The sequence below is a fragment of the Diceros bicornis genome, chromosome 18 (assembly GCF_020826845.1).
Source record: "Diceros bicornis minor isolate mBicDic1 chromosome 18, mDicBic1.mat.cur, whole genome shotgun sequence".
Lineage (NCBI taxonomy): Eukaryota > Metazoa > Chordata > Mammalia > Perissodactyla > Rhinocerotidae > Diceros > Diceros bicornis.
Window position 1 is genome coordinate 46,794,564 of NC_080757.1, and position 109,610 is coordinate 46,904,173.

At 44.7% G+C, this 109,610-nt stretch overlaps 1 protein-coding gene across 3 annotated transcripts; it reads right to left on the reverse strand.

Moving 5' to 3' along the window:
* Positions 1-16,699: 16,699 nt before the first annotated feature.
* Positions 16,700-99,332, reverse strand: ERN1 (endoplasmic reticulum to nucleus signaling 1). Of its 3 annotated transcripts, none has more exons than XM_058561372.1 (22): positions 99,177-99,332; positions 74,532-74,652; positions 56,417-56,450; positions 55,316-55,388; positions 51,606-51,678; positions 49,359-49,481; positions 45,332-45,433; positions 44,218-44,479; positions 42,895-42,973; positions 41,659-41,824; positions 38,142-38,260; positions 35,294-35,485; positions 33,114-33,381; positions 32,012-32,102; positions 31,512-31,701; positions 30,558-30,657; positions 30,101-30,300; positions 26,655-26,802; positions 25,445-25,572; positions 22,782-22,905; positions 22,264-22,331; positions 16,700-21,487 (listed from the first exon to the last, which is right to left on the reverse strand). In XM_058561372.1, the coding sequence occupies exons 1-22, from the start codon at positions 99,225-99,227 to the stop codon at positions 21,275-21,277; spliced, it is 2,925 nt and encodes a 974-aa protein (XP_058417355.1). In that variant the 5' UTR covers positions 99,228-99,332; the 3' UTR covers positions 16,700-21,274. The 3 variants fall into 3 exon arrangements, with proteins under 3 accessions (XP_058417355.1, XP_058417356.1, XP_058417357.1); XM_058561373.1 differs by lacking the exon at positions 99,177-99,332 and adding an exon at positions 75,570-75,854; XM_058561374.1 differs by lacking the exons at positions 49,359-49,481; positions 51,606-51,678; positions 55,316-55,388; ... (1 more) ...; positions 74,532-74,652; positions 99,177-99,332 and adding an exon at positions 48,639-49,348.
* Positions 99,333-109,610: the final 10,278 nt, after the last annotated feature.

Below are 109,610 nucleotides of genomic sequence, written 5' to 3' on the forward strand. Positions count from 1 at the left end.
CTCTTTGAGATGTGGGAGATCAAGATTTAGCCACCCTGAAATATATCTCTTTACCTTGATTGTTTTCTCTGAGGGATATTTGACCTCCCCCACTAACTGCCTAAAGAATTTGACATGGTGGCTCCTTCCTGGAACAGATCTTCTATCATGATGGCTGTAAAGATAATGTAAGATAGAGGTTACAATAGGAAAGGCACCAAGGCTCTTTTATCAAAAACTCTGTCTCTCCCTGACCACATTATCTATAGATGACCCTGAAAAGAATCGTCTTCCTGCCCTCTAAAGTCCCAGGCCACTACCAGCCCCCAACACGCTCCTCGTCTTTAGCTGCAATACTTAAGCAAGCAGCTTAGACAGAGGGACGAGTTGTTCATTTCTGAGTTTCTCCCATGTATACATGTTATTAAACTTGGTATTATTTTCTCCTGCTAACCTGTCTTGTTAATTATTTGGCCAGCCATAAGAACCTTAAGGAAAAGGGCAGAGGAAGATTCTCCCTCTTCCCCCGACAGTTTTGGCGTAGTCGGCAGGATCCACACTGGCTGGCACGTTGCCTTCTCTGGCTGGAAGACCTGCCTTCTCCCTGGACTACTGCAGATGATGAGATACGGGAATGCCTGACAAAAGCTGGCAAAAGGTAAGACTTCTTAAAACATCAGCCTCCCGGAATCTCTATCTGCGGGGTCTGGCGGAAGGAAGTGGTGAGAATTTTTTCTCTTTCTAAATTTAGATTGGCAGGAGAAAATATTTGGGAAACTAGTTTCTTGTGCTTTTAGTGACTCTTGGTTTAAATTTGGTAGAGTACTCTTGGTTTTGATCTTGATCCCTTTTCCTCCCAGAGTAGTCTCTGTCTTGTTCTGTGTCCTGAGAACTTGGCTTTGTGACCAGTGAGAATATTCTCCTTGGTCTCCACCATACAGAAGGTGCATTTACCAGAGTGCACCTTGGTGGCCAGTCGAGTAGACTGGGGTTCCGAACTGTCTTTTTGTCTGGCTGTGCCAAGCTCTCAGGGGAGTTTGTCATAAAGGGCCCAGTCCATAAGGGCTTTTGTCGTCTTAACCTTCATTGCTTGTTAGTGCTGCAAAAATCCCATTCCCGTATCGCCTGCCCGGTGTCACAGATTAGCGGGTCTGTGACTGGAGGCGTCCCACACTATTGTGGGAGACTGGAGACACCGTTTTCACTACACCATCCTTACCGCCTGTGCCACGAAGGTCTTTACTTTCTCTGAATATCTTTGGGAGTGAATTCTGTGGATCATGGGGGCTACATCATCTGCGCCCTCATCAGGGACGCCTCTTGCGTCCACGGTAAAGATTTATTCTAAGCGTGGAAAGTTACCTCCAGGTCTTTCCTTAAAAAGGCTTGTTTAATTGGTACCTAAGAAAAGGCTAGAAAAAGGAAAGGAAAAATTTGACTAGCCTTAAGACTTGACTCAGGTTACAATTGAATTGAGAACATGTAAAAGTTTAAGTGTTGATAAGATTATAAATGTTGGAATGTTTGAGGTAATTTTATATAAAGAGATTATACCAGCTTTGCCTGAGTATGTTTTAAAATGTCTGACTGAGAACACTTCCCTTGTCCAAAATTAGAAGACCAAGACCTATTGATAGAAATCTTAATGATAATTATGTTTAGAGGTATAAGAGGTGATAAAATTTACATGAAATTTTGTAGAAAAATAACTGATGTTATTTTTATTACAGAACTGGTTAACAAAAGTAGTAATTTAAATGATGGCTAATTTTATCTGAAGTCTTATGAAGTCTTGTAGGCAATCTAAATAATTATTGGGAATAAGTAACTAAATAGTTGTGAAAAAGATGAATGTTGCGTGAACTTTACACAATAATTATGTGTTATGGTGGTTACAGCTTCCAAACTCTTTTTGATGACTTAAAACTTTAGAGTTTTGCTAAATTTTATGATAAAAATTCTCTGAGTAGATCATTTCCAAATAAGATAAGATATTAGACATTAATTGCTAAACTTACATTTGTCTACTTTTGGCTTTTCATTACAGGAAAACTAAAAGGTGTTTTGGGTCTATTGGTAAACGTGTTTTATTAAAAGATTGTACTATAAAGTAACATATTTCTAGAAATTATGAAGTGTTTATAAATTTTCCAAGCCACAAGATACTAAGGTAAAGGAAAGTTTATAATTGTTTACTTAGTTTTTACTTACAAATTAAGATTTCTAAGGGTTAAAATTTCTAATTAGTATATGTGATTGAAGCTACTAAAAATTAAAAAAAATATGTCTGTGTACAAGAAAAGTAAGATATATAAAGAAGGAACAAAGAATGGAAATATTTTGTTTGGTTGATTAAGAAAGATAAATTTGTCCTCAAGTACTAGGAGGGAAAAGAAAGACATGGGACAAATTCTGAATGTAAAAAGAAAGTTATAGGATTGTGGAAGAGGAATTCTGGAAAGGGAGTTTTTGCATGATCAAGTTGGCTAAGATTAAAATAAATTTAATTAAGTAAATGAGTTTTAATATCAAAAGTAAACTGGTACAAAATTATAATTTGGTTTTATTTCTCTTAAAAGGATAATTTTATTGAACTTGATAAAGAGGTTATAAAAGATTTTTCTTTACCTTTGAGTAAGTCTACCTAAAAGACAAAAAATCCATGTTTTGTTAAAATAATTTCCTGTGTTCAAAAGACTGAGGTCTCTCTATTAAGGCTTTTTGGACTGTTAGTGCTCTGTTTGCATTGACTTGACTGTTTATATTTTTGACAAGCTCCCCCAAAATTCATATCTTAAATAAAGTCTTTTTTTTACTTTTTTTTCTTCGAGAATTTTCAAAGGGCCCTAGAACTTCTCAAAGAAATTTTGCTCTCTTCCTATAAGGAGAAAGATACTAAACTTATTAGGCTTATTCAGTATGTTAAGTTACATGGGAAGCGTTGTCAGACAAGTGATGATAAGCCTGCTTAGGTAGTATTATGTGGGTAAATGTTATTGATATAGGTGTTTTAAAATTGTATAACATTACTGAAATTCTGATCTGCCCTGGTTATCAGTTATAATTCTGGTTATTATTTTAACGTGTTGTATGTCACAAAATTAACCAAAATTCTTTGTCAATTGCCATTTTGAGGTCTTGTTGTTTACAGACTTATTTCTTTGCTCTAATGCTTTTGCAAAATGTTTCAACTTCAGAAAAATTCATGGAAAGGACTCTGACATTTACACTGGAGCACAGATTTCTGACAAACTTTCTGATCATAAAACTGAACTGGGTAAGAAATTACAGAAATCTGATAGAGAGACTGATAACTTCATAAAGCTGCTAACAAAAAGATTGGGATCAAGAATAGATTACACAGGACTGAATAAACTGATAAAGATGATTATAATTTTTATGATTTTTCGTTTAAAGTATTGCTGAATTTTTAATGTTTTGTTTTTTCAGATTTAAGGAAAACTTTTTCTCTTTTCTCCTGACTAGCTATGACTTATAGCAATTTGGTAAATGATACTTTTGTAAGTAAAATTGAAATATTTATCTTTTTCTCTCTATCTGATCCCTCGAATTTAGAAATTCTTAGTGAGTGAGTATTGTTGTTTTCATGACAATATAGTTATTTGCATAAGTTCAATAAGAATCTGTTCTCCTTATAACAGGACACAATTAGAAACACTGGTTATATTACCAAGGTTGTGACGGAAACATCATATTTGCGATATAACCATACAGCTTTTGAGAAATAAAGATTGGACTTTATGGAATAAAGCCACGTGGAAATATTGGCCTGGTACCTTATGTTCCAAGCAGCACTTACCAGGATAAGTAAAGAATGTCACTTATCTGGCAGGTACAAGGAACCTCAAAATATTTTGGGGGAACCTCGGAAGAGAGAAATTCACCCAAATCTGTAGGTATTGCAGGCAAAGTCTGATGACAAAATCCTTGGCTTGGCTTTCCTGGCCTCGAGAGGCCTTTGAAGTTCAATGTAAGATTCCTTATAAAAAGTTCCAGCAAAGCAGATTTAAAAGAGCCTATGTGATCAATTGCTATTCTTGCTGTACTTATGTAAATAATTGGGCCAACTCTATTGGAACTAGACTTATTTTACAAACTAGTTAGTTTTAATTTGGCTATCTTAATAAAAATGAGGGTGATTTTAGAGAGAAAAATTATATTTCAGTAAAAACTATAGTATACATTTGCAGATATTAGATCCTAGTTTTGTTAATTGTCTTTTGAGGTTTTTGTTTTATATCTGTCGACTAGACTGGATCCTGATTTCTTCTAGTCTCCTGAAATATCTAGCTACAGATATCCAAACTAACATTTTTTATTTTTTCCATCATTTTCATTTAGAATCACTGAAAACTAAACCTGCCCTTTTTCCTGAAGCCTTACAAACTAAAGCCGATGGCCTTGATATAAACCGGAGAGATTACCTGATGACATCATCAGGGACATTTAAACTGTAAAAGATACTTTGACGCTGACATCTAAAAATCTTCTTAACTGGCTGTCCTCTAAACTCAGAAACTGCTTTACAACTTGCTCCACCATTAACCTTGTTTTTCTTTTGTTTACATAGAAATGCTTCTATTAAATACTTGATTGCTTGCTTCCACAATATAGGCGTAACCTTGAGAGCCCACCTGCATCACCACCTTCCAAAAGGAACTTAATTAAACTGATCTATTATCAGGACTAAGAAATGTGTTCAGTGAGATGAAACAATCTACGAACTCAGCTTATAGACTAGGAAACTTCTTTAAGTTTCAAAAGGACTCTGAAACTTTTAGTTTCAAAGGCAGGACTGTGGGAGATCAAGATTTAGCCACCCTGAAATATATCTCTTTACCTTGATTGTTTTCTCTGAGGGACATTTGACCTCCCCCACTAACTGCCTAAAGAATTTGACATGGTGGCTCCTTCCTGGAACAGATCTTCTATCATGATGGCTGTAAAGATAATGTAAGATAGAGGTTACAATAGGAAAGGCACCAAGGCTCTTTTATCAAAAACTCTGTCTCTCCCTGACCACATTATCTATAGATGACCCTGAAAAGAATCGTCTTCCTGCCCTCTAAAGTCCCAGGCCACTACCCGCCCCCAACACGCTCCTCGCCTTTAGCTGCAATACTTAAGCAAGCAGCTTAGACAGAGGGACGAGTTGTTCATTTCTGAGTTTCTCCCATGTATACATGTTATTAAACTTGGTATTATTTTCTCCTGCTAACCTGTCTTGTTAATTATTTGGCCAGCCATAAGAACCTTAAGGAAAAGGGCAGAGGAAGATTCTCCCTCTTCCCCTGACAGAGGTATATACCCAGAAGTGGAATTGCTGGATCATATGCTAGTTTTACGTTTAATTTTTTGAGGAATCATCATACCATTCTCCTTCAGTGTGCAGTTTAGTTTCTGCACTACTGGGGGTCTTTGATGAATGAGACAGTTCCAAGATGGGCCACCTGTTGTCCCCCTGCAGTAGGCTAGTCAACATCACAGAGCTGTGTATTTGACATGCCCTGCCACAAAAAAATTGTTTGTGAATAAGAACCATCGCTTTCTCGGAACTTTTCACACCTGCTACCTCCCCTAGCAATTTAAAAAAACTACCCTAGTGGCTTTCTGCCAATAGGCAGAAAGTCTCAAAGCTGGGTGCAGAGGTGGGTGCTGGGCAGCCAGCTAGGCTCACCCACAAGCAGGGGATCTTGCTCCCACAGGCCAGCCCCACAGCACATCCCATTTAAACTCCTTGCTTAGCAAAGTCACAAATTAGATCATGTCAGGGACCAATAGGACCAAATGCTGAAGGTCTGCTGGGCTCTGGAGCAATCTCTCTTTGTACTTCTGTGCCTCAGTTTCTTCACAGAAGTACTTCTTTTGGGGATCTTCCGGTCATACTGCTGGCAAAACAAAGCCAGTGTAGAATGTTGGGGTGGGGTGACATTAGGGCCCAAGGCTTTGAGGCGCCCATGTGACTTTAAAGTTTTGATAGCGTCTGTCATAGACACAGATTAGGGTGCTTGTCTCATTCACAATTTCCCCAGGAGTTATATCTGGACCTTTTTTTTTTTTTGGTGAGGAAGATCAGCCCTGAGCTAACATCCATGCTAATCCTCCTCTTTTTGCTGAGGAAGACCAGCTCTGAGCTAACGTCTATTGCCAATCCTCCTCCTTTTTATTCCCCAAAGCCCCAGTAGATAGTTGTATGTCATAGTTGCACATTCTTCTAGTTGCTGTATGTGGGACGTGGCCTCAGCATGGCCGGAGAAGCGGTGCATCGGTGCGTGCCTGGGATCCGAACCCAGGCCGCCAGTACGGGAGCGCTTGCGTTCAACCGCTAAGCCACGGGGCCGGCACCCAAGGACTTGTCTTTTTTTTGAGGGGAACCCCTCCTTTCTCTGCTGTAGACAGGTTTTCTGGGGAGCTTCTGTCCTCCTACTTGACCTCACCTTCCTGGCTAAAAGATTGCTCCAAGGTTGGCATCATGATACCCCACCTTCAGATCTTTCCTTCAGTTGTGTTTTTTCTTAATGATTTGGGAAAGAGAGCCTTTTCTTGCCTGGTTGCAGAGGTTGGAGGACAGACACTGCCTGAGGCCATGCCCCCCGTTCACAACGGAAGTGGGTGTGTAGGAGCTGAGAAGGTCAAAATGCACAGAGAAGAGGTGAGTGTGTTCTGATGGTGTTCCAGCCCCTGGTTCCAGACATTCCTGAGGCCCATTCCTGCAGGTCGGTTTCCATGAGCCAATCCTTTTGCCCTTTTTACTTAAGTCAGTTTCAGCTGGTTTCTGCCCGGTGCAACCAGAGTCCAGGGTAAGAGACCATGAATCATGCCAGAGAACCTCATCAGTCAACAATGGAATGTTCCAGAATAAAATTGCACATTGCTTGGACTGGCCCTGGCACCAGTGGCTTAATTTGGTGCTAGGTCTTCAGGACAAGAGAGTGGGTGACAAGGCATCAGTGTTTGAGAAAATCTCCGCACATATTTTGGTCCAAGCTCTAGGAAGTAATACAGCATTTTGATAACTGCTTTTCTAATTCTTAGTTGGTGGAAGCCAGATTGCCTAGCCCTGAGGAAAATACAAATATGTGTGCAAGCAGTTCCCCCTAGATCGCTGTGCCTGGCCACTGTTCCCTGCTAATTCAGACTTGCTCTGTTTTGTCAGAGACAGCATCTCGCTGCATTTGGGCACTCCGGGCCAGAAGAGTAAAGAGAGGAAGTCATGGAAAGAGATTGTGGATGCGTGAGGCCGAGAGGCAGGAGCCCCTGCAGGGTGCCCCCTCGGCTCACTTGACATCAGGTCTCATAATCACTAATCAGAGCCGGGACTGCAATAACCTGGGGCTGTGGGGAGAGAGCAAGGCCAGCGAGACCTCCCTGCTGGCTGGGTGTTTCCTCGGGGGCTGGCCCCAGCCGGCTTCTGGAGGGGGGCATGGTGAGAGAAGGGGCTCGGGAAGTGGGCTCAAGCCCTGGAATTACAGTGGATCTCACTGACCGGTCCCCTGTATGGGGGGAGTCTAGACTCTGTCATCAGCACTACTTCTGACTCTCCTAAAATAAAGGGCACCCAGTTAAATTTGAATTTCAGATAAACTGTTTTTAGTATGTCTCAAGTATTGCATATTGCAATAGTTGCATATTGCGTGTGCATATATGTATGTATGTGTAAGTATGTATATATGTAGATGTGTTTTTTCATCACTCCAGGTGATTCCAATGTGCACAATGCTGAGAACCAGCACGCGGGGAGGGAAAACCGAAAGGTGGGTGAGAACTCGGGCAGTAACCCAGGGGCAGAGGCAGGGAGGAGGCCTCTGGTTTGGTGCATTTGGGATGGCAGGGGTCAGCTGTGGGCAGAGAGCACAGAGGGTGCATGTGAGGGACGGAAAGGCTAAGGGGGTCCCTCTTCAGACGGGAGGGTATGGGCTTTCATATTGCAAACCTGGATGTCTAAGCCTGATTGCAGCCCAGCTGCAAAGCCCCAAAAGCCGTCTATAATAGGGTGGGGTTCCCATTCTTGACAGCAGAACTGCCTATGCAGCTTTTAGCAACAGAGGGTGGGCCCACCCCAGAACTGTCCAGTTATAACCCCGCGTGCTCGCTTTAAAAGTGACACAGACAGTTCTGATGCAACCTTTGCGCCAGTCCCCCCTCCCCAACCCCTCTGTCCTCCTCCCCCCATTTTGTGGCTTCTGGGCGGATCGCTTTCCACATCTGCTTATTTCTTTCCTTTCTCTGCTAAGTTTCTGGTGCCTTTCTCTTTGAACCACCAAGAGCATGCTCAATAAAAGTTTATTGGACTGCAGCTAGTGGCTTGGTTTTATGAGACACGTGTTTTACAGCAAATGTTCTCAAACTTGAGCGTGTATCAGCATCACTGGAGGGTCCCACCCCCAGATTTTCTGATTCAGCGGGTCTGGGGTGAGGCCTGAGAATTTGCATTCCTAACAAGTTCCCAGGTGATGCCGATGCTTCTGGTGCTGGGACCACACTGTTTAGCAAGAATGAGACAGTGTTCTCAATTTAAATAAAGCCAAGGTAATCACAACTACAAGTGGAAACCAGAGATTCAGAGAAGAAATGCTGACTATTGGAAGGCTGGTGCTTCCCAGGCGAGCTATAGGCTCACTGGCCTATAGACTGAATGATGGAGACTGTGGGGTCAGTCTGGCAGATTGGAGGGAGTTACATGGACCTGTGCTTGAATCTCTGTTCAGCCTCTTGCCAGCTGTGTGACCATGGGCAAGTTGCTTAACTTCTCTGAGCTTCAGTTTGCTCATCTGTAAAACGAGGGTAATAGCCAACATTTCTGTTGTGCTGACTATGCACGCACGTTGTGTTGAGGAGTTGGTGAGTAGCAGTTGAGCAGGCACACAGCAGCAAGAGGCCGGGCCGAGATTCAAATCCAGGCAGTTAGGATCCCACATATAAGCTCCCAGGCCCTCTCGCTCACCTCAGAGTCCCCCTCGAAGGGCTTCTAGGAGGAATAAATGAGATGATTTGTAAAACCTTGACTCAGAGCCTGGTACACGGTAAGCACTCAACCAAGTTTAACTGGTGCCTGGACATGCACCTGTGTCCTTGTAGGCTGTGCTTAAGGACACCCTAGTATGTGTCTTGACTATTGCATGGATCCACAGAATGTCAGACCCCAAGATCATCCCCATACAGGGAGGAGCTTGTGCATATTATAAGTTAATCCTCGAGTGAGAAAAGTTTGTGAACATGCATTACTTAGAAAACTACTGGCTCATGAAGGACTTGAGTTGCTTATACAGCCAGGCTCCTTGGCCTTCTTCTTGGACCCCAGCCTCATCTCGTGCAGAGCTACCCTGCAGAGTAGGGAGGAGGAGTCATAGCTAGGTGGGTGACCTGGGTGAACATAGGACAGTGGGGGCCCAGGAGGAGCAGAGGCTGCACATGGGCGCCATCTAGTGGCCAAAGTGAGTGAGCGTCCTGCCACCAGTCTAAAAGGGATGACTATTAGGTTCCGCCGGCAGTGTGGCAGCGGTAAATCAATTGCTCTATGATCACAAGTAGGTTTGGAATGAGCCGGGATCCTGAGAGTTTGTTTTTAAGGAGGGTGATCTATGTAGATGCAGCAAATCTATCCATAAACACCCAACAGCCAAAGAGCCGAGGGAGGGAGAGGCTGAGAGGGACACTCACAGGTGGGAGAGCGCCTTCTCTCTGGAAAACACGATGTCCAGGTAGCCAGCTGCCCTTTACTTCCTTTATTGCAAGGGGGAGAATAAGCTGAGATGCTTTACTAGGAACTCAGACGGGAAATAGAACTGTTTCCTTAGGAAGATGCCAAAGGCAGCTCCCTGGCTTATTAGAGAGAGCAAAGGCAGAATCCAAGAGGTATATTTTGAGGTTATTTTTTGACTTTTTACTGTGAGGCTGTTCTCTTTTGGGGCTTGAATGTTAGATTAAGAAATATTTGCGTATAGTTAAAGATTAGTTTTTAAAAAGCAATTAGATACGATCTGGCGTTTATGTTTTTTAAATGGCTCTAATCGTATACTCTTTCTGCAGCCATAACCATTAGAGTATGTGTCCAGGGTTAGAGGCGACAGCTGCAGGGTCCGGGCCCAGCGGCAGCAATGGGGCCTCATCGGGCTAGTTCTGGGGCTTGAATCTGGCCTCCCTGTGCCCCCACCTGTGCGCAGGCTCTCCAGCCCGAACGAGGCTGCCCAGCCAGAGGCAGGTTCTGTTGCAACAGCAGAACTGCCTCATTTTCTGTTGGTGTATAAACGGCCTTGGCAGCCGACCAAGTCAAGGCCTCAGCAACCTTTTGGAGCCCCACGTTGCTTCTGGCTTCTGAGCAACTTCCCGTAACGTCCCAATCAGAATCTGACGGCGAGTTAATCCCCACGTGCAGAGTTCTGGCCTCCTCAGTCTGAAGTCCAAGCTACTCGGGTCCCACCAGCCCCTGAGCTTCCACCCATATTCGGCTTAGTGCTTCCCATGGCTCCAAGTCTCCCATTTGCCCGCTGAAACCTGTTTTCCTGGAGAGAAATCTGCCCACATCCCCCACCTCTTCACACACTCGCCCTCTATTTCCCTGCCCTGACTGGGGCCTGGCCCTCTTCTGAGCATGCCTCTTTCCCCACATTCCTCTTGAGTGGGAACATCCCATATCTCCGGGCTGGGCGGGCATTTAGTACTGCTGGTTCCTCATGGCTTCAGCATTCTGGAAGCGAGCCCACCCTCATGTGCTGCTCGTCCCTGAGGTCCATGCCATCTCCCCGTCTCAAGGCCATTCCCACTACCTGGGATTCATGGAGGACTTTGCCTCTGTCTTCCTGTCCCCCCCTACTCTGCCACCCTCGACTCTCGCTGTCATCCTGGGCAACCCCAGCATCTACCAGAAGGCCCAGCTACACCTGAGCCTCAACATCCACTCACTTCCTCAACTACAAAAGTCTCTACCTCCACTCCATCACCCACCCCTGCAGCCAGATCTTACCTTGTCACCAGGCAATACTCCTCCACCTCCATATTCTTCACCTCCAGCATCTCCTCTGACCACATCCCTGTCTCCCTCCACCAGTCTGGACCCCAAAGCCAACTGCTTTCCCATCAACTCCTTCAGTGTTCCCTCTTTGCACCTGCTGTGCCCACTGGATAGCCCACCCCCATAGGCTAGGTTTCCTCTGCAGGCTGCAGCCCTAGCCCAGGGCAGTTGCCTCCACCTACAATCACGTATGAATGAGATGGAGCTGAGGAGGGCAGATCTGCCCAGCAGAACCAGAGCAAGACTTCAACTTGGAGCCTCAGGGAAGGATGGTGGAGGTTGAGAGTGACATGTGGGAACTGAAATTAACCAGAAGTTGGTTCATAGAATATGTGACCTTTATCTACCCCTGATGCAGAAGGACAGACAGTAGTAGTCAATCCCCAGGCCGACAATCGGAAGATTCTTCTCCACAGACATTTAAGAACCCAGAGCAAAGACCTCTGCATTCTGGTGTTTAAGTGTTCCCATATGATCACCTAAAAACAGGGCTCACCGGATGACAAGCTCTACCCACCAACATGGGGCCTTTTTATGGCCTCGTTTTTAAGTATGTATATCCCATCAACGACCACCAGACATTTAAGGAAATCTGCAACTTGGAAAAGAGAGATCAAAATAGACAAAAATGACCCCAAAGGATACAGAGATAATACAAGGAACTGAAGAAAAGGTAAACAAAAAAAGTCTAAGTAGTATCCTCAAATATTCATTTCCCCATCAGAAAGGGACCAAGAGCCCTTGGAAATTAAAAATGATTCACGAAACTAAGAAAAGTGTTATAGAAAGTTTGGAAAATAAAGCCAGGAAATTTTCCAGAAAGAACAAAAATCAATGAAAGAAATGTAAAAAATAAAAGACAGGGCCAGCCCTGGTGGCCTGGTGGTTAAGTTTGGCGTGCTTTGCTGCGGCGGCCCAGGTTTGGTTCCCGGGCGTGGACCTACGCCACTGGTCTGTCAGTGGCCATGCTGTGGCAGCAGCTGACATACAAAAAAAAAAAAAAAAAGAGGAAGATTGGCAGCAGATGTTAGCTCAGGACGAATCTTCCTCAGCAAATAAATAAATAAATAAAATATAAGTGACACAGAGGATCAAACCCAGAGTTCCAGCATTCTACTGTTAGAAGTTCCAAAAAATAAAAACAGAGAAAATGAAGGAAAGAATTATCTTAGAATTACACAAGCGAATTTTTCATGGCAGAAGGATACAAGCCTTTGGGTTCAATTGTGATGAATGAAAAAGATGCACACCTAGACATGTCATCATGGACAAGTGTGAGGGACCATCCCTGTGTTTCCATGGAACACACTCTACTGACTGGCGGGGGTGGGAGTGGGTGCCGGGTCCCTGACTGGGGCTTGGCCACATTCCTTCAGGGAGCCAGTAGCTAAGGAAACAAGATGAGCTCTTGCTTCACCGCTGCTGCAGTAAGAGAACCCCTTGCCATGGAACTGGATGCCCAGCGATTTCTTAGTCCCAGGGACTGGCTTGTGGAAACCAGGATTTTAAAAAGTATATACAATATCATTCAAATTTGGATTTAAAAACTGACATTTATTTTTAATAGGTAAAAGGCACACCAAGCATTAATGATGATTACCTTGTGAACTTTCTTTCTATAATAAGCAGTATGGCCTAGCTCAATGGTTCTCACACTTTGGGGTGTGTCAGAATCACCTGGAAGTTGATCCCGTGGATCTTCATCTGGAAGAATGCAGAGGCCCAGGCTTATTGCAGCAGGATGGGGCCTGGGCCTGTGTATGTGTACCAAGTTCCCCAGACCATGATTCTGATGATTCAAGTTTGAAAACCACTGACCTAAAAATGTTAAGAAATAGAAACAGCAGCACTGGGCTTTGTCATCCTGGTTACAGCACATCCTATCTAAGAGGGCTTCCTTTTCAACCGACATGTTCTCCACTATCTGCCCGCCCTTTCACTCCCTGTGACAGCCACCCAGCCACTTAGAGTGACAAAACATGGCTCCCATGTTTTAAGGGGAAGTGCAGATTTGCTGAGCAATAGCTGTGGTTTTATTATTTTTTTCCTTTTCATCCTGGTCCTTTATCCCTCAGTTTCTTCCCTCTGCAGCACAAGAGAAAGAAGGTGGGCTTCTGAGGTCAGACCCTCAACTCCACACTTCACGGGGCCTGGTATAAATTATCCATCTTCTGACCTTCTGACCCTTAGTCCCCCCTCAATCCCCCTAAAGTTTTTCTGAGGAAAGAATCTCCTTTCCATCTTTGCACTCCACCCCCCTGCCCCTGCCAAGCTGGACATCCCAAGCCCTGGGAGAAGACCACCACAAACCCAGCAGACCCTCTGGTGCCAAAGGCAGGCAGTGGGGGGATGTGCTATTGCCCTGCCCCTCCCACCTTCCTTGTTGGAGTCTGCCCACATCATGTCAGGTGTCACCCCGAGCACGGCTCATTTATGGTCCGGGAAACCGTCAGGGCCAAACAAGGTATTCACGGATGGGGAGAGCAGCGTGTGTGTGGGTGACAGAGCAGCAGGTGGAGAATCCCTCTTCTTTGCCCCATTGGACCGTCTGAAAGATGAACTTTTGAGCTGACTGAGGGTGCGGACGGTTCAGCACTGACCCTCCCTTTCAGGCACAGTGTAATGGCCTTTTCCCTTGACATTGTTTACCTAAAGCCTTAGTCAGGATGGGCTCAGCTGGTCTGCGGTAATGAACCCAGACATTTCAGTGGCCTGACACTAGGGATCGTTTTTTTCCTGATGAGAAGTGTGTTCTGAGTCAGGTGACTGCAGGGCAGCTACCTTCCTGAAGGTGACTCCACGGAGTGGAGTGCCATCTCACTATGTGGCCTCCACCATCACCATGTCAGAGGAAGATGGAGCGGAGGGTTGTGCCCCAGCCCTTAAACCCTTTAGCTCAGAAGTCACACATGTGACTTCGACACCCAGCCTACTGGCCAGAATTAGCACATGCCCCAAGCTAACTGCTAGGGAGGCTGGGAATGTTGTCTTCCTGGGTATCTGGAAAGAGAAAAATGAAATAAGATTTGATGAAAACATAGCATTATCTCTGCCACTCCAAACATCTTTCCTTTTTTTTTTTTTTTAATTAAAGGCATTAATTGGATAAGTGTTTGTCCCCTCTTGGAGATATTCTGTTAGCATATGAAAGGCTTCTGAATGGCAGTAAATATGAAAACTTTATTTAATCCAGCATTTCCCAAATTTATTTGGCCACTTAGCCCTTTTTTCTAAGTTTAATATCCCTTGGAACTAGTATTCTGAAGTGCAAACTTTGGGAAATTGTCCTAAATGAGTCAACTGTGGCCCTTGGTTCTCTCACCTCACATAGCCAACTCTTAGAGCACGTGTGTCCTGAACATGAGACACCGCTGGCAGATCCTGGAGAACCGACACCCCACCCCCACCCAGTCTTGAATAGCTCTTCAGGGTGTCTCCCTCCCTGCTTCCTGTGATTCACACCCCCCAAGACAGCACTTTTCCAGGAACTTATCACGGGGTGGGGTACCTCGGTCATAAATGCTTATTTGGAAGGGACCTGAGTCCAACCTCTGACCCAAGGAAGAATTTCTTTCTAGTCTGTTCGGGATGAGGCCCTTCCCCATTGCTGGATTCCTGCAGAGACCACTGACGCACTCCCTCCAAAAGCCCCCCTTGGTGCTGCTGGGCAGCTCGAGCTGTCAGGCGGCCCTCCCCTCCGGACCTGGGATCTGCTGTCCTGGGCCCTGCTCCCCCTATTCCAGTTTAAACCCTTTGGAGCAAGACAGGAAAGCCAATTTCTCATCATCTGACAGATATCTGAGAACCCAACAGCTCTCCTGTCTCTCCAAGCCAAACTCTTCCGGAATGTCTGTGAGTTTCGAAGCCCCTCACAGCCCTGCCCTCCACCTCCAGCCCCATCATTAATGTCAAGGCAGGACTTCCCATCACCCTTTGGGTTTAGGCTCAGCATTTCAGTTTCTCAGTACCTTCTGGAATCTTGATTGGGTCATGAATTCTGTTGGTGATTAGTCACTCTTTCCAGCTTTGTGTTGCTTGCAGGCTTTATTCAAATCACTGAGCTGGGCTGGGAAGAGGAAGCTGCATTTGGAGAGGCACAGGGAGGAGGGGGCAAGAACACTTGCTGGGCTCACCTACCAATCCCGCCAGAGGCCAAGTTTACTCAGTTAGTGTCCTGCCGGCCCTGCCTCTTCTGTTTCTGGAAACTGGCCCCTCCCACCCCTGCCATCTTTCAATATGGTTTCCCAGGGCTGCCCTGTTGGTACCAGCCCTGCTCCTCTGTTCACAGCCGACTGGCCCAGACACGCGCTCGTGATCTGAGTTTTGACCTTGGCAAAGGGTCTGGTCAGTCACTCACTAAAGTGAAGGATACTAAATGTTTTTGATCTTGAAGGAAATACTGGTCTGCAGGGAGAGAGGAATGAGGCCAATGTGTGATCAGGGCACAGGAGGCCCCAGCACAGAGTCTGGCCCCATAGGAAGGGCAGACAGGCAGGGCTGTTATCTTCACTGTTATCTCTAGAAGCTAAGGCACACATCTAGCACAAAAGACACAAATCGGACAGAAATAGTGCAAATAGGTACATTCACTGATGGAATACAGTTGTGTATATAATGCATTTATTTAATGAAATGTATCAAACACTCAGAAAAAAGCACCCACTTTGCAGCCGAAAACTGACTCAGTGTGCAAAGCGGCAAACCCTACCTGAGTGCCCCGAACCATGGCCCCGGCCGTGCCAGCGTCTAGACCACCTGCTGGCCTCCTGCCTGATCTCAGAGGCAGCTAAGGGTGCTACCAGCTGCCTCCCTCCCTGGTCTGGGCCAGTTCAAGACGTGGCCCCAGCCCTGGTCTAGTAGCTGTATGGGGAATCCAAGAGTTGTCTCTGCTCCCGCATCAAGAGACAGGAGGCAGGGAGCAGGTGCCACAGACTGCTGCAGCCTCTCATGCTCCCTTGGATTTGGCTGCACCCAAGACCCAGTGCTTCAGAGGGAGAGCATGTCCATGGTTTTCAGGGATGCTCCTGGTGCCCAATGAGGTGGGCGGGATGGGAGGGTGGTGGGCGGAGCGGAAGGAGCCAGTCTCAATGCTTCGTGAGCCGCCCCTGGCTGGTGGTGCAAGAGGAAGTGGAGCCTCCTCCCATTTCACCAGAGGGGATGGGGCAGGGGAAGGAGAAAGCACAGTGGCAGCATCCTAAAATGCAATCAGACTGGCGCTGGGCTCGCTCCTTGGCACGTGGGTGGACATAGTACATGCTTCTGACACACAGGTCGTGGCTTTCCCACCACCGTGTTGGCTGAGTTACCTCATGGTTTTTCTCCCCTTGTGGGTTCCTTGGTCCAGTATCCTCTTCACCGTACACATGCCCCAAACTCTGCTGAAGCCTAATTCTCACCATGAAGCATATCTGTCCCAACCTGGCCCCCTTCCTGGAAACCAGCCCAAATCAATACTTTGGGGGACTTCTTGCAGTGTTTCAAAGAACCTTTCCCATAGCCACCAAGGAGGACATTCCAGGCCCCTGGACCCTGCCATGGACACCAGCAGGCAACTGCACCCCACCACCTATCCTCTCACCTGCTGAGCCAGCTGCTCACCCTCACCATCCAGACCCCTACCCCGGAAGAGCCGAGAACGACCCCCTGGTCTGAGAGTGGTGGTCAAGTCTTTAAGAAGATGAAGCTGGCTTCCAAATCTAAAACTACCTTTATTTGTGGTTGGCTCAACATTAGACGCCTTCATCAATCAGCAGAATTATAAAACTGTACAGGAGGTACAAAAATAGGCCATTTAACTTAGATAATTACCCTCACATCATCAAGCTTTAAAAATACACATAAAAATTATACAATCTGGCAGTTTATAAAATATAAAGCTAAAAAGAGGATTTTAGGTTCCACAAAGAGGATTGTATCACACAATTAACACATACCCATTAAACAATTAACCGTCCACAGAGAAGACACAATGGCACAGAATTTTTTATAAAATCACTTAAAAATTAACATGTTTACCCTGACCAAATTAATCACCCTTTAATGACAAAACTACTGTAAGGCATCCATCCCATGGAAGGATACAGTATAACTTTTCCTTTTCCAGTTTTAAAATGGTCAGGGGTGTTGTCCAAAACAAATCTGATGTGCTTTAAGCAAGTGCAATTGTAACTGGAAACACTTCAGAGTAAAAATTAAATAAATATAAATAGGTTAAATAAATAGGTCATTGCAAAAAGAACACTAGATAAGGTTTGCATCTGAGAATGCCACATAGTTGACTGGTAATGCTTTCTAGGTAAGTGGGGACTCCCCCGTCACAGCTTCTGGGAGACTGAAAAGGAATACTGTACCCACCAAACACACAAAGAGCACAGGGGGAGGCGATGGGTGGGGACTTTGGCCGGACATGTTGGTTAAGGCTGCTCCAGTGGGAGGCTCACTGCAGATTCCTCGTGGTTTTCCAATGAATACAGAAAGGATTTAAGTGCCATATACAAACTGGAACTAGAGTTTCTCATTGGAAATCACTGTTTCATACAGAAAACAAAGTACAGGAAGATGAGACACTTTGGTTTAAAAGACAATGGTCCAACCCTGGAAGGTGGAATTTTGGTTCATCTATATAGGACACCTGATGACTTTCTTCAGGAAACGCTTACGCCAGGCCATATTCAACTACTCCAGGATGGTGAAGGAATGACCAAGGAAAAGAAACGCTGGGAAATACGAAGAAAAGGGATTTCAGAAACTAAATGGGCAGAGAGAAAGCTAAAGAGAACTAAAAGAGGCTCTTTACAGGTGTGCTCTGCTGTGCTGTCTTTTCCAGCTCTTCGGGCACAGAAGGCTGTAGGAGCAGAAGCCGCCCACCTTCTGCGAGGACCTCAAGGCTGAGAACAGAGATAGAGAAGAGGAACAGTCTCGGGAAATCCAAACCTGCCTGGAGCACAACTTCTGAAAGGGCAGCAGCCGAGAGGAGAAATCCCTACAAGCCACAGGCCCCCACATCTGCGAGAGAGGTCAGATCAGCAACCAATTCATCTCTCTTCCTGCAGCAAGAAAGGACTGCAATGGTAAAGGAATCGCATTCACACGAAACCTTACCGAAGGGATCAGGCTTAACTCTGCTAAGAACCTTCCATCTCGAGTTGGTGGGAAGAAAATATTTTGCTGAACCCACTAACCTGTGGATCTTCCAATATAACAAATGTAACAGGTCAGGGCCACGTCTCACTGGAAAGAACCTATGACGACTATTGCACTGAGATTGGGGAGATCATACCTTTGCACCCAGGATTTTATAGGTCAGCCACTAGATGGTTCAGTGACTTATCAAGTAACACCAATGATTCCCCAAAGTGCAAATGCTGATGCCCAGTGACATGTGGAGCTCCTCATAAACTGAAGTTAAAAAGACTCAAGAAGCAACAAGAGAAATTCTGGAAAGGTATGCCAAAGACAGATTCAATACAAGATTGAATAAATTTAAATAAATCACAGTGTCCTTGAGATTCCTCACAGATGTAACTAAATTCTTTCTTAAAAATGAAGACAGCGTACTTCTAAAAAGTTAAACAGCCTTCCAGGAATTGTAAAGATCACACTGCTCAGCTTCAACAGGATGCACCAAGTCTGCAGAACCCTGTTCTGGACAAAGAAAGACACCCTCCCACTGTGCTGAGCACAACAGGAAACCAGAATTCTAGAGACTAGAACAGGATAAACAGACCAGATGACGCCCAAACTATTTTCATGACAAGTGCCCACATGAGACCTTGTCAAACCACTGAAGGACTGACTAAAGGTGGGTTCCTAAAGGTGACGGAGAGAAGATGGACAGAAGGCGACCTGACCACATCTGAGGGGTTCTGGGACGTGGGCAGCTTTAAGACAGAAGAGGTGCAAACCCCAAATGCATGCCCTTCCCTACCCCCGGGTTTTCTTTGTGGCACTGAGAATTTATTTATTGTTTATTGTTGTCGCTCTCACTATAAGCTCTTACGAAAGCAGAGGTTTTGCTAACTTGTTCACTTCTGTGTCCCTAGCATCCAGTATCCTGCTTGGCTCATATGGCAAGTGCTCGGATAAAATACATTGAATAAATGAGTTTGAGAAAGTTGGGTTGTTAGAAACTAATATGATAAGCAGAAAAGGCATTTTTAAAAAGTTGTCCCAGAAGCAAGTTGGGCCAAAACAGAGATGTCACAAATACTGGGCAGCTAGAAATGACCTGGCTACTCCCCAAAAGAGAAATTCAGCGATAAGAACGAGGTGAGGAGCAGTCCCCCGGCAGCACAGAAAGCTGACAGCCCCATTAAGTCACTCGTGGCACCTTCTCCACCTCTGACTCTCTGGGGCTACCCCAGGCAGGCTGCGTGGCAAAGTGGCCCGCAGAGCGGGAGAAGAAGGGCAGTGAGGGGGGCGCAGGCACGGGGCATCAGAGCGGGGACAGGAAAACTCTGTGGACAAGTTCCTGAAAACAGACAGCATGGGAGAAGATGCGCAATGCCAACCAAGGACACCAGGGTTCCAAGGTCTAAATGAGGTAATTGAGGTTTAAAGATGTAGGATAATATTTATTCAAGAAATAAAAGTGACTTTAGGCATTATGAAAGGAAAGGAACTGGATTCTACAAAGGCAGAAGGGAAGCTTTTGACGAGCGGCCCTCATACACATACCCCACCAGAAACCATCTCACAAGAAGAAGAAACTGATTTCTGATCAGTTAGTAAAACCCGACAATGACATTCAACTGCTGAGTGGAGTCTCTGAGTCCCCAGGACTGAACCGCCATGATCGTTCACCCAGCTGGAGAAAGTACAGGAAAAAGACTTCCTTACACGGTACCCTGACTGCATAACCTCTAAGGCTCTCGGTGGAGAAAAGACAGAGGAGTTTTTTACTGGAACTAAAGTTAAAAATTATATTAATTTTAGGAAAAAAAATACCATGTGATTGACCTAATTTAGAGAATATTACTTTGACATTGCTTAATACATGTGTATAGTGTTGCTATCATGTTTTACTCTTCAGCATCAGAGAATGTTCTAAATATAAACATTCTCTCTGGAGGGGATGGGGACTTTTGGTACCACAAAAAATAGAAGATTTATCATCTTGCATTTCTTCTTCACGAGTAAGCTTCAAATTTAGCTTACTTATGCTAATGTAGCATTCTACAGTATGATCAAAATATAAAGTTATTAAAATCTGCCAAGAAAAACATAAAAGCCTGCCTATGAAGCACATGCTGACCCTGGCCTTGGCTCCCAACCCCCTGGTCCGTCCTGCTGGCCCCAGGGACAGAGGAGCCTCATTACCTACCCACTGGCCCAGGGCTCTCCCAGGGTGGCTATGTGTCCCATTCAGCCTGCTCCCCTCCGGTCCTGAAGACCTGTGCCTGCCTGGGCCTCAGCTGCTCTCCTTGATGGCCAGGGAACTTATCACCTCTTGTCCCCAAACGCTCCATAATATCCCCAAGTGGCCCAGGGCACAAATCCACCAAGGGCCACCATTCAGGCCACCGGGGCACTGGGCTGCAGCTGCCTCAGAACAGTGTGCTCTTCGTTTTTGAGACCTGCAGACCTGGCCTCACCTTCCAGCATGCGGTGCTGACCTGTCCCAACACTGCGCTCCCATGCTCAAGGCTCTTGCTGTCCCCAAGGAAACAGTGGTTACAGCGACCTGGGAAACTCTGGGCGCATTTGTGATCAGTGAGGCATCGCCAATCCCCAGGGACAATGCCCTCTGAACGTCTTCCTCCTCCTCGGCACCCTCACCTCTCAAGCCCACTTCTGGCAGAAGCTGCCCTTAGCACATCTCAGCCTAGCTGGTCGAGGAGAGAGATGCTCCTGGTCCCAGCAAGTAGGCAAAACTTAGGATTCCCTCTTCTCTCTTCCTTAAAGGCCCACAGGCTGACATCAAACGGGAAGTTTAAAAAGAAATGTAAGTCTAAAGCCATCTTATCCAAGAGAAGGAGGAGGGTGCTCCTTTCGCTGCCTCTGGAACGGGCCCTCCTTTGCAGACGTCCCCCAGTTGTAAAGCTTTCATGGCTAACATCTTCCCAGCTCCCTGCAGGTCAGGAAGGGTCACCTCTCCCACTTCCTCGAGCCAGCATCCTCCTCTGTTGGCTGCAGAGCGGGCAGCTCAAGGCACTTGGTTTGGGAGCCTGGTTTCCCTGCTAAGCCGGGAGGCTTCAGGCTCTGGCTTGTAGAGACCAGGCCCTCAGTCAAAGCTGGGGCCACCAGAATGGAGGCTGCCCTGGCTCAGAGGGCGTCTTGAGTCACTGGGGGCTGGGGCTCGGGGGGCTCGTGGGAGTAGTAGGGCTGGAAGAGCCTCTCATGGCTGCACAGCTCCATGGCCCGGTAGGTGTGCAAGAGGAGGTGGGGGAAGCGCGAGGTGAAGTAGCGCACGAAGTCGTCAGGGAGGGAGCCCAGCGTCTCCTGCACCTCCACGGGCAGCTCCCGGTAGTGGTGCTTCTACAAACAGGGTGGACACACAGACACAGGGGGTTAGCAGTTAGAAAATCTATGAAGCGCTGGTAAAAGACCCTTCTATTGTTCAAGGAAGACAGAATATTAGTCTGTTCTCTGTAAAGGAAAGGAAGACAGGTTTATGTGGCCAACAATCTATCCCACGCACCTGGCCTGCTTCCCTCATTCAGGAGGAGGCCTGGGAGCTGAGCAAGGCCCCATTCGGGGTGAGCAGGGAGGAGCTTCACTGCCAGAGTGGCCTCCAGTGCCAGGGACCTAGTGAGATTCCTGGCAGCCTCAAGTGGAATAAAGTTGCCTGGGACTGAAGTGTCTTTCCCAATGGGCTTGGAGGCCTCGTCTGTGCCGGGGCCCTGTTTGAGGACGGCTTGGTGACAGCACAGGCCAAGAGCACCCCCAGGCCCCTGCTCTGAGGCCCTAGTGACCAGGCCCCTGTGGGAAGGTGCCAGAGGGTCCCCATTAGACGGAGTCTATACGGTGCTAAATCAGGCAGGTAGAGGGCACCATACAAGTCAGCAGAGACCACAAAGGACACTGGCATCAGAGAGCCTGCTTCCCAGAGCAAAACTCCTCACCTCAATGTCCCTGAAGAGAAAACCCATTTAAAGGAAGAAACAGCCTCTAATTCGTCAAGTCCTTCTAAGGACTCCCAGCCTCTTAGAGGTCAGAATTCCAGTATGGATGAAAGGACCCACAGAGAATGGACATGAGGAGGGTGGCTGTGCTGCTGCCGCCTGGCCCCACGCAGTGTTCACAACCCTTACCTTATTTCTCATGGCTCGGAGGAGATCTCTGACGGAGCCGCCTTTATAGGTTCTAAATTTACGCAGATCTAGGGAAAAAAACAAGGAATGCAATGTAACAACACATTCCAAAAGAAAACAATCCCTGAGGCTCCTGGGGATTAAGTGATCAGACTGAAATGCAACATAACTCTCTACTCATAGTTTGGGGGAGCATGTTCCCCAAATTGAAACCAAGAGCAGTGTTAGTCTGAATGCCACCTCCTGATTGCACCCATGATCAGAAATAACCACTGAGAGCACAACACCTCTCACTAACCTGTCACTCTAAGAGACAAGAGTGAAACATACATCACGCTAATGGTCTGATTTGCATCTGGACCACAGAGGACACACCCACAGAAAGCCTCAACCCCACAAGTGGTATCTGGAGCCCGAACAGCCTCAAGTTGCCATTTCCATGTTTGCTTCTTAGAACCAGCTGCCGCTTCTGAAACATTCCTGCCAACATTTACTCCCAGGGGCTCCAGCGTGGTCACCTGTCTGGAGGGGGACGGTGATGTTCTCCCTCCAGTCCAGCTTCACCACAGCTCTCCCGCCTCTCTCCAGCTGCTTCACTATCGGGCCGTCCAGGGCTTCCTTTTCTATTCGGTCACTGACGTCCTGTGAGGGAAACAAGGGCAGCAGAGGGTGGTCAGAGCGCAGAGCAGCTGAGAGCTGGAGGATCGACACACTAGGTAACAGAGTGGTCAGTGCCACATGAGTCGTAGAGAGACCGATGGCCCTCTTAGGCCCGGGCTGAAGCCTGCCTCACTGCCCATCCCCAATCCATTAACCTTTCCCCTGTGAGCAGCATGTCTGTTGCTCACTGGGGAGAGGCCCACAGACCATCTCCCTGACAGAGAGAAGTGTCACAGATACACACCTGTACACAGACCCTGAATGCCTCACCTGTTTTTCACATACACATACACACACTACATTCCACACAGAGCCATATGTGCAATCTATATTCGTCAATCAACCAAAAAAGCTCAATTTTGATTTGCATCCTGTGCTTTTTGTCTACCCATTAAAACATCCATAACTGGTGAAGGGTTGTTAGTCCTCATCGAACATTAGAAAAGACAGATGAAGGGAAGCCTTCTTATTTATTTATTTATTTATTTATTTATTTATTTTCCCCCCAAAGCCCCAGTAGATAGTTGTATGCCATAGCTGCACGTCCTTCTAGTTGCTGTATGTGGGACGCGGCCTCAGCATGGCTAGAAAAGCGGCCCGTCGATGCACGCCCGGGATCTGAACCCGGGCCGCCAGCATCAGAGCGCAAGCACTTAACCGCTAGGCCACCGGGCCGGCCCTTCTTTTTTTTTTTTTTTTTTTAATTTTATTTATTTATTTTTTTCCCCCGAAGCCTCAGTAGATAGTTGTATGTCATAGATGCACATCCTTCTAGTTGCTGTACGTGGGACACAGCCTCAGCATGGCCGGAGAAGCGGTGCGTCGGTGCGCGCCCGGGATCCAAACCTGGGCCGCCAGCAGCGGAGTGCACGCACTTAACCACTAAGCCACAGGCCCGGCCCTGGGAAGCCTTCTTTTAGAGGAGGAAACCTGCTGACAAGAGTGTGGGCTCCAGAGGCCCCTGCCCTGGATTCAAACCCTGCTCCGTGTTTGATAGATGAATGAATGCCCCTTGAGCGCTGGTCCCCACTAGTAATACTAGACGGGTCCATTGACAGCTGAGGGAACAGAGTGATGAGCCCAAACACATTAACACTGAGTAGCCTTATAAGACCCACAGTCTTTTCTTTCTTTGATGAAGATGAAGCCAGACTGGCTGACCCTCTAACTTGCAATTGCTAGAGGAAAGCCTTGGAGGGATTAGATTGTCAGCTCGGGTACACTGGGGATACATGGTTCTGAGCTGCAAGGCCGATACAGCTAGTTGATACAGATGGAAGCCAGCTGTGTTTGCAAGACATCCCACTTGGAAATACTACGAGTTGAAATCCTAACCCATGGTGGGGTGAAGGTCTCTTTTGAGCTTTACTCCTATTCTATATTTTGTCTTCATCAGAGTGACCTGGCTAGTTTTCAGAAGTCCCCTGAAGACATCTGACCTCAGAATTTTAATGTTATGTCCTGTGGAACACAGTGATCAACCTGATGTTGTACTTACCCACTGCTGCTGTGGAAAATGGCATTAAACCGTCCCCCTCCTAACCCATCCAAATAATTACTAAGCATCTGCCGTGTGCCAGGCAGTGTCCCAGGTGGCTGGGCACACAGCAGTGACCCCAGCAATCAATCACTCCTGCCCTCAAGGAGCTTGTGTTTTGGGGGCTTCACCACAGCCACGGCTCTAGTCAGAGTTCAGGACAGTGTGACGGTCACTTCTGGATCACGGTGCTCACCAACTCCACTCGGGCCCAGACCCAGGAGGAAAAGCACGGCCCCATGTGCCTGCTTTCAGAGTGGGCATGCTAGCAGCAGGCATCTGGAGGAACGATGCTGAGCTCACTCCAGGGAAGACTTTGAGAAACACATCACCTTTCCACAAAGCCACCTGGCAATGTCACAAAGACTTCACACAGTCAAACTACTAAAGGAGTTCATATCCCTTGATCGTATAACATAACTTCTCAGAATCTATCTTAAGCAAGAAAAGATCTGGGCAAAGACTGAGTAAAAGATGATAGAAAAAAATCCAATATAAGGAAATGTTTAAATTTATGAAACTGGAATGAAATTATATGATGCCTCAGATTTGCTTTAAAATAATCTGGGGTGGGGAGGGGTGGAGAGAGGGCAGAGGTTGAGTTAATAATTGTCAGAGCTGGCTGATGGGTAAATGGGAATTCATTATAGTATTCCCTCTACTTTTGTGTGTATTTGAAAGTTCCTATATTATAAAGTTTTAAAACTATGGTACATCCATACGATAGAATACTATAGTCATTAAAATTCTCAAACTTTAACATGGAAAAATACTTAAAATATTATGTATAGTAAAAAAAAAGCAGGATACAAAACTAAATACATTTTGATCCTAATGACACTTTTATGTATATGAAGAAAATATATTAAAACGTCAACCATGGTTATTATGGGTCATTTGTTTTATTATTTGTCCTTTGCTATATTTTCAAAATCTAGAAAAAGCTAAATGAAGATTTTTGATAAAGAAAACAAAGGTCTCTACCTGAAAGAACTGGAGCTGCTTTTCGAGGCTCCAGAAGAACGGGTGTTTCAGCACGTGCTTCGCGGAGGGGCGCTTCTGAGGATCCATTGCGATCATCTTCTCTATTAATTCTCGGGCAATGACATCTTCTACAACGGAGGAAAATAAACAAGCAACCCATTACTACCAGCCTCAAGCCACAATGAAATACCAGACACCTCAACAACCTGCATGCCCTTGACTCAAGAGTCTACTGACAGGAATTCATTCCAATAACATAATTAAGAACTTGCACAAAACGTTGGCTAATAAGGAGAGTCCTCAATGCCCAGTTTGTGAAAAGGAGCAATTGGAAATACCCAATATCAGAGGCCCAGGTAACATTGCCGTGCCTCCACATACTGAACTGTGAGCCATTAAAATGACACCATGGCTGAATACAGATAGACATGGAGAGAGATTCAAGAGGAAGTTAAAAAATGAGCATGTTGCAAAATAGTATGTATTATTTAATCCCATTTTTTATAAAAATATGCATACATGTCTAAACAGATGATTGGAATAATGTATATAAAAACACAAAAGTATTAACAGCAGTCACTCAGCACTGTATAATGGAATTATGGGCCTTTATGCTAATCTGTTTTTTCTACGGAGAATAAGGAAAATCACCCATAAGCAAAACAATAAGTTAGTTTTAATTTTTTAAAAAGGTGGCACTGGGGTGTCATGGGCCAATTATAACACAGGAGACCCTGAAGTCAGGGAGAAAGACTTGTTGCACCCGCGCCTGGAGAGCAAGGACCAAGCTCGTCTGTCCCCAGCCCAGGCCACACCCACTGACCGCTGGCCTGCAGACAAGAGAGTCCAGTTTCTTGAGCATGGACTATCTATCTTCCCAAACGTCCGTGCAGGAAGGGACCTCAGATTATTTAACCCTCACAAGTTACAAGCTGGGAAACAGAAGTCCCCAAAAGGGCCCTTGCCCAGGTCATACCAATAACTGGATAACCTGCAGGAAGCTCAGAGCTTCTTGGCTTTAGAAGGAGGTGCTCCAAGAATAACCCTACTCAGCCCTCCACCAGCTCTGGAATGAGTCACCAATTCACTGAGGCCCACAGATGAGCAGCTAGAAAGAAGGGGCTCTGGGAGCACAGAGCCAGCACCATCCCAGCCTGGAGGGGCCACTCGGGCAGCTGAGGAGTTGGCCTGACCCCTCCCGCCCACTCACCGTGCTTCTCGGGGTGCAAGCAGTCAAGGCTGTAGGCGCCCAGGAGAATGTTGGCCTGCCGCTGCAGGGATTTGCCAAAAGGGTGGCTGCCCTCAGATATCACGTAGTAGAAGACGCAACCCGCAGAGAAGATGTCCACTGTGTAGGTCTGAAAAGAAACATGAGGCGTGAGAGGGCTTCTGGGGCAGGATTCTCATTCTCAGCAGCCAGGGAGGAGAGGAGCGTTGCGGCTACTTCTTCCACCTTGAAGGTGTCTTGGGAGAATCGGCTAACATACGGGAATTGCTCAGAGCAGTGCTGCCCACCCTGGAGGTGCTGTACAAGTGTCTGTGGTCACAGCGAAGAATGTGGGCTCTGGAGCCGACTGCCCGGGACGCTAGCTTTACCACTTGCCAGCTGGAAGCTCCTTATCCACTCTGTGCCTTGGTGTCCGCGAATGTAAAATGAGGATAACAATAGTATGATCCTCACAGGGTGTTGTGAAGATTAAATGCATTAATATGTGAAAATGGTTCCTTAAACCAGTGCTTGGCCCATAGGAAGCTCTCTCCTGGCCATTAGTTATTCTTTACCCAACCAGCATGTAGGTCCTTGTAGGCAGGGATTTCTGTGTGTTTGCTTCCCTGTTGTACTCACAGGGCCTATACTGGTGCCCACACACGGCAGGTCTCAAAACTTTGTTAATAAATGAATAAAAGTTTTGGATTCAAAAATAGCCCCACAAAGAAATTATTTGACAAGTTTCCAGTGATGTCTTTCATCTTATCTGATAATGACTCTCACTTATCCCATGACACCATTTCATGTCTATGGTTGAGCTTCTCTCTAGGGAATGTGCACATGTGATTTCTAGTTTGTGCTACTTGGGTTGTAACACTGGGGTGGTCCCAAGCATGGCTTGGGTCCCTATTACTAGGCTCTATCTCTAGATTCTCCACTAGATGACATGAGGATCTAGTGAGAGAAAGCCAGGAGCTCATCACTTTCAACACTGGAGAAACACAACTTTAACAATACTATACTGTCACTCAGCCTCACAACAGCTGTGTGAGGTGAGCTAATGTCATCATTCCCAGATGAAGACACAGATAGAAAGATTCAGTGACAAGCCCGGGGTCACTGCTGGACAGTGACACCAGGACAAGGCTCAGGTCTTCTAATTCCCACACCCAATCAGCTTTATTCTACCTCACCAGAATTCTCCTTAGGTGGGTGACAGATCCGGGACAGGAGGAACAACCCCCCACAGCTGAAGCTCCTACCTGACTGCCACTTCTCACCTACTCACTGCATCATTAATGCGCTCCGTTCTGTAGCTGCACTGCCTGGCCTCTCCAGCACACTCACCGCTGAAGCTGGGCGCTCTTGTCCTGCCTGCCCGGCTCCCTCTGCTCCCACTCGCTCCTCTCCACGCTCAGTTATCTTCTTTCCCAAACTTATTACTGCACTTGTTCTTGCAATTTAAATATTCCATAAGCTGATAAAATATACATGCCACCAAGTCTGAGGCAGGCTGAATCTTTGGAAAGCCTCAATAAAAGGGAGTGGCTACAAAAACTGCTGTGATATTAGATGTGGGAGACTCAACTGTAAGGGACTGGGACATAAATAGTTAAAAGCTAGGCTTCTGCTCTCAAATTGCTTAGACGAGTTTGAAATGTCCAAGTCTCAATCTAGAAGTCACAGAAGTGCCCTGTGAGTGTGCTTCAGGCAAGAGAGAAAATGAACAACTCCATTCAGTTGGACCCAAATTCAAAGAAAAGACACTGACCTACATCAAAATATTCCTATTACTTAAAGAATTACATTACTTGCTTTAAGTTAAAACAAACTGTTTAAGATGTTTAATAAGGTGCCCAGAATTGGGTAAGAGGGCTCTGCTGGATCTAATCTATTTTAGGATGGCTGAGCCCAGCCAGGTCTGGATCAGGGAAGTATGAGGTAATCCTCCGATGTCTTGTTCTAGAAAGCGAGGTGCTCAAACACAAGTGGGCTCTTAGTAAAAGGGTGCAGAAGCCAGCCTGAAGGGCTCCCATTGGTCAAATCTGGAACAATCTGAGTATCAAAAGGAGTAGGGACAAAAAAATGAAAGAAAAAAATAAGGGCTACAATGGATTCTAACACTATATTTAAAATCCATGAGTCTGTAGTGATAAAAAAAAGAGAGAGAGAAAGAAACAGAGAGAAAGGGGATAAAAATAAAGCTCTTCTTTACAGAAAAATGTCAGCTAATAAATGTGGAAGAATTTCCACTGAGTTAAGTGATTCAGGTAAGGACTGCCAATGGACGCCGAACCATTGGGTGAATGACTGTTGGTTAACAGGATATTCACACTGTGCCAAAGCATCATCCCACATAGTGCTAACAACAAAGGGGGGAATGTACCTTTGTGGTGGAGAGATCAGTGGTCACCACCTGCGCCAGGGGAGCCAAGTTGGCATCACTCATGGGGGTACAATAATAATGGTACAAGCTGCCATCTAGTGCCTCCTGATGCTGTGTCCTGTGACTGTTCTTGCCAAAAACATTTAACTTGAATTTAATTGAGCCTTTAGAACTAGTTCTAGTTCTACAGGAAATACAAGGAACAGAAGGGAAAGTTAAACGCCACCATGAGGAAACAAGAGAGCAAGTCCCAAGTGGGGCGTGCTACAGAGTAGCGCCTGCACTCTTCAAAGAGTCATGATCACGGAACAAAAAAGGTAGGAGGACCATAGCAGATGAAAGGAGGAAAATCAAAAGCAAGGAAAGACACTCGACTGGGTCCTGGCTTACAAAAACCAGCTCTGTAAGAGACATCTGGGGAACAATTGGGGAAATTTGAATATGGATTGAATATTAGATATCATGAAAACAGCATGGACCGTTAAGGTGTGACAATAGTATAGTAGTTAGGAAGTAGAATGTATCTGTTCTTGGGAGACACGTGCTGAAGTATTAAAGGGTGAAGGGCTGGGATGCCTGCCATTTACATTCAAATGCTTCAGCAACTGATAAATAGAGAGAAAATAAAAAATATTAACAAATGTTGAATCTAGGTGGAGGCATGGAGGTATTTACTAAAACAGTCTTTCAATCTTCTGTATGTCTAAAAATTCTCAAAATAAAAAGTCGGGAAAACAAAAACAGGGAAAAAAAAAAAAAGAACAAAAACTGGAAGTTTGTTGTCCACCTTGTGCAAGTCCTGATTTCCCAGTTTCCCAAATAGCAGGGGAAAGTGATTAGAAGAGTAGGGGGAAAAAAAGACAATTGCCCACATTTGCGCCCTTCATTCATCTGAATATGAGACAATATGGAGAATGTCAGCAGCGTGCTCTTTGTGAAAGAAATGTCATTCTCCAGCTACATGTGCTCCAGCCCCTAAGTCTTGAACTTGGAGGCTCTTATTCCTGAAGATCCAAGAGGCTGGTTCTGCAGTTTTCAAAGGACTGTGCTCATTACTCACAGGGTTCTCCTTGCAGTCTTCACTCAGCATCTCCGGAGCGATCCAGCCTTCTGTGCCGGGCACCCCTGAACGGCGGCTAAAGCTGTGCCTGCCCACTGCCAGCTTCTTGCAGAGGCCGAAGTCAGAGATCATGGCCTTGATCTTGCCATGTGCATTGGGCATGGAAAGCAGAATGTTGTGAGGCTTCAGGTCTCTGTGAACTAATATAAAACTTCAGATTAGTCCCATATTTACCACAAGCAACATCATGCTTCCTTCTGCAATGGGGAGTGCACCCTCCTCAGGCCGCCAATAGACCTGCCGCTGCCTCTAACGGTTCTGGTTTTCAACCGTGTAAGAGACCTCCTCAAATTCTTACACAACTTGCACACCAGCAACGCAGCAAAGAGCTTCGACAGAGGGGAGCAAGTCGGTCACACCACCCAGGACCGTGGCCTTGACGAGGGAGGCCTCTCACCAATGTTGAGGGAGTGCAGGTGGGCCAGGCCCGAGGTGGTCTGCTGCAGCAAGGTGATGGGCTCCAGGCCAAGGTGGGCAAAGTCCTTCTGCTCCACGTACTGCAAGAGAGATGATGGTGAGGTCACGGCACACAGCCCTCAGCACTTGCCCCCTCAGCGTGGCTTCTTTTTTTTTTTTAAAGGATTCAATTTTATTTAGCAAAGTCCTGCCTGCTGCTTTTTGCTTTAATTAATATTCGGTATTGGGTCAGCTCATTTTCTTTGATCCTATTTTAAGAAAGATTTGGGAAGTTTTACAGATAACATTCTCTGTCCAAATCCATATTTTCCAACAGACTTTCCGCTCCAGTCATAGGCTACCTTAAACAAACAAAGCTCCAACTCACTAGTTTACAGTGAGAAAGAAAAGAAGAGAGCAAGAAAGTCAAGTTCACTGCCTCATACAGGTAAACCCACAAGTGAAGCCAAATGATACTGAAATAGGTTCATGCTGAGCCTGGAAACTGAGCAAAAGGAGTTCGCTGGATGATCTTAATGACTCAAGTCATCAACTGATGAGCATCCTCTAAGCCCACACCAGCCCTGACCAGCCATGGGAAGAGGGACCAGCCAGCTTTCTTGGAGGCTAAGAAGGAGAGAGATGCTAATTGTAACGAAAGACTGCCCCCATGCAGGTTGAGAGGACCGCCCAACTAAAGTTAGGGATGATAAAAAAGCTCTACATTTGGACTGTTTGTGGTTAAATGGGTATGTACTCTTGCCAAAATGCATCAAACTCTACACTTAAAAGTATTTTAGTGAGTATATTATATTGTAACTTCAATAAAGTTAATAAAAATAAATTAAAAAAAGATAAATCGGCAGTCCCTAAAACCACACCCTAGTTGCCAGTTGCCAGGAGAAGGGAAGCTGCAGTGCGGCCACAAAGCTGTTGGTGACCACCGGGCACCCACCTCCTGCAGAGTGGCTGCGCAAAGCTCGATGGCGATGTACTGGAACTGCCGGTCCCTCTCCGTGCAGAAGTAGCGGATTACGTTCGGGTGCTCGTCTGATTCTCGCAACAGCTGGACCTCACGGTCTGCGAAACTAAAACACTCAGGGAGGATCCTCTTGACTGCCACGTCACGGTTGTCAAACATGCCCCTGCAAGATAAGGAGCAGGGGTTGGGTTTGGAGGTGCAAGTTGGGCTGTGGAAATGAGAGGAGACGTGTGGACCCGCGGTGCTCCTTCTCTCATGACGCAGCGGCCACCTCGTCAGCCTCACGGCCCAGGGGGCCCTGACCAACCACCAGGTGGCCCTGTGGTCACCACTTCTCTCCCTGGAGGTGGAACTGTTCTGTCTCGGACACTGTGATGACCCTGCTGTGCCCCTGGAGCCTGGCACACCACCTGCAAGCTGACAGGTGCTCACACATGAGGTGGTGAAGGCACAGGGCTCTCCAATCCACTCACCGGTACACAATTGTGCCCTCCGCTCCGTGGCCCAGGACATCCTTGGGACAGAACGAAATTTTCCCAACGATCACCATGCTGGTTTCCTCATCTGGGACAAAACAGGAAAAAGAAGAGGTTGTTTTAGACAAACAACCTAAACAACCTTGAGGCTGGAATGGCTACTACCTTCCTGAGGTCAGATGAAGAGACGGGATCTCAGAGGCTCTACACCCCCAATTCCCTGGTAAACAAGAGCCGGCTGGGGCCACTCCTAGTCACGCCCAGGGCTGCCCCCTGCCTCCTGGTCCCATCTTTTCATTACTGTGAGAATGTATGTCTTCCCAAAGACAGGGGTTCTCTACAAATCCACCTAAAGACTTGCACCTGAAACAATCAGGAAGTGACAGTGGATGTGTGAGATGAAGAGACCACAAGCAGAGTTTCCAGCTTGGGATCAAGGACTCTCAATCTCTTGCACTAGCTCTGTTAATCCCCTCAGAATATCGGCCCTGACAATTGGCCTGAGCCAACTTCCCAGAAGAAAGTGGATCAATAGCTGCACTTCTTTTTTTTTTAATTTTTTTTAATTTTATTTATTTGTTTTTTTCCCCCAAAGCCCCAGTAGATAGTTTTATGTCATAGCTGCACATCCTTCTAGTTGCTGCATGTGGGATGCGGCCTCAGCACTGCCGGAGAAGCGGTGCGTCTGTGCGCGCCCGGGATCCGAACTCGGGCCGCCAGCAGTGGAGCGCTGCTGCTTAACCGCTAAGCCACAGGGCCGGCCCCTATAGCTGCACTTCTATACTTGGCCCGTGGCTGCCTCGGGAATGTTCTCAAGCCAGATGGCCAGTGCATTTCTGGTCAGCAGTGATTCCCAGCCCTTGCAGAGGAAGATGGAGGGAGGGCCAAGGGGGCTCCCAAAAGGTCCTCTGAGGGGAAGAAGCCATTGGATGGAGCACAAGCCCAGCCCCCAGAGTGGGAGTCAGGTGAGAACTTGGTGAACCCTTGGGAACACACTTCATAATCCCATTGAGATTCCCAGGAAGGAGATGGTGCTTTATGGTTCTCAGGTGGTGATCAAATGAAAAAGAAAATAGCACCAAACAGCAACTCGCTTTACCCTCATCGTCCTGCTCCAGGGAAGGGCTGGTGCCACCCTTGGAGAGAGAGCCGCTGGAGTGGAGCGAGTGGTTGGAGGCTCTGGGGGATGTGCTGGGGCTGCTGGTGGCCGAGCTCTCCGAGTACAGGCCGGCTGAGTCCAGGAGCTCAGTGTCCTGAGCCACGTCTCCAGGTGGGGGGAAGGGCAGCTGCTGCTGTTGCAGGAGCTGGATTTTCTCCAGTTCCTTCTGGAACTGTTGGTGCTGGAGCTGCTGCTGCTGATGCATGCTCTGGGAAGAGAAACACACATCCAGACAGGGTAGCCCATTCCCCCAGCGAAACAAGCAGGCTGAAAAGGAGAGACTCCCTGTGGCCGAGGAAGCAGATGCTCTTTATATGACCCCATGGGGTGGGGTGAGACCAGAGAAATGGCACAGGAGGCAGAATTGGTGCAATGACTGGAGGTCTTGGTGCCAGTTACACTTAGAAGACCCCGGCTTGCTGTCTACTATGGCTACGCACTTGAGAGAGGTTAGTGCACACATTGCCAGCAATCCAGAGAGGCAGAGGAGGCAGCCAGGCCCAGAACCTCACAGCCATCCATCCACACAGCCAGGATGCGACAGAGTGACAGAGTGGGGCTGAAACACGTGGAGCCTGGCCAAGGTCTCACTCCCCGCACTTCATCACGCTGCCTTCCCCACACCCCCACACTCCTCTCATTAATTCTGAAAGTTCATTCCATCATAATTTGAAGTGGCAGTGATCTGTGACTATTACTACCGAGGCTTGGGAAGGTGACTAAAGGGACGGGTGTGTAGCCAACAACCCACTGGGAGTTTTCTCTCTCTTAACCTTGGAAACGCCATCTACTAGCTGAGTAACCTTGAGAAAGTTATTTAACTTCCCAGAGTCTAGTTTCTTCATTTGTGGGTAGGGGATAAATAATAATAACCTTATAAAGACTGTCAGGTAAAAAAATAAAACAATGCAGGTAAACACATTTGGACAAATGGAAAGTGCCATAAAGGACCTGTCACTCCCATTCCTGAGCACTTGTGTCCTAAGGTGATAACATGTCAGTGCTCTGAGCAACTTAAGGAATATTCCTCTAGCATATTTTACCCAACCCATGACCTACTCAACTACGTAATTTAAGCTCACTTACTTCCAACTAGAAAGTCGAAGGAATTACTTTGCCGCCTTTTCACTCTATCTGATATCTTTTTTTTTGTCAGGAAGATCAGGCCTGAGCTAACATCCATGTCAATCTTTCTCTTTTTGCTGAGGAAGACTGGCTCTGAGCTAACATCTATTGCCAATCCTCCTCCTCTCTTCTTTTTCCCCCTTTTCTCCCCAAAGCCCCAGTAGATAGTTGTATGTCACAGCTGCACATCCTTCTAGTTGCCGTATGTGGGATGCCGCCTCAGCATGGCCGGACAAGCAGTGCGTCGGTACGTGCCTGGGATCCAAACCCGGGCCGCCAGTAGCGGAGCGCATGCACTTAACCGCTAAGCCACGGGGCCAGCCCCCTCTATCTGATATCTTTAACAGGCAGTTTTTAAGAAAAGTAAAAGAAAACAGTTAACTATTCAAAATGATCTGCAAGCAAGGCTTACAGATCAGTTTTTACCATCAGTTAAACTATAAGATGTAGGTACAAAATTGTCCTTTCCTGAGAAGTTAGTGTCTCTTTAATTTCAATGTTTTTGAAGATAAGCAAATACTGACTTTTTTTTTTCTTTTTGTGAGAAAGATCAGCCCTGAGCTAATATCCATGCCAATCCTCCTTTTTTTGCTGAGGAAGACTGGCCCTGGGCTAACATCTGTGCCCATCTTCCTCCACTTTTATATGGGACACAGCCACAGCATGGCCTGACAAGCGGTTGGTGCGCGCCTGGGATCCGAACCCGGGCCGCCAGCAGTCTTCCTCCACTTTTATACGGGACACCGCCACAGCATGGCCTGACAAGCGGTTGGTGTGCGCCTGGGATCCGAACCCGGGCCGCCAGCAGCAGCGTGCGAGCACCTAACCGCTACGCCACGGGGCCAGACCCAACTTTTAAAAGTGAAACAAAATGTATCTGCTTATTTGCAGTATCTGCTTGTTTGCTGTTTTTGTCTGGACCCCACTGACATCAGGTGATGGGCACAGAAGTTCAGAAACATGCAGGAGGGCAAAGGGAAGGGTCCAAGCCTCACCAACGGGTAGGTGATGATGAAGGCCACCCAGCCAATGAGCAGGAAGGTGCACAGGATAATGGTGGCTATGTCCTTGAGCATGGAGTCCACGGGGGCCTCGGGCTTGGCAGGGGCATGAGTGAACTTCTCTTCCACATCCTGAGAAATGGTGGTAGGCGCATTTTCTGAAGTCTGGTCAACCAGGTTGATAACCTTGTATGGGAGAGAGTGGCTACATCACTGCAAAATTTCTAGCCAGATATAAATGAGCCGAACAATCAAGAGAAGCAATGACTACAAGGAATGACTATACTGTAATGCGGATTTTTTTAAAGCCCACCCAAAGATCACAAAGCCAGATAATTGTTGCCTTTATCAAAGCGATTGCCTTGAGAAGCCATGCATCATTGTAGTGATATTATCATACTCAAAAATAGGTTTTAGGGGCCAGCCCGGTGGCGTAGCAGTTGGGTTCGCACGCTCCACTTCAGCGGCCCAGGGTTCGAGGGTTCCGATACTGGGCGCAGACCTACACTGCTCATTAAGCCACGCTGTGGTGGTGTCCCACATACAAAACAGAGGAAGGTGGGCACAGATGTTAGCTCAGGGCCAGTCTTCCTCAGCAAAAAGAGGAGGATTGGCAACATATGTTAGCTCATGCCCAATCTCCCTCTCCAAAAAAAAAAAAAAAGAAAAAACAAAGTTTTTAGAGCAATACTGTTGAAAGTGCCTTCTTCAGATCCTATATTCTTTTGAAAATCCTCATTGAAGGCAAATACTTCCATCTTTCACAGCAGATTTGATATTCAGGAAAACTCTGAAATGGTCTGTAACAAAGTCTGGTGAAAAGGTTGGTAGTCAATTTAGTAATACCATTTCACATTAAAAAGGAATACCACATACACACACATGCACGTGCGGCTATAAAGCAATAAAGCAGCTTTCCTATGTTGCTTGTAAACTTTCAGTGAGACTCCAAAAACAAAATCATTTATTGAAGTATTCCACTATTTTTCAAAGTTTTTGAAAAGCATCAGAACCCTTTATTAAAGAAAATTTCAGTTAGAAGCTCCAAATTAAATCGGATAAAAGTGGAGCTTCTGCCTAAGCTCTTCAGAATCTCTAGGACTTCAAGAACAGTTTAGAAAAATGCAGATTTGTTCTCGAACATCCAGTGTTCCAGATATGCTGTTACTGTTTGCCCAATGAAATGAACACAGCCTCCTCAGCGAGCGCAGGGCTCGGCATCCCCCCATGCTCACCCCTTTCAGCCCCCCAGACTTCTGCTCACAGTGCCCTTCTCTCCCCCTCCAGCTGCCCCCTCCCATGTGCAGGGGGGTGTGGCATGGCTGGTGTGCAGCAGGCAGCTGAGGAACGTTTGCTGAGCATGTGACCAGGGACAACACTCATTTGGTTATATTCACTCAAGTGTGTTTGTTTAAAAAAGTTACGTCTTACCATATAAATGTACGTCAGAGTATTTTAATGGACTTTTAAAAGACTGTTCAAGACTGGATGATTACGAAAATCTCAAGTGTGGCTATCTCTGGGTGTTAGATTAAGGGTATTGTCTTATTTTCTTCTTTATACTTTTATTTTCTAAGCGTTCAATAACAAATATGCTTGACTTTAATAAGATCAAAATCAGATCAAGATTTTAGGGCACCAACGCTTTCCAAGATCACTGTTTTAGGACTCAATACATTTCTCCGACCTGGCTACCTCCAGAGATGTGTAAATCTCTGAAGTGAATTTGTCATGATCGTGGTCCCCACATTAGCCAGCCTCTCTCATTTTCCTCTGACCCTGCCCATAGCCCAGGCCCCTTCTTAGTCACTGGGTCCCCCATGGTGGGGCTGTAGGAGCTGCCAAGCCCAAATGGCCTTTGGATGCCCACCTGGCATGCTCCACTGGCCTGCTCCAACCGCCCCCTGCAGAGCCACTCTCCAGCCGTCTCCACCTGCTCTGTGCCCCAGAAGGCTGCCCCCTATGGGCAGAGCAATGGTCTCCCCTGCCCTCTGGTTTCTAATTGGGACACCAGCACATGAGACAGAGGGAGGAGAATGAGGTTAAGTTCTGTGGGGCTGCTGACTACCTCAACTAAAGCTCTAGGCTCCTGGTCTGGGGTCCCCACTCCCTCTGCACCCACTTCAAGCCAAAGCACGCTAAGAGAACCCTTGGAAGTGTCTACTGTGTCAACAGTCCCTCTATTAAACTCCCCTCAAATTACCCTAATTTGGGTGGCCATCTGTCGCCAGCTGAGACCCTGACCAGCACACTCTCTCCCCCCAGGGCTGCAGGAGGGTCACCCAAGTCAGAACCTCACAGCAGCTACCTCCTGGGTAAGCCTCCCCACTGCCCAATGCTCCGCTCTGAGGTAGCCTGGGGTGTCCCTCCCAGACCAAGCAGCCAACCCAGGCCACTTTTAACAGGCCACTCTTGGCTTCATGAAACTTCAGGTCTCCTCACTTCCTCTTCATCAACTCTTCACTCCACTGCCAGGCTTGCTCAAGTCTTGGCAGCATGCTTCCTCTGCATCCATGTGATCGCATTTCCCACTGCTCCCTACCTGGTAGCCTTGGATCTGGTCCAGCACCAGAGCTGGACTTGCCAGGGTTATTCCCACTTCCAGGCCTTTACCTCCAGTGCCCTCTGCCTCTCTTCCTCCAGGCCAAATACCGCCCTTCCCACAGCTTCACTATTGCTTCCCCTCCCTCCCCATCAGTCTTTAACAGTTTGTTGTTTGTTGTGGATTCCTCTGCATTCTCCTCCCTCCTGAGGAGACCACAGGCTCTAAAGACAAAGGCAAATGCTTATCCCCCCAAATCTGACACGAAGAGCCAGTGACTAACTTCACTTCCCCACTCACCTCCTCAAAGCTCTTTTTCTCTGAATCAGCAGGAATTACATTTTCCCGATGTTTGGGCAGGTTGTTGGGGAATCTCTCCAGCATCTTAGTCGACGCAGACAGTGGGGTTTCATGGTGTCCTAGGAAAGGAAACGAAACCTTTAATGAGAACAGTGCCCACGCACTGGCAGCACTCAACGCTAAGCTTAGGCAGCAGTCGCTACCCGTGAGAGGTCCACAATGCAAATGCTCACATTTGTAAAGTGAGAGAAAAGGAGAGCCAGTTACCAGAAAAATCTCATCAAGACAGAAATTTTACTACTCAATGGCATGTATACAGTATTCGGAATCTCATAATGAGCAGCAAAGAAGTATCCTTGTCATGAGAGGGATCAGGATGTTTGGGAGATGTTCAGAGCAAGACTTGTGTGGATAATTCCTAGTTTAGGCTGTACGCTGCTGAAGCTTTATGAAGCTTTATTAAAAGTTCAAGGAGTTCTCCCCTCAACCCTTACCCTTGTAACATTGCTCCACTAAGGGTATCAACTCCCATCTTGGTATTTAAATTGCTCAGGTGGAATTCTATTCCCATTATCTAAATGTGAGCTTCCATCTTGGGAAACGGTGAATTACTCATAAGAGAGCACTAAGACGTATCTGCTAGATGGATAGGGGGTCACAGTTCTCTCAGCGTTCATTCACTGTTCTCTACTATTTCAAGACCACCTAGTATTCATTACACGTTTATTGAGTATCTATTGCATAAAATTACCAGAAGAGAGACAAAGTTGAATAAAATAAGGAACTGGGATTTGATAATGCTTCATAATCTGTTTAGCTCTAAAATTAAATGACTCCACATACACCCAAAAGAGCCAGCTGACACTCTCACAATGGGCTCTCAGCACCTTGACAAACTTTCCTTTTTGTTCTCTCACTGCGATTAGATCTCACCCTATGATCTTTCCATTGTTCTCCCAAACCTATCAAAGATTTTATATGTACTGCCAAAATAAAAACAAACAAGAGCTAGTGCAAGCTATGTACATTTCTTGATCTGGAAAAATCCTCTTTAATTCCCTATCTTTATGTCAGTTCTCTATCTACAGCATAACATTGTTCTTTAAGGGAAACTTAATTTTGTTTTGAACCGCCACTGGTTTCCCATTGTTGGCCAAAGAACTCTGAGACATGCTTTGCCATGGAGCAGGATTTCCTCATGTGTGGTCTGCTGGTTTCAGACCCCCAACTCAGACTTGCTGGTGGGGCCCAGGGATCTGAATGTGACTATCTCTGGGTACCTCCGAGGCTAACAAGAGACCTTTGCTCTAAGAGAAATCAGGTTGCCCTTCTACATGCCACCTTGCCCCACAGTGCCCTGCCTGCCCCATCCCCAAGGCCCACTCTTAGCGCTCCAAGTCCTACTCCTCTGGTAGGGTGTCTACCAACAGTCTGCTATGAAAGTGATCGGCCTGAATCCCCTCTTCCTCTTGTATTTCTTCTTATAAACAAGCTTCTCCCATAGCTGGGCCTTTAGCAAAATCACACTGCACACTCAACCAACTGTTCTTCAAACGTAATCATGAGATCCTGAAACATTTTTGTACAAACTGTACCTGGTCTTAGCGATTTATCTATCTATCATCATTAATTATGTCCAGGCTCCAGAGCAAAAAGCATGGGCCCTGCTCTGGATCCACTGAATCAGGACCCAGGGGTCAGGTGTGCCTAACTGACAAAGCTCCCAGGTGAAGCTGAGAGCACCTCAGGTTAGGGCCACTGCTCTCAGGAAACCCACAGAACACACCACGCAAGCTAAGTGGATTCATTTTATTTTCAAGATTAATGTGAATGTGGGGATATCCTTAATGTCTTCCACAAAAACCAAACTAAAGGACATAGATGGACATAAAAGAGCATATGCTTTTTTACCTGTGGCCCCCAGTCTACACAAAGATTGTCAAGTAGTCCCATAGCCTTATTCAAAAATGACTAGCTTTGGAGTTCCTCAAAAGGGACTTCAGAACTGTGGGATGCTTCCTAATTACTTCTTTACACTTTGTTGGGTTTCTCAGTTTCCTTACTTGGACAACCTTTCCATTTTAAAAGGATGCCATTTTTCACTAAGCCATGAAGACTTTTTCCCCATGTTTTTTAGTCTCACATACACATTTCCTTAGTTTCCAGCAATCTTTTCACTTCTTAACCACTGGTATGCAGTTTATGTACCCCTTAACTGGCACCTAAAACTAAGCAGCCTTGTAACTGTAATAACCTCTGCTCATCAGCTATTTTTCCTCACCACGGGCCCATTCACACATACTTTCCAAACTACTTCTGTTAAAAAAAAAAAAGTAGAATTATTTTATCATCTTCTTTGCCCATTATTTGATAAAAATAACAACCAAAAGAAAAATGGCTACGAGGAATCAAGATGCACAAAGAAGAACAAGACCTAGACAACTACAAGGGGAACCATCAATGCTCCAGTACACCCAGTCTCCCCCTGAAACCCCCAGTTACACCACCATCCAGACCCCAGATTCTTCTGCCTCCCGGGCCCCACACTCTCCCAAGCCGCTGCACATCCCCTTCCCTGCGCCCCCAGCCCTGCCCTCTCTCTGCCCGGTACCAGCGAGGCACCAAGAGGGAGAATGGGGAAGAGAAACCTCATCACCCCGTGTGCTCCGGCACCGCACTTACCTCCTGCCTCCCCTGGGGCTGCATCCCCACCTGTTACCACCTCTGGGGCTGGGAGGCAGAATTGGGGGAGGTGACAGAAAGGGCAAACCACATTCAAGAAAACTCTGTCCTGCTCTAATTACGTGGGAGACTTGCCAAAAACACAGCTCCTCTCACCTCTGCCTTCATTTGTCACACTCACTGCCTTTGGTGTCATCTCAACTTCTTCTCTCTCTGGCTGACAGGACCTCCAGTTCAACCCCAGGGCATCAGTGATGGCAGCAACAATGGAAGAAAAGGGAAAAGGGACCTCCCACACACACCTGGGACTTCCGCTGTGGCTCCTTGACCCAAGTCCAGCCTCTAACTCTTCAGCATCCTCAAAGAGTCTTCAACTCTCTCTTCTCCCAACCCCTCACCCCCACTTCCATGCCTACACCAACTCCAAGTGAATTCTTCCACAGAAGTTGTCTCAGCTTCCTTAACCTTAAGTGGAAATAACAAGGGTGTCTACCTCACACAAGGTCGTTGTGAGGAATAAGGAAATGTATTCTGAAGTGCTGGTGCCAATACCTGGCACATAACTGACATTCAGTGTGTCAGATGACTGCACAAAGTTTATATCATTTAGTACTTGAGTTCTGGAACATTAGTTAAACACTTTTTGAGAACTGACTTGGTAACACAGCTACCTTGTTTATTTTCCTTGCAGGTAAAAATGTTCCCAGGTCTGAAAGACTAACTTGGACATGAACTGAGCACAACGCAGAGCTGAGGACAGTAACTGGCAAGGTTGGCTTTCGCCCACCAGGAGGCAGCATGTCATCACTTGAGGCGAGGAGAAACCAACTCTTACCTATTAGAAGCCAGTAGTTCCTCAAGTAGTTGAGCTTGTTCTTCCCTTTGAGCCCAGGGTCAAACTTTAGGTCCGTGCTGGGTGTGATCACACACTCCCCTTTGTCCCCAATGGTGACACCGTCGGTCTGGGGGCCTTCCAGCAAAGGAAGAGTGCTGCCTCGGGGCTGCGAAGACAGAAGTGGAGTGAGGCCTGGGGGCAGCCCTTGCAGGTGAGTAGTAGACCTTCCCTGTGATGGTCCTAAGAGCTGAAAGGACTGCCATACCTCCAGATGGGGCTGGTCCAAGACAGTCAGAGCAAGACACAAAGCCCCTAAGACTGGGCAGGAGAAGCTCCTCCCTCAGGACGTGACAGTGCTGCACTGATGTGTTTAACATGGGCATCTTTTTAAATTCTTATTTCTGGGAACTGGGGAATATGAAAGACGTGTGTGGAATTCCAAGAGGCTACTGTGAGCAGCAGAATAAGTGAAGGAGAACGTGTGGGTATCTACCAGCCCACAACTGATGCGACTCACCAGTGGGGAGTAAGCTCCAGCCGCAAGCCCAGTGCTAGCTGGGGCACTGCTGGGGCTGCAACCAAGGCAGGTACTGCCCTGCTCACAGGAGCAGCCGGCCAACTCACTGTAAAGACAAGAGATGCCAACCAAACAGCTCAAGCACTGTAAGGACCCAAACGAGCAGCCAGGATCATGATGCCTCGGACACTCAGGGACGGAGCGCTGGAGGCAAACTGGCAAGACCTGAGGAGGCTTGGATAGGTCATGAAACGATGGAAAGGATTTGAGTAGGGAAAAGGAAGAAGGGAGAGCATTTGAAGTGTGAGGCGCAGCCCAAACAAAGGCTAAGAAAGATGAACAGGGAACTTTTGGAAATCAGGGAGAAGATGCACTCGGCGGGACTGTGCGACTCCCCGAGACACTAGCGGGGTGGAGGAGGGGCACCGGGGGACTGGATCGAGGAGGCCCATGAACACCAACATGGGCAGCTTAGACGTGAACTCGGAAGCCACGGGGAATAACCAGGGCTTCCTGGGCTTAGGAAGGTGCCTGTGTCATACATCTCTCCTCGTGAAGTAGAACATGGTATGTGTACAAGTTGTTTTTGAGGATTTAAGATCTGTGTCTTGCATTCTTAACCAACAAAATGTTTACATATGATTCAAAGTCAGTCTTTGCTAAAATGGAATAGGAGCAGTTAGAAGCTTGCGTCTCTGAGCCCCCTGTAGAGGACTTACCACAACGGCGACCCCGTCGTGGACCATTGAAGGGGAGGCATAGAGGCTGGTAGAGTATTTCCCAACATATAAGGTGGGCCTACGAGAAAAACGAATACATGCATTCCAGTCATTTCATTTCTGGATCCCACAAAAGGGGTCTTTTTGGAGAGAAGTATCACAGCCCCAAATACCACCCACAGGAATAACAGATTAAGCCCCTAGCACTCCGAGCAGCGGGGGTGTGAAGGCCCTAGGAACCAGGAGAACTGGACTGCAGGCCCCAGCTGTCATTCACTGCCTTCAAATGGTGCACAAGTCACCTAATTGCAAGCTTTGTTTCCTCATCTGCAAATGGCAGGGCTGCACAGACGGCCTGCAAAAAGGACTGTAAGCAACGATCACCTGGGAGAGAAGGAATGAGTGCAGCCACCGCAAAGCCTCTAAGACAGCGCTGGCCAGCACGTTTTGACAACTGAGCTGACACCAGAACCATCACCATTCTATCTTGTGATTCTTAAGGATTCTAGAGCTTCTATAGAAGCCCTGAGAAATAGTCACCTGCTCTAATCTGGATACCTAAAGCAAAGGGATGCACAAAAAATTCCAAACTGGGTGAGACTTCTGGTCCCCCAGCTGGGTCCTCTGGCCCTCTGGGGCATCGAGGAGGGGGTGGCGGTTTTGCTTTGTCGGTGTAAAAAAGTGGGGCTGCACCTCCAGACCCTTCTGGTTACTATCACTAGCCAATTTGGGCTTGGTCATCTATTAAACCTCTCTCAGCAAACACCTTACATTTGAATGGTGTTGTACAATTTGGAGAACACTTTCCTGCACATTATCTTATTTGATTTTTCTCCACAACTCTGTAAAGTGGGAAACTGAGACGCAGCAAGGCTAAGTGACCTATTAATAGGTGGGGATGGAGAACACAAGCCTGCTGAGTCTTAGACACACACACAGTAACACTTTTTTCCTGATTTTTAAAATATAACTTAGAGTAAAAATTTAGAAAATAAGGGAAGTTAAAAGAGAAATACATCTCTTATATTCCCGCCACCTGATATATATCCACATTGTACTGTAGTTATACCAGTAGTCTCTTTCCTATCCCCACCCATAATTTTAATTTATTTAATATTTAAGAATTCTGAAGCCTCAAGGGCTGCCCCCCAGTTATTATATTCTGAAGTTCCTGAATGAGACAGTCTTGGCTCTTTATTCCTTGTGGCTTTGGAGACGTCTGCCCCGAGCCCACTGGTCTCCAGTGTATGGTATGCCACACCGCAGCAGGACCAGAACGTCAGGGTCACAGCTGCCTCTTCTGCCCTGAGCTCCCCGACTCACGTCAGCTTGCTCTTGGCCTCCGTCTCCTTGGGGAAAGGGTACTTCCACTTGGTGATGCGCCCCACCTCCCCAGACATGAAAGTCAGATAGCGCAGGGTCTCCACAGCGACGTTGATGTGCATCACCTTCCTCAGACCCTCCCGCTGCCAGACATAAAAGGCCACCACAGGGGAAGCATAGTTTTGGATCCACAGGACGTCGCCAGACTCACTGTCCACGGTCACCACCAGTCCATCACCATTGGACACAAAGTGGGACATCTCTGTAGAGAGGAAATAAACAAAGCATGTCAAGCCTCACCCCATCTTGTAACCACATCCTCTCCTCTCCTGGCAAGTTGTAGTCACTCAGCTAGAGGAAACAAGACTTTTGGAGTATTCTCAGATCTCCTCTGAATAACTGCACTTGTTTCCAATGAATTCATGCAGGCTCTACAATATCAAGACACTGGGAGCAGCCTGGTTTATAAACATAAGAGAAGATCACTCTCGAATACAATTTACTTGGTGACGTTCTTTAGCACTCTATTCAATTAGTTACAGTAAATACTGAGGAGAAAGCAGCCAATGGAGATGCCTACGAATCTGGCATTTTCTAGCAATCATTTCAAATCTATGGGTCAAGCTGAAAGTCAGAGCTGACCACGACACTGCCCACATCTGACACAGATGAGATTTCTGTCAGACTTCAGATACCAGGGTTAAGATGGTAAAAGTGGTTTTTAGTCTTCATTTGAGTTAGGAATGTTTACTAGAGAAATAACTAGGGGATGAGCCTCATTTAGGGAGTGGGTTGTTAGTGTCACAAGCTGATGTTTAACTCTGCTTCCCATGGGCTTGTAGTAAATTTCTTCTGTGACGCAGAGAGACTCAACAAAGTGTATCTTCCCTCCTCTCAGGCTAAACTCACCACCATTTTATTTGGGTTCCCCTCCACACTTCTCACCCAGGCCCCTGCCTTCAACGGTGACTGCTGAAGTATTTACTAGAAGTCCCTGGCAAGTCCACATCCTGGTGACCAAGAGTGTCTTAAAAGAAAATCCAGCTTTCTGGAGCAATCCTTTCCTCATAGATCACAAGTACCCACCTGACCTTGCAAACCCAGGAGCACTTACTGTAGTCCATGTCATCCTCGGGCAGTGAGGCTGCATAGTCGAAGTAGGTGGCGTTCCACCGGAGCTCGCGGGTTTTGGTGTCGTACATGGTGATGGTGTACTCTGGAGAATACACACCAGCCTGTTACCTGGAGCGGCCACAGCACCCCCCGAGGTGCTGACCTTATTTCAATGACAACAGACAAATCCTCCCTAAATTGCATGTAAAAAGTCCAGGCCATCCATGTGGAAAGAGAAAGGCCATGTGAGGGAGAACTGAAGTCTCAGACAGATGAGTGAACCCAGGTGACAGTATGTGGAGCAGGGACATGCCACACCATGTCCTTGAACTCATGACTCACAGAATCAGGAGCAATATCCCAGTGGTTTTAGGCCACTAAAGTTTTGGGGTCATTTATTATACAGCAATAGATAGCAAATATTAGAAACTGATACCTAGAAGTAGGATGGTGCCATAACAAAAACCTAAAACATGTGGCATTGACTTTGAACCAGGTAGCAGATGGAGGCTGAAAGTCAACGTGGAGACTGAAAGAGCAGTAAGGAAATTGCTACTGGAAGCTGAAAAGGGGTGACACAGGTTATTTAGTGGTGACACTAAATTAGTAGGACTACTGCTTGCAGTCACTTGGAAAATAGAAAGAAAGGACCTAATGAACTTGTGGGACTGGCTAAGGAGATTTCCATGCAGAATGAAGAAAGTGCCAAATGGTTTCTCTTAACTGCGTATGATATAATGCAAGATGGATAAGCTATAGAAGAAACCATGTAGTTTTCAAACTGATTTAAAGAGGAAATATAGAGGGTCTAGGACTGATGCTCCAGCTAGAAAAGATTCTCAATGTAAAAAGTGGCCTCAGGGTCAAGAACAAAGCAAGGGTGAGGCTATAAGACCCTTCTTTAAGTCCTCAGAAGGATTTAAGGTGGTACTTTGTAGACCTCTGCCAAGTAAGAGGGTTCTAAGAACCCTAAGAGTGTTGTTCCATAGTACAAAGTACAGAGATTTAACCTAATGGAGTAGACTATAATTTGGCACATGGGAAGCCCACAAAGTTTTTAAAGGAGTGATACCAGCATGGAGTAAAAAGACTAGAGGTAGTTAAAATGAAAAAAAAAAAAAAAAAAGGCCTCTAGAACCCCAACTTTCAAAGGACAAGAAACAGACTGAGAAAGTTACAAAACACTAACTATTTCTTATGGAAAAGAAAGAACTTTTCAGAGGACAGGAGCAAGAGCTCCTGAGAACAATACATTAAGGAATCAATCCCAGAGGACAAGACTGGGCCCTTCCCTGCCTTCAGAGTAAGGGAACCTGAAACCATGGGCCTGGCTGGATTTCAGAATCACTAAGGACCAGTGACTGCCATGTGCCTCTCTCTCCTTCCCTTTTTGAATGGGAATGTTTACTGTAGCTATCCTGTTTGTCTCACCATTGTATGTCGGGGGGGGGGGGGGGAGGGGGAGAGGGGTAACTGTCTTTTTAATTCACAGGTCTCCAGATCAAAAGGAGCCTCACCCACCTCCAAACCTGATGTAGATCACAAGATGCTGGATTTTGAGACTGATGCGTTGAGTACATTCTGCAGGTGGGAGGGTTGTAAACTATTGTAGCCAGAGGGAGGGCTGTGGTAGAATGTCTGAAAAGATCACCACCACCAACTCTCCCCCTCCCATAATGTGTGTGTCAGTCTTCCCATTAAGAGGTTGACTCTATTTCCCCACCCCTTGATTCAGGGGTGACCTGGGTCACAGGGCTGACCCTGTGACTTGCTTTGACCAACAGACTGTGGTGCAAGTGAGATTCCGGGACTTCTGAGCCCAGGCTTTAGAGGCATTGTAACGTCCACATTTACTCAAGACAAGAACCCAGCCGCCATGTAAAGAAGTCCAGGCTACCTGTGTAGAGTTGAACCAAGGTCCCAAACATCTGAGTGAGCCCAGTCAACAGCATGTGGAGTAGAGACATCCATCCCCTTCCTGAATTCCTGACCCACGGAATCGTGAGCAATAAAATGTTGGTGTTTGAAGCCACTAAGTTAGGGTGGTTTGTTACACAGCAATAGATAACGGAAACAATGGGGCTTTCTATACCCATGCACACACATCCCACCTAATGCCAGAGCATATCCCAACTCCCTCAAACATCTCAAACTCTATCCGAAAACCAAACAATATTTATTCTTGGCTGAAGGTGGAACCACTATAAGGCTTTACTTGATGGAAACAGTAAACAAACTCTAAGCAGTCACTAAAGTTGGAATACTTGATTTTTACCAGGAGGTGGCGGCGAGTAGAGAGTCCTGAAATCTAACAGAGACCTTTCCCCTATGTACAGAAGAGCCCAGCCAGATTCTACAGGGCCCAAGAGTAGTCTCACTCATTTCTAGAAAAGCACTGTTTTCCACAGCACCTGAAGGAAGGTTCTATCTCTTTTTCTATTTTATTTATTTATTTGGTGAAGAAGATTGACTCTGAGCTAACACCTATGCCAATCTTCCTCTATTTTGTATGTGGGATGCTGCCACAGCACGGCTTGATGAGCAGTGCACAGGTCCATGTCCAGGATCCGAACCTGCGAACCCCGGGCCGCCAAAGCAGAGCGTGTGAACTTAATCACTAAGCCACTAGGCTGGGTCCCACTCTGTCTCTTTTTTTAAAGCCTTGGCTACCTCAATGTTTAGACCTATATTTAGTGCTCAATTGTAATGATTTCATCCTAGGTTTTTGGCATAATTTTTTCCTTCTAAATGTTTTCTTGTTTCCCCTTTTAGCTCTATTTTAACTGTCCATCCCACAATTTTTATGGAGGACGGTATATGTCAGGTGCTGCACACATAAAATGAATAAGGCGCCCATCCCCGCACCCATCCGCCACTCGCTCCAACGTCTGAACACCCACTACGTGTCAGCACTGTGCCCGGTGTGGAGATACGGCAGGTGAACAGATCCAAGTCTTGCCCTCAGGAAGGTGACAGTCCGTCTAGTGCAGGAGGCAGAAAATAGGCAGATATGATTTAGAAACACGGAGTGACAAGTGTTAAGAAGAATAAGGCTGAGAAGAGAGGAGATAGAAAATGGCGTGGTGAGAGGGTGCTGCTGATGCCTGTGAAGGGCCAATGACAGCCAGTGAGATGGCTATTACAAGAGACCCCTAAAACTGCTGTGTGTGCCCAGAAATGGGAGAGCTGCCGTCCCTGGTGGGGAGAGGGGCGGCAAGGTGGGGAATAGGCTTCACAGAGAGGCTGACTTTTGAGCAGCGTTGTGAAGGAAGAGAGGACATTGGCCACACAGGCCAAAACGTGTGTACCTGGCGGAGACGGACCCCTCTATTCCAAGTTTGTAAAAGTAGCACTGCTTATTCTGAGAACTGCCGGTGGTTCATCCTGTTTGGAAATGTTTAAGTGAGAGAAATGCAGCGAGGGAGGAGGTGACAGAGGCAGCAGCTGCATCCCGGGGCTTAGTGAGCAGTGGTGCAGTTTGGACTGTAATCCCCCAGACAATGGGGAGCCACTGACAGGTCTTATAAAGGGGAACAATGTGGTAAAATCAGTGTCTGGAGGAGACAGCTCTGGCCACCTTCTAGAGAATGAAGCCCAGAGGCAGAGGCCCGTGGGGGGTTACTTCAGGTCCTTTTTTGGAAACAAGCAGGTTATACATGACAAAAGGTTCTGTCACCGACTAATTGCCCCGAGGAACTCAAGGCTGGGTTCGGAAGCATTTTACTGTTTAAGAGAGGAGCTTAGGCCTTATCCCCAGAACCTGCAGCATATGTGGAAGCATGTTTTCCAACTGAGCCTACACAAGCGAATGCCCACCTCTCCCTTTTGAATATTCATTCCCCATCCAAAATAAAAGGCCCCTGTTGTCCCGTGCTGGGGACAGCCATGACTTTGGAAATGATTACACGTGGTCTCCTATCTGCTGCAAAAAAGTTCTACTTTGTGTGACAACTACTTCTGGATGAGAATCTGATTTTAACTCACCAGGAGGTGAACCCACTTTTGGTTCGGTAACAGTTCCTTCTTACCTGTTCGCCCAAGATACAGAAGAGAGGTCGATGGGCAGAGACTATCTGCAAAGGTTGATGACAAAGTCTGCTGCTTCTCCCCGGTTAGAAGGTCAATAACATACCAAATGTCCTGCTTTTTACCTGCAAGGTCACAAGGACACACTGTGGTTTACACTTGTTCTGCATGGAAAAAAACATCACTGCTGAAGACAGCAGCCTAAGATGTTCTCTGTGCTGAGAGACAGGCTTGAAATTCCTGCTGTTGTTGAAGACATTTCCATGATGCTCCCAGGGTGACAAGGTAAATGGTAATAGGAAAATAATAAAACTTCTTGGGCCACTGGGTCTTCTAGTAACTTAATAACCTAATCATGGTATAAAAATTTCTCCAAACCTAGTAACTCGTAGATTTTATTGCTTTGATTAGTGGCCTTAAATATGAAGTTTGGCCTGTAAAATGCAATCCTTTTGCCATAGACTAGGACCTATATAAATACAGAAATGTACCCAGGGGCTCATCTCTCTGGTAACCATCATTCATGTATCTCAACATCTCTACTGATGAGACCTCATGTGAAAAGCTCTATAATTACTGTTTATGACTCTAATTAGCTGGGACCCGTGACTGGGCAGCAGAGTTGGTTGCAACCTGGTGCTAATGAGGCCAAAGTTATCTCAGGCCCTGACACCAGCCAGTAAATTATTCCCCAGCCACATACTACACCCCTCACCTCAGTCAGCTGATTAAAAGGTCTAAACAGGTGGACAACATGGCCAAACAACACTATTAGGAAAACTCAAAGCATATGTATCTATAGTACACACACCAGGGCATCCTGGTAACGGTGAGTGAGTAGAAGGGGCCTCTCATCTGAAGGTCAACACATTCACCATGATGTGTGCATCTCTGTTATGTAAGGCATGGCCCCTGGTTACTTGTATCTTCCTAACTTACTGGCCAAGTTTCCTATTTCAAGGGACTCTTAGAAGCAGAGTACTGAGATGCCAGGAAGATCACAGGGCATTAGAATTTGCTAAAGCTACACTTAGTTCTAACAGATGTAGCATACAGGCCAAGTACACACGTGTGCAACTCATCCTTCTCAAAATGTTCTGTTCTCAAAGATAAACTCTTAATATGAAAAAGATCTGAAGGTAGAGTGAAAACATCACCAAACAGCTGTGACCATGATCCCTTTCCATCTGGCACAGCACCCTTTTGCTTACTTCAAGGACCGTTACAGTCTGCATAACCTCAGCTAGCACTTTAACGGATGGATTGGGTAACTGCCACAATTTTAAACATGCTTAATGAACTGACTTAAGAGGGCACCACACAAAGATGATGGGAACACAATATCCTAAATGCACCATAAGTGATGAATCGCTGGCAAAAGCTGAAGACCAGACAGAAAACACAGCTGGTCAGAAGATGGTCTGATGGGCCTGGGGCATGGCCCGGAGGAAAGAGCCTGTGCTGATCACTTCCTCTGAATCCCTGGGCTGGGGGCCTCCTCCTTCTGAAGGTGTGGAAGGAAGCAGGAGCCCCCGAGTCTTTAGCAAAAACTTAAAATTCAGCCTGCACTTGACACCCAGAAATACACAGAAACCTCCCGAGGCATGAATAGGCAATAAGCACTTTCAGTTCCTCAGAAAGAAAGCTGCTGTATAAATACAGGATATTATTACGATGATTGCAAGATAAAAACAGCTCCCCTTTGTGTTACAAATGCATTTTTATTGACATTTTGGCAGCAATGTGGTAAAAGAAAAGCAAGTGATTTGATGCTTTGAAAGATGTGACCCCCCATAGGTATGAAGGCAGCTTATCTAGGCAAGCTGTTAAGTGCTGTTTTTATCCAATATTCTGATAGCAGGAAATACTAAGAAAGCTCTATAATTAATAGGCAGAGTCTAGCTTCCCTTCCTTGGCTCAGACTATTGTATTCACTTTAAATTTCATCCAATTGCTTCTGGGTATGTTGCAATCTTTAAATGGCAGGGGTAGGTCAACACAGCAGCTAAAAGCTTGTTAAATGAGTAACCATATTAATGGTGTCAAGTCTGCTCCCAAGGGGGGGAACCCTTTCTTAATTGGTCAGCTGATCCTGGCGTGAACAAGCACAACCAAGGCAAGAAAGACCTTTCCCAGAAGGGTTGGTGGGGGAGGGACTGCACACACCTCTCAGACATGCCACTTTCCCAGATTCTGGGGCTCATTTCCAAAGAGATCAAAGTATCAGTGTTGAAAACAGGAACTCTTACCCATGTAGAGAATTCCATCTGAACTTCGGCATGGGGATGCCTGTACCAACTCTGGGATGGTAAAGGGAAGTTTCTTCAAAAAACAAAAAATGTCAAAGAAAAATAATAAGTTAACCAAGTCTTATGCAATTTTTACAATTTTACTGCACAGTCTGTTTCTGTTACTAAATTCTCCTAAAAAGAAAGAAGCACTGTTGATGGTAGATAGGAGTTTTCCTAACTGGAAACCAAGGGGAAGAGGTGTCCCAGGATTCCATACCCACTTTGGACAAGCCCTTAGCTCCCAGGTCCCTGTAAACACTACTAACTCCTTTACTCGAGAAGCCTCTCAAAATTTCTAGTCCAGAAAGCTTCTGGGGACGATACAAACCTTTTCTGAAAAGACTTACAAATATGGACAGTTATACAATCTTTGAAATTCTAAGAGAAGCAGAAAGAATTCTCCTGTCTTGGAAACTTGACCTAGAGCCGGCTAGACTGAGGAGAACAACAATGCTTTTCAGAGTGGGAGCAAGCCATGAGACTAACTCTGAAGAAAAGCAACCTCAGTACCCAGCTGAAGCTCCAAGGGAAACGAGAAGTCATCACTATGTGGGCAACACAGGAGTTTGAGGTGGAAAGAAAACTTTTGATGTTTTCTTTAGTAAATAATTCTCTACTGAAAAACAGAAGAAAATCGAGCCTTTTGGTATTAGGAGGAAGTTATGGTAGGTGCCAGGAAAAGAAACTCAAAGGAATACACATGTTTCAACTGCATTTCATCATAAAACGGATTCTTCTGAGTCTACAGCTGACATCTGACCAGTTCTTTTGGTTACTGTTTGTTTCAGTATACTTTATTTTTGGAACATTCTGTGTTCTTGAAACTGTTCTATAGATACCTCCTTCTACTATATTGTTAGCTTTTTCTCCAAGAAAGAAAAGATTTCTCTCTAGCTTTAGTAAACAGAACTTTAAATAATCAACAATTTGGATTTTCCCATTATCTCAACATTTAAACTAAGCCTTAGAAAAGGAAAAATGCCAAAGAGAGGCTGTAAGGACTAGGTTTCTGCCAGATGTTTCTGAGAATCAGAAAGTCGTTGCAAGGCTTCCAGTCTGGAGTCTGTGGTGTCCTGTGGTATAAAGAATATATAATATTCTTTATATATTCTGCTGAGCACTGCTACAGGCCTCCCGATTCAGGGCCCAAGCTGGAACACGTTCCTGGACTATTAAACCCCAACAGAGGAAGACACGCACGGGAGGTTGGTCAGAGCATCCCTTGGAAGTTAGAGCTCTTCAAGTCCCAAGTCCAACACTTGAGGCTTTGGTCTTGGGCACTTTCCTTCACCTCTCCAGGTGCAGTTTCCACATGTCTAACATGGGGACAACACCTATATCCCAGGGGGTTGCTGAGAGGTTCAAATGAGACAACTTATACAAATCGCTCAACATAGTTTTTGGCAAACAAAGTGCTTATGAAACAGAGGCTCAGGGCCGGCCCAGTAGTGCAGTGGTTAAGTTCGTGCACTCTGCTTCGGTGGCCCGGGGGGTCGCAGGTTCAAATCCCAGCGCAGACCTACGCACCGCTCATCAAGCCATGCTGCGGCGGTGTCCCATATACAAAACAGAGGAAGATGGGCACAGATGTTAGCTCAGGGCGAATCTTCCTCACACACACACACAAAAAAAAGAAAGAAACAGAGGCTCTATTGTGAAGAGATGTTGAAGGTGAAACACACACACGTCTACACAAGGTTTGCCCTTCTCCTCCCATCTGTTTCAGTCACAGGTATTCATAAAATAATTTAAAAATACCCGAATTACAGCTCACAAGCCAGCATGGTCTAGACTAGTGATTCTCAACCTTGGCTGCACGTCAGAATCGCTTGTAGGCTTTTAAAACTTTCTACTGGAGCAGAACATACACGGAAAGCACACATAAGCGTACAGCCCAGTTAAATTTTGCAAAGTGAATACAACCATGTAACCAGCATCCAGATGAAGAAACAACGTTTCCAGCACTCTGAAAGCCCCCTTCTTGCCCTCTCTTCCCATCATAACTCCCTCAGGTAATCATTATCCTAACTTCAAAACAGCATAGACTCGTTTTTCCTGTCTTTGAGCTTAATATAAATGAATCATCCAGAGCACAGCCTTTTTTGTTTGTCATCTTTTGTCTAATCTTATGTTGGTAAGATTTCATCCATGTTGTTGTTGTGCATAATCATAGACTGTTTGTTCTTATTGGTGTAGACTATTAAATTTTATGACTATTCTGTAACTGATTTATCCTGTCTACTATTGATGCTATTTGGGTAGTTTTCACTTTTGGTTACTTACAATAGTGCCGCAGTATATTTGGGTTGGTGAACATATACATGCATTTCTGTTGGGTATGTAACCTGGGAGAGGATTACTGGGTCATAAGGCTCTAACAGATACTGCCAACAATTTCCTAAACTGGATGTACCAATGTGCACTTTCACCAGCAGTGTCCAAGAGTTCTGGTTGCTCCACTCCCCCTCAACACCTCTCTTCTTTTTCCATTTTTCTCATTTTAGCCATTCCAGTGAGTGGGCAGTAGTATGACATTGTGAATTTTATTTGCATTTTCCTAATGACTAATGAAGCTGAGTACCTTTTCACGTTTATTGACCACTTGGATATCCTCTTTTCCTATTTTTCTATTGGGTTGTCTATCTTTTTTTAATTATCCATAAGAGTTCTTTATATATTCAGAATATGAATCCTTTGTTGGATATGTGTATTGCAAAGAAACTGTGGCCTGCCTCTCTTAACAGCGTCTCTCTCTCTTTTTTTTTTTAATAAAGATTTTATTTATTTATTTATTTTCCCCCCAAAGCCCCAGTAGATAGTTGTATGTCATAGCTGCACATCCTTCTAGTTGCTGTATGTGGGACGCGGCCTCAGCGTGGCCGGAGAAGCGGTGCGTCGGTGCGCGCCCGGGATCTGAACCCGGGCCGCCAGCAGCGGAGCACGTGCACTTAACCGCTAAGCCCCGGGGCTGGCCCTTAACGGTGTCTCTTAATGAAGAAAAAGTCTTAATTTTAATACAATCCAAGAGGCAGGAGTCAAGGTTTTCTTCCATATGGATATCCCCAATTGACTCAGACCATTTATGGAAAAGACCATCCCTCCCCATTGCACTGCAGTGTCACCTTTGTCATAATCAGGTGACCATATATGTGGGCCTGTTTCTAAAGTCTCTTATCTGGGGAGCTTTTTAAAAATCCTGATGACCTAGATCATTAAATGGAGACTTTTGGAATTGGGACCTAGACTCAAAGTTCTCCAGGTTATTACAATGTGCAGCTAAGGTTGAGAACCACTGGTCTAGCTTCTCAAACGGAGATGGGAATGGAATATCACATGCTCCTTCCACAAGGGGATGTCTGCTGGGGGGTGGGCAGTGTCTCAAACTAATTTGAGAATCACTAGTTAGAGCGAATTCTGTTACTAAAGGCAGTATTATATCCTTCCAGTGTGTTGGCTGGACCATGAGAATCTCCTGGTCTGGATCAATGTTTCTGAACTCTGGCTGCCATTTAAAGGCTCATCTGGGAAGCTGTGAAAAGATATTGATGCCCAGGTCCCACTCCAGACCACCTGAATCAGAATCCCCAGAATTTTTTTTTTTTAAGCAACAATTTGAGGATCACTGGTCTAGAACCTCCCAAGTACACAAAGACACTAAATACACTCACCGTCAGGCCTTCGTTATTCTTGCCTCCCAGTGTATAAAGGCTGCCATCATTGGGATCTGGAAGGAAGGCAGGCCTAGAGAGTAAGCAATAAGTATCAATGATAAATTATAGCCCAGGGCACAGAACAAAATATCAAAGACATGAATGGGGGCAGGGGAAGTGGGATGTGTGTATGTGTGTATATCAGACAATTCCACCCACTGCTCTTTCACTTTAGCCATAAATAAAATATCCCTGTGGTGGTGTATACTATACTTGAGTGGAAAAAAGCAACCTGTAAAGGAAAAACAGTACAAAACCATAGAAGAGTAAATCATCATTTGGTCAAAGCACTCTGGATAAAAGTAAAATACATGAAAAGAATCCAGCAAGACTACTTTTCAGCTTCCAAGTCAATTGTGTATAGAACTTCAGCAATTAATATTTAATAGCATGGCATAGTACATAAACAGGTAGAAAAAATCTACCTTCAGTGTTCAACAAATATTTATTTTTAAACTGGAGGCCATAAAAGCAGACTCTGAAAGCTTGACATCAGAAAGAACTTGCCAAGGAGATGGGTCAAGGTCTCTCAGTCAGTAGCTTCCCATGAAGCCGATGCAAGGTGGTCTTTGGTGAAGTTAACCTGCTAAAGACTGAACTAGGACTAGTCGCTCAGAAACCCCTTGCCGAATCTTTTCTCTGCTTAGGATGCACCATCACCTGAGGCTCTTACCGGTGCCATCCAACTTTACTCTAACACACACACTCTAGTAGCAGGTCACGTTCCTGTTTCCTCTCCATGGTGTAACAGTGAGGAGGGAGAGATCTAAACCCTTAGGTCCTCCTGAGGACTTTGGAAGTTTAAGTTCAAAACTTAAGTTTCCTCTCAAATAAGCCTTTTTAATACCATTGCCTCCCTCCTCCAAGGAACTGACCATCCTCTCCCCAACACAGGCTTCTATCATAGCACCTGTAAGACTTTAGATGTCTCAATCATTCTCATTATACCTTAAATTTACACACATATGTACTCCCAGCAACTCCCAGCTTCATAAATATTTGTTGAATAATTAAGGAAATGAATTGAAGGGAAGTACTGAAACAAATCAGAAAACTTACTCTTCAACATGTGTTGGAACCTGCAGAACCGGATCTGTGCAAAAGAACAACAACAAAGGCATCATCAGACAGACCTCAAAATATCAAGATTCCTAGAGGGCTCCCAGGACCAATTCACAAGTTGTACCGATAACTTAAATTTACCTACTCGAGATAACATATGGAAAGGCACTGTAGAAAACACACACACAAAGACACAAATGTAAGCTCTTAAGATTGTCACTGAGATTGGATAGAGGACTGAGAGCAGAATAGAACTGCTATCAAGAAATTTGCATATAACTCAGGGGATGGACACAGAAGGAAGAACCAGTCACAACCCACAGTGGACAGTGGGTCACAGTGTCACTATCTGACATATCAAGGACTTTTAAAACCAAAATCATCACCTTGTCAGATACCTGGGGTGGTACTAGATATTCCCGTTAGGAAAAGCAAAATTGTGCCTTAAAAACCAATTTTGCTGTTGATGAGAATGTGACTGGATGCTAAATGGATACACCCCGTTGGGGCAGCAATATGGCAATCTTAGAGCTTTCAAGTGTTCATTCTCCTTGATTCCCTTTGATCCATTAATTCCATTTCTATAAAATCTAGTTTAAAAATAACACAAAATATAGAAAATGTTTTCTGTACAAAGTTGCTCATGGTAGCATTACAAATGACCTCACTATTCAATAATATGGTTAAATTATAGAATGTCCACTTGGCAGAAAATTAAGGCTTCTAAAAGGGCTCATAAAAATTTAAAACATTGGGCCAGCCCTGTGGCTTAGCAGTTAAGTGCACACGCTCCACCGCTGGCGGCCCGGGTTCGGATCCCGGGCGTGCACTGATGCACGGCTTCTCCGGCCATGCTGAGGCTGTGTCCCACATACAGCAACTAGAAGGAATATGCAGCTGTGACATTCAACTATCTAGTGGGGCTTTGGGGGAAAAAAACAAATAAAATAAAATAAAAATTTAAAACGTACAAATCTTTATACTATTATGTTCAGAAGAAAAGATAACATTGTACGCAGAGTATTAATGCAGCTGAGGAGAAAATCTTCAATGCACATAGAAAAAACTAGATGGAAAGGCAAAAAAAATGCTAATTGTAAGTTATCTTTGTTGGAAATATAAGTGACTCCCCCACTTTTTCTATATTTCTCAAAATTTCTACAAGAGCAGGCATTACTTCTTAAATTGGAAAGAAGTCTTTTCTCAAAGTCAACTTTATGGGGCCAGCCAGGTGGCTTAGTGGTTAAGTTCGCATGCTCCACCTCAGCAGCCTGGGATTCACAGGTTCAGATTTCGGGCACGGACCAATGCATGGCTTATCAAGCCATGCTGTGGCAGGTGTCCCACATATAAAATAGAAGAAGATAGGCACGGATGTTAGCTCAGGGCCAATCTTCCTCAGCAAAAAGAGGAGGACTGGCAACACGTTAGCCCAGGGCTAATCCTCCTCTCACACACGCGCGCGCACACACACACACACACACACACACACAAAGTCAATTTTATGTTTGCTGTTGTCAAAAATGGCAGAACTTCTCCCACCCTAGATTCTCCCAGGCATAAATCAAGAGGACGCTCCTGATCCCTTGGGGTAGATGCTGGTGGGGTGAGAGGACGCCGACGTAGTAGTGTGGGAACAGAGTAAAATCCACAGGCATGAGACTGCACAGAAATGAGGTATTTCCAGCAATTAAAACCCCACGGGCTACACAGCCATGCTGTCCTCAACTTCAAAGCTGGGGGCAAGGACAACAAGCATCATGATACGATTTTGTGTACAGAGTTCTAGGCTCCACGGGCTCTGCTTATGGTGACAGACAGCTGTCTAATTCTCCTAGTCACTTGGGAGTCTCAGAAGAAGGAAACTCTTTCAAGTCTTATCATATGTTGACTTTGCTTTACAAGCCTGGCTCCTATGTGAAGGCATACGGTGTTCACAACAACAGAAGTACACACACCACATGTGGTCTGTGGGCAGCACACAAACAATTCATTAAACCAAAAACATTTTAGGAAACAGGAGGAACTTTCAGTCAATAGCATATGTTTATTGTTCCCATTAATCACCTCTCGGTTCACTCTCACAAACAGACTGATGCAAGAGACAGGAAATAAGGGCACACAGCACTAGCTCTACTGAAATAGTCGAGGTGCAATTACCACCCGGTTACTTCAGCGCAGTCCTGAAGCCACGCAGGCTGGGAATGCCGTATTCCACAGAAAACACAGCAGTCAAGAAGGCATCTTTTTTGTCCGTGTTAGCCACTTAAAGGTATCACAGGTAAGCACAGATTAAGAGGACACTGCCAAATTCCAGCAATTCATCAGAAACAAGACATGGAGCCCACCAGGACTGCGAGTCCTGTTCATCAGCTTATCTTTGCTGTACAGCATTTGCTCACTCTCAGGGACTCATCTTCAGGTGCAGATTTTCCTGGTTTTCTAGAGCTTATCCACTGGTCACCTGACACAGAGGCCTCAGGTCTCCAGATGTGTCCTGCACCAGAAAGGTTCCAGTAAGGACACAGGCCATCGGCAGGAGCCAGGGAAGGACCGGTGGGACAATCACGCCGTGTTTTAGAACCATGCTTTTTTCTAGGCTAGGAAGAGATGAGCTCCAGCAGGAGGACTCTGTGGTCAGTGTCTTAGCATCCCACCCACTCGGTAAGATAAGGTCCCGGGAATAAACATCTGCAGAGCTGCAGGCTGGGTAACAGCACAACTGTTAAGACAGCTCTGACAGAGATGCAAACTGCTGCTCAGCTTCTGAGGTGTAGCAATGACCTACCCTGTAGATTTTTTTTTCCCTTAAAGAACCATTTGAATCCGAGATTTGCCTTAAAATATTACAGGAATAAACCATATGGAGGGGACAGATAAAACAAAAAATGGCAGCCTGCTGATAACTTTTAAAAGATGGAAGTAGCGACAATGGGGGGTTCATTTTACTATTCTCTCTAAGTATGCTTGAAATTTTCCATAATTTAAAAGGTTAAAGATAAAAATATTTTAGAAAGCCAGCAAAAGAAAAGCAAAAAGCATCATCTGAGAATGTACAATGAAAGCCCAATATGAAAAACTGGTTGTTTTTGATTTAATAATGAGAAATGGTATCAGGCAAGATTCTTGCTTTAAAGAAAAAAAAAAAATCCAGCCATGTGAAAAGAAACCTGGCCTAGCTCTAAGGCTATAAACAAACACTGCTAGTATAAAATAAGCCACCCTATCTATATGGAGACTGATAAGGATAAAAGCCATCTCACAAAGCTGTTTTATTTTCAGAAGGAAAAAAAAGGGTTACTTCACAAGTGTAAAAATGGGTGTTATTCAAGGTAAAGGTAAAGATACCAGAAGAGGAAAAAAATAGCTGAAATCAGTGTTTGGTCTCCAGGATTAACACGGGAAGAAATAAACCTGCTCACTGCTCCCCGGGGAGCAGCCCCTGGCCTCGACTCCCTTAGTGGGTCCAGCTCAGGCCTGACCCGGCACAATCTTTACACTTGGAGAAACCTGGGTGAGCTCACCTGACACTTGTTGCTACTGTTTTGTGCTAATCTAATCCTCCTTTTAACATCAGACAGAAATGACTCAAAACAGATGTTCACATCCTTCCTTTATCCAAGTTCATAAGGGTAAAAATTTAAACACTTTTATCTTCAAAAGACATGAATTTTTGTCTTTCCACGAATACCTTTTTCACCTTTATTATCGATCCCATCCTCTCTCAAACCTCATACACTCTGTCCTGTATTGGGCCCCAATGGGACACTTGACTTCGCTCCCTTCTCGAGGTATGGGCCTCAGTGTCTCAGTCCATCAGCACCAACAGCTTTACCCTTTCTGCTACTTCAGGACCACTCAGATGATCCACATGCCTGCTGCCCCAGCCACCCTGCCAGAGGCAGCCCCCTTCACTCCCACTTCCCAGTCTGTGGTTCATCCCCTCTCTGGAATCTCTCACCTCTTGGCTTCTGTGGGCCTGCATTGCCTGATTTTTCATCCGTCTCTCTCTCAGCTCCCCCTCTCCCCACTCGCTACTCCTGGAGGAACACTTCCAGGTTCTCCCCTCGGTCCTCTCAGAGAACATATCCATCCCTACAGCTTCCACCATAACCACAATGGGGAGATTCTAGGTCCCCATCTCTTGAGCTCTTCTTTCTGGACCAACCAGACATTTCCACTATTTGCTTCCAGCACCTCAACCACCACTTGCTCAAAGTCACATTCTCCATCTTTTACCCCAGACTGGCTTCTACTCTTGACCATTCTATTTTGTTAACAGTACCACTATCCTCCTAGAAGACAGGCACGCCTCAAACTACACTGTTGACACTCATTTCTCCCCAACACACCCCAGTGGTTGCCAAGCTCTATGGTCTACTTCTATCATGATCATCACTCAGTTTCCTACTTCCCAGTATTCCTTCAACATCATTAGAACCCCTTATCTTTCAAGCGCTCCCTTTTCTCCTAGTCTACGCGGCCTTTGGAATCAGAAAAACCTAAGCTTAAATCCTAGCTCTGCCAATTACCAGCTAAGTGACTTTAGCAAAGTTACTTAATCTCTCTGGGCCTCAATTTCCTCATTAGTAAAGAAAAAAAAATAGAGATAACAACACCAACATCAAGGTGCATCTCTCTGTGGATTAAATAAGGATTAAATGTTTGTCAACCTTTAAGTCTGTGCCTTGACACAGAGAAGAGTGATTCTTTTAAAGACATAGATCAGATTATACTTCTCTGTCACTCAAAATCTTTTGGTGGTTCTCGTCTCATTCAGAAAAAGACCAATGTTCCCACAAGTGGTCTACAAATCCCATACAATCCCACCCTCTAATACTCCCCCACTATTTCCTCCTTGCTGTATTCCAGCTTTGCTGGAATTCAAGGATATTACTCCAATCCTGCCAAGCCTGCCTCTGCCTCAGGACCTTTGCATTTGCTCTTCCCTCTGCCTAAGTCTTTGATCAAATATCACCATCTCACAGAGGCCTTCCATGACCACTTTCAACCCCCCAGGATTCCCACCTCCTCTTCCCTGCTTGATTTTTCTCCATGACACCACCTCCAAAGTACTGTGTATTTTGCTTATTTTTTGAATGTCTGACTCTACCACTGGAAGCTTCATGAGGGCTGGGATTTATCTTTTGTTGTCTGCTAGATTCCCAACATCTAAAACAGGCCCTGGCACATAGGAAGTGCTCAATATATTTGTTGATTGGAGCAATCAATAAATGTTTCCTTCCTACTTCTGTTCCTGTTTAGCCTGGATATCCATTGTTGCTCATGTCTAATAATCCAGCAGCTACATTCTATCAACCCTCAACCCAGAATCTACCTAGCAAGCCCCTTTCCTCCATCCAGACTTCTGAGCACTGCTGAAGAAAACACTACCATCACTTGTGGAGATACCATTACACATCTATGCAGCTGGGCCCCAAGTCATAAGAGACACGTTTATCTGGTTGGCCTCTGTTCCCTGTTCCTCACAGCTGGTATTTCAAACCTTCACTCCTTGCCTCAGGGCCCGCTTCTCTTTGCACATGACTTTGCCTCCTGTGGCACAGGGGAAGTAGAGGGGGTAGAGGGAGCTCTCTGAAACTTCCTACCCTTACCCTCCAAGTCTGCCCAACTCTACCCTTCCCTTCACATATCTATAAAAAGACAATGCTTTCACCTTCATATTCAGAGATATTTCACACTCATCTATCCAGAGCCCCCAGGTGGTACCCTGTCTTCACAGATCTTCATGTCTTTCTTCTGGCTGGCTAACTCCTTCCCCTCTGCCTCCCCCACACCAAAACTCTGGGCTCCCCCTCTCTCTTTTGCACATGCTCTCCTTTCTCTCCTAATGCATCCACTTTAAGTGTACAGTTGGATGAATCTTGAAAAACATACACATCCATGTAACCACCCTCACAATCAACATATAGAACATTTCCATCACCCTCATACCCTTGTGGATTCAATATCCCAAACTCCCACCCCATATAACCACTGAGAGATTCACTGGGTTTGTTCTAAAATTTCACAAATGGAATTCATACAGTAGGTTCTCTTTTGTGTCTGGCTTCTTTCTCTCTGCATCATGTTTTTGAATTCATCCATATTGTTGTGCATATCATAGCTTGTTCTTTTGTATTGCTGAATAGTACTCCACTGTATGGATATACCACAATTTGTTTATGATCTGTTGATGGACATTTGGGTTATTTCCAGTTTTTGGCTGGGAAAATGTGAATAAAGCTGCTATGAACATTTGTGTACAAGCTTTTGTTTGAACCTATATTTTTATTTCTGTTGGGAAATACCAAGGAGTAGAACGGCTAAGCTACATTGTTTACATTTGACTTGACAAGAAACTGCCCAAGAGTTCTCTAAAGTGGCTGTACTATTTTACATCCCCACCAGCAATGCATAAGTTACTTATAGTTTTTAAAATGTCGATTCCTAGGGCCTTTTCCTAGGAAGCTGAGTCTGTAAGAAGGGCCAGGGAATTTGCGTTTTTAACACTGCTAGGTAATTCTCATGCTGAGCCATACTGGGAAACCATTGTGCTGGATCCTCTGTTTCACCTTCTCACCTTCTGTGCCTTTCTCCACTCACTGCTCTCCAGTCCCTTCCCTCAGAATAAGATCAAAAGTGCCACTCTCAAGTTCCAGTGACCAAATCTAACCAACACCTGCAAATCTTATTAGTTCTCCATGTGGCATCTGACAACGTTCTCTCGTGGAGTCCATGACCCAGTGCGACTTCCAACTGCTTATGTGGTATCTCACTCCTTGATGCAATAACCCCCAGAACCTGTTCCTCCTTTACATTCTCCAGATTGGTGGGCTGGCCCCACGTGCACCCAGTCACACAATCCAGAAACTCAGAGTTGTCCTTGACTCTCTCGTTTTAACCCTAAGCCTCTCTCATTCAATAAGATTCTGAGTTTCATAAGATGTGACCTACCAATAAACATTTCTCAAAATCTATGCCCGCCTTTTCATCTCCTTCACCACTGCCAAAATGAGGCACCCACCACTTCTCACTGGGTCTACACAGCAGTCTCCTAACCAGCTCCCTGTCTTAGATCTCTGCCCTTAAGATATGCACTCCACCCACTGCCTGCAAAGGCTTGACAAAGACAAATTTGCTCATGTCTTTCCTCCACATAAAATCCTACAATGGTTTCCCTCTGCCTACTCAATACCTTCCATCTCTATGGTTCAAGTCAGAGGTTCCCAAACTTTCTTGGTTCACAGCATCTTTCGTGTCTCAGTAATTTCTCCATAGGGCCCTAGGCCAAAAGAAATACCTAACGGTTCCATTTATTAAGCAGTTAGGTCCAAATGACTTAAGTATTTAGGGCCTAGCAACTTAAAAGCCAAGTGAAAAAAATAACACATGTAAATTCAAAGAAAAACGTTTATTTCATTCTTAACCATAATTACCTACTAAAGGGATGTGTGTACCTGTTGGGTGCTGCACATACTTCAAATCTTATAATCAGATTAGACATCGCCACCCTCATTACCATTTCACATTCATTTTCACATAGTATTTGAATTTTATTACAGCAAACACTCAGCTTCTCAAAGATACCTCATTGAAAAGAAAGGAGCACAATCTAATGGTAAAACTATAAACTCCCTCAAGCATGGTGTTTGACACTTGTCAAGTATTGCTATTCTCGCAAAAATTTAAAACAAGCTGCAGTGCCCCTGTGAGTTCACTGTGGCACCCCAGGGTCCCTCAGCATGGTTTAGGAACCACAGGCCTAAGCATTCAAGGTTCTGCAAAACCCGGGCCCAACTCTTCTCCATGATTATCTTTCAATCACATCTCTTTCCAAAACTCCCTCCACGCTCTCATGTTGGTCTCTGTGCTCACTATTACCCGTCCCATCTCCATCTATCTAAATCTGCTTGTCCTTCGTGGTCAGTTCAAATGCCCCCTTCTCCAGGAAATCAGAAACTGACCGCCTACTGCCCTCAGTATGTTCTTATGATGCATTTATCACATTTCTCAAGGGACAGGCACTTAATTGCATGTAGCCTCTCCGGTTCTCAAATATCTGGAGGCTGAACTGAATTTTAAGCACTTTGAAGGGCAGGGACCATCTATTTTGTTCATTGTGAAATATACACAGAAAAGTACATAAAGCTTATGACAGTTTAATGAATAATCAGAGAGTGAACACCTGGGTAACTGCTACCCAGGTCTTTGTTCCCCTCACATTTAGTAGGTAATGCTGTTTGCAGAATGAAAACTAGTCAGTAATTTAAGATATTCAATATTGTATGTGGAATATAGTCACTCAAATAAGTTTTTCCTAATGAAAAGTACTTTCCCACACAAAAACCTACATGATAAAAGCTAGAAAGAGCTGCCCAGACATAGTTCTGTTTGTTCACTCACATTTAAAAATTATTTAAATTTATGGAAAAAATGATACAGGATTTACTTCAAAATAATGGAAAAGAGGGGGAAGGGGACTGCCATGTGTTGATCATTATTGAAGCTAGGTGCATGAGGGTTTCTAAAATGAAAAGTTAAAAAAAGAGAGAAGCTAAAAAAAGAAGTTATTTAAGAAAATCTTTCCAATAGATTGAAAAGAAAGGCATGTTCTTCCTGCCCTCCTGTAGTATACATCTTGACAGCCTGATCTACCATTTCACAGGTTCAAAGAGACTGAACGGAAATCCACTTGAAGAGCATGAAGGACCCTGTCAGCACCCTTTCAGGCCTCCCTAAACACAGGCTCACCAGAATTGGTGAGGGTATAGGGAAAACATGGGGGTGATAAGTCAGGAAAATGTCTTTGATGAAGTCAACCAAAATTTAAATAATTGTTTCAAACTGGAGCTCGGGACTGACAGCCTCTCTCTGGAGGCAGCTCTGGGCAGACTTTCTTCCAAGTAGGGAGGAATAAGATCCCTTTGATTACAGAAGCCACAGGAACAGGTTGCCCATTTGACTGGAGCTCAAGGAAGCTTACAAGATCATTCTCTTCTCTTCTCCAGATGAGCACTGATATTTCTGGAACACGCTGCTTCTCTGGCAGAATTTAGATTAGCACTGGTTTTGCTGCCCCACTGCACCTTGCTCTTCTTTCTAAAGCACAACCACCTAGCTGACCCCTCCACACCCAGCATTTAAAACCAGCTTCTTCTCTGACTATAAGACTTCTCCAGGTACAACTAAGACGTCATGGCACAGCTAGAAATTCTCCAAACCAGCCCCTTCTAAGTGCATCTCTAGCAATGACTTCAAATGTTCTGAGTTGGCCCTTCTGAAGGGTATTTAAGGATCAAAAGACCACAAATGAAGTCCCAACTGCTTTCTGCTCCTTGTAAGCCTCCCCATATACCAAATATTCAAGAGCCTCATCCTTCTCTCTCCCTCCCTTTCTGTCTGAGGAGGAGGATGACAACCCAACGATTAGTAATTATCTGTTGAGATTTACCACACACATCTCAAAAACAAATGTCAGACATCTACCATCAGCTTGATTCTGTTATGTGCCGTGCTGGATAAAGAAAGGAGCTTATGAAGCTGATGTACATCAAACAGTATAGGGGCCAGCCCGGTGGCGTAGCGGTTGGGTTTGCATGCTCTGCTTCGGTGGCCCAGGGTTCGCCTGTTTGGATCCTGGGCACGGACCTACTCACCGCTCGTCAAGCCATGCTGAGGTGGCGTCCCATACAGAGCAACTAGAAGGATGTACAACTATGACATACAACTATCTACTGGGGCTTTGGGGAGAAAAAAGGAAAACAGAAAAAGGAGGAAGATTGGCAATAGATGTTAGCTCAGGGCCAATCTTCCTCAAAAAAACAAAACAGTATATAATGATCCACTGAAACATCCATGTGGTATACACCACAGGTACCACAGGATTTCCCAGGTGAGGGAAGTCAGTGAGGGCTTGCGTGCTTGGGGGAGACTTCATAAAGAAGGCTGATCCAGAGTATAGGGATGACAAGACAACGTGAGTGAAGAACCGTCACTCTGTTTGTGGGAATGAGGACACAGGCTTGGCAAGCGTGAAGTGTTTCTTCTGAGGAGCAACACAAATAAGGCTGGGCAGTAGGCAGTGAGACCACAGAGAATCAAGTCATGAAAACTTAGTGATGCGCGACATTAACCAGGGACTGACCGGAGGCTTCTGAGGAAAAGAAAAGGTTTTTCTTTTCAAAAGAAGATTAGATAGGCAGGCAGCAGGGTACAAAGTGAACAAGAAAGAGAACAAGGAAGCATAAAGGGTAGTGAGGAAGATAACCCAAGAAAGATAGTCTGAGCCAGTAAGGAGGTAGGAGTAGGGGATAGAGGAGGGGTAGTCAGGAAACAGACAGGCGGGGGAAAAATATCAACAAAACTTAGTCCTGATCAGAAAAATGAAGTGAAAGAAAGGAATGAGTTAAACAGGACATGGAGATTTTAATCCTAGCTGACAGTGAAATGAGACTGGCTAGTCTGAACGCGATAAACAACCGCCATTTCCTCAAGAGAATGCTTAAGGTTCTAATACCATTTTCTTGTAAAAATTATTGGTAAAAACAAGGTCATTCACCCTACCTTAACTCAAAACTTAAGTCTCCCAAATATGTTTCATGCACTCAAGTGAACCAAGCAGGGAATACTTCTCCCCAATGGCAGCTCATTTCCTCCCTCCAGAGGAAAGCTACTTCCACAACCTAAACCTTTAACCCCCACTAAAGTTATTAGGTCCAAATTGTAGGGTAGTAAGTCTCAAACGTTCCTCAAAGTTCAGCTTTCAGGAGGAGAGTGTTTTAAAACAGACATCTAACAACAAGCTCCTCAAATTCCAAATCTTATCAGAACTGGGAGAGGATGCAACAAATTTTCTCGCAGGTAACCTCTGCAAGTCACCAAATATCACGTCTGACAAAGATGATCATGTAGAAACACCAAAGTAATCTGAAAAATCGCCCATACTAAAGGCAGTCGAATTCTACTATGCCCTTATTCACCTTACCTTGGCAGAAGTAACTCAGACCTAAAAATGCACACTGAATACTATAATCAATTGTGAAGGAATTAAAGGGGGAGGATAACAGTTGAATTGTCTATGGCCTCTCAAGATGTCATAACTTCACAGAATTCATTCTTGAGTGATGGAAGTGCCATCAAACCTGTACAGCCATCCAAATATGAACGAAAGGACAAGTAACTAAGTCACAGCCAAAAAAGGCATTTTATCCATGTACTTCAACATTCACAACCGTATTCCAATACATACCAATCAATGCTGCAAAGAATATCCATGGAGTCGAAATCTATGCTACTATGTGTGGTGACTGCTATTTAAGAGATTCCCCCCTGCAATGAGAGATGTATTCTTTTGAAGCAAACCCCAAGCACGAGGGAGGGACATGAATGGGGGTACAGAAGAACGAGACTGGGCATCAGCTGGTGCTTGCTGAAGCTGAGTGCTAGTACATGAGGGTTCGTTATATAATGATCTGTTTGTACATGTTTAGAACTTTCTGTGATAAAAGTAAAATACAAAAAAGAGAAAGAAAACACATTTTCAAGATACTCAAAAGCAGAAATAGGTCTCTCTCATAACCCCTCTCACAAAACTTAATTTTCAGTCCTCGAAAACAATGGAGAGCAAATAAACACTTTTCTTGTGCTTAAGCAATGAGGTAGAAAGGTAGTGATGCATATCTTAAGCCTAGAAAATTCCTTATGAGAAAACAGATTAGACCTATTAATGAAATGTCATTTTGCACAATTTCCCCTTCTCATGTTTCCTTCATACCTCTGAAGGCAGATCTGTCTCTTCTCGAGGAACAGGCACACTGCCTAAGGGACAGGGGAGAAAACCACTGCAAAAAGTCACAAAAAGCCACGTGAAACTCAGGATCAGAAACTAGAACTGGAAATTGCCATGACGGTGGTACAGGTTACAGACGACACATCCTGAGGAGGCAAAGTCAAGTCCCCTCTGTTTCTCCCAAAAGACTAGCCTAGTCAGAAGGGTTCTGGGACCCAAGTCAGCGTTAAGTGGCTCAGACATTTACTGAGCAGCCCTGGCTGTCCAGAGACCCCATCTTCAAGGAGTTAGGAATCCAGCAGGAAGACAAATGTAACCAAAAATTCACAACAAGCATGAAGTGCCATAACAGAAGCTTCAATGAAGTGCCCCCAGAACCCAGATGAGGAAGGGGCTCACCCTGCTTGAGGAGTCAAGGAGGTGACCTGTGAAGGGGGTCTTAAAGATGAACAGGAGCCTGTCCAACTTTGCAGGCTGCTGGTGGGTTGGGAGCATAAGCAAAGGCCCCATGTCTCCAAGGCCTGGAGAGAGACAGAGTTATGTGGCTGCAACAAGGGCACCTGATGGACGAGGGTGGGGAGCAGAGGCTGGAGAAGTAGGTGAGAGCCGGATGGTGAAGGGCCTTGCATGCATGCTAAGGAGCTTAAATTTGACCCCCTGTTCAGTGCTTCTCAAACTAACCACGGTGTTGAAAATTCCAACCCATCACAGATGACACTTACTCTCCCTTTTGTACTTTTCTCCTCGCGGGCAGGTAACACAGGTGGGCAGACCACACTTGGAGTAGCCCTGCTCTAGACAACGCCAAGAGTATTTCAGCAGGGGGTGCAGCATGCTCCCATTAGTCTTTTTAGAGGCTATGTCTGGCAGCAGTGTGAAGGATGAATGGCAGGAAAAGACAGGCAGCAGGGATGGTGGTCAGCAAGCTGCCGCAGTAATCTATGAAGTGGATGTCGAGAGCCTGGCTAAGACACTGGCAAGGGGGACACAGAAGAGGAGTCAGATTTCAGAAACACTTTTTCAGTCTACATGAGGGGACTCGGTGAACAACTAGCAAAGCATCACTCTATTTCCTAGACTGGGTGGACCATGCTGTCAGTCCAGGAGAAAATATGGGAAGACGCACACGGTTAAAAAGGAAAACTCACAGGAGAAGAAGATTTTCTTCAAATTTCAAATAACTAATTTTGTTCTGATCCTTCTCTCATAAGAAATCTCCAATGTTAACCATTCAAGGGACATCTCACGAGTCTGGGCCCACCTGGCATGTTAGAGAGCAGCCATGTTAGCATATTTCTATGATTAGTAAAGAATGGTTCTAAAGTAGACCCAGTCCTTGTGCCTACTATTGCTGGAAAAGAAATGGAAGGGAAGGTGGGTAGGGTTGCTAAAGAATAACCTGCAATTTGATGAAGATTTGAATGTGAAAAATCAGCATTAACTAGTATTTCAAGGTGAGCACAAGAAGCCCTAAAGCAGACCAAAGAAAGTCCTTTCAACTCCACCAAGCCAAAGCACGCTTTTAAAACTAATCTAACACAAAACATGACAGTAACATTCTCAGTTTGCATTTGGGCTGAAAGTGCTGAGACGAAACAGACTCAACCATGTTCATTGGTGAAATTTCAGAGACAGACAGTCATGTTGCTACAGTGACAAAATCACAGCTTAAAAAGATCAGATCTAACATAAAATGTTAGAACTCAAATTAGCTTCTGAAAACAAGTAAAACTAGTTTTCTGTACTTGGTGTAGTTTGCTGCTATGGTGTAAGAAATCTCCATTTCTGGGAACAGCAACACATGTTTGGTTGAGGAACAAAAGCACCTGCCAAAACCACTCTGTGGAAAGAAAAAAAAAACACTCCCAGTTTGTTGACCCCTGAAACAAGTTAGGAAACCATGAAATGAAATAACAGATACATATGCAGAACCCTAGTCTGATGAGTTAAAGGTCTCTGTTTGCATCAGCAAGTTTCTTCCATTTAACTTTGACTTCCCACTGCCACTCAGGCCCAAGCCCACATTCTTCCTTGCCTGGACTGGTGCAGTAGCCTCCGCCTGGTCTCCAGCTTCCTCCTGGCCCCATCAGTTTAGTCTCAACACAGCACCTGTTGATCCTGTAAAGTGGAGGCCAGGTGTCTTAGCTCAGGCTGCCACAACAAAATACCATAGCCTGGGTGGCTTAAACAACAGACATTTATTTCCCACAGTTCTGGAGACTAGAAGTCCAAGCTCAGGGCGTCAGCATGGTTGAGTTCTGGTGAGAGCCTTCTTCTGGCCTGCAGATGGCTGCCTTCTCACTGAGTTCTCACATGGTAGAGAGAGGTCTGGTCTCTTCTTCTTATAAGGCACTAATCCCACGCTCATGACTTCATCTAAACATAATCACCTCCCAAAGACTCCACCTCCAAATACCATCACACTGGGGGATAAGGTTTCAACATATGAATTTTGGGGGGACATGAACATTCAGTCCATAACACCAAGGCATGTCATTCCTCTGCTCAGATTTCTCCAATGGCTTTGAAAAAGCCAACATACCTTAACACCAGCCCCTATGCCATAGCTCTCCAGAGGGCATAGCTCACTAGGCAGTGCTCAGGAAATCTGTGAGGGCATTTCCTGGTGGTCACAGGGAATGGGGGGCAACACAGGCACTAAGTGTGGGGGGCCAGGGACGCTAGGTAGCCCTGTATAGCGGAAGATCGCCCCATATCTGCAGGCTGCTCTGATGTTCTGCCTGACACTCACACAGGCCAAAAACCTTTAATAATTATCGGAGCCTACAACCTAACTGCTTTACATAAAAGCACAAAAGGGGTTTTTGCATAATTTTATACACTGAATCTTCTCGGAATGTGACTCCTGTATAAATCAGGTAAGGATGTACTTTTTTTCTTTGGAATGTTACCAAGAGTTGTTTACCATCTTGGAAATCCGGTCATCAGAGGAATCGTGGTATCCTAGTCTGCACTTTCACCGGTCTGCGTTTTAACAGGCACTGCATTCACTCGTAGGCAGAGCCTCAGTATGATCAGTTTCTGTCCGGGCATGTACATGTTAAATTACATATATGTGATTAAAAATTACTTTCCTATTATTTCAGATTACCAGTTGGGTAATACATTTTTTTCTTTTTAAAACTGTGTGTGTACATTTTTTTCTTTTTAAAACGGTGTGCATATGTAGGTTACTATCTATAAATTTCATTTCAGGACAGTAGTGCGGGCATTTTTATAATAAATATTATGTAAAGGGAGCACTATGTCCCTAACTGACTGGTCCTCGGAGCTCATCTCCTCTCTCCTTCCCCCCCTCTTACTCCCCTCCGCCACTCCAACTTCCATGCTCTTCCTCCAGCAGGCCAAGCACATCCCCACCTTTGCCCCTGCTATGCCTTCTGCCTAAGACTCCCCTGCCTTCCTGAGTCCTTGCTCAAATGATGCCTTCTCAGTGGGGCGGATCCTGTTTAACCCCCACGCCACATCTGGCCTCCCTATTCCACTTCTCTGCTTTATTTTTCTCCATAGAGCTTATCCCCACTGCATAATTTATCTCCTCGTCTGTGTCTCCCCTAGAATGAAAGCTCTGTGAGGGCAAGGATTTTGTTTCCTTCACTCCCACTACCCTCAGTGCCTAGAACAGTATCTGTGAGGTTTTTTTTTTTTTTGGTGAGGAAGATCGGCCCTGCGCTAATATCCGTTGCCAATCATCCACATTTTACTGAGGAAGATTAGCCCTGAGCTAACATCTGCACCCATCCTCCTCCATTTTGTATATGGGATGACGCCACAGCATGGCTTGATGAGCAGTGCCTAGGCCCGCACCCAGGATCCAAACCTGCAAACCCCGGGCCGCTGAAGCAGAGCGCACGAACTCAACCCCTTACATCACCAGGCCAGCCCCTAGAACAGTATCTGGATAGCTTTATAATCTACTTACATATTAATGGTTTAGAAATATCAACTTTGAAATCTTTAGTTATAATTGCAAGATTAAAATTGAAAACTCAGGGTCTCTATACATTACCATCTTTAATCTCTGTAGAAAAATATATATCAAGGCTATTGGTATCCAGGGCTGAATTTAGCTAAAATTAGCCAGTGTATTCTCAGAAAAAACATTGAGACTTAGAACATATTGACTATTGAAATTATTAGACCTTAATCGGATTTCTCTAATTCTTCCCTTAAGTGTCTTTTCACTCCTCCCTGCCCTGCCTATCTAATCAGTTGTTGGATTCTACTGATTTTATTTCTGGCACACCTCTCATCCTTCCCATCTCTTCCCTTCTCCCTGCCCTCCTTTTCAGGTCTGTCTCACCTCTCACTGGCCTTCCTGTCTTCAGTCATCCCACACATTGCTGCTGGATTAATCTGGAAGCAGAGCACCTGTTGAGTCACTCACCTGCTCAATCACGTTAACGGCTCCCAACTTTCTGTTCATTCAAGTACAAGTGCCTCACTGCTACAATATGGCTCAACATCCCCTCTGCCTTCATCCACCTCCATCCCTGAGCTCCTCCCAAATAGGACTTGTCCCTGCACACTAGAACCCGCTGCCTCCTTTGCTCCTTTCCAGGCCTCACTCCCAACCAAAATTCAATCCATCCACCAAGGCTCAGCTCTGCCACCAGAGCCTCACGAAGCCTTTCCTGCCCCCGCAGATGGACATGGGCTCACAGCAGTTCCTAGCACCTCTCTTTGGCAGTTACAACACTCTGCTCTCTGTTGAAGTTCTGTGTACTTGTCATTTCTCCCTACCAGACTGTGGACTCCTTGAGGGCAAGAACGGTCTTTTTCTTCTTTGTGCCCCATAGAGTATCTTTCACAGACTAGGTTCTCTAAACACGTGTTAAATTGAGAAAGAGGCAGATTTTTAAGCTCTAAGTTACAGGAAAGAACAGACTGATTCTTATGTTTGTCTAAGTAACAAACAAGGCAGGACACAGTTTTGCAGGATACAGCCAAGGCTACTTGTAGAAATGAAGACTTGGACAGATCAATTTCAAACAATACATGTAGGGAAAAGCAAAGCGAAGAATGAAGTGACTTGGGGCAGAAATGCCCTGCCTAAGAACACTGAAACTGAGGGACAGCCCCAACATTTAACCATGAAAACATTTATTTCAATCCTCTTGTGACTTGATTTTCATCTTTGGATAAAATCAGAAATTCTGAAACTTAAAGAACTCTGCTTTTATTTTTATTAAAAACATGAAAAGGCTCAAACACGAAGGGGAGACAGTACAGACAACATTCTCGGAGCCTGTAATGCAGTGCCAAAACCTAGCTCTACAGTCTTCTTGTGGCCACTCACTGCTGAGAGAGCTGGTCCTTTTGGTTGCTTAAAGTTCTTGCTGATCCAAGCAGGGCCCAGATACGCAGGGTGGTCTCTGGTCCCCTAGCTGCCATCATCTACAGAAGGGAACTAGGTTTGCTGCTAAATTGACAAGATGATGTGAGACTTTCTGACATATGCCAATATTTTTCCATCTAGAATACTGTTTTGGAACATTTTATTAAGGAAGGAAAAACACTTGCTGTGCTCATGAAAATAATGAGTCACAAATTAGTGACGCAAGAGAACATGCCAGTCAGACCCTAATCTAGGGCCAAATGAGAATTATTACCGGACATAATAATAGACATGACACTGAAAGCCCCAAATCCTGGGATCTGCATGGCATTACCCAGGAATATTACTTCGGAAATGGAATACAATTTCCCAGCTCTAGGACTCCACTTTGCTGTCACCAGGAAGACAAGATCATAAAATGGAAGCATGATGGATTAAATGAGCAACAAGCGCAGTCTTTTACTTCCCTCAGTGTAAAGACCCAATAAAGTGGCTAACTTGGATGAGTGTCAAATCTGACAGCCAGCAATTATTTCAGCCTCTATAAAAACAAATGAGTAATTTGAGGTCAGAGAAGATACCTTCTTGTAATTATGAGGACAAGATTCTAATCATTAGAACTTAAAAAATAAAATCTAATGCAGCATGTCTTCATAAAGACCAAGCAGCCAGAACTATTAATAGAAAAGCCTAGAGCCATTTAAACATGAAATCTGGACAGAAGCAAAAAAAGAAAAAAGGAAAAAAAGATAAAGTGTGACTCTTCAACTGATGCACTTTGTGGATAATCACAATTCCAGCTGTAAACATACCCTTTGAGTATAATTCCCTTTCTTCTCCCTGACTCCATTATCCTTTTTTACTAAATACTATATAACTTTTTTTCTCTTTTTCTGGAATATGTTTCCTCGGAAGCAGCTGAGCCAAATGTCCATGTTAGCCAAGGACCAAATCCAAATTACCTTCTTTTAAAGTCCATTTGATGGAGCCTGTCCTCTTGCTGACAGCATGCAAACTTCCATCGAGGGTTGACACAAACAACAAGGTTTCGGGAAGCGTCACTGTGCTGGGACTTCCAAAAATCTGCAATGAGATGCAGAAGAATCTTCATGGTCAGTATGATTCTTCACCTTGGGCATATACAACCACAGACCCCCCAGCCCCAAAAGTTATCTTTCTAAAATCTGCCATCTCACAGATGAAGAAACTGAGGTTAGAGACCCTAAGTTCTCATCAAGAGCACACGTCCAGACAATAGTTAAGTCAGGAACAGAACCCAGGTTGCCTCCTTCTATCTGAGCAGCAATCCTTCCTGCAGACAGACAGGCTTATGACCTAACATGACAAGGACAGGGATTCTCAAATAATCCCCCAGCAGGCTCCACTGAAACAGAGGGAGAAACGACACTCAGCTTTCTAACTGACTCCCTCCGCTCAGCTATATTTTACTTTCTAAAACCTGGTCATCTTGCAAAACTCCATGATAAAGAAGAATGCCAACACACCCACACACACCCACATACACTTACGAAATCTTTAAAGGCAAAGAATTAGGAGAAAATCTTTCAGCAAAATAGGAAAACCAGCTCTCATTACATAAAGAGTTTATAATAATAAAACACCATGATTTCAAGAGAGCCATGTTATAAAATATATAAAAACCATAACTCAAATTGTTCTTCACTTATAACCAAAATATAATTTAAATCAAAAAAATTGTTCTATTTTACAGAAAATAGCCAAAGGTAGTGAAATTCACTTTCTCATCCACTGTTGGTGGCAACGAAAATTATAAGTTAGTGCAATCTTTCTGCAAAGCATAGAAGTGCTCATATTTTTGATCATGTAATTCCCTTCTATATCCTAAAGAAATAATTTCAGATATGGAAAAAACTCTGTGTACAATGATACTCATTACGTCCCATTTATAAACACAAAAAACTGGAAAGATGCGAACTTCCAATAATATCTAAATGGCTGAAATAAATTATGACACATACACTCAATGGAATATTATGTATCATTAAAACAGCACTTGGAAAAATCTACAATACAGGCGCCGGCCCAGCAGCGTAGTGGTTAAGTTTGCGAGCTCCACTTTGGCGGCCTGGGGTTCGCAGGTTCGGATCCTGGGCGTGGACTGATGCACCGCTTGTCAAGCCATGCTGTGGCAGCGTCCCATATAAAGTAGAGGAAGATGGGCACGGATGTTAGCCTAGGGTCGATCTTCCTCAGCAAAAAGAAGAGGATTGGCAACAGATGTTAGCTCAGGGCTAATTTTCCTCACAAAAAAAAAAACAAACAACTACAATATAGAAAAATGCTTATATACCTTATCACATAAAAAATATAGAATCCAAAATTTAACGTACACTGTGGCTACAATTATACTGGATCTACTTTTTTTGTTCTGCCTGTCCTCTAGCTTTGCTAGGAACCATACCCTCATCCACATAGTTTCCATGGGAGCAGCTGTATGTGTGTGTGTGCACACACGTGTGCACAAGGCACACATGTGCAGGCAATAGCTGGTAAGGTTTCCTAGGACAACACCCTTTTGCGGTATGGGCCCATTTAGCAATGTAACCTTGTAATGAGATTTTCTCTTTCTTTGTCACTATATTGTCCCGCAAATTAGCCGGTTCCTGTGGGTTTTGAATTAAAAACAGGCCAATGCAACTTGCTTATACTACAACAGTTTGAATTTTAGCACAGATGCTATTTTTAAAATATAAGAGTATGGCTGGCTTTTAGCACTAAACATGAAACATTGGGGGGTTCCTTGTGCATGAGAGCCTGACCCCAAAATACCTGGTCACTCTTGGTAAGAGCCATGATGACATCTAGTTAATCCCTTAAAAGGGAAAGCCCAGTGGCTCTCTCCAGGGCAGCCTGAGATGGCATGACAAACACTCCAGTCCCTGCATTCCTTTTCCACGGTGGAGACCCACTGGCAGCGGGGGTGAAGCAGCTGCCAGAACCTTGCTCATCTCATCTCTTGCCTGTGCCTGGCCTGGAAGAGAAGTTCTGCCCTTTACTTTGCCTAGAGCCAGGGCCCACTTACCTGGAATGGGGGAAAACAATAGAAGGCTTTATCCCTGCCTGCTGAGTCTGTTCTCTGCGTAAAGTCTTTAGTCTGAGGAAGAGTCTGCTTTTAATTCTACCTTTCGAACTAGGAAATTAGTCTCAGTAGGACCTGGCTAGGAAAACAGAAGCCTCAAGGGTGGTACCTGCCCTAGCCGGGAATCCAAAAGTCATGTATACCAACTGTTTTGGGGATAGTTACAATTATTTTAGCTCACAGGGTATCCATGGTGACAAGCCTCATCTGGACCTGCTCATACCTGAACCTGAGGAGCACACCTTGCCCACAGCACCCGAGCCTGGAGAACAGTGGCCCTATGACAAGACCACTGTAGCTAAATGAGACTTAGGGCTGTCTTCCATTGAGAAGAGGGGACTGGGTTTGCAGCTTGATGTGGGATGGTTGGATTATGTTGGGGGGGCTGCAATTTGGAGACTGAATAAATGAAAAGGGAAGACGTATGCATACCTGGGGACCAAGAGGTGGGAATCCCTGCTGAACCCCCCTCCATCTGTCAAACAGTCACCCTGGAACAACCATTTTGTATATTAGGTCCTGGGATCACACAAGAATTGGGTTGAATTCTCTGGGTGGCCAAAGTGGTAAGAAGTTAAACTTGGGAGATTTCTGTGAATCTGTTTTCCTCCGTGTAGAATAAGCTGGATGAGAAAGAGAGAGACAAAGACAGAAACAGAGAAAGAAGCCTGAGAAGAAACACAGCTGCAAGATTGGGAGAGCACACCCCAGCTTCCACTATTCCTCAGGCCTATCCAAGTGCCTGTCCTGGGGCTCAGAGACACCCTAGTCTTCACAATCAATTCTCCTCTTTGCTTAAGCTTGTTGGAACTAGGTTTCTGTCACTCACGACTGAAACAGTCCTAATGCGCGCGCACACACACACACACACACACACAGGTATTTAAAAAAATATGGAAAAAAAGATGAAGAAAATATTGCAAAATTATATCAATAGTTTTTTTCTCCTCTATTTTCTAAATGTTCTACAACATGATCATGTAATCCAGAGCCGGCCCCATGGCATAGCGGTTAAGTGCGCACGCTCTGCTGCTAGCGGCCCGGGGTTCAGATCCCGGGCGTGCACCGACGTACCGCTTGTCAGGCCATGCTGTGGCAGCATCCCATATAAAGTGGAAGAGGATGTGCACAGATGTTAGCCCAGGGCCAGTCTTCCTCAGCAAAAAGAGGAAGATTGGCATGGATGTTAGCTCAGGGCTGATCTTCCTCACAAAAAAAAAAAAAACATGATCATGTAATCCGCAATGAATATTTCATAAAACAGAAAGGGGATGGACAAGTTAGCAGGTGGGAGAGAAGCTGGAAGTTAAAGGCGCTTCAGTGAGCTCCTAAGCTCCAGGTGAAGTGCTCTCCATCTCAGGATATTAGGCAACTCAACCACCTTTGATCATTAATATCCTCCAAACAAAAGTTTAGAAACACAGAGGTCTCCCAGTAAGAAAGTGTGCGTCCAACAATAGAAGAATTTTGGTGTTGTTATTAAAGCCTACAGTACAATTATAATGAACTACCCTCAAATATATCTTATCACAGTAGTAATATTAAAAAGGGTTAATATTTACTGCATTTCAGTGCTGATTCACTACTAGCGTGGAACAAAAGCCACCTGCCTTGTCTGAGCATCCTGGAAACCACAAGAAGAGCAATTGTCTATGGTTGGTTAGTGAATCGAAAGAAAACACTAATCACATAACTAACATAGTCTTCTAAAAATCGTAAAAATACCAGGTTTGGCTAGAAGTTGAATTTAGCAGCTGCGAGGGCTAACAGTTTATCACAACGCCTGCGATAACGTCACAAACCCTCTCTCCTCTTTGAAGGCTCTCAACGTTTCAAATCAGAATGCCTGGGGAACCACTTTGAACAGTGTAATCTCTCCTAAGGCAAATTATATTACAGAGCTTCTGGCTCTTTACCTCTGACATTTTTTAAAGCACGAAAATACCTGCCTTCAGATATAGTTGCTAAAACTAAGATGAATTAAATAAGCTTCTAAGGTGCTTGTGCAATAGTGAGCATAGCTGAGAACTATCTGTACTGAACATCTAAAAACACCACTGCACCATAAGGAACTTGCATATTACCTTCACCCAGCCTTTCTAGTTGTCAGTGCTCCTTTTCTCTATGATGGATGAAACAGCAATAATAGGCCCTACAGTTATACACACTAGTTTCCAGAGAGCCTGAAAAAGGGTAAAAAAAAAATGCTGACTCTGCAGATCTACTCAAAAAAAAAAAAAAAAAATCTGACTCTGCAGATCTACTTCAAGTTGACTACCTGGAATCTGACTCATTTTTCACACTAGTGGGACAAATACTCCTGGCTTCGATGGTGACTTCTAAGACGTAATCACAGTAACACTGTAGAGGGTGAGAATGGTGGTGATGGGTAATCTAGTCTAGCCTAAAACTAGACAATCCATTAGCTGACTAGTCCTCATGAAAGTCTGACCCCGACAAAACAACACACGAGGTGACCTCAGGAAAACAATTCTGGAAATACCCAGCCTGAGGACTCTACAGCCTGGTAACTCAGAGCAGGTGATGCTGGGGAAATGGCTGCTGGTGAAAACAGCTTATTGCACTTAGGCTGATTCAGTGTTCAAACAGCCCTCACTGCAGCCCTGCTCAGCCAGTCTCCCTCTCACGAAAACAAATGCAACTCTGGGGCTGGATCCTCATGTTCAATGTTCTGATGATAAAGCAAGGTTTCACAAAGTCCAGCATCTACACCATTTCATGAGACACGTCACTCACTTTGCCTTTACTACAAAGACATGGAAGCAACTACCAACTGCTCATATAGAGATGATTAAAAGGTAAGTTGCCAACAATTTCATTCTCTAATATTCTAAACTCAGCTAATTATTAGTTGCGCTTGCATTAATTAACTCAACTCATATTTCAGCTAAGAAAAAAATCTTTTCTAAAACGAGTTCTGAAATAACTTTGCTTAGAAAAAGTCCTCAGTCAAGAGAATGATGAACACACGAGACAGGCATGTGTTTAAGCAGCACAAAAACAAATGAAACAGCCTTTAACAAAACCTCACCAATTTCTGAACTAGTACTTGGGACTAGACAGGCGAGGAGGCAGCTCACCAGGGGTTGGAGAACAACCAGCAAAGCCTCGGGGCTTGGTTTCAGCCGCCTCCTCTATCGCTGCAGTGGCTGCTCATTTCCACTCACCTCTGCCCCTTGAGGAAGAGCAGCAGAGAAGCTCCCTGCAAGCTCCTCTGAGATTCAGAACACAGGAAAGCCCACTGCTCCTCACCAGGGTTTCAGAATGCTGCATTTTCCAAAGAAATACAATTTTTAAATTTCAGACACACATTGCAAGAAATAGTCCACAGATTAACTGACTACTTAATAACAATGGTCAGAAATAATAAGGTTAATAAGAATAGCACAGACTTTTCAGCTCAAGGTCAGTGGGAAGAAGTGGTGCCATGCACACACGTCTCATACCCAGTTTCCAAAGTCATCTACACTTGATGAGTACAGTGGTATCGGTTCCATTTACAAAACTGGCAAATCTAACCCCCACAAAAAAGGCACACACAAACACCCACCCACCCACACACACACACACACACACACACACAGGACCCCCCACTGTGAAGAAGCGAGCCATACACTTGTCAGGTGGCATAACATCGATCAAGTCTAACCCGATCGTACATCTCTCAAAGTTAAACTGATATGGCAACACTGTAGTGCTAGTTTAGTAGGATAACTAAAAACAATGAAAATAGTTAAAATTTAAAAAAATTCTGTTATTAGCCAGATTATCGTATTCTAATATTATTATAAATACTGTGATCTGTTGGAGTGGAGGTAGGAAGGGCAGAAGATTCACAGAAAAGATTTTTCTTTTAGGAGTAACACACTGATTTCCAGGATTTGTTTAGAGGCTGTTTTTTTGTTTTACTAATTTTTCCTCAATGTTGACTGAATTACTGTTATACTGCATAATCCTAACTTTAGTTTTATTTATTTAAGGTTAAGAAAACCATTCCTCCAAACTAACAATACTTGTATAACTCGAGCAAGGACACTGGCATGTTTCCAAAAGCGTATCATTACACAATATAGTGTGTACCTAAATTCCTGGAACCTCCAACCTGCCATCAACAACCAGTCTGCTTTCTGCAGTGCAGGGGCTCCTTGCCAGGGCTCAAATCCACTGGACGGCTGACCACAGCAGTAAAGCAAAGGTAAAGTGACTTAGGAGTTCATCTTGCCTGGTTAATGAATACCCCTTATGGTATTACAGGTAAGGCTTAAAACATATGCAAGTGAGGGAAGGATTCATAGGAAAGATTTCCAAGGTATTTTGTTTTACTACTTAGAACACACAAAATCTTGAGAACAATTACAGCTGCATGTCACCAAGTATAGAATAATAGATTTCAAATGGATTAGAATGTGCTAAGGAATCAGAACTTATTATTATTAACCTCAGCAATAATGCTGGGAGGTGAGAAGGGTATTCTCTGCGGGCGATGTACCAATGCCAAAGGACCTAAAAGGGGAGGAAAGACAAGACTGCATGTGTGCACGCGTGGATGTGGTGAGAGAGGTGGAGTCTGATGGATAAGAAAGCAGAGGTGAGGGATAATGGCATATAGATTGCATTATTCTGTTGGCTATAAGTAGCTGAAAGCCACAGATGAATGAGCTGATTTTAAGAGATATTGGTAAGACACTTTCTGGCCTGCCATAATGGGACACACACACACACACACACACACAAAAGCACCTCAAGTCAACCTGTGCAGTAACATGTCAATTCAGCAGGAAGTACCTCAAAATAGTATTCTGTAACACAGTCCCTTGGCAAACACTAAATGATATTCTAAAAAAGGACATCTGTGTCTACAATTCTGCTATTTGCAGCAGTATTATGTACTGCAGACTATAAACTCCAGCAAAGCCTGGCTATCTGCAATTCTGGTTGCTTTACAGAAGTACCCAGTAGAGTACTGTCATTCTAATGCCATTTGATCACAGGAAAGAAGACTGTGCTCAATGAGGCCAAAAAACTATCAAGAATTCACCAAAGCAGCCTAAGATCGAAGTCAGCGCCCAGTCAATGCCAGCACACTCCACTACATAAAGATCTCTTGTTGAAAAATACAGCCCACATGAATACAAGCCTCACACTGATCCAGGAGAGTGGGCTAACCTAGCAGCTCCCACGGGCCTCCCTCCAAAGGCTTCTTATGTAAGGGCCTGATGAGACAGATATAACCCTGCTCCCCAACCCTCACCTCTCTTCCACATCTAATCCAACAGGAAAGTACTCATCTCCAAATAAGGAGACTTCTATAGAGCCATCTGCACAGCGACACAAAACTCACTGTGTTTAGTCTCCTGTCTACTGAATTGGGACGAAGACTAAGAACAGATTTAAAACACTAGTGATATTAGACATTTCTTATTTAATTGTGCCTATGTTTTAACAATTTCAGTCTACTACAGAATCATTCCAAATCCTGTTATACTTCGTTTACCTGCGTATAGGTCAGTAATAATCCATCAAGCATATAGTTCCTTCTAACCAGCCTATCAGCTGTGTTTCCTGATATTAAGTCAATAAAGGTAACCATGACATTCGCTTTGGATGGGAGTCAAGTGTCTGGCTGGGATGCAGCAAAGGGCAAGGCCTAACTGAAGAGCACTGTGTGGTTTCCAAACTAAGCAACTGAGAGAATTAAACTAGTATTTGTGGCAATTCTTGCGTATGGTGTAATTAACCACCACCCAAGACAGTTACAATTCTTCGGTTTAGGCCACCCCTTTAATGGATCTGATAAAAGGTTCCTCATAAGATCACTTTATTCCTGAGTGCAAAGGTATGCTAATTTCACAACAGGTGAATATATTCCCTCCCCTCCCCAACTGGTTTTGGGGCCCCAGGCTAAGCATCTAAGTTCAAGCAGCTGGCAGTTCCGTTTGTCTTCATGGTCCCCCTGCCATCAACTTATATTGACACCACAGGAGGAGGAAACACATTTGGGCATGAAAGGTGCTAAGTGAAATCCTTTATTACACCATGGTCAAGGGAACAAGCCCTTGTTCTTAGGATGCTATCAAATGCTAAGGTCCCTAAGCATTTTATAGATACGAAAACTAAAACCCAAGCTTTCACAATCATTTAGTGGTTGAGATTTAGAATGGAAGTATCGCCACTATTATTTTGCTGTCTTCACTAAAGGGAAATAGCAGCAACTTAGATCTTATAAAAATTGAGAAACCTATTAGGTTCACTTTCCTTAAGGGAGCAGCATCGTAAACAAACTAAACTAATAAAGGTCTGACTTACACCATAAATTCATAAGGGAACTACCAGCCTTACAAAAAGCGAGATTTGATCCATTTGAGTATGTATATTCATCTGCAGTTAAACCTATTATTAGGAAGTCCTCATATGAAAATCCCAAGGAAAGAAAAGACTCAATTAGATAACCAAATTTTTCGGTCCTGATAATAGCAACGAATCTGCTGTCAATTTTGCTCTTTACACTTGGTTAGAGATTTCTTTTCGGGGAAAGGGAACAGGAGTCAAGTAGAAAGTGGATAAATGCTCTAGTTAAATAAAAATTATCTACAAACAACTGAATTTACAACATAATTGCCAGCTACACTTGCCAGATGTTGCCAAGCTTTAATGATTGAAGTTAATGCTGTGAAATCTAGTTGAGATACTTGACCAGACTGACTTCCCTTAGTCAGAATCCCCATTGTCTGAAAGACATTTGATTATCCACTTCCCTACTGGCCCGTCCACAATACCACCTTCCCCTCTCCAATTAGCGGGATAGTCACTCAAGTCCATACGGCTCCAGACAACACAAATCAAACAGTAGGGACTGTTTATGGCTTCTGGGTACATGTAATTTTAGAGATGAAAAGGGCTAAAGAGATTATCCAACCCTCTCATTTCACAGGAGAGGAAATCAAGGCTCAGAGAGGTGAAGTGACCTGCCTAAGGCACCACAGACAGTTAACCGTAGACACAGGATTGGAGGCAAGGTCTCTGCCTCCCCATCTAGTCCTTTGCCCACTACACCACACTATAATTTCACTACTTTAAATCATGGCTCTCTGAGAACTATAAGCTTAAATTACTCCAGGCCTGCAGCTCCCCTTTGAGTCCTGCTGGGAGATCAGTACTCTGCTCTGATATGGGGGTAGGGTCTTTTGGATGAGACCAAAATGTAATTTGTAGATTCTACACAGACACCCAATATACCAAAAGCAGTACAAATTATACAGGTGGGGTCTTTAAAAAACGTTCTGGATAAAAATTCCTCAGATCCCACTGGGGATCTAAGTGGGTGGGGAATAACACCACGAAAAGTCAAAGCTCATAGCCTTAGCCACCATAAAAATATTACTGCAAAACACATTTATCCAGTCCAGTTCTAATGGTTTTAAAAAAATGTTCTTTGATGATGATGATGATGATGATGATGATGATGATGATGATGATGATACAGTAGCCGTCACCAATTCCTTTGATGAAGCAAGTCATTCTTTTAATGCCAGTGCCAAGGAAACACACATTGTTGATTAGCACACGACAACTCCTTTGAACAGCAAGGACTATTTTAATGACCAAACATACACTGATGAGCCTTACACAGTAAGGCTTCACTTAGTAGGAATAAGATGCTAACAAAAAAGAAAGGAAACACAGATCTCAATATTGACTTTTCCATGTGATAAAAATTTTATGTCACCAGATTTCCATAATTTCAGCATAGGTTTCTATTTGCTAGGCTCCTCTGAGAGGCATATGTAAATATCTCTATGCAATTCTCACACATTTGGACAGAGACAGGAAAGCAGAAGAAAGTGCTTGGAAGACTGTGTTGGCACAACCAAATCTACAGAGTTGTGCAAAATCTGAAGACTGAGAAACGAGCAAAGAAAGAGGACTGGCCAAGATGTAACAACGCTGCTTCCTCCAGCCTATCGAGTGGCAGGCAGGAAACAGAAGCAGAACAGAATTACCAACAAGGAGATACCAAGTTTTCGGGTTCAAGGAGGAAGCCTTTCTAGACACCAAGAAGAACAGAACTCCCTCCTGAGAAAGGAAAAATAGCTGTCCAGGGCAGGGATGGGAGAGGGGACATGCTTTTATAGGACACACTCTGCTGCCAACAGGCTCCATTTTCCCAGGGATCTCTCTTCCTAAAGTAACCATCCTGGTCAGGTTTCTGCCTCGTCTGGAGGTCATCCAATCTTACTGCGAATTTCTCCAGGTCAGAAAGGTGGCTTACATGGGCATCCGAATTATGGGGCAAAGCTTCCAAATCTGTTTTTTCCTATGAAAACTGAGAAACAGCAACATCTCTTTAAATGCTAAGCAAGCAAAATAAATATTAAGAATTTTGAAGACAAGAGTTATGCAAATATTAGGGAAGATCCTTTGGAAGATCATTTTATTAAAGAAATTGATGCTAGCCAAAGATACCATCAGAAAGTAAACAAAACTCAAAAACCTGATTATCTACTCTGTCTCAAACCTCAATGCTCTCCTCCATTTCTTACCCTCATGGGCAGACAGCAATAATAAAATAGCTGATGCTGACAATCGGGAAAAATTAAGAAAAGGTTAAAATGTTGGTTTGTGGTGTTTAAGAAGAAAGAAGAATATAGCTGCTGAAAAGATTTTCACCAAATAGCACTACATTTCAAGTTCTGGGATTGTATTTGAATTACCTGGAAACTCACTTATGTAGTACCCCTCATTTTCTGATGATGCTGAAATATTTGTTAAGCCTCAGTGTAGTGCCTGGGCAGTATAATGTGCTTGTCAAAAGGGCAGACTCTGGAGTCAGACACCCTGGGCAGTCACTTACCTCCGTGTGCCTTGGTTTTCTCACCTGTAAAATGGGGGAATAATAATAATACCTACTTCAAAGGGTTGCTGGGAGATTTAAATGAGTTAATATACACAAAGCTCTCAGGAGAGTGCCTAGGATACAGTAAGCACCATGTAAGTGTCAGTTATGAGGATGATGATGAATCAAGAACTGTGCAGCACGCTAGGATCTAATCACAACAGAGATCTGATTCCTGCCCTGTGGGGCTTACAGTCTAATAACGGACCATAGTAGTCAAATAATCACACAACAGAATGACAAACTGCAGTAAGTGCTACGAAAGAGACATACAAAGAACCATGAGAGCATAACAGGAGAAGCCAATCTAGTCTTGTGCTGGGAGGCGTGGGATCACAGCGTCAAAGAAGGTTTTCCTGAAGGAGTGACATTTGAGTTAAGATCTATATAAGAAGGTGGGAAGGAAGGGAAGAACTTTCTGGGCAGAGGGAACAGCCAGTGCAAAGGCCCTGAGACTGAAGATAATTCACTGTGTTTGAGGACCTAGGGAGCCAGTGCTGCTGGAGAGAGAAAGCAGCGGGGGAATGAGGAAGCAGGCAGAAGCCCAAGTGTGCGCTCATCCAGAGCAGGCCACAAAAAGCAGAATCTCCTTTACATGTCTGATCTGTTACCTATATAGCCTGCAGGATGGTGTGTGCTGTTCATGTTGGTGTAAAGCAAATCTAGAGGGAAAAAAACGCTCTTCTAAGGTGAAGCGTTTGGTCTACCAAACACAACCTGTGTTCACACCCCAAGTGAGCCTTCTCTGGTGTTTAATTTATACTAATGTTAGACTAATGTCGCTTAGCTGGCTTACAGCTGAGTTTGAGCATAACACACCAAAACTGCATGGGAGAGTTTAATAAGGCTGTTTTTGTGATGCAATGTGGCCTACAGAACAAACTCTAATGCAAGATCTCTTGCTTTCTGAGGCCCCTCGTCTGAGGGACTTCTCTGGCCAGCCACCAAGCATGGGATCAGAAAAGCTCCTCGGGAGGCCCAAGGAGTGAAACATGCCCCCGCCTCTCTTTTACTCTCCCTGGTGCTCCATCTCCGCAGTACCTGCAGTCAGTTCCAGGGCTATTTTTGCTACAATGGGAGGAACTCTTGGGGGTACCAACCTCATAGAGCAGGGTAAGTCACCAGATCACTGTGGTCTCAGTGCTCAAGTAGGTTGGCAAGGATATGACAGCTTGATCAATCTCTTCCAGGCACTCCCTGTTTCCCACTGCCTGTTGGCTGACTCTCCTAGTCCAAATTACCTGCTAGTTCACTTATTTCAACCCCACCCCCAGGCTGGACTCTCTTTTTTATCCTACAGATATACAGAAAGAAGGATCCTGTTTTGTATAAGGCACTGGAGCCCCAAGGTCTATAAAACTCTTGCCTTCAAGGAGTTTACCATCTAAATTAAATAGTGCAATACAAGGAAAAAGACGGCAGGTTCCACAACTGTGCCTCCTGAAGGCTGACCTGGCAACGTGCCCAGGCCCTGCCCAGAGCAACTCCCTAAAATTCTGAGCCCACACTTTCCCACTCAGGCCTCCTTCTCACTCCTTGACCTATCCTGTGTTCATGTAACTCCAAAGCCTGTTGTTTTTGTTTTGTTTTGTTTTTTGTGAGGAAGATCAGCCCTGAACTAACATCCATACCAATCCTCCTCTTTTTTTGCTGAGAAAGACTGGCCCTGGGCTAACATCGTGCCCACCTTCCTCCACTTTATATGGGACGCCTGCCACAGCATGGCCTGACAAGCGGTGCATCGGTGCACACCGGGGATCTGAACCCGGGCCACCAGCAGCGGAGCACATGCACTTAACCGCTACACCACGGGGCCAGCCCCCTAAAGCCTGTTAATCATCCTCTCAAAACTCCAAGTTACAAAAACCCAAAGTTCCTCAGGTATCCCCACGAGCCTGGCACATGCTCAACAGATGTTTTTTGAGTGAACAAAGCTTAAAGAAAATGAAATGGGGCACAAGGATATGTGTTCTGGTTCAGGCTCTGGGCAAATAATTAAATTTCTCTGGGCATCAGTTTCTAATTGTGTAAAGTGAGAAGACTGCGATGGATGATGCCTTTTAGCTCGGAAGTACGACGACCCATGACTTAGCAGGGCCTCATCTTTCCTCGGGCTTTACTGTAGATTCTTCCAGCCCTAACCAATCAAAACATGCCCAAAACCCACCAGGAATTGGAGAGAATCTAGATGTCTTGATGCCTTTGAATACAGTCATTCCCCAGTCCTGGTCTTGCAACATCCCGGTATCTCCACTTATCTCGAAATATTGCAACATTGGAAATTAGTAATAATCTGATTCACTTTAAGGTTCAGGGTGGGGAAAAGAAATACCATAGAAATCAACTAATGTTATGTGGAAGGAAATGGGTGACTCCCAAGTACACACACATGCTATAGACTCTAAACCCAGCCATCTCCTAAACTGAAAGGGAGATCTCTATTCTTCTCCAAACCACAAATCAGATAAGTGACTGAACTTTACCCAGGCACTGAAAGCCCCAGAGACTTCTAAGTACTGAACCATCATATCAAGATGACTTCAGGTTGGTTTTAGAAGCAACTGTGGTTTGGTTCCCTGACAGTCAAGTACCAAAACTACAGATAAACTTGTTCTTAATTTCTCTGTGTAAAGGAAACCGTTTTCTTTTTTGCAAAAGCAGACCACAGCAAGAGGAAAATGAACCCTAACAGACTACAGGATGAGGTCACTGGATTGTTCATAGAAAGATGATGCCTTTGAGGTCAGAGATTCCCCGAACCTGGCTTTACATCTTTCTTGCAGTATTTGCATTTATCTGGAGATCTTATAAACACTTCTATAAGGGAAAAAAACTATTTAATTTTGTTTGTAAAAAATGTATATACAGCACATGTGTATTTCAGAGCAGAACCATCACAAAAATCAAAGAACTGCTGGCTCTGCCCAAGTCATGGGGGTTTTTGAGGTTTCCTTGACAGAACTGTAAACTTTCTTGTTATATTATCATCAAAAATTGACAACAGTTACACTCAATACCTCACATTCGCTCAGGATTTTCAAACATACGTGAGCTGTCATCACCAGTCCTCCAGAAGATTAGATGAGACACAAATTGCAGTGCAGATCTGTATATTAATCCCAACACTCAGTGATGCGAGGCCACTCGGAGCAGGTCTAGAACACAGTGGTCAGGGAAGGCCCCACACTTCAACTGGGCCCTACAGGACAGGTGAGCGATATCTTAAGAAACCACAGCCCACTGTTGTGGCAACTTCCAGCCCTCCATCTCCCTTACTCTGCTCTGCATTTTCTTTCTTTCCACAGAATTTTATCACCTTCTCACTTGCTATTTGTCATGCTATTGTTTCTGGTCTGTCTCTGCCAAGCAGATGTAAGTTTCATGAGGGCAAAGTCTTTGTTCGGTTCATTAATGTGTTCCAAGCACCTCAAACAGTACTTGGCGTATAATAGGTACCCAATAAAACTGGTGAATGAATGGATGGATGAACAGATGGAAACCCTGACATTCAGGAGGGAGGAAGCTGGGAGGCTCAAAGCAAAGCAGCCGCCCCCCCTCCCCTGCCCCCACTGTCTTCAACCCCCCAGGTGAGAGTAAATGTGAAGCTGTATAGCTGGGTGACTAGTTACTTTAACCTAAATGGTGTTCCTCATTTGGGAAGACCTTTAGAAATAGGCCCATTCATGAGATTTTCTAGTTCCATGGCCTTGTTTTATGCATGAGAAAACAGAAGGGAATCAACTCATTTGTCCCCAGTCTCCCAGCCAGTCAGTACCAAACCCCTCAACTCCCCACTTCCACTCACTGAAAAGAATACATTTTTATCGTATGGGTCAAAACACGTATGAAAACAAAAAACTGTGACTATAAACTACATTTCAAAACAGGTAAAATGATAAACTATGCCTCTCTCTCTCCTTGAGGAGTGCAGACCCGGAGCTGCCACTTGAGATTTCCTTTCAGCATTAAGTTCGGTGGGGAAGCACAGCCCTGGTCCTGGAGTTTCCTGAACTCTGTCAGGTCAGATGCCCGGCCCCGTTCAGAGGCTGTCTTCAAAGAGGGACCTCCCAATTCTACCAACATTTGTCAACATTGGTCCAGCCCAGTCAAGGTGACACTTAGAAGTGAGTTTCCTCTTGTTTCTAAACCAGCTATTAGGATTCTTTGAGTAACAACTGAAGTTAGTCCAGTTGCTGAGACAGCTAACTGGCCCTCTCCTGCAGTCAACAGTCAGGCCTTTCCACCTGTGCACCTGCTGTAAAAACCCTTCGGATATGCAGCTCTCACATGAAAAAGGGAAGGAGAGTGTCACAAACCTTTGTGTACTCTCCTACTATTTGCTTCCAACATACACATTCTCACCCTCATAGGAAGGTTCCTTTTGTTTATATGCTTCATTCTTGTACTTTAACCATCAACTTACTCCTTCCACAAATTTCTTCCATCCTACTCCCCTTAGCTACTTCACTCTGGCTACAGAAGGCTCTTTTAAAACTCAGAGGATGATTTACCCACCAGGGTACTGTGACGGAACCTGGACAACAGTACCGTTTTGATTCCTTTGGCCTCTTGATATACGGAAAAGGCAAAAATAAAAAGTAAGCGTAAGTGTAACTTTAAATAATTCTAAACATCTTATAATTCAATAACTAAGTGTATTTGAATGCAAGGCCAGTTATCAGTTAAAGCTGTTTTTTAAAAAACCAATTCAGTAGTTAGTACTCAAAGAAAAAATATCCATCTGTATGGAATTAACGTGCTCTTTAAAAGTTGGGCAATCTAGTATATGAGAAAAAACATAATGCTAGTTCTGCTGCTAACTAGCAGAATGTATTAATCCTCACTTCTCTACAAAAGGAGCCAAAAGCTGTCTCTAGTCTGGCCCAGTGCTCTGTGATATTACAGTGCTCAAGCAGACACATTTGCTCTGTCCAGGATTAAGGTACAGGAATTACGATGGCCTCAACCTGGCTGCACATTAGAGTCACCTGGGGCTTAAATTTTTTTTTTAATAAAGAAAGGATGCCAGCCTCCACGCCCAGAGATTCTGATTTCATTCACCTGGGGTGGGGCCTGGGCAGAGAGTTTTTAAAAAGCTCCCCAAGTGACTCCAGGTGACTAATTCAGCTAGGGTTGAGAAGCACTGCCTCAAGTCACACATTCCTAGCTGCAGCTGTGGCCCTCTGTACAGATGTTTCTCTCACTTGTAGAGGCCCCTCAGGAGTCACAGGCCGTTTGCTTTAAGAGAAAAGAGGTCTAATTTAGTCTGGTCAACAAACTGCTCTGACCCATTTGGAGATCAATGACAATTCAGGTTCTAGGGATTTGACAGCCCTGTTCAGAAAATGTATGAAAAAATTCGGTTTCCATGACAAACACTCCTGCAGCCTAGACAAATAATTATTCCCTCATCCAAAATAGAGGGGGGAAATAATCCACTAGAGAAAAGGGTGGTGTTGAATTATAAGCATAAATTAGTCTACTAACTAGGGAAATCATGTTTAATATATAAGAGGACAACCCTGGATCAAGGTTCATTTTTTAATAGTGAAACATCATGCTGATTGAAAAATGAAACTGACTTGGAATAATCACAAACCATTTATCTCCTGGGGTTTGGCAATGGAAAAATTATTCTCATGATTGATATGAGGAGCCCATCAAGAGGGCACCACACACTATGGGTCATGTCCACCCATGCAAGTATCCTGGAAGCCCCTCTCATTCTGTAAAAAGAAATACTACTGATGAGATCCCATTAAAGAATATAGATTACAGCTAAAGAAACATCTTCCTCTCCCCACAAAAAATCCACAACCCACTTGCCTGATGATAAAACAGCTCCCTGTTTTATTGGTCTTAACGAGACTCAAAAGGAATTCAATCAATATTTGCTGAGTGGCCACTACAGTGGGTATGGCCAACTCACCGTGCTAAATGCCACAGAGGATACAGATAAGCAAGACAGGGTCCCTGCCCTCTAGGATACACCAGCAAGAGGAGTGCGACACTCCCCACCCAGGGCACCTTCCTGGCCCCTCTTCTCTCCCTCATTACACTCTCCTGAGACCCACCTAAGCTAACCCAAGTCCCTCCATTGCGGTCCAAGGGCCAAGACCACTCTCTCTCCTGTCATCACAGACCAGCTTCCTGGTGCCAGAACTGTTTGGGAGGTGGGGCCCTCTGCAAAGGGAAAACCCCAGGCTCAGCCTGATAATTAGTGAATTCTATCTTTTCAGGATTCCTTGCTAAAGGCTGTGACTGTACAACAGAAGAGCAACTTTGGTTAAAGGCTTCTAAGACATGAACTTTCAGTTTCGCTATTTCAGAAACATTTCTGGGCGAGATCTTACTGAAAAACATGCACCTGCTTGGATATTATTAGACCTCGAGGAAAGAAACGACCTTAACCTGTGAATTAGGTTTAAGGACCTCTTAATCTCCACTCTCTCATGATCATGATCGCTGGCTCCAGAGTTGAAAACGGTCAATCTCCCTGATGGAGATTCTCAGGTGAAGGCAGCGTTTCCATCTCAAAGCTGCATCTTCCTACGACTGAAACAAAGAGTAAGAGGCCAAGACCCCTGTGGGAAGAACAAGAGCATGATCTGGGCATTTTCCTGAAGCTTACAAGAAAGTCTACTTTCTTCTCTTCTCGGTGCTTCTCAGGTCCCATCCCTCATTGCAACATGGCTTGGTCACCTCCTCAGGGTGTGACTGGGGTAGCTGGACTGATTTGTTCTAACAATGCACCAGAACATAAGCACTGCAGGGGCTGCTCTTCAAAGGGAAGCAGGAGGATAAGGTTCAAGGCTCAGTTCCGCCACTGACGCATGACCTTGGACAGGTCACCAGCCCTCTCTGACCTCAGCTTCCTCATCTGTCTGCCCTGGGGAACAGAGCAGGGCAGTGATTATTCAACTTGGGAAAGGAAGGTGATGCCTGAGAGAGGGTGGATATACCCCAAACACCACCCTCTGAGGTTCTGATGTGCCCCCACTATTACTGATGGTCGCACATGCTATTCCTTATGTGCAGGCGGGGTGGGGAAGATGCTGAGACTCTTAGGACTAGACCAGCAAGACCTCTTCCAGCAGTCTGCAAGACTGATTCTAGTTACCTTGGGGGGATATACACTCATTCGTATATGCTCCCATTGCTCACAATATTTCTGGAATTTTTTTGGAAATTCCCTTCAAAGAATATACTTTTGAATCCCCAAGTGGTAGGAAGTCTTTAGTTGGTTTTTAGTAACAAGGAAAAATCAAATCCAAGTGTCCTCAACGAACTGTGCAATCAAGCTTAATAATAACAGTTTTGATCAAAACTTCAGTGTGAACCATGTAAAAGTTATATTCAAGCAAAGACTGGAAGGAATTGGGAAATGTTTTAAATTGTGTAAGAATAATTGGCTTAAGAGTAAATATTTGCTTTTTTTAAGGTTCCTTTTTTAAAAAACTGAATTATCAAATTGGTTAAATAAATTATTAAATGAAGTACTGAAAAGTAAAAAAAAAAAAAAAGACTGATTTGTATGACATGAACATTGACTCTGAAGGGGTAATTACTTGGAAAGAGACAACACTTCTTTGGATGAATAAGTTTAGATAGGTTTATGGGAAAAACAAAACACCAAAGGCATTATTCTATTGTCACTGGTACTTGAATCTTCCCAGGAACACAGCTGTATGGACAAGCTGTAGGTTTTAAGAACTGTGGCCCCACAAGGACAATCAAGGCAGCTCTTGATGTACAATCTTGAGGGAAAATTGTAAATGGGCTCACAACCAACTATAGAAAGAATCTTGTCTGCAGGAGGTGGGCCAGCCTCAAAACCAACCCCACAGAATTATCCCGAGGTATTTCAGGGTGCTCGTGGGAGCCACATCTGCTAGAAAACTGATCTGAAACCACTGCAGACCAAAGGACCCTGCAAACAAGCTATTTAACAAATCTCAATTGCTTTTAGGTACATCAAGTCATCAAGAGACTGCCGTGGTTATCTACGTCTTCCAAATATAAACGAAACAAAATCTAAACCTTCCATTTTCACTTGACTTAAAATCCACACTGCTAAAAAGAAAACAGCTTACTTTAAAATGGCTATCATAAAACCAATTTAAGGTTAGTTGTGTGCTTTTTAAAACATCCAACATTGCTTGGGTGCTGGCGAGGGTGGAGGCAGCTGTAAAAGAGTATATATGATCAGCAAATTCCAGTTCTAGGAATTGATCCCAAGGAAATAATTAAGCAGTTATGTTCAAGAGTTTAGCAACAACAATTTTTATAGGTTTATAGCAATGAAAATTAAAAACAGCCTCAATATCAAATGACTGAATAGTCAAATTATGGTATATCCACTCAGAGAAGTATTGAGCAAGCTTGTGAGAATAATGTTGCAGAATTAAATCTGACACAGAAAGATCTACGATCTGTTTCAGTTTGGGGAAGAAAAATATTATCTATGCAAATATGTGTACAGAAAAAACATCTGGAAGGATATATATCAAGATATTAGTAGATTAGCTACCAGGGAAATGCAAATCAAAACCATAATGCGTTACCACTTCACACCCACTAGGATGACTATAATCAAAAAGATAGTAGTAAGTGGTGAGGCTGTGGAGAGATTGGAACCCTCTTACACTGCAGGTGGGAATGTAAAATAGTGCAGCTGCTTGGGAAAATAGTCTGCCAGGTCCTCAAAAGGTTAAACACAGAGTTACCATATGACCCAGAAATCCCACTCTTAGGCATATACCTAAGAAAAATGAAAATATATGGCCATTCAAAAATTGGTACACAAGTGTTCATAGCGGCATTATTGATAATAGCCAAAAAGGGGAAACAACCCAAATACCCATCAACTGAAGAATGGATTTTAAAAATGTGGTCTAGGGCCGGCCCCGTGGCTTAGCGGTTAAGTGCGCGTGCTCTGCTACTGGTGGCCCGGGTTCGGATCCCGGGGGAGCACCGACCCACCGCTTCTCCAGCCATGCTGAGGCGGCGTCCCATATACAGCAACTAGAAGGATGTGCAACTATGACATACAACTATCTCCTGGGGCTCTGGGGAAAAAAAAGTAGGAGGATTGGCAATAGATGTTAGCTCAGAGCCAGTCTTCCTCAGCAAAAAGAGGAGGATTAGCATGGATGTTAGCTCAGGGCTGATCTTCCTCGCCAAAAAAAAAAATAAAAATGTGGTCTATCCATATAATGGAACATTATTCAGCAATACAAAGGAACAAAGCATTGACACATGCTGCAACATGGATGAACCTGAACACATTATGCTAAGTGAAAGAAGCTAGTTACAAAAGACCACATGTAGTATGATCCCATGTATATGAAACATCCAGAACAGGCAAATCTATAGAGACAGAAAGTAGATTAGGGGCTGGGAGGTTTGTGGAAATGGAGAGCGACTAGCTAATGGGTATGGAGTTTCTTTTGGGGATGATGAAAATATTATAAAATTGATTGTGATGATGGCTGCACAATTCTGTGAATATACTAAAAACCATTGAGTTGTACACTTTAAATGGGTGAATTGTATGATATGTGAATTATATCTCAATAAAAACGTTAACAGAGGTAATGTTTGGGCAGTAGGATTATAGGAGGTTTGTTGTTTTTTTAATTTAGATTTATCTATGCTTTCTAACTTTTCTACAATGAATATGATTACTTGGAGGGATTTTTAAAAATCTTCCCATGTTATCACACAAAAATCTTCCCATCTTATCATACAGAAAGCACCAAACACACAAACGATTTGAAGAAAAGGAAATACACCTTCCCTTATAATAATGGAAGAACTGGAAACAACCCACATGACCCCAGCAGAGTGATCACTAGCAAAGCATGGCTTATTACTGTCTCAACTCTGGTCAGTTATGACCCCAGTCACCAACCCGCGGCTGGGCACAGAAGGCTCAAATGCTTCTGGCATGGATGATGGTGTACTAAGGTGCTACTAAAAGTGACAAATGCAATGGCATACTCAGAACGTTTCCTAACAGGTTATAGGAAACAGTCTGTGAAAAAAACTGAATAAAAATATAGAACACATATTTTTACACTGTTGTATTTGCTGTGTGTTTGTACATGAACAAAGATCATAAGATAATCAGAAGTGATGGAGAGACGGTTTAAAAGTAACTTAAATTTTAAAAAAGGTGCAAGAAAGGCGCTTATGATTACTTTTTTAAGTTCTGCTGTTCCCGGTCCATATCTGGCCTGTTGCACTCATTTAAATATCTCTGAGAATGTGTTGCTCTGAGGCAGGGAAGTCTGAAACCAAACATGGAATATAGGTAAAGATAAAGATAGAAAAAAAATCCCTAGCCCCTGGGAAATATAGCCAAACAGCATGTTTATTATTCAGGGACTATGATTCACTGTCCCTATTTTCTAAGCCAGCATCACACTCTAATCATATTGCTAGGTTACAGGCCCTGAGTTACTTGTGCATAATAAAAACTGAATCCATTAAAATGATATATTAGGCTTTTCTCCCCATATCATCTCTTTAGGGAGAACATTTGACCATTACAAAACATACACAATATTGAATCTAAAGATTACTTTGGATCCCCAAACCAAAGAGGTTTCCAATGAAAATGAAACAGTTATCCAAGGATTCTTCAATCTGAAAAATGGAGTCAAAATCTGAGGCAGGCAAATAACTACATTCCCCAGGCCCAGGCAGGTGGTACTATTCTGTCCAGACACGAAGAAATCTTTATGTAGCTCACTGGTTTTATATTCAGGAATACAGTCTACTGTCGAACTCACTCAAGACTAACGCTCATACACATTTTCTCTTGTGCACTGAGAAGCTACACTACTGTGGAAGCTGAGAGGGCAGGTGAATTAAAGAAACAATACACATACACATGTGCACAACTACAGTCTAATTTCATGATTAGCTGAGAACATGAGTTAATGAAACATTCTTCTTGTGGTCTCAGTATAAATACTTGATATCTCCTATAGGGATAATTCATGCAGGTGCTAACTATCAGAATAAATGATAAGGACATTTCTAGTTAAGACATGTCTCAGATGATATTCTCAGTGTGTTTCTGAACACACATGGTCCTCAGTTCTCAGTGACATTTTTTAACCCCCTCTAAAACCAAAACACTGGCTGAAGAAAAGAAATTGTATATATTGTAAGCGAAGAAAGTATTTTGTTGCACCTGCTACAGATCTCTTTGGTACTTGAGAGAAGTGACACCTAAACTTTGTAAGATGAGGACTGCATGACAGCGATGATGTGACAGCAATGATGTAACACATACCAACATTAGGTATAAAATCTGGGTCTAGGAAGGAGAGAGAAACTCACTGACAAATAAGCACATTCTAGATTAACAAAAAACAGCCTCAAGTGCTTAATAACACCGGCAATGGTGTATTTTGGGTCTGTAGCCTAGTCTCAGCCCTTGGTGAGTCAATGTCTGGCTCAGACACACACTGAAACAAAATCACAGTACTGCCTCCAATGCAATAGTTACTTTGTCAATCAAAAAGAAATAGCATCAACAAATATTCCTTGCAGAGGCATAGCATAATATTAAAAAAATGATGACAGAGTAAAAAGCACCTTTGGGGAGGGTAAGGAGAATTTACATTTATTATCTAAGATGTGCAAGGTGCCTTCAAACGTGTTAGTATGTTAGCTGTCCCCATTTCACATATCAAGGAACAGAGTCTCTAATAAGTAAAATAACTTGCCTGAGGGCACAGCTAGCAAGTGACCAGTTAGAACTCACGTTTGTCTGATTTTACAGCCAGTGCGTTCTGCACGGCATCACTACTGCCTAGTTTAACTACACACTTTGCAAGGGGTTTCATTTAGAATTTTAAAATAATAATTCTTACTATGTTCGGGGATCAAAAGTTTTACTAGTAGATAATTCTGGGAGTGAAATTCTGATCTTTTACCTAAAAAGCAGTTACACTAAAACATAACCTTTGATGAGGGTCTGGAATATTTTACCATGAACTCTGAGAAGTTTGGATTTCTAAATACAATTTGGAAATATTTACATAACTGAAACTATAGTCCCAACTAAAGCTAAATAGTTATTTTTGGCTCCTTAGCCTAAGTTATTCAATAACTAAAACATGAGGATCCAGTGAAAAAATAGCAGATGGAAAGATGTGGCAAAGAAAACTATATATACCCAGGCCCAGATGATATGAAATGATCGATTTCCATGTCATTCGTTTGATCACTCTGTTTATACTCTTATTTGTGAACAGATGCCAGGCAGCAGTTAACCAATCCAAGGCGAAGTGTTCAAGTTCAAAACCTGACCTTAGTTTTGAAAGTGGATTTTTTTCTTAACTTAGAAGAAAAACTTCACTTACACGAGTTCTAGCGTGAAGTGTGTACAAATTTTCCTTTAAAAAAACCCCGAATTTGAAAAAATGTGGCCTTATATATTACTTCAGCTGTTTCCAAATTCTTGTTACTCCAAGAGCATAGATTATTATTTGTCTAAAATGCATAACCTACAAAGAGTTCATGCTGTGGCACTCAGGTACACACATGTCAACTCTCCATCTGGATACCTGGTACCTGACATAACATATTGACGAGTACACAGCAGAGGTCAATAAACAGAACCTGCACCGGTGTACCATACCCAAATCCTGAACAATATGTTTTTTTAAAACCCACTCACTAATCTAGGTTCTTCCAACCAGAAGAAAAAAAGCCAAGCCTATCCACAAAATGTCCTCCCAACCACGGTGCCCAAATCCACAGCCTGAGTGAACGCCTTAAATAGTTAAACAAATGTAAACCAGGAGCTTCTCTCCCGGACAAGATGAAAAGACGTTTCAGACGGCCCCACACTGCTCTCACGAGGAGACAGTCTCATTTAAAGTTTTGAAGCGGCTTCACCTCTGTCCCATATGGGGCCTTTAAAAAGAGTTCAAATCCCACAGTTTAACTTGCTTAAGGAAGTCCTGGGGCACAAAACGAAGCTTCCCGCCTCGGAAGACCAAAAAACCTGCAAGGCAGGTAAGGAGAATCGAGCTCTCGGGTAAAAATGCTCACCCACTCTCAGTTGCATTCGTTTCCCAAAGTTCTCGTATTTTGAAAAGTTCAAACAAGGATTATAAACGCAAGACAGTCCCTTCCCCTGGATTACAGGGCCCTTTCCATCCTTTCTCCCCGACCACTGCCAGGCAGAGCCAGCGCCCACCTGTGGGGAGGGTCCGGCAGGTGGGGCGGCCTCCCGAGGGCCCGGGCCTTCTGGAGACCCCGAGGTGCCGCCAGGGTTTGCGCCGGAGCGCCCGGGGCCCCGAAAGGCGCTGCCCGCAACAGCGGCGCTGGCCCGCGAGGCCCCTCGGGCGGCGTGCGCCTCGGCGGGGCCGGCCGCGGCCACCACTCCGGCTGACCGGGAGGCGCTCGCTCCCCGCCCGGCGCCGCCTCCCACGCCCAGCCGGAGCCTCCGCCCGAGCGCACGGGGCCTCGCGCCGCCGCCGCCGCGCTCCCGGCTCAGACCTCGGCCCGCTCCGCGCTGTCCCCCACCCCACGCTCCCGGTCACTCACCCCGGGGCCGGGCACCAGCAGCGCCAGCACCAGCAGCAGCCGGGCCGGCATGGCGAGGACTCGGCCCTGGCTCCGGGCCCGGCCAGCCGGCTCGGGGGGGCGGAGCGGGCGGGCGGAGGACCGGACGGGGGCGCCGCGACGAGAGCGCGGCGGCGGCCGGCACTCGGTGGACGCGGAGCTGACTAGGCAGTGGCGGCACCCCCCATTCCCGGCCCTATAAGTGCCGGGTGTCGGCGCTTCTTCCGGTCGGGGGCGGGGCGGGGGGCGGGGTGGGGCGGGGCTGTCCTGGAGGGACGGGACCAGGGCGGGGCCGAGGTCGGAGCTGACCTCCCGCTGGACCCGGGCTCCGCGGCGGGCGCTGCTGGAGAGACGGACCAGGCCTCGGCGTCCGGCGGCTAAGGGCACTGAGCGGTCGCGGCAAGGAGCTTGTCCGAGGGCTGAGGGAGGCCGGCAACCCTCCCACGCGGGCGCACCCACTCCCCTAGGCAGTCCCACTAACCCCGCCGAGGGACCCGCTGCGTCAGACTTGATCCGGGAAAGGCTAGGAGACCGGCGTACCGGGTGTCCAGAGTCCCCGCTCCGTCTTCCCACCGTGGGGGAATCATCGGGGACCTCCGGAGCGCGAGTCAGCAGCTGGCTGGGATTCCAGCAAACGCGGCGTTTCTGCCCGGCGCGTTCACAGCCCTGGGGTCGTCCAGCTGCGCCTCAGCTAGTGCAAAGGCCCCCTTTCTTCTCTTTGCCCTCAGGAGTTCCCCTCAAATCATGTCCAACAGCCATCGGTTCCCTTTGGAATAAACGTGGCCAAGTAATTCGCTAAAAATTATAAGCAAAGAAGGAAACCATTTCGGCTGCTTGTGTCGTGTGTTTATGTGGCATTTGCAGATGTGACCTCGTGAAGCTTGACATGTGTCACAACTCATCGGAGGGAGTGGGTGTGTTGAAGACTCATTCAAGGTCTATTTGAAGGTTATGGGCTATTAACCTGAATTAAAGAGCCTGGCAGCTGTTTCGTCACTGGGTCCCATGCTGTCCCCCACTTAGATGGAAGTAGGGAGAGAGAGCATATTGTTTGTAACAAGATAAACTAAGATTCAGATCACAACATTTACATATCCTAGGAGAAAAAGAAAAAGGGGCTAGCAACTTCTCTCCTTTTTCCTGACTTTCTCATAGGACAGCCCAAGATTTTTCAGGCTTTGGGGGAAAGGAATAAGCAATGCAAGAGAAAACAGCAAAGAAGTAGTTGGGGATGGACCAAATGTCTGCTCTGTGTGCACTGTGGATCTATCCTATCCGACTCTAATAGACAGAAATGCTCATAGTAAGCCAAAATCCCGGAAGCAGAGTTCCCCATTCCCAGCTCCCAATGCCTGGAGCATAGTCAAGGGACTAATCCCTACCAATGCTGGAGAATCCAACACACCAGTTTGCATTGGAGAATCCAACACACCAGTTTAAGAGTGGGACGAATCTCAGCAACTGTGAAAGTGGTAGACACATTTTGAAAAATGTTATCTGTGTGTCTAAATGCAAACAGAGAGGTTTGGGATTGGTGGCAAGATGTGTGGAAACAGGCTCCATGACTCCTGAGCAGTGAGGCCAGGTGTCAGGGAGGAGCCGACAGCACAGAAACTGGGAGGAGCTCTTTAATGATTACCTGTCCAGCTTGCAAACTGACAACAGGATCTGTGAAACCGCATGTTTGAGTTAAAAGAGAAGCTTGACTGGAAAATGCCACTTTCACATCCCTTCTCTGGTGCTTTTTATCAGAGTAAGTCTAGGAGGGGAACTTTCTGTGCTGGAACTCTGGCAGCCCTTTGACAATTCAAAATGTCACTGTGACCCTGTAAACACAGCAGATGAAACACAAAGGGGAATGCTTACCTCAATTTGACTCATAAATCAGTTTTAAAGATCCAACAAAGAAAAAAAATCTGTTCCAAGGATCCTAGGCCAGGCAGATATATTGATCTTGTACTCAGATGGACCAAATCCCCAGGCCTTAACTGCACTGTTTATATGTTCTCAGGATTTCTTATGCACCGGTTAGGTTGTTCTTACCTATAATCAGTTCACATGTTTTATGCACTTCCCCACTTGATTGGAAACTCATACTGATAAGCTCTGGTTTTATTTATGGCAGCATTTCCCATAATCTTGCTCCACAGTCAAGTACTATTTTACACAGCTTTTTGCTTATGATAAAGTAAAAGTTGGCATCACTGATAAATACACACAGAAATGAAAGTATTTTGTAGGGTGCCTTTGAAGAGAATCTGCCCATATAAAAGATCTGAAAATGGGCAGTAAATGACCTTGCATTAGGTCAGAAATTGCATTAAATAGCATCCAACTAACAAGGCAAAGGTCATGGTCTTTTGTGTAAAGATAAGCCCTCTTTTTCCACCAAGGTAAAAAAAAAAAAAAAAAAAAAAATCAGATTTAGCAAAGACAGCGGCAGAGCCTGAACACGTCTGCAGGGCGAGGTGAAGGAAAGTTAACAAATCTTGTTTTCACTTCTCTTTAAACCAGTAGTTCCCAAACTTGGAGAGATTTTAAAAGACAGATTTCCACAACCTCTTTGTGCCCTCTTCCCGTGCTGATTCAGAATCTCCAGGGGTGGAGCCCAGAGACTGTTTTCCAGTTTCCGCAGGTGATTAAGGGCAGCCAAGATCCTGGGCTCCAGCTCACTCCTAATGTCCGGTGTTAATCCCTGTGGCCAGTAATCCTTTTTATTTATTTTAGCAAATGTCGCCCTCTGGTGGAAGAAATTATGACCCAAACTTTAAAAGTGTGTGCCTGTTTCATTTCTGTTTAAAACCCTTCAAAATTTCATTTAAAATGATGATGGCGTTGGTTTGCATATAGCTATTTAGTGAGAGGGAAGCTCCCTCTGAAGGAGACCTGGAAGGAAAAGCTGGTAAAACCGGAAGGGAGGTCACGGTTGAAAGCTCCGGGAACATTTCAAAGGAACAGTGTCTTTATCAGAATAAGTCGACTCTGCCTTTTTTTTTGATCTTGGTGCTGCGGCTGCTGCTTCCAAACAGACTTGAACTTACAACACATGTGGGGTAGTTATGGGATAAATAAAATGATGAAGCAAGAATCTCTGGGAGCAAGCTCAATTTTTATCTCCTTCATGTCCTAATGTTTAAGGGAAATTTTTAAAAAGCTGTTGTCCCTGTGAACAGTTTGGTTCTTAAGAAAATAGAACGTTGGCTCTTCCTGTTCTAGGATGACTGGATTTGAAGAGATTGTGACACTCATTCCGAAGAACTTCTCTTTACCACGGAATCCAACCTACTACACACTTTCTTATATTGCAAAAGTGAGTGTTTCTTATTATTGTGGTTAATATTTATTGGCTATTCACTAGTGTTGGGAAATGTGCAGATACATGCTTTATGGGATCATCTCCTGTTATCTGCACAGCAGTTCTATGAGGGAGGAATTATTAGCCCATTTTACAGATGATACATTGAAATTTTAAAAGGTTAACAGCCTGGAGGGTAACAAACAGATAGTAAGAGGCACAACCTGGATAGAACCTAGCTATCAACATAACTTCAGAGCTTGTCTGGTCAACCCCACATGCTACAACACGTTCTACCATTAGCTGGTTGTCATTCTTGCCCCTGCCCACAGCATCACGACAAGGTACCATTATGTGACCTATAAACATAGTTAGGCAGGAGCCCAGCTTGTCACATCCCTGGAATACTATAACAACCAGAAGTTTGTACAAATATGTGGTGATAAGGGACATTGCCTCAACAGCACATCAGTCTCCTGAGCTCATCTGGGGGTTGTGCAAAAGGATGTAAGGAACAGAGCAGCCATCTGGGAGAGAAGAGTGAGCTTTCTCCTGGGGTTTCTGCCCTGGGAGGTAGCTCAATCTAATCCTGAGGGATTATTTGTTCACTTGCCTCTGATCTGTTGTATTTCACACCCATTTGTGCCAAGTCTATATGCCTCTATGGTGAAATGTCCATAGTGTCACCAGTTTATCACATATTAATATTCTCAAAGGGCCAACACAGTGCCAATGTGGAAATGGCTATCCTCTCAAAGTGCCTTCACTTCCTCAAGGGCCAGTCCCTCCTAATCCCCTGGAGTCTGGCTTTTTCCCACAGAACTCCCTGGAAACTTCTCTCAAGCAGCTCATAAACATTCTTCCTCTTGTGAAATCCCAGTGGCCATGCTTCATCTTTTTTTTTCCTGGGTCTCTCTATAGTTCAGGTATGTTAACGGATCTTTTTTCTTGAACTTTTCCTCCTTGGATATTACCATTTTCTGGCTTTCCTCCTGTCTCTCTGCTCATTTTCCTCCTTCTAGACTGTTTTTCAAGGCTTCATATGTAGACCTTACCTAGTTTCGCTCTCTCTCCTTTTCATTGGGAGAGCTCATTCACAGATGTAACCAAATTTTAGAGCAGAAAAGAACTTTAGCTAAAATTTTATCAGCTTCATTTTGCAGATGACTTCATCTTTGACCTCTGCATGGATGATACCACATTCATTCATTTATTCATTCATTCTTTTAACAAATATCATTGAGGGCTTCTGAGTACAAAGGATTGGTACCATGAAGGAATATCAGAGTTTGCAACTTGGCAAAGGTGATAGGACATGCAGAGAAATAACCAACGTACAAGGCCGACTATGATAAGTGCCAGAAGGCAGGAATAAACTCAGAAACAGAACCAGAGTGTTCAAGAGAGAGATAGGTCTGGTGGAAGGAAGGGGATGAGATGAATAGAGTAGGGAGGGCTTCCTGGAAGAAGTGGTGTCTGTGCTAGGCCTTTTGTCATATTTGACAGGGGAAAGGATATTCTAGAGGGAGAGGAGGACCTGAACAAAGGCCTGGGGAAAGAAAAGCACTGTGTGGCTTCATGGGAGCCCAAGCTGACTCATCAGGGAGCCCGTGCTTGGCTTCTACACAGAGGAGCAGTGGGAGATGAGGCTGGGCCGGAAGGCAGGATGCGCCAGTGGGGTGGGGGCCACTAACATCAGGCTGGGCTTTCTCTAGTAGGCAGCAGAGTGAGACAGGACTGAAGCTGTGCTTTAGGGGGAGAGTTAGGGGAAAGGGCAGGTATTTGAGAGACCATTAGGAGACTGTTAACAAGGGTTATTTTGGTCTTAATCCAGAGCAAGGAGAGGAAGGAGGAAACAGGATAGACACAAGAGACCCTGCCAAGGCAGAATGGAAAGCATTTGACTGGTGCAGTTACACAAACAAGAAGATTCAAAAGAAGGAATTCAACAACAGTTCATTAGACATTTACCATGTTCAAGGAGCTGTTCTCACTGCTGGGACCACAGAGAGAGCAAGTGAACAGGAATTGGGGCCGGCCTTGCAAGAGAGGCAGATATGCTAGATAGTGTGGACAGACCTGTTGACTGCCCCCTAGGGGGCACTTACCCAGGCTAAGCCAATCATATTACTCTATTGTGGTAGCTAGTTTCCAAAGATGGCCCCAAACAATACTTTCCTTCCCTATATGCACCTGTCCCTCGTCCCATCAAAAGGTAGAGCTTATTTTCCCTCCCTTTGAATTTGGACTGGCCCTGTGACTGGTTTTGACCAGAAGCCACATTCGAGGACTTCCCAGCTCAGGTTTAAGAGGCCTAGTAGCTTTCATTTTCTTCTTAGAATACTTGTTCTTGGGGAGCTCCCTCATGGAACCCAGCTGCCATGTCGGGAGAAACCTAAGCCACACATAGGCCACGTGGAGGAGAACGGAGTTGCTCTAATTAATAGCTCCAGCTGCTTACCATCTGGGGGAGCCATCTTGGAGGTTCCAGCCCAATCAAGCCCTCAGGTGACCTCAGCTGACAACACACGGAGCAGAAGAACCTGCCAGCTGAGCCCACTTAACTCACAAAATTATGAGAGATAATAAAATGGCTGGTTTTTTATGTGCATGTGTGAGGAAGACTGGCTCTGAGCTCACATCCATGCTCATCTTCCTCTACTTTACATGGGACAGCATGGCTTGATGAGCAGTGCATCAGTCCTCGCCAGGGATTCAGTCCTGTGAACCCCGGGCTGCCGAAGCGGAGTGCACAAACTTACCCACTATGCCACTGGGCCAGCCCCAATGGCTGTTGTTTTAAACCACTGAGTTACGGAGTGGTTTGTTATGCAGTAATAGATAACCCAAACAGCTACCCATTTGGCCACCTTTACTTGACCCACAGGTAGGCTTGTACCCAATCTGACCCCAACTAGAGCCATGAAAAGAGACTCTTTTCCTTTCTAGTGGCAAAGCCAGGACGCGTGAGGCCCAGGAGCTGCCTCTGCCCTGTAAAAAAAGCCAATAAAAAGAAAAAAGTCAAGAAGTAAAGAGAGGGCCGGCCCCGTGGCTTAGCGATTAAGTGCACGCACGCCGCTACTGGCGGCCCGGGTTCGGATCCTGGGCGCACACCGACACACTGCTTCTCCGGCCATGCTGAGACCACATCCCACATACAGCAACTAGAAGGATGTGCAACTATGACATACAGCTATCTACTGGGGCTTTGGGGGAAAAAAAAAAAAAGGAGGAGGATTGGCAATAGATGTTAGCTCAGAGCTGATCTTCCTCAGCAAAAAGAGGAGGATTAGCACGGATGTTAGCTGAGGGCTGATCTTCCTCACAGAAAAAAAAAAAAAAGTAAAGAGAAGCACAGAGGCAGTCAAGGAGCCCTGGACAAGCTTGAGTTCTGATTCGAGTTGGCTTGAGATCAGCCTGCCCAGCTCTCCTTCCCCTATTCAACCAAACCTTCCCCTATTTACCAGCTAGTTTGAGTTGGGTTTCCGTCACTTACAACCAATAAACCCTGATGCAAACACTGGCTCAGCATTTCTAAGAGGACTAAATTGACAATATATACGAGTACACCCCGCCCACGGCCAACCCTCAATCAAGGATAGTTTTCTTTCTCCTTTTCTCTTCCCAGGGCACACCGGCACCCTGCAGAAGGCTCTGTGGTTGAAGGCGAGATGAAAGAGGGATACAAAGTACATAAAGTATAGGTTTCTTTTTAACCCCCAACTACAGTGTGGATTACTTGAGAACAGGGACTGTCTTATTCACATTCATATTGCCAGTGCCCAGAACAGGATCAAGCACAGAAGAGGAAATAAAGAACAAATGAATGAGATGCCACACCTGCTTCTGAGACAGAAGAGAAGGATGTTACGCTGAGGTGGAGAAGAAGGAAGTTGAGGGAAATCATATGGGATGATTTGGTCCCTTCCACTCTTGGCTCTTCACGCTTCCACACACCACCTTCCTCCACTCACACATACCCGAGGCAGCCATACAAGCAAGCCTCGATGCTGGCTGGACAATCTTAGATTTCTCTCATCTCTCCTCCTGACATACTTCTCCCAATGTTCTGTTTTCTCGCAGCTTTCCTCCTGACACGCTTGTATACCTCTCACTTCCCAGGAACCCTGGTCCACACTCACCTCAGGTCCCTCCAAACTTGATGCTCTTCTTGACTCTCCTCCTAGGGGCTCAGATCTTGGCTCTTCTGCACCATTTTTGGTTTGACCTACCGTTCTGGGTTAGGACTCTGCACTCCCCCTTCTTCACCTGGTCCCTTGGTTCCTTGGGTGGTTCACCGGGAGAGGGGTTTGTAACTCCCCCTCAGGAGTGAAGTGCATAGATGTGAATGTTGGATGGACTCAACCTTCTCAGATAACAGGGAATAGTTTTGACTAAAACAAAGGGTGGCCTTCAAGAGGGTGCATGGTATAGTGATCAAGAGCATAAGCTTTGAAATCAAGCTGCCATGAGTTGAAATCCCAGCTCTGCTTGGCCATTGATTAATTGTATAAATGTAAACAAATTAATTAATCTCCTTTGAGCCTTGGTTCTCTAATCGTTCTGAGAATTAGAGCTAAAAAACAGAAATAGTATTACCTACCTTTCAGGACTGTCCTGAGAATTAGAGCCAAAATATGTGAAGTGTCTCGCCTGTGGTACACACCCTACAACTGGTAGCTCAGGTTATTCTTGGTGGGGAGATAAGGCTGGACTGTGGACTCCCACAAGGAGCTTGAACTCCATCAGACTATGTCACTCTCGTGCTTAAAACCCATCAATGACTTCCTTTGCTCTTGGAAAATCCAGGACCTTTATTATGACTCTAAGGCCCTGTGTGCAAGGCCCCTGCATACCTCATCAGCCTTATTCATCCCACTCTTCCCTTGTTCTCCATACTCCAGCCATAGTCACTTTCTTTCCAGAAAGGGCCATGCTCCTCCCCACCTCAGGGCTTCCCACATCTAACAATAAGGTAAGTCTATAACCTTCAACTCCTCTAAATTACTATTCATTGGGAGTGTGTGTGAAGAGATGGGAGCATTGTGTAGGGGAAATAAAAGCATATTAAGTACTTTACTGCTGCAGTGTCACAGATTATTGCTTTGTTCTTGTCTTTGAAAATCAGAAAAATGTACTCTTAAAAATAAACAATGTGGTGGATACATGTGCTTGCTTTTCTTATTCCCCTATCCCAAGAGCCCGATTGCCATGTGGATGCCCCTGTTGTTTGTATGTGATTATCACCACCTCTAGCACCTGGAAAGACCCAGAATGAGTAAACCAAACAGCATTTTCTATCCCCCTGGCCATGAAATTAAAAAGCTTCAGTGGGAATGCGTATAAAGGAACATGGGGCCTCGGAGCTGTTGGAGCTGCCTTTAGGATGAAGCACACCACAGATGGCTGAGCAGGGTGATGGGGTAAGCCTTGCCTGGAGCCTGGCTCTTCTGTTTTTACGTTGTGTAAGCCAGTAAGTTACTTTATGACTTAAGCCAATTTGAGATGAGTTTTCTGTTACTTATAATAAAAAGACTTCTGAAACTATATAAATATATATAGTATTTTATATAGTATTTAACCCTAGAGATAACCTTAGAGAATTTTAAAAGGTTGCCTGATTGCAAATCACTAGAGAAGACAAAACAAAATGAAACAAAACATAGTCTACAGAGGAAATTATGAAGATCAAGGGAAACTTCCCAATTAAAAAGCAAATAACCAAGAGAAATGAAAATCTACATCTTGATTGTAAACTCGTGAGAGGCTCTGAGCCAGAATCACCCAGATAAGTCACTCCCTATTTTTCTCACTCACAGACACTGTAAGATAATAAATATTTGTTGTTTTAAACCACTAGCCTTCAGGGTAATTTGTTATGCAGCAATAAATAATTAATATGTACACAAAATAAATTTAAAAGGACTGAAATCATACAGAGTATATTCTCTGACCATAACAGAATTAAACTAGATATTAATAACAAAAAGATATCTGGAAAATTGCTAACTATTTGGAAATTAAACATCACCCTAAATAAGCCATGGGTAAAAGAGAAGAAATCACAAGGGAAATAAGAAAACATTTTGAACTGAATGTTAATGAAAACACAACATAATCTGTGGGATGCCTCTAAAGCAGTCTTTTGAGAGAAAATTATAGTTTTAAAAGGCTTATATTAGAAAAGAAAGGTCTCGAATGATCTAAGCATCCACTTCAAGAAACTAGAAGAGCAAATTGGACTCAAAGTAAGTACAAGAAAGAAATAATAAAGATAAGAGTGGAAATCAATTTAAAAAACAGAATATCAACGAAGCTAAAAATTGATAAATCTCTAGCTAGCTTGATCAAGGGGAAAAAACCCCAAATTATGAATATCAAGAATGAAAGAAGAGCCATCATTAGAGATCCTGCAGACATTAAAAGGATAATAAAGGGATATTATAAATAACTGTGTGCCAAAAAATTCAACAACTTAGATAATAAAGATAAATTTCTTAAAAGTTATAGATTATTAAAACTGACACAAGAAGAAATATAAAATCTTGATATAAAACATGAATATATTTTATACTGATATAAATATATCAATATAAAATGGTGTAAAATATGATATAAAATGTAAATATAAAATATGAATAGCCTCATATCTATTAAAGAAATTTAATTCGTAATTTAAAATCTTTCCACAAAGAAAACTCCAGGCACAGAAGACATCACTGGTGAATTCTATTAAGCATTTAAGGAAGAAATAATAACAAATGTACACAAACTTTTGCAGAAAATAGAAAAGGAAGAAACACTTCAACACATTTTATAAGGCTAGCATTACCCTGATGCCAATACCAGTCAAAGACATTACAAGAAAAGAAAACTATAGAACAATATCCCTTAAAAATATACTGGCCAATCAAATCCAGCAATATAGAAAAATAATAATGCATCATCATTAAGTGGAACTTGTCTCAGGAATGCAAGATTGGTTTAACATTTGAAAATCAATCAATTTAATTCAACACATTGGCCAAATAAAGGAGAAAAATTATTTTATTATTTTAATTTAAAAAGCATTGACAAAATTCAACACTTATTCTCGGTAAAAGGTGTTAGCAAACTAGGAA

Excerpts from the sequence above, each read along its gene's own strand:
- ERN1 (XM_058561372.1), bottom strand. The coding sequence starts at position 99,227 with ATGCCGGCCCGGCTGCTGCTGGTGCTGGCGCTGCTGGTGCCCGGCCCC. Across the intron at positions 42,974-44,217 it reads GAGGCCAAGAGCAAGCTGAC|GCCCACCTTATATGTTGGGA; the intron begins GTGAGTCGGGGA and ends TTTTTCTCGTAG. Across the intron at positions 26,803-30,100 it reads AAGACTGCAAGGAGAACCCT|ACCTACACAGTGGACATCTT; the intron begins GTGAGTAATGAG and ends GTTTCTTTTCAG.